A 144,179-nucleotide genomic window follows, 5' to 3' on the forward strand; every position below is an offset into this window, starting at 1 on the left:
ATATGTATATATATGTATGTATACATATAGTGAAAGGATTTATCTTGGCCTGTAAAACAGCACTTCATCACACATACCAAACAAATTGTAAACACCAAAAGTGCGCTACCATTGACTTATTGAAATAGACGAGTTCGGGATTTCTTTGAACCACTTGCATAACTTGGATAACAGAAAAATAAAACGTTCTGTAATAAAAGTAATTTTTCATATTTCAATATCGTAATGGATCCGAGTAGATAATGTTATAATACGTATACAGTTTAATGTAAATGATGTGAAAATAGCAACTAGTGATCTTTTTTTTCAGAGTAATACCTAATTGAAGCTAGTCCAAGTGGATATCAGGTTCCTCAACTATATAGTTTCTATGGTATCGGGTGCCGAGTGAATTTTTACATGTGTAGCGAATTAAGGATTTAAATTTAATCGGTGTTTCTTAAGTACCATTCTATCGACCTGTTTTAAAGGGGAAATTCACCCCGACAAATGGTTTACTGTAAATATAACAGAAAATATATTGGTGAAGGTTTGCGGAAAGCCCATCAAAGATTAAGAAGGATATTAGAAGTTTGAGTTTTTGATCTGTGACGTCATAGTAGTAACTGCCCCGTATTTTATTCACCAAAATGTCTACTTTTCAATTTGTGTAATCAGTGGTTCATGATTGCTAAAAAAAAACTTTCAGGAGCGGGTGTGAAATTATTTGTATATTAATGTACTTATGTGACAATTAAAACCATTTTCACTTTTTTTTTCAGAAAATGACATTTCATTGATATTTTATATAACACCATATATGGGGAAAACTGCACGCAGATGATATCCCCAACATGTAAAATTTTAGTAGCTTTTTAAATCTTTGATGGATTCCGTAAACTGCACGCAGATGATATCCCCAACATGTAAAATTTTAGTAGCTTTTTAAATCTTTGATGGATTCCGTAAAACCCTCACCAACTGAATATCATTTTGATAAACTTTATGTCATTGTGATTTCCCCTGTAATGAATTAAGTAAAATATTTGGGATCCAAAGTGTTCTTCAAATTTGAATATAAGAAGAGCGATCCCGAGAGCGATTTGACATGAGGTCGTGCATGTAAGTCCAGGAAGAAAAAGAGAAATACTAACATAACTGTTGTCGTTTTTACCTCTGTCGTTTTTCAACGAGCCACAGATTCAATCCCCATGACCATGATGATGAAAACCAATAATATTGTTCAATTCATATACACAACAAAAAGTAAGTCCCCCTTAAACAAACATGAATAATTTCCGAATCAATGCGAGTTTTTAATATATTTTTACATGAGCGTGTAGGTAATTTTATAAGCTACCCTCTGAGTAAATGTTATGGACGTATTTTACGTCTTGCTTCAGTGAGCACCGTCAGAAGGCAAAAATGTCACTTTTCAAAAGTCACAAGCCAAATATCATGACTTTGATTCCATTTTATTGGAACTAATTCCACATTCTCATCATGAACAATAGTCAGAAGGCTTGTAAAAGGTACTTTCTAAAAGACGATACAACTATTTAAACTAAATTTCACGGTTTAATAAACACAAGTCCAAATTTGCTATAATTGGATTTTTACACATTTCGAACAATAACAATGATAGAATATGATGACAGTTATTTTTGGGAAGAGTATCTCCAAACAATATTCATCGTTTCACGGTTCAATGAACATTTATTGAAAACTAAAAATACAATTTTCAAATATCATAGGCAAGTATTGTTTCATTTTTGTAACTGAAAATAGTTTCTCAACTTTTTCGTTATGTTCATGACGTTAACATGTTTCAATGATTCAACGGCATTTAAATAAACATTTACGCATGAATGAACATGTAAAATGTGATTAGCTCTTTTTTAGGTTATTGGAAAAAATGCAATTTGTAACTATGGATATCTGTCACAAACCCCCCTGCATAGTTCATTTGATTTGATTTTTATGAAAATCCCAATGTTTAATGCATCAGTGAGCACACAATATTCGAAAATTATGCAAATGAGAAGAAAGTTCAAGTCCTTGGCCCCATCATTCTGTGCCGTATCGAATGGTTATTTTGGTGTGGGCGCCTTTTTGATAGTGTTACTCTGAAGCCATGTGCGAAGTTTCATGAAATAACTGTTGGCAGAAGTAACAAAAACCGTCCATGAAACAAACCCTCATTTCATATTTGTTAAAATTTTGACTTCGTCTCTCATAGACTTGTGTACATTATGGATGCATATGTTTAATGATAAATAATCCCTTATTCAATTTGGTGGAACTTTTTTTTTCAAGGCTGTCTTTAGCATTGTCACTTGGCAGTAATGTTCATCAACCTATGGGCAGACTTCTGTGCAAAAATGAAATCGATATGTTTATTTATGGATGAGTGTGCACGCATCATAGTGGGAAAATTGGTATTTTCAATGTCACAGACTCATTTTAAAGGGTAATAAAGTGAATATTGGCGGCAAATTCGGTTTCAAATGTGACTGTAATTGCTGTTGTTTTTATCATCCATCATTTCTATCGCCACACACTTTCCGAACTTTAAACATTTTCATGGTTGAGCGCGCACATTCGAAAACTTAGGAATGAATACTTTTTATACTGCATAAATGTATAAATTTCCAATTTCTCATGATCAGTTTAAATTATATGGACAAATCAGTGGTGGATCCAGAATTTTAAAATGGGGGAGGGGCCTAAAGGAGCCACCAACATTTTCGAATTTTAACATGATCTAACAAGTTGTAGAGGATACTACCTAGGACCCCATTGGAAATAAGCCTTTCGGCTTTCATGGGCTATCCTGTCAAGGTATTCTTCAATTTCATTGTAATCTCCTGTGATATTCTTGACGAATAAAATCAATCAATCAATCAATTAAACCCCTACGATGATGTCACAATACAGGAGCCGCGGAACGGGGGGGGGGGGCTGACCATGCAAAAAAATCACAATCGTATGGTCATTTTTACATTTTTGTGCATACTTTTGGAGGCTGTAACCCCCACCCCCGCTTCCACGGCCCCTGCTATACATTGTGCTCACTCAACCATGAACATACAATATCAAAATTGTGTGTAAAAGTGGCTAAATGGTGGATAGTAAAACAGCATTAACACCATAAAATTCACCCATCAACAACTTTTGCCCAACTTTGTATTTGCAAATCTGAAAAACGACTCTGTGACTTTCAAAAATTGTCATTTTTAATTCAATCTTTAATTACTCATGCATGACTCAACCAATCAATCATTTTTCATTTTTCTCCAGGAGTTGCTTAATGAGTGTAGAAAACCACCTATGAATATAATTCCGTTCAAAAGTTACAGCAATTTGAATTAGGGGGGACTTACTTTTTTTGTTGTGTATATTTTACTTGAAATTATTCTATATTTTTCTTTTAATTATATTTTACTTTGAAATAATTTACTACGTTGGTTACATTTCGATTACTCCCCAGGGGAATGGGTACTTGCAAGAAAACCCCAAATCCCTGATGATTATGTACATGGCGTAAATTTTACTTACCTAGTTGCCAATTTGAAATCTAAATAATCGTAGGAATCTCAATCTTATTAGTCATAACTGTTTTATTGCTTGCCAGACTTCTTTCAAACTTTCGCCATTCTGATTGATTTATTATTCTCAATTCCAACACAACATTTTCTGACCAGGGCTGGATTCCCCTTTAACTCATGGACTGTGTGGTTATTCTGGTTGTTGACCTGGTGGATGCTTTGGAAGTGATTCGGTCTACATTTATGTTACGTGGAGTTATATTGGGTATTTCTTTAAATAGGAATATGAGTTGGCTACTTATTCTTTATTGGAGAGTATCCCATTTTAGAATACTCAGCACTTCGGTGACACTACTTGTACATTAGTAATTATTGGATACAAATCGTGCTACTTCGTCCAAAACCCAAACCCAATTGGTCAAAGTTCAATGACCCCAAAGTTCAATCACAATGACACCTTTGACATTGGTTATGTAACCGGAAACTTGGGCAGGATGTTAATACTTGATTACCCTTATGTCCACGTTTTATGAACTAATACACATAAAGTAATGACATTTTTAAAACGTAGCCTTGGGTTAAGATTTTGCTTTTGATCCCCAACATGAAAAGGTCACATGACCATCGACCTTGGTCATGTGACCTGAAACTCAAGCAAAAACGATTTGTGATACCAGACTAAAAAAATTATTTCCAAGTTTTATGAACTAATATATATATACATTTCAAAAACTCATCCTTTTAAGATTTCAATGTTGACGCCGCAGATCCAGAAGGAAAAACCAGTTCTACTGGACCAGTTAGACCAGTATAATTTTAACTGGTAACTCTGGAAATTGGAACATCAGTTTACTGGTCTAACTGGTCATACTGGTCCAGTTAAATTTTACTGGTCCAGTTAAAAATTAAACTGGTCTTGAAGTACTGGAATTTTATACTGGTCTTGTTTCTGATGGTTGTTACTGGTCTCACTGGACTTCATACTGGTCTACCTGGTCGAACTGGTCCTCGTACTGGTCTTACTGTATCAGTTTATTACATGCATTTGGTTTGTTTTATATCATGGACAGTGAAATGTGATGGAAAAGATGGTTAGTAAATTAATCTTTCTGCTGTTATTTTGAATGTGATGTATAAAAATAAACATTTTCATTGTGAATTAGTTCACACACTTATTTGGAAGGTTTTTAAAGATTAATGAGTGCTATTGCAAGGATATTCCATTATAATTCCTGATTTTTCTTTTAAAAAACAGGAAATATGCAAATGAGGTAAACCACGTGATCAGCATCAGAATTACTGGTATTACTGGTCTTGACCAGTTTAATTTCAAACATTGAATTACTTTAGACCAGTTAACTATATCAGAGGAATATATCTTGCTTTGATCTTAATCATCTAAAAAAGGAAATAATTATTTTAATGATAATGTTAATAATTGATGATTATGGTAATATTGATAAAAATAATTACAATATCAATAACAATGATAACAGTTATACGAATGATAACAACAATGATCATAATAATCATAATAATTAGGATAATCATAAAAAGAATGATAACAATGATAACGGTAATAATTGCAAGATTCATTTTACATAATTCATCATATGATCTGACTTGAAATAAAGTCATTGTTTATTGGACCAGTACAACACCAGTTTGATGAAAACAATTTAACTGGTATTACTACTTTGATTGAACTGGTCTCCAGTTGATTTTTACTGGTCTAGTTAGAAATCAACTGGTCCAGTAAATATATACTGGAAACCAGTAAACATAAACTGGAAACCAGTAAAAATCTTCTGGAAACCATTTATTGGACCAGTAGCATCAGTTTGATGAAAAAACAATTTAACTGGTATTACTAATTGCTTCAACTGGAATGTGGTTGTTGGAACTGGTCTCCAGTTGATTTTTACTGGACCAGTTAAAAATCAACTGGCCCAGTAAAAATATACTGGAAACCAGTAAAAACAATTACTGGTCTTACTGGTTTTTCCTTCTGGGGATGCGGTCGAAAAAGGGGTGCCTATAGTCTCGCTCTGCTATGCACAAGAGACAAAAAAAAATGATAGATGTAATACATTTGCAATTAATTACAGAAAACTAGTTCAGCTCAGTTATGCAAGACTTCTATTTCAACTATACTACTGCATGTATCATCCAAGTTTAGTGAATTTTCTATATTTTCCTTTAATAATAATGAGTATTTATAAAGCGCCAAATCCACATTGATTATGTGCTCAAGGCGCTGAAATATACTTGGTATATTATTACCCCGGCTGTAGCTGAGCGGCCATATAGGCGCTTAAGCGTTCAAGGTATAAATCCTGCCAGGTACCCATTTACCTCACCTGGGTCGAGTGCAGCACATTGTGGATCAGTTTCTTGCTGAAGGAAATTACGCCATGGCTGGGATTCGAACCCACGACCCTCTGCTTCAAAGTCCGTAAACTAATCCACTGGGCTCAACGCTCCACATTTATTGTCATATCATTTTCATCCCAAGGAACCCCTTGAATTTAAAAGTGTTCATGAATAATAATTATGTAGGGCCTTGTGGGGTTTTGATTCCTCCTCTTCTTTGGATAAAAAATCTGACAAGGAAAAAATAATTGTTGGGCCTTTTGTCCCAAAAAAATATATTTTCCCACCCCAATTTTTTTGTGTTATTGAACCCCCTGGCTACGGGACTTTATCAAAATGACTAATCAAGAAAATAAGTCGTCACTAGGCAAATTACAACGCACTCAATTGAATAATTCTCAATAATCACACAAAGCAGTCAAATTTCATATACAACAAAATACTAAAACCATTTAATACATAGATGTCATTTATGCATACTTTTTTTTCTTTGTTTTCTTCTCTACAATGTATATTCTGAATATAAGTACTGTACTTATGATACACAATTTAAAAAATATCTATCATGAGTTCATTAAGAGTGTCAAATCATCACAAAATATAATCTAAAATATCTTGACAATTCCTAAGTTCAGTCCATGAATTCTCCTTGAAAAAAAATCAGGACAACAAGCAAATGAGATTACCGAGATCATAATTTAATAATCATATGTGGATTTACAACTTAAGTCTGAAATAAGTAAGATTTATTAAGACTAGAAAATATGAGAACAGATTTGTCAAGTCCTTTGTATTTAATACTAGGAGATCATAACAAGCATGGATAATAATGGTTGATTTCTTAAAAGACAATTCCAGACCTCCTAAAATATTGAATTAAAAAATATGGATGAATAGTAAATAGGTAAATGTTAAGTTTAACAATATGAAAGAAATTGTATTTTACCTACAAGCGCAGAGTAAAACTTTTTCAGAAAATGGAAAAATTTTATCTCAACGAGAGCTCTGAATACCAGTAGGTTAATGTTCAAGTTTTTTTTTCCTCCGATTTAAAATTACTGACAGGTCTACGACTACTTCCATGATATGACCAGTTCTCACATGTATTTGAAAGTTAACTGAAATAGATTAAACAAGAGAAATTGCCTATGGCAATCTCATCTGCCTTATGCAATTCAAAATTAGCAGCAGTACTGACTTTGAAAAGAACTAAGATGAATAATTATTTCTCAAACAAGAGGAGCACCTCTAGCAGTTTCACCTGCCACACATGATTCAATAAAGCAGCAGTGCTGACTTTGAAAACTACTATAAAATAATTATTCACAAAAAACACCATTCATATAATGATACAATACTATGTTCATTGACAATAAATGACATTTGACCTTGATCACGCCACCTAAGACTTGTCAGTGATACTTGATTACCCCTACATGTACTGTATACAGTGCGTATCAAAAAAAAGTTTACACTTTGAAAAAGTCCTGTAAAATTATACATTTGTAATATCCTGAAAATTTTTCCACATTTTAACATTGTTACAGATCCATTAAAGCAAATGACGGTATAACTGTCGAAAAATATTTCCGCTTGAGTGAGCACCACTTACTTTTGAAAAGTTAGTGAAAAATGATTTGCGCAGAACTTTGAAATAGTTATGCGAATAAAAGTAGACCTTAATCATAAAGAACATACAGAATTTAAATAGTAAAATTGATTTGAGGATATCTTCTACCTTGTTTGACTTGTTTCTTTGCCAAAAACACTTCGAAGAGTGCATTTCGCCCCACCCCACTCCCCCACACACCGAGGCCATCGTGACGATATTTGCTTTACACTGAGCTGTGATTTACATGGAATGGCTTAAGCTTGATTTTCATTTTGTTAATCATTGCTAAGCTCGGGAAAAGTATGAAGAAAAAGTACTAAATGAAAAATGAAATGTAAACCAACTTTCAATGATAAAAACTTGGTGAAAAAATGCTGGAGATGTCTGATATAAACTTTTGTTCAGATTCAGTTATGTCCTCAGATCCAGCTGACACAAATAGGGTAAAGGTTGTGCTTACTAAGTGTTGAAATTTCAATTTAGATGGCAAAATTGTTACAAAATGCTTGAATGTATCCGTTTTATTTAGGGAAATGTATGAGAAATGTTTCGCAGGGTAACTTTGATTTCGCCCTTTCCCATTGACACAGCATGAAAACGAGCATTTCTGCGCAAACAGATTTCTGCGAGCTTTACAAAAATGGACAGTGCTCGCTCAAGTGTAACATTCTTACAAAACTTTTACTTTCATTGGATAGATGAGACCCAAACCCAAGATTATATGTGAAAAAATTACCCACATGTTGTATATTTTTTAATTCCCAGGGCTTTTTCAAAGTGTAAACTTTTTTTTGATACGCACTGTATACACAATTTATAAAAAAATCTATAAACTTTGAATCTAATAATTACACCTCCATAATGGTCAAAGTTCAATGACCTCAAATGACCTTTGACTTCAGTCACGTGACCTGAAACTTGCATAAGATGTTCAGTGACATGTGATTACTCTTTTGTCCAAGTTTTATAAACTAGACCCATACACTTTCTGAGTTATGATGGTTATTCAACAAATATCCCCAACATGGCCAAAGTTCATTGACCTTTGAAACTTTCATTGACCTAAATGACCTTTGAAATTGGTCATGTGACTTGAAACTCAGGCAGAATGTTTGATAATACTTGATTAACCTTATGTCCAAGTTTCATGAACTACGTCCACATATCTACTAAGTTATGATGACACTTCAAAAACTTAACCTTATGTTAAGATTTTGATGTTGATTTCCCCCAACTTGGTCTAAGTTCATTGACCCTAAATGACATTTTACTTGGTCTTGTGACCTGAAACTCAGGCAGGATGTTCAGTAATTCTAGATTAACCTTATGGCCAAGTTTAATGAACTAGGTCCATGATATTTCAAAAACTTAACCTTTGGATAAGATTTGGTATTGACATGCCGCCGCCACCATCAGAAAAGCGGCGCCTCACTCTGCTTCGTAGGTGAGACAAAAATGCCTTTCATACTAAATTCACCTTTGACCTTGATCACGTGACTAAACAACTTGTGCAAAAGTTCATTGATACTTTATTACCCTTACGTCCAAGTTTCATGCAATATATCCATTTACTTTCAAAGTTATACTTTGGTTAAAATTTCAATGTTGATACCACAACAGTGTTAAGTTCATTGACCCTTAAATGATCTTTGATCTTGATCATGTGACCTAAAATTTGTAGATTACGATCAGTAATACTTGAGTACCCTTATCTCCATGTTTTTTTCCTAGGTTCATATACTTTCGAAGCTATGACATTTAAGAAAAATTTCCATGGTCAAAGTTTGTTGACCCTAAATAACCTTTGACCTTTATCACGTGACCTGAAACATATTGACGATGATTAGTGATACTTGATTACCCTTACGTTCACGTTTCATGAACTAGGTCCATATACTTTTGAAGTTATGACATTTCAAAAACTTAACCTTGGTAAATACCAATAATAATAATTGGCATTTATAGAGCACTTTATCAATCTATGACTGTTCAAAGCGCTTCACAATTACTATTTCCCGGTCATAGCTTTTCAAGCAGCCTGTTAGGTGCACACTAGCTAAACCAACCACAATGACGGTTGTTTCTTACCGGTACCCAATTAGTAAATGGGTGAGAGTGGTTAAGATTTCAATGTTGATGCCGCCGCCATCAGAAAAGCGGCACCCTGCTTTGCAGGCGAGACAAAAAATCATACTAAATGTATGGATTTAAACCAAAAGTTTAGATGATGTAGTTCAAACTAACCTTATAACTACAATATATTTCAATGTTCTAAATAACTAAAATAATATATATTCCGATATAACAGCTATACAATGTTGATTAGTGTTCTAAGATCATAGCCTATCTGAATACATTGCTGCTTTTCCATGAATTTAACAAGAGGAGAAAATATGAAATGTAATGGCAGATTGAGGAAAATAACAATTACTGGTAAGTGTCTGAAATTATCACTTACATGCATAAACAAAAGAAATCAACCCATCAATTATCAAGATAGTATATACATGAGTAAAGGTTGTAAAAATTCAATCTATGACTATCAGGTAAATGTACCTTGACTCCTTTCAGCTAGAAATGGTTACTAGATAAGTCAATATATGGTTTGACCCATAATGTATAATGTATTATTTAACCCATTTTACAAACATCATATTCTTGGATATTGAGCAAACGACAATGTCATTTCTTTTTTTAAGTAGTAACAGCAATTTTAGACTCCATTTTTGGAAGCCATCTTAGATTTTTGAACATACTGGACCACTCACTGTCCTTGTCCCTTGTCCCAATGTATTTTGACCATTGAAACCATGGTCTAGACACCAAAATCATATCTCTCAGGTGGTTATGAAATGAACTATGTCCATTTTAAGTATTAAAATCCATTTTAAACTCCATTTTTTGACCCACCAGACCACTAACTGTCCTTGTAACTTGTTCCAATGTACTACTTCATTCTTAAAACAACTGAATAGAAACCAAATTAAAGCCACTTAAGTAATAGATGAATTGGGTGCCATGTTGGATTTTCGAGGTACCCTGGGGCGGTATTCTGAACATTGTCTTTTCTCCATATTTTATCTTATCTCAGAGATATGACAAAATCGGTATTCTGGTGGATGTCATAACTTTTGTCACAAAAATAACGTGAAATAAATATCACGGAAGCTCCGCGGAACGGAATAATCTTACAACAGTCTTAGATGAGGGAAATATGATTGAAATAAGAGAAGAATTGCACAATAGAGTATCCAAACGGAGAACAAAAATGCAATTTTGAGAGTGTACTTAGCTTGCGACTGAACTCGACCGCAGGCGAAAGTAAAAGAGGAAATGGACGCCAAATTGCGCGATGATCTTGGGATAGTGCGTTGGTAGGGAGATGCAGCACGCGCGCAGGAAAAGTTGTGTACTCTATATTCGGCACGCAGGTTCATTGTAATGAACTAGCAAATCAAATGGGTATATCCCAGTTATTGATGTAAATATTGTCATAAATTTTGTCTCTTCTCTTTCGCGCGCAGCAAAAATACGCGGCTTTCAATGCGCGTAATCCTTTTATACAAGCAAAAGATATGACAAAAGTTATGACAGGGGGGTAGCAGTCATAAATTTTGTCATATCTTTTAGTACCAAATATCCGATACCCTGCCGACTGAATGTCAAGCAAACAATTAAATTATTTTGATTAGATTGTGGTATCATCTTCCATGACAATTTTCTAAATTATTTTTTCATGCTACAATTAGTTAGGCCCTACATATTTATTCCTCCCTTTTTTCTCTGTTTTCCTTATTCTTATACTTCTCCTCTAAAATTCTTCACAGCTCCCTGTCTCTCTTTGTAATTAAGCGCATCAATATACGCGTAGTTGCGCGATGCCAGCAACTGTTTTGGGGATACGCCCTACTTGCCACGGGGCTTTCCTATTGGCTAGAAGGGCTCCAACTGGGAACTAACGATGAATTTGATTGGTTTGCTTCCGAAAAGATGAATGGGAACTTTGAGAGATATGACAGGGAAAAGACAATGTTCAGAATACCGATTTGTGACAATCATAGCGGTGTCACATCTCGGAGAGAAATGACAAAAGTTATGACAGAGTTACAGAATAGCACCCCTGGATTCACTCTAGCCTGTATCAACAAATTCTTTTACCTCTGGACCATGGAATATGAACCGAATAGGATTCTTGGGTATAAATAGAATAATGGGATAGGATAATGAATTGTATCCATTTTCAGTGAATGCCGACAATCTTGGATGCCTTCTTGAAAATAAGCGGATGCCGATTTTGGTAGATGTTTAGTATGAGGTAAAATAGTACCAAAACCTGTTGAAAAAATATTTTTGCAATTTGTTCCAGGTACCATACCTGGAACAAATTGCAACAATAATACCCCGGTCTATACCATCTCCTTTAAACAGAGAACAATATATGACTGGAACCAATTGCTATTTTTGATAACTTCTAGCCTTAAGGCCACCACCCATCCATGGCCCTGGGAAGCGGGGGAGCTGAACATCTCCCAAAAGTTTTTTGAGGGTGCTACGTGTATTATCATCCATAGGGAGCACCCCCAGGTATACTGGAAGATTTGTAAAAATGGAAAATGTAACCAAAACGACCTCCAGTTTGTAGTGATAACTTTTTAAATTTTTGCTTGAAAAATTTCTTGGGACCACATTGATTTCCATTTTTTGTTTCGTTTATTGGGCTTTTTGAATTAACATCAGCACCCCCAGTCAAAAAATTGTTCCCAGGACCCTGCACGCACCCCTTAGGTTTGGTCTGGGATCCAATTTTGAAATAAAACAGTAGAATTTGATTCTATCATTGATACATGGAATACATGTATCTTATTGTGTACTGTTCTAAATCATCATACGAATACATGTGTTCCAATCTGTGACTATGCTATCATCCTTATTAAAATTTAATATCTAGTCATAATGGCATGATACTAGTCATACAATTGGCTACAATTTGAAAATAATTTGACCTTTGATAAAAAATAAGACTAGTAATCATCCAAATTTGCTGTATCAGTATTCTGACAGGTAATTTGAACCTCAAATAAAAAGATACTTTTTATTCACATTTTCAGAAAAGTCGTAAGATGAGTGGGCTTCAGGCTTTTAAAAGATTAATTGCCATATGTCTACTTATCATTTGTCTCATCCCACCTAACCTTATCCTAGTTAGTCTACAACTAGTTCATCTACTATAGACAAACTAGAATTACCAGTCCAGTACCAGACAGGACCCAGATGAGTTCAGTCAATGTGGTGTTAAAGGTCAAGTCCACCTCAGAAAAATGTTGATTTGAATCAATAGAGAAAAATCAGACAAGCACAATGCTGAAATTTCATCAAAGTCGGATGTAAAATAAGAAAGTTATGACATTTCAAAGTTTTGCTTATTTTTAACAAAATAGTTATATGAACGAGCCAGTTACATCCAAATGAGAGAGTCGATGATGTCACTTACTCACCTCCTTGCCTTAAGCACAAAATGTTAAAATAATGGAATTCCAATAACGAGAAAATCAGTTCCTCATTTGCATACCCACCGAGATGTGCATAAACTGTTTTGTAAAATGAAGCGAAATTTTAAAATGCCATAACTTTCTTATTTTACATCCGATTTTGATGAAATTTTCAGTGTTATGTTTGTTAAATTTTTCTATTTTTATTCAAATCAAGTTTTTGTTGGGGTGGACTTGTCCTTTAAACTATCTGAGATAAGAGCAAGTGATTGTAGAAGTCAATATAAACCTTTAAAATATGAATCAAAAAGCTTTATGTGGGGTCAAGAAGGCAGTTCCCCCTCAAACTCCTGTGAAAGGGGAAGCTCACCTTGAAGAAAAGTTTATTGTAAAAATAGCAGAAAAAAATAATAAAAATATTGGTGAAGGTTTAAGGAAAATCCATGACAAATTAAGAAAGTTATCAGAATTTGTGATGGCATAAATTAACAAGCAGCTGTCCCATATGTTATGTAATATAAAATCGGTGTTTCTGCGTTGCGTTAAGGCGTTACGCACGGAAACATCCCTTTAACCCTAAAAGGACTAGGGGTACTTAAAGACATATAGAGGACTTGATGCATGAATGGGTCCATGGAAATTTTTCCTACATTTTTTTCTCACATCAAATTTTAGTAATTAGAATGTCCTGATTTTGGGCATTTTCCAGGAAAATCCTGATAAAATCAGGTCTGCTTTATATCCATGATTTTAACAGGGGCCTATACAGTGCATCCCAAAAAAAAACTGAAAAGCAGCTGCTCCATGCTTTAACCCTAAATAGACTGGGCTATTTTGACGCCTAAGAAGACGGGGCATTCAGCCCCCCCTTATGATCTCGGCCGTCGATCGCGCGATTGTGACAAAAATTGGCATGCGCGTTACCCATGGCATTATCTACAAAACTATAGTATCAAAATTCTGCGAAAAATCTCATTGCTCATTAATTATGCTAATTTATGCGTAAAATCATAAGTTTGCTCTAATTAATAAAATAATGCCCCTTAAATGCTAATTTTTGTTTCACATACTCTAGATAGGCATCTGATCAAATTCATTTAAAAAAAATTTCAACATCACATTTATTTTCTTATGTATTCTATTGTTTGCTAAATTTATTATGTATTTCTTTGTTTTTCGACTTTTTGTTTTTATTTTTTTTCAATGGAAATTGTCGGGGAGTTTATTTTGACCAAAAAAAGATCAAATCAATCGAATTTCAGCAGTAAAAGGAAAAATAATGATACATTTATGAATTTTGGCTAAAAACACTATTTGCATTGGATTTGTACAATAATTCATGTTTTGAGTAATTTTGGGTCTGCATGCACCTACAAAATGTTACGTTATTTCGGAACCGCGTACCCGGGGGTCACAATGTTGGTCTCAAAAGTTGCGCGAGACGTGAAAGTAAAAAGTCAGTGAGCGACGCGGTCAAAATATTTCAAGCGGCGGATTTATCGCGAAAAATGTCGAGGGGGGGCTGAATCAGCCCCCCAGTCTTTTTAGGGTTAAACAATAAACAGTAGTGTAGAGTAAAATTGCTTGTAACACGTGAATGATCAATAACTAAAATATTTTGCTGAGAAACCAATAATTTTTCCATCAGGCAATATGATAAAATAACCTCAAAAGAAAACAAAAGAATGCCATCATTGAGGTGTAAACCAGAATTAGAATGGAATTCCTTGATCAGTAATATTTTTTTTTGTATTTACACAAGATCTGTCTACAAATAACATTTTAAAAACCTCTTTCATTTCATATACATATATCATTGAATACAATCTACCTTCATATAAACATTATTGCAAATTACTAAATTTATACAATGAGTTCATATTTCATGTTATATAAAAAAAATGATTAAAATATTAAGGCACATAATAGACATTTAAAGGCAAGATCTGTTACCAGAACCAGATAGAGTGGCTTGACCTATTGGTCTTACTTCTTAAAGAAGCTGGTGAATGGAGATATTTGCATAGTAGACCAAGACCTTGATTCTCTTTTACATTGGTTGTTCTACTGGATGTCTTGCTTCACTACAAAGTAAAAGGAAATATCTTAAAAACTCCAAACAGACATAGCTCAGCAGTTCAAGTTTGTATGAAGGATCTGCACATGACGCATTCAATCCAAAAGCTAAGTCTCCATTATATGCCAGGAATAGGGAATTAATGACAATACTAATTATTATTTCCTATTCCTATCCGAGGTGTTTTTCTATGGCAATCATTTTCCATATTTTACATTCATTGATTATTTCTTCAGTGGGCAATATTTGCCAAATCCATTAAGAATCAGTTTTTAAAGCAACACAATGTACGTTGCATGTACTCCCAGCTAATCAAATCTTAGCACACAATATGTATGCATTACGTGTATGTGTGCACCTTACAAAGTAACAACTTATGTCATGAATAACCTGAAATAAGAAGTAGTGACAGGCAAACAGGCATGTAAATCTGTTTCCATCAATGGAAATTTCTCCAGAAGAAATGTGTCATCACAAAAAATTCATACAATTCACTTCCACTCAGTTAAAAAATCTATCCAACCTTTGCAGCAAATGCCATCTTGTTTCCACTCCATGAATTGATTGTACACCATTCCCATCATTCTCCAAAAGGAATATAAGTCATTATATCCTGTTTCAATATCAGATATCATCCCTAGAGATGGATAGTATCTCTTCATGAGTTGGATTCCTCTTTGAGTCCAAATCTCTTAAAAGCTTTCTGAAGTTCTCCCATATTGTTAGGAGGGCAGGAATTGGTTGATCTCAAAGGAGCTGTACAGGAAAACAAAATACAGATATAATTAAAATCATATATGGTTTTAAAATGGATAATACATTAATGTAAAAAAAATGTATGTAGACAGTGTCAACACAGTGGCATAACAATTTTAATGTATGTTTTTTTTCTATGTTGTTAGCATCATTGTCTTGGTTAAACAGTTTATATTATACAAATAATGAATGTTTATGGACAGAATACTACATGAGGTGAATGATGAAATGATCCATTCAATGAGGCGAAGCTGAATTGAATGGATCATTCATTTCATCTTTCACCAGATGAATTATTCTGTCCATTGAACGAATGAAAAGAACATTCATTATTTGGTTTATGCGACACCAACAATTAGATTCTTTTTCATATAAAATATGCAGTAGGAGCTTGGTCTATTGATCATCGCATACAACTTGCGCGCTGCAAACACAAGAGGTTTTACTTGTGGTGTCCGAAGCTGCAGTCTCAGTGCATGTGTGCCATGGAAAAAGTTGTACGGATCCAAATTGCACAGATGATGACGCCATCATAAATGGGCTGAATGATCAAAATCAAACAACCAATCAAATGACAGGGATCTATCTAGAGGTCATAAAATACAAAAATATATTTCAATAAACATTGTAAAATGAAGTTTCATGCGTTTTTATAGATTATACTTCAACACTGTGTGTTACATTTGTTTATCTATTTGGTAATAATGTATAGTGTATTATAAACCATATCAGATATCTGAACAGGGCAACTAATACATTATTGCTTGCTTATTACTGTGATCAAATGGCCGGTCAATAAGTTTCCAATTGTTTATCCATGGGCCCAATTTATTGCCAGCTCAAGAAAGTCTATGAGAAAATGTGTGGAAATGAAGCGGGCAATAAGGCTGAGCAAACATCCGGGTATTCTACGCGTTTTTGTACACGTCCATGAACAGCGCAGTGCTATAAGTCACAATGTTAATCAAGTTGAGACAATGCTGAATACTGCGTCCCTAGGCCAGGGACGCATCATTTCAATTACATCATAATGGGAAAGTTCTGAGACCCGGTCTGCTCAACATGACAAAATTCCTTAAACTCTAAAATATGCAAATTTTAACGATTTTTGCTCTAGATGTCTGATTTGGTTAATAATAGCAATATTGACTGGCTTGGGGGCAAAAGGACATATATCACCGTCACTAAATTGATATCACCCTCGTCTATGACTCAGGTTCTATGTTGTATCGCCCCGAGGCCAGTCAATATGCCTATTGCTTTATTATTTCCTGTATCAGACATCTGAGCTGGTCATTTACAAAGCTGAATTGTCCAAGGATCATATCAAGAAGGGATAGGTTTATTATTTGTATTTTACTCGGTCTTTCTTTGCGTATTGACTTTGCATGCAAAGACGACGCAAAATATTTTGCATTTTCCCTGGTCTCACATCCGGGCATCTTAGGACGCGTAGAAAGAGATACACACCATATTGATCCATGCAGCACAATATACATGTATGTCATAATGTCAATCAAAATGGATACTGTGATATTTCAAATACATCCCAATGGTTTAGCTTAGAGGCACAGTCTGCTAAACATGACAAAATAGAATCATGTTCTTAAAGGGTAAACTATCCATATTTTCACGATTTTGCTCTAGAAGTCTGATTTGGATAACAAAGATATTGACTTGCTCTTCTTTTGAGAGATATCAAATATATTGCCCTTAAAAGAATCATATTGCACTCGTCTAATGACTCCCACCAATATGATTCTCCTGCTGGCAATATACCCCTCAAGGCTAGTTTATGGTGTGCTACAATATGCCCAGTTTTGGCAATCTTCATAATATCATCATCTTCATAAAATGTTTTTGTGACACCATAAATGACTTTAGTTTTGTTTATGGCATACTTTCATCGAGGGAAGTGTTTAATGATAGATAGAGAAATAGAAAGAGGATGAAATAATCACTTTATTTTTACATATTGAAAGTTAGTTTTGATTTACTAGTACTTTTAATTATACACAGTATTAGATATCCATGTTTTTTTAATTACTCTATACCTTTCATAATAGTTACGACTTCCTTCTTTAAATTGTTTCCTGCTGAAGCTGAAAGCTGAACTAAAATCAGGGCAGCCACAACTTTAATAAAATATTTGCTTTGTGAAGTGCATGTATCACTAACATATTAGGTTATTTACATCATAGTTCATATACATGTACTTTGATAGGAGGAAGCATGCGAGTCTAAAATCCTATTCATAATCCTCAAATGATGGAATACATGTACTCGTTTACATGTTTACATCAAATGTACCATTTAACACAGCAAATATTCTACAAAGGTGCCTAAAAAATATTTTTGGGCAAACACAATTTATGCAAATGCAAAGTAAAAGTCAGCTTTAACTCAATTTATTTAGCTAGCAGAATAATAATTTTTGGTAAGAGTCAATTTTTACATTTATAACAAATATCTATGAAAAATTGCAAAAAAATATAACTTCTTACATGAATGGATTTTGGTATTTTTTTTACATTTGTATTTTTGTTTTTTCGAGCCTTTGTTTTTTTATTGTTTTCCAATTAACTTTGTCGGGGACACTTTTGCGATCCATAAATAGCATAAAATAAATCCACTTGAACTAACAAAAGTAAAAATAATCTTACATTTATGATTTTTGGTTGAAACACAATTTGCATTGACTTTGAACATGGAATCACGTTTTTGAGCAATTTTGGGTCCGACATGCAGGTACAAAATGTGTAATTTCGAAACCAGGCACCTGGACATCGCAAATTTGGTCTCAAATGATGTGCAAGACTTGAAAGTAATAATTCAGTGAGCAGTGAAGTCAAAAAATTTTGTGGGATGGCAAAGTGATTGATCCCCCCCCCCCCCCCCGTTTAATAAGTGTTAATATTGCATTAGGGGCCTACAATAGGCCTTAAATGCACACTCAGAGCTAACTGAAAAACAAAACAATCATGGCTTACAATACATGTTCAGAAGAGTGAGGGACTTCACCATGGCATATCAATAACCTTATTTTGTAGCTTATTACAAGTGTCTACTGTTATGTAAATGTAGTATGTATTTAACTTCCTGTTATCCTTTCAGTCATTCACCTTCACTTGTTTACAAACTCCACCAATGTCATCAAACTCCACCAATGTCATCTTAGAATCCCCAAAACCCCAATACCATTTAACTCCTAAACCCTGACCATGAAAGACCAACCCTCAGCTAACTTCAAGGAAAAAAGTTTTAAGTATGACTCACACTTCCAGCCCCAGTCACTTGCACAGAGCATCACCACACCCCTTATAACAGAGAAAGTTTACTAGACAGTTACCTGTAGACCACCAAAACTACCAATGATATAAAGACTTTATAATTAGACAGATATAATACTAAACCCCACTCATCCATATAGACTGACTGACTTCAAGACTTAGACGTCCATCCAATATTAGTTTAACTTCAGAATTTTAATCCCATACTTCAAAATAATTATGTTCATCGTCTCCTGTTTTATCTTAATCTTCATGGATATCTTCATGTAATTCAAATTGTAAACTGTAGATGATTATTAATTATTAAATACTCTGTGACTTTGAATTGTATAACTTTCTCCAAAGTTTCTTCATTACGCTTCCCTTCTAAATCATAATATTCAATCCCATCCCGACACTATTATACCCCTAAACTGGCCAACTTGATCTATAACCTTCTCTGATGATAATAAAACATTTCTGAGAGAGAACAAAATTACTCAGAAAGTGAAAAAACAAAAATTCCTTTCTAAATTCATCAGGCTTGTTGCACATGTGTTGTCTGTAATATGTTGGATAACTGTTGATAATGGCAATAAACTGAGGGCAGTTTGACCTTTAATATTTATATAAAGGCGTTAAAGAAAATTAAAATGTTTCAACTTACCCCGCGTTCCAACTAACCACAGTCTCCCCTACATGTAGTTCATCTTGACATTAAAATGAAAGTTATGATCTTTACAAACCTATGTACTTATTCATTTCCTTATTTATTAAATCAATTGTGTATCTAGTTATTAATCTAATTAATTAGTTTTATTTATTTATATATTCATTTTTATTATTTTTGTGTTAGATGGATTGATTCATTCATTAATCTATTTTTTTCAATTCCCTTGTTTTTGTTTTTTTCATTTATCAATTGTTTTGGTGGGGTAATGTCACATGCAATCAGCTGTCCCTTATGTCATGTAAGATAAAATCCATAAATTCAAACTTTATGTTTATGATAAAAACATATACATGTTTTTCTTATAGGAAGGTGACTTTATGGAATGATGTTCCTGACAATATATTGGAACCACAGGAAAAATCCTTTCCAAGTTTTTAGTGTGACTTAGCGTCATACTTTAATAAGGCGTGTATGTTATTTCACTTATCTGATTGATGGCTGCAGGGTTGTGTATATTTTGAGTGCATGGTCTGACCAATGCAGTCATACTTTATATCCAACTGGAATATCAGAGCAATTCCTCCTCCCCAAATGTAAGGAGGAATTCATTATTGGTGTCTTCCAATCAACAATAATAACTGTCAGTAAATACAGTGTAGCTTTTTGTATAGTAAACAGCATTGTATCAAATTGTAAACAAGGTTTTTGAAGTGTTTTTTATGCTTTTTCCCTATTTATTTCATCCCCTTTCCCTTCTTTTTCTCCCCACTTGAAAGTCATTAAGAAATTGATTCCTTTGTTTAGATTTAATCTATGTGAAATACAAATAATCTTGTTCAATTTTTTATTTTTTTATATGAATAATTACATGTCTTTATGAATTGTTTATTCATATTATATATATGAATATCTTTAATATTAAAAAAAAAATACTGTACTTGAAACAACTGGTGCACGAACGACCAATCTCACCTGATTTCCCAATCAATAAAATATGTGATATTATCTTTTAACACCATGACCTTTGTCCTTATTCATCCTCATGAACACACATGAACACCATTTGTACCAAGTGTAAATCCAATTGATAGATAAATAAACAAATGAGAGCAAGTTGAACAAAAACTTGAAAAAATTGGATATAACCTCATATCATTTGACCTTTTACCACGTAATCCTCAACAATACACATGTGGTATTACCCAAGGATCATTTGAACCAAGAGTAATCAAAATTGGTGCAAAAATAAAGAAATGAAGGCAAGTTGAACAAAAACTTTAAAACATTATGGACATGACCTCATATAATTTGACCTTTTGACCCCTAGATGACCTTTAACCCCATCAAACCCCATCATCCCCTCAGATAAATATAGTGTATTACCCAATGATCATGTGTACCAAGTAAGAACTTAATGCAGAAATTAAGAAAATAGAGCAAGTTGAACAAAACATTTTTTTAAAGAGACTAACATACCAACAGGAAAAGTGATTACTACATGTAGGTCAGCCGAACTTAGTTCAGAAGAGACAGGTCCTCTGGTGGTAGTCATCCCCTGTCCTCCCCCCCCCCCTGATGTGACACCACACTTGTACTCATGAGAATGTTGATTCTTGTACCATGACTTCCTTTGGGGAAAATTTGTGGGTTCCCCAATGTTGCTTTTAAAATGGTCTGAAATAATGATGAAAGGTCACACAGCTACATATCTCGTTTGCTTTCACAAGAGTGCATTCATTCAAACCAATTCATTACACACTTGAAATCAAGAGGAAATATGTCCCACATGAAAGCATTTAAGAGATTTCCTTCTTCATTGTTCTTTCCATTGTATAAAGTTTGGCTATTATTTTGAAGGTGCCCTTACATTACCTTATTTTCATTTGTCAGACATTAGCTCATTGCTTACACAATTACAAAATTCCATATCATATTCAGAAGCATTCAAAATAAGAGCATAAAATTAGTGTTGTATTGTTATCTAGATATCCTGCATTATAAGCAGTTATTTTCATATTTTGATTTCCATACATTTCATTACAATTTAGACCAAGAAAAAACAAGTGGAACGCCTCTGGCAGTCTTGCCTGCATCACGCAATGCAATATGGCAGCAGTGCTTCCTTAGAAAATAGCTAATGAATAATATTCACAGAAGAAAACACTAATATGATAATAAAATATTATGTCCATTGACCCAAAATGACCTTTGACTATGATCATGTGCCCTAAGACATGTGCAAAACAATCATTCATACTTGATTATCCTTATGTCGATGTTTCATGAGCTAGATCCATTAACTTCCTTAGTTATGATGCCGATTCAACACATACTCTCAACACGGCCAGAGTTCATTGACCTTTGATCTTGGTCATGTTCCTGAAATGCACACAGGGTATTCAGGGATACATTGCTGCTCTTATGTCCAAGTTTCATGAACTTGATCCATAGACTTTTAAAGCTATGATGACAATTCCTCAAATAACCCCAACAAGGCCAAAGTTTGTTGACCCAAAGTGACTTTTGACCTTGGTCATGTGACCTGAATCTCAAGCAGGGTGTTCAATGATATGTGATTTCTCTATTGTCTAAGGTTCATAAACTAGATCTTCAATTTTCAAAGTTATGATGGCAATTCAGCAAATACCTCCAACATGGCTAAAGTTCATTGACCCTAATGACATTAGACCTTCACCATGTGACCTGAATCTCACAAAGGATATTCAGTGAAACTTGATTACTCTATGTCCAAGTTTCATGAACCTGATCCATAAACATTCAAAGTTATGGAAATTAACAAATACCCCCAACATGGCAAAAGTTCATTGACCCTAAATGACCTTTGACCTTGGTCATGTAATCTGAAACTCAGGCATGGTGTTCAGTAGTACTTGATTACCTGTATGTCCAAGTTTCATGAACTAGGCCTATACACTTTTAAAGTTATGATGACATTTCAAAAGCTTAACCTCGGTTAAGATTTCAATTTTAAGTCTCATTCTGCTACGCAGGCCATACAAAATAATGAAGACATCTCCTGAGGGATCAATTTCATCACCTGAAACACCCTTCTGCCAATCAAATATAGTTCCAAAGTTGGTGATACATGTACTTCTTCCAACTTTTGAAAAGGAAGTTCACTAAATATCCAAAATAGAATCATGATTAGATGGGACAATCATATTCATACACTTTGTCAATCAGCTACATGTATATCAAAAATATAAAAATTGAGATTGGGTTGGTTCAAATATGTGTTACAATTTCATATAAAATTAACTCAATAATAGTTTATGTGCATTTTATATTGATATGTTAGTATAGTGCACAATTCCACACATGCATATGTTTACTATTATCTTTTTTAACAGTGGTTAACTTTGTCTGTTATGCTGTTATGTGTGATGCTCAATAATTTGAACTATATCTTGGGCTACTATTTCAATATTCATATCTTACAAAAAGTGAAGCGACCATTTATAGAGAAATGTCTTTTTTGAACAATTGAATTTAACCTTTTCACTCAGATTTATGATTTTCTCTCATTGATGCAATTTTTTATCATATAATGCCCTTCAAATGCTTTAGATTTTATCAATGTACATGTACATGAGGATTATATATCCAAAGATTGTATCCCTAATTGATTGTTTAATTTCAAGCCTGAGAAGTGGCTTTGTACAAAAAGGGAAAAAATAGTCACTCAGTCATAAGGAACACTTGTCTACACTTCTGTGGCAAGTTAAATTTCAGAGCACATCTGAGGTACACTTCTTTAATTACATAAGCTTTCACTTTATCTGACATTAAATTCAAATATCATTAATGAATAATCTTTAGATTTATTAAAAACTCAACACAGGCTTTGAAAGTAATGTCTAAACTAAACTGTTGAAAATTTATTGTTGGAAAGGAAACAAACAAAATATGACCTAAAAAGCTAAGAATTGAAATAAAAGATAAATCAATTTTAAAACTCAAAACAAGAGGATTCCAAATTAACTGATAAATAAAATTGTTTGAATTGGGAATATATTATCATTCATATTATATTATCATCATTATTATTATCATTATTATTTTATAATCACTTTATTATCATTATCATTATTGATAATCATTTTATTGTCATCATTATTATTTGATAATCATTTTATTATTATTATTATTTTGTATCATTATTATTACATAGCAGCTCGGACAGCATCTTCCAGTGAGTCTATTTTCTACATGAATAAAATCATTGGATAGGATTTGGGTAGCAATACTACTTGTTCTTGCAAGTTTCTACACCTAATCTAAAAGAAACCTCCTTGATCTGCCTATTACAAGTGCATGTGAAAGGTGCATTCAGACTAATATCAAATACGGTACACTTTCTTACCCCATTCAGACATCACTGTCTCTAGGTAAGGAGGAACCTGTGTAATAAATCAAAACTATATTTAGATTAAGGTCAAAGGTTACATTTAATAAATCAAAACTATATTTATTTCAAGATCACAGGTTACATCAAAAGTTGTGGCTTTGTAACCACTGCAGTTATCTATATTAATTTTTTTCAAAAGCAAAATACAATGCAATGCATGTATATACTGAGAAACATAACAAACCACAATGCAAGCCAGGAACTAGAGCAGTTTTTAAATCCTCTTGTGCACACACAGCATTTCAAATTATTCGCATTTTACCACATGTATAATGATAATGATTTTTTTAATGCTATATGTCTTGCATGAATGTACAGTACCATGAATCCTTTGTTATTTTTCTCTGCGATATGTAGTGGCTTTTAATTTCTGTGCATGGGCCATTTTAAGTTTGGTGAAATAGTGTTAATCTGCTTTATGTTGGAAAGTCACACGTGTACTATTGTTGATGGTTGCCAATACTTCAAAAATTGCTTTTAAAAATTATATAATGAAATCATGATATTGACGGTACACTCTGAATCTTTCATAATCCCATTCTCTTGTTCTTAATACACATAATAATCCTGATATTCCAATTACTACTAAGTTAATAAGTAAAAATAATAAATTTTTTTCAAAGAAAAATAATATTTTAAAAAATAATCACATACTATATTGAGATTAGTACTTTCCGTTAATTCTCAAAAATTTTTGTCTCAAAACTATTTTACATATTGTATATTCCAATCACCATGTTGAAACTGCACATTTTTTGAAAAATAATCATATTCTGTATGAAGATCAGTATTTCTGTTAAATCTCAAAAATTAGTCTAGACTATTGTACTTGTCTAAACCATTACACTCGATGCAGTAGCCCAGTGCTTTTTCAATATCATTCACTTTGATAGAAGAACTGAATAACAAGCGAGACATGATGGTTTTATAATCATAGCAAAATATTTCTAGGTAGGCTTATTTGTGAGCTTTAAAAGTAATAAACAGACAAGGCCTTTGAGTGAATTTGATAACCTCCTCCCTTCGACTTCCCCCTCCCCACAACTCCCATTAAATCAAATTATCTTGGTATCATTAGTGTTTAGAAGATGCTTTCAATGGATAATGCAAACAAGTAGAGCGCCTCTGGCAGTCTCACCTGCATCACACAATTCAATATAGCAGCAGTGCTGAATTTGAAAATTACTATAAAATAGTTATTCACAAAAACACCATTCATATAATGATACAGTACAATACGACGTTCATTGACAATAAATGACATTTGACCATGATCATATAATTGTCAGTGTTACTTGATTACCCTATATCCACATTTTATAAACTATATCTATAATCTTTGCAATTTATGATTGCAATCTACTAATTATCTCCAAAATGGCCAAAGTTCACTGACCTTGAATGACCTTTGACTGTGGTCATGTGACCTGAAACTCGCAAAGGATGTTCAGCGATACTTGATTATTCTTATGTCCAAGTTTTCAGAACTAGACCAATAAACTTTCAAAGTTATGAAGGTAATTCAACAAATACTCCCAACTTGGCCAAAGTTCATTGACCTTAAATGACCTTTTACCTTGATCATGTGACCTGAAACTCACACAGGATGTTAAGTTATACTTGATTACTCCTATTTCCAAGTTTCATGAATTAGATCCATAGACTTTCAAAGCTTTGATGGTAATTCAACAGATACCCCCAACATGGCCAAAGTTCATTGACCTGTGACCTTGGTCATATGACCTGAAATTCACACAGGATGTTCAGTGATACTTGATTACTCTTATGTCGAAGTTTTAGGAATCAGATCCATCAACTTTCAATGATATGATAGTAATTCAACATTTACCTCCAACTTGGCCAAAGTTCATTGACCCTAAATGGCTTTTGACCTCGCTCATGTGACTTGAAACTCACACAGGATGTTCAGTAATACTTGATTAACCTTATGTCTAGGTTTCATGAACTAGGTCCATATACTTTCTAAGTTATGCTGTCATTTCAAAAACTTAACCTTTGGTTAAGATTTGGTGTCGACGATGCTGCTGCTGCCGCCGTCGGAAAATTCTGCTATGTAGGTGAGACAAAAATGATATTTTCAGGATAAAGTACTATTCCATTTTTTCTCAAGGCAATCCATGAAAGGTCAATTCTAAGCAGTTTATGAAATATTAACTGATTTAGGAAAGTTCCAAACATCTAAGAAACTGAATAATAACATGCAGTGATATGGATGTATCTTAAAGAATATATCTGTTCAGTTCTATGACTTACTTCACTAATATAATGAAATGAACTATTGAAACCTATAAAAATACAGACATAAAAAACATACAATATTAAATGGATAATATGAATGAACAAATAAATGTAAATACACAACAAGAGTGTTGCTGGGGTGAGCAAAATAATACGCCCGTCTGTAACACAGAAAATGGAGGTATTGGTCAAGCAAGAAAAGTGGAAAATGGCAACTTCTCCTTTGACCCTTGACCTCAAAATCAATAGAATTGCTAGGATCTATGCTAGTATCATTTACACCAAATTATATGAGCCTAGATTAAGTTAAACTGAAATTATAGCACTTAACAAGAACTGCGGAAGGGTAAGATGAAAACATGTCACTGTGACCTTGACCTTTGACTTCAAAAGGCTTCCTCGGATCCATGCTAGTATGACACACAACAAATTTTATGGGCCTAGGTTACGTTACCTGAAGTTATCGTGTTTACAAGAAAAAGTTAATGGACGGACGGACAAATAGATATACAGACACCGAGCTTGATAGCACAATACGTCCTGTAGGACAGGCAATGGATTCATGCTCAATCAATATAAAGACAATCATACTGTACAAACTCCATTGAGCTTTCAATTCTAAGCATTTCTCAAGATGTTATTTATAAATACTTGATGTGTTAGCCATTAAAACACCAATACCAAGAATAATATCCACAAGTCCATCCCAACAAAAAGTTGATTGGAATAAAAAGGAGAAAAATCCAACAAGCACAACACTGAAAATTTCATCGAAATCAGATGTAAAATAGGAAAATTATGGCATTTTAAAGTTTCGCCTAATTTCACAAAACAGTCATATGCACATCCTGGTTGGTATGCAAACTAGGAGACTGATAAAGTCATCCACTCACTATTTCCATTGTATTTTATAATATGAAATGTGAAATATTCGAATTTTTTTCTTGTTGTCAAGTGAATCAATGATTAAATCCTCCCTGAACATGTGGAATTAACATTGTCCAATACTAGTCATGTTGGTCCTTATTGTCAAATCTGTAAAACCTAAAATATTGTATAATTCAAACAATAAAGTGTGATTTTTCTCTTTCTATTCAAATCAACATTTTTCTCAGGTGGGCTTGACCATCAACAATCACTAATAGTTAAGAGCAAAAAAAAAACAATTAGTAAAGAGCTCAATGATGTTATCATGTGTGTAATGCATTTTTAAAAAGTGCAAATCATATCTTATTGTTTAGTAAAGTTGGACTTTGTTTAGAATGAAACAATTAATACATGCATGGAATTTAATGTTAAAGTAAATGATGGATGTAAGCAATAAAAAAGCAACCAAAATATTAATGCTCAAAGCGTTATTTTTATTATTATTAATGATGCTCAAAGTGTTATGTAGAGGTGTTGTGACTTAGTGGATAAGTCTTTGGACTTTGAACCACAAGGTCCAGGGTTCAAATCCCACCGCAGCACTAACGTCCTTTGGCAAGGCGTTTATCTACATTTGCCACTCTCGACCCAGGTGTAGTAAATGGGTACCCGGTAGGAAGGAATTCCTTGAATGTTCGTTGCGCCCGATCAGGGTAGCCGCGCTAAAGCCGGGTTAATAGTATGCAGCGCTTAGAAACATTTGTATTATGCGCTATATAAATGTTGCATATTATTATTATTACTTTTCAGTGTTAAAATGAAAGGGCCACATCACTTCAAACAAAAACCACCAAAGGGTTGATTTTCTAATCTAATAGCAACATAATCTAATACCAACATAATGATAACAAAAAGACAAATGGATAAATCAACAGGAAAACACAATAAAATTAGCTGAATGTTGTTTTGTTTTTTTCATGCAAGAGGGATGAGACAAGTAGGGGGTGTTTTATGAAGCTGTTTGACAATGCAGCATGTCTTTACTCATCATCACAAAATATTCTTGTGCTAGATCACATTCTAAATCATTTTGAATGGCTTAACCTAAGAGATGAAATTTCTTATTCATAAGTATGAATGCATAGTTTTAAATATGTCAAAATTTAATAAGGGTTTAAAAGCAAAAATAAAGCGCCACTTTGTCAAAATATCAGAGAAGGGCTGTCATATTTGAATATTTGAGCCAGTGGATGCCAATGTACTGTACATGTGGTCACCCTTTCCTCCTTAAATCATATTTCTAAATATCAAACATTCCATTTTTCATATCAAGAATTACATTACGTAAAAACTGAATATAAAAAACTCAAATTCTTAATATTTAGTGGTGTCAACAAAAGGCAATTCCTGATTTATAGAAATGGGATTTAAAATATATCAAACCAACTGACCTACCAAGTTTTCTAATTTGATAAACGATTAATTGCTGGTTTGATCTAATTTGTATTCTTTCTTGTTTTAAGTCAATAACCATATTTTTATTTTCTCTTTGTATTATATTGAAATTTGATATATTTATTTTGATATCATTTATATGAGAGCCATGTGTATACAAACAGCTTCAATTATGACAATGTGGGATAGAACATGCAATGGAAGTGTTCTAACTCACACTTCAAATGCTGTACTACAGGTGATGTAAATCCACTCTCGGCAAGCTCTTCTGGTACAGACTTTAAGTGGGTACAGTAACCATGGTGACTACGGGACTTGCGGGGAAGAGGAGGCGGGGTCACACTCTTACCTTTAGGGACAATAGCAAATGAGACAGCATGAATGTGATGAAATAGACAGCAACAGGAGAGAGAGAGGAACAAAAAGATGAAAAGAGATAATAGAAGACAAGAAACAAGAAAGTCCAATACAAAGGTGTTATGAAAATATAAAGAAAATTAGATGAAAGAAAGAAAATGAAAAGGTGTGCATAAAAAAGAGGGATTAATGTTTTGACCTTGAAATCAAAACAAATGGATAGGAGGAAATATAAAATAAGATGGGTCAACTGGCTAATATGCTTGTTTGACCCCTACATGACCTTTGACCTTAACATCCTCAAGAAAAAAGTGTGGTATTACCCAATTATTTGTATAAAGTGTAAACATAATTGATGCAGAATAAATGAGAGCAGTTTGAACAAAAACTTGACCACTTGACCCTTACATGACCTTTGACCCCATCATCCTTAACAAAAGTCATGTGAACAAAGTGTGATCAAAATCTGGGCAGAAATAAAGAAATGAGAACAAGTTGCACAAAAACTACAAAAAGGCATAAGCAATTTTGTGTCTCGCCCACTTCTGAAAATAACCAGAAATATCGTGATTTGCGAGGGCATGCAACAGAATTGTTTCAAAACTTCATAGTGAAATGACTGAGATGGAATGACACTTTTCGTAAGTCTTGCATGTAAATTTTAATGTTTACCTCAAAATGAATTTTTGACCACACCATGTGACCAACCAAAACAATAACATGCAGGTCCCCAAGTTCATCTACCATCCAAGTTTGGTTGAAAAGTGATTCATGGTTGCAGAATTATGTGTCATAAGAGTCTTGCACGAAAACTTTAATGTTGACCTGAAAATGACATTTGACCTTATCATGTGACCTCCAACTACAGCATAACATGCAGGTCCCCCAAGTCCATCTCCAAGTTTGGTTGAAAAGTGACTTACGGTTGCGTAGTTATGTGTCATAAGGTTTGTGACGGACGGACAACATTTGGATCCCTAAGTCTCACCTTCACCTCTGGTGGACGAGACAAAAAGGGATTAACATGTCCTCAAAATATTATTATTATTAATTATTCTAAAAGAACAGATCGGCAGTTACATGGCAAAACGATGAATCTGAAAAATGCACATTTACAGCTTTTGTCTGTCTTTAAAAGAAAATTTCCCAGTGTTGAATTTAGTTAGATTTATGAGAATGTCATTGAATTCATCTCCCTTAATAGTTTTTATAACATTTAATTTTGTTTTTCATCAAAATAACCGTTTTTATGTAGATACAGCATATAGCCAAAATATTCAACTGTCCACATTATTCCTACGTTTATGGCAAAATGATGTATCTGCAGATACATCATACAATTCCTGCAGCGATATCATGGCAAAAAGGTGTATCTGCAGATACGTCGATTAGTTTCTATGGTTGAATCATGGCAAAATGATGTATCTGCAGATACATCATTTTGTGTTTATGGTCAAATTCAATTTAACCATAAAAGAAGCCTTTAAAACTTTAAAAGGTGTCATTTACACATATGCATGTACACTTTTACTATAAACTAGTCTCTGACTTTTGGTGGCACAATTTGTGGAAAAAAGATGTATGTTTCAAATACACTATTTTGCCATAAACTAATCTCTGAATTTCGTGGCACTTAAGTTGTATGCTGTAGATACATTTTTTGCCATCAACTAGTCTATGAAGTTCTTGGCTCACTGAATATGGTAAAAATATGTACATGTATGTTGCAGATACATCCTTTTACCATCAAACAAGTTAGCAAATTTGAAAAAGGTACTGCAGATAGCCCATGCTATCTTGAAAACTAAAATACCTGTAATTGTAAGGGTAAGATAAATGAAAAAGAGCTCCCTGAAGCATCCCACCAAATGTCAAAACCTGAAAAAGTCAAATTGTTCAGATACATCGTTTTGCCATGTGACGGCCGAGATGAGAGAGAGTGCATGAATAAAAGGAACAGAGACAGAAAGATGGAAGGAAGAAAGGAAAGGAATATTTCCCAAAGTCTGCGACGAGAACCAGTTGTGTACAAAAAACAACAGCCACAAGGCTTGGTTATTCCAGAACGTCGCTAACGTGGTGATCGCAAGGGTGAACACCCCCAGCGCCAGTTGCGTAAGAACTGAAAGCTCCAATGCCGGCAAGATTAAGCGTTCCAAAAGACGCGGGGGCGGCAAAACTGACGCCTGAATCAATGGGGGATGAGAATCTAAACTTCTATAAAGAAGAGCTCGGGTGAAGTTAATCACTTTCATGGATGGACTAATCTACAGTCCGCCTAAGAGATCAGAGGGCCACAGTGATCAGGGGTAGGCAGACATAAATAAATATATACACACATATATATATATGTGTATATCCATGATCGATCCTCCTTGGTTGCCCAGAGGCCACAATCATAGCATGGATGAAGGCAGCCTACATGCCGAGTGAAGAAGCTTCTAAAATAAGAAGAAAACTCGCCAAAAGGGAATGCATCGACTGTAACTCACTCCTACACAAAGAGGAGGCGGCGGAGACTCCTGCAAGCATGACACACATAGAAGGCAGTCTATCAGATAGACTGTTTGGATAAATTAGAGGGAATTACCGCTGAAAGAGCCATCGCCGTGATCGATGCCCAGACTTGAAAGATCGACATAGAGGGCGAATTCAGGAAATCGGAAGCACCTGCATATTAATGGAAGATACCCATGCAGGTGAGCAGGCCGGAGAGTCAGATGGATCACCGACAGCTCCCCAGAGTGCGAGCTGGCGTGAGAAATCTCAATCCGCTCAATGCCCGACACCAGCAATTAGACTGATAGAAAGCAACAAAAGCGGCTGCAATGTCCATCCAGCAATTCGAGGGCTTGCCAACTTGCTGGGGATGAGACCTACATGTCGGCAGCACCTGTACATTGCGAGAGATCACCCGTGCAGGTGAACGGGCCGGCAATTTTATTGAAAAAGACGGCGGCTGGTGTGAGACTGCTGATAAGCCCGGCCGTCAAGATCAAGAGAAAGAAAATTATATTTCTATTAAATAGATTACACGAGACAGTACGTTAATCACTTTTTAACAGAAAGCATCTAAGTCCAAGACGAAGTGTAGGATCAGCCAAGAAAAAAAAGGTGTTTTTTTTAAGAAGAGTCAAAAAAGAAGCAAGTATCAGGAGATTTGGCAGCTGATCTGAAAGAAAGAAGTAAACAAGTGGAATGCCTCTGGCCGTCTCACCTGCATCACGCGGTTCAATATAGCAGCAGTGCTGACTTTGAAAACTACTCTAACTCGCACAAGATGTTCAGTGATACATGGTTACTCTTATGTCCACTTTTTATGAACTAGACCAATAAACTTAGAGATATATGATGGTTATTCAACAAAAAACCCCAACATGGCCAAAGTTCCTTGACCTTACATGACCTTTGACCTTGATCATGTGACCTAAAACTCACACAGGATGTTCAGTGATACTTGATTACTCTAATGTCCAAGTTTCATGAATCAGATCTATAAACTTTCAAAGTTATGATGGTAATTCAACAGATACACCCAATTCGGCCAAAGTTCACTGACCTTTGACCTTGGTCATGTGACATAAAACTCATGCAGGATGTTCAGTGATACTTGATTAACCTTATGCCCAAGTTTCATGAACTAGGTCCATATATTTTCTAAGTTATGATGACATTTCAAAAACTTAACCTCAGGTTAAGATTTTGATGTTGATTCCTCCAACATGGTCTAAGTTCATTGACCCTAAATGACCTTTGACCTTGGTCATGCGACATGAAACTCTAATAGGATGTTCAGTAATACGTAATTAACCTTATGGCCAAGTTTCATGAACTAGGTCCATATACTTTCTAAGTTATGATGTCATTTCAAAAACTTAAGCTTAGGTTAAGATTTGATGTTGACGCCGTCGCCGCCACCGCCGCCGCCGTCGGAAAAGCGGCGCCTATAGAGTCTCACTCTGCTATGCAGGTGAGACAAAAGCTTACTTTCCTTAAAATGGAAAGCCGAAACAAAAATAAGCGAGAAACAATGAACACTAATCAAAGGAACAGGGAGGCTTCCCGAAAATTTTTTAGAGAGAAAACATATTTTAGTAGAACAATTAGTATGAAAAAAAAATTAAAGACAGAGAATTAATCAAATCAATCAATAATTAAGAATTTAATTAATTAAAAGGACAATGTGAACAAATGATTGATTGAAAAACAAAAGGAACAATCAACCAACTCGAAACAAGAACAACAACAAAGTTGAAAACAAGTTTGAGAAAGAAACAAGGACAACGCTCCTACCTGTCCAATGTAACCTAAGCTGTGGAGAGAAGGACTAAAACTAAATTCAAGACGAAACAAAAGGGAGCGAGTCAAGAATTATAAATAAAATATGCGTCGACCAACACCCACAAGTAGCGGAGGTGCAAGGAGGCAAAGCGGAGGCAAACCATCTGTGAGGAAAGGAATCTGACAGTTCAGAACTCACAGGAATAATTGAAAAGAAAACATGAAAAAAAATCACAAAAGGCTCCACGCAGAGGGAAATAAAAAGAAATCAATCTAAGACCGAAAGGAAAAAGATTGAAATAAGAAAGATATGCAAAGATAGAAATGCCAAAGAACACGTTATAAATGCAATTTTGGGAGTGTACTTAGTAACGTCTGATCACGGCGGCAGGCGAATTTAAAGAGGACATGGACGCCAATTTGCGCGATGATCTTGGGATACTTTTATTCAGCGTGCAAATTTATTGTAACTAAAATGAATACATCCCAGTTATTGACAGTAAGTATAAATCCTTTACAAAGTATTTTAGTCTTTTCATACCCTCGCAAATTGGATCATTAACACATAGTTTCCCGATGGAAATATATACTCTTTTTTTCATTATTTTAGTGTTTTTGACACCCTTATTACGTTACGTACGGAAGAGATTGTTTTTACGTGTTTTTGGTCACGCATGGTATCCCCTTGTCAATGGAATAGATATGTTAGAAAGATAATAGAAAGAAATGAATGAAAAATCTGGAGGAATGCAGAAAGGAAGAATAAAGAGAATTGAAAAAATAATAGTTGTATAAAATACAAATGTTAATGCATGTAAAAATGAAAGAATTATACAGAAGAATAAATATTTAGGGGAAAATGAGATATGAAAAGTAGAGTATGAGGGGTATATCAAGAGTTATTCAAGAAGCATAAGGAAACAGGCATATAAAACAGAAACACAAAAGATATTAATATCACATGAAACATCTCAAAAACAGCTTCTTAACACTTCTCACTTCAATCATTCCTGAAAAATTTGAAAATAAGAGCATGGATAAATAATAATTTATCTTATATCATTACTATGATTGGTTTAGTTTTGCTTTTTAATTAGTGCAGCCCTTTAAGTCTTGCGATTCATAGTACTCCCTTTTATTACAGAAGTCTATAATTTGCCCCTGGAATCCCCCGCTCACATGTGCAATTAAAAATCACTTCACCAAACAAGGTTATTTCAGAAAGAGCAGAGTATACACACCTCATTACATTACTTGACCATTATGTTAAGCATTGTTTTAAGAATAGAATGAAATAAAATGGGGACCTTATGTTAAAGCTTGTAAGGACAATAGAAATCTGTTTGTTGAGAGATACAAATATATGTAACACACGCTTTTCATACTCTGTTATGAAATAAAAATGTTTCAACTTTGGCGATTTTTCAAGTCATTGAAGTTAACTTAATTGTAATCAACAAGTTTGTAATTTGAATATGATTTCCCAACATCAGTAAGACAACTGTGAAGAATGCTTTCAAAAATTGCTTATTTTGACCCAAATCAAAATCAGAGGCTTATCTTGAATGGAAAATTTAAAAATTCATCACCACTATTCTTTGGTAAATGATTCGTGTTTTGTTAGTCTTTATTTATTTATTTTATTCTTTTAGTGCTTAAGAATTAAAATTCAAATTGACAGAGCATTTTGGAATATATTTTCTTTCTGTTACAACTGAATAACCTGTGTCATGTGGAGAGAATTTTGAGCATCATGTAAGAGAAAATTTTAGTAATTTTATTTTTCTGTATTAGATATGAATAAATGTCATATACCAAAATTTATCAACACCAATGTTACATGTTAAATGACATAGCTAGTTTTAAAGCAAAGCCTTGAATATTGTTAGTTAATGTGGCAGCCTATGCTCACTATCATGAATTGAAGCATCTATAATTGTGCTAAAACTAAAGAAAAGGATCTGATGGAGAAGAATATGATATCTCATTGCAATGTTAAGATTAAACACACCTGTCTATTCCCTACCACCAACACCAAAACTCAAATTAGAACTAAATTCTATTCAAATCCTAATGGACTAGCTATATCTTACTCATTGGAAAGGTATTGAACATGCACAGGAATGAAATAAAAATTCTTTATGTACAATCAACTGTCATGATATCACTACACAATATCTAAAATATCTAAGTCTATAATAGTTGTCAATACATCATCTAACAAAGTGATTCAATATGCAACAAGTACCTATGCAATGCTATATGTGTGCAAAAATAATCAACAGACATTCATGCTTCTTATGTGCAGATATGCATTTGGGATACATTGTTAAATGTATATATATATATATATATATATATATATATATATATATATATATATATATATATATATATATATATACACTGTATGTAAATATGCTTATTCTTTCTACAATTAGTAGATTACTGTTTTTAAATAGAATATATCCAATGGAAATAAGCAGTTTAATAATATTTTATTTGAATGAAAAAGTAGGGTTTTGTTTGTTCCTGAAAGAAAGGTCTCCATACCTCTTTTTCTTTAAACAATCTAAATATATAGTAAGAGTTGAGGTCTGATGCGCAAAAAAAAATGATCAAAGTGTAATTTTTCGACAGTAATAGTTAATTTATTTGAACTGATATAATATATTCAATATTTGTCATCCTCAATATGTGTATCGCATGTTGCATAAGGGAAGAAAACATTACATTTGATCATAGAATGTTCTAAGAAAAGAGGAAGAAGGGGTAGGGCTCAAAATGCAGAGTATTTGAGGGAAACTCTATCACGGGCACATGCACTTTGCAAATTTTCAAACATTCATTTTTTTCTGTGAAAGCTATACAGAGCTAGTGGAAGAAGAAAAAAGAGAAAGATGTTTTTTTCCTCACCAGAACCCCTCGCACTATCTCCATGACTACTATCAGGTCTACTTCCATCATCCAAACTAGATTGCTTCTTCATATTGATATACCCAACATCATCATGCCTTGTTCCTTGGAGAGTTGGGGAAGAATGGAAGCTTTTCATCTTCACGTAACCGGTTGTAAGATTACTGCTACCCCCAGGGAGTGAGGGGAGAGGTATCTCAGACCGGTGGGGTGATGGAGGTGGAGGGTGGAGGTGATGCTGACCAGCTGGAGGTTAGAAAGATGCAAGGTGGGAAAAAGAGGAGGGAGAGAAAGAGTAAGGAGGAAAGAAAGAGTAAGGGAGAGAGATATATATATAAAAAGAGGGGAGAGTAGAGAAGGGGACAGAAAGAGCAGAAGAGAGGGAAGGGGGAAAAGATGGTAGAAAGGGGAAGAAAGGAAGAGATAAAGAATAAATAGGAAAGGAAAGGGGAGAGGGAGACAGATACACAGAGAAAGAGAGAAAAACACAAGATGGAAAGGGGAACATAGAGAGGTAAAGGGAAAGCAAACGATGATACCATTCATACATGCAGATATGAAGCAAAGGAAACAAAAGAAAAACAAAAAGGGATATACATTCAGTCATGCAGTACCAAGCACCAATTAATGCACAATTCTACAACTTATCAAGAAAGAATCCAATGATTGAAATACAGAAGATGTAATGCAATTTAATTTTGATTCCCTTTATCAAATAAATTTACTATTCAACTGACACTATCATGATATCATTAATGATTCATGTACCAATAATATTAATTTAATCTGTTACCATGGGTACAATGAGCACAACAAAGAGATATATAGAAACTCTCAAACCAATATAAAAAAGCAGAATTTTGCTTTTTTCAAAATGAAAATCATGTGAACATACATGTACATGTGAAAACTAAGTCCATGTAACTTTTGTATATAAAACCCATAATCATATGCCAAAATATTTAAAATTTAAGAAATATGAAACCGTAAAATCAAGCCAAAATAGTTCCAAATGTAAAAAAAATTGTGATGAGAATACCCCATAAACAATTGCCAACCAGTAACGGGAGATATCATATTCAAACCCTTAAATCATATGTCACAATGTTTTTCTCTGTTTTTTTATTATAAAAACATGTATGCCCATTTCATAAATCTTTTGACCAAATTCTATATTTCATATGTATACAAGAGTGTCGCCAGGGTGAGCTCATAATACGCCCGCCTATAACGTGGAAAATGGAGTTATTGGTCAAACAAGAAAAGTGAAAGTTGGTGACTTGACCTTTGACCTTTTGACCTCAAAATCAATAGGCTCTTGGGATCCATGCTAATATCATAAAAACAAATAATATGAGCCTACGTTAAGTTAACGTGTTAACAAGGATTGCAGAAGGGTAAGATGAAATCATGTCAGTGTGACCTTGACCTCACACCTTTTGACCTCAAATTGCTAGGCTTCCTGGGATCCATGCAAGTATCATGCACACTAAAAAAATTTCAAACTAAGGAGAAGTTCTCTGGTTAGCTTTCATACTGGCCATTTCCCAAGGGAATTTTTCCTCTGTACCTTTAATACTGGGTACTTTCCCCTTCACTGGCGAACTTTGCCGGCGAAGTTCACCGGGGAAAAAACACAGTATGAAAGGGGTATTATATGAGCCTAGGTTAAGTTAAACTGAAGTTATTGCGTTTACAAGGACTGCGAAAGGGTAAGATGAAAACATGTCACTGTGACCTTGAAATTTGACCTCAAAATGAATAGGCTTCCTGGAATTCATGCTAGTATAATACACACCAAATATATGAGCCTAGGTAAAGTAAAACTGAAGTTGTTGTGTATACAAGGACTGCAGAAGGGTAAGATGAAAACATGTCATTGTGACCTTGACCTTTTGACCTCAAAATCACTAGATTTCATGGGATCCATGCTAGTATCATACACACCAAATTATATGAGATTAGGTTAAGTTAAACTGAAGTTATTGCATTTACAAGGAAAAGTAAGCGGACGGACACTGAGCGTGACACCATAATACTTGTAGAACGGGCGTATAAAACAATTGAATTTTAAATAATTATATATGCTGATAATGACTAATGTGGTTTTCTGTGAGGGCTTGCATGCCTATGGGCAAAAGTATAAAATGGAAAACCACGGAAAACCATTTTTAATCTCTTCTTTTCTTTCATTTTACTTATTTACATTTAATAATTCAAATTATATTTTTAAATTTGCATTGTATGTATTGTATGTTTTTATGGCCAAATAAATAAATAAATAATAATAATAACAATAAAAATTGTGTCATAAGAGAGTCTTGCATGTAAACTTTTAACGTTGACCTGAAAATGACCTTTGACCTTACCATGTGACCTCCAACTGCAGCATAACATGCAGGTCCCATAAGTGCATCTACCATCCAAGTTTGGTTAAAAAGTAACTAACGGATGGACGACAGATGGACGGACGACATTAGGATCCTTAAGTCTCGCCTTCACATCTTGTGGGCGAGACAATAATAAGCCAAGAGCCATGGGGTATTAATAACTCACCTGATGATGGTGGCCTAGGAGCATCTCTTTGTGGAAGATCATCATCAGCAGGTGAATATGTATCATCTGGTTCGTCAAAGGATTCAGTCAGACTTGTTAAAGAAGGCCTAGTTGTCGACATCGGCCGACCTGATTAATAAAACAATTTTGATATAGGTCTTTGCTTATGCTTCATAGACCTTATGTTTATATCACAATCTGCTAAGAGAAAATATGACAATTCCACAAATACCCCCTACATGGCCAAAGTTCATTGACCCCAAGTGACCTCTGACCTTGGTCATGTGGCTTGAAACTCATGCAGGATATTCAGTAATACTTTGTGTTGTTTTATAAAGCTGTTCGTAAGATATAAATGATTTAACGCACGACTGGTGATCCTCTTATTGCGCTAGATCTACATGTATGTGATATCCCAAGTTTGTAATTGATTTATAACCTAAGAGTAAGAACATTTTCCAGTCTTGCATAAAATTGTGCGTAACTTTACTAGCAGCTTTATGAAACACTCACCCGATTTGTTGTATGGCATTATATTTCACAAAGAATTACACCTTTCAAAATGAGCTAAGAATTTCAATTTAAGAAAATTGCACTATTTTCAACATTGTTCCCTGTTTATGGAAGCATGAACATACACAGGCCACACAGAAATGATACCAAGAGATTCAGAATAAAAATCTAAAGGATGTTTAATAATTCACAGCATAGGTCCTAATCAAAATGAATAGCCAATTTCTAAGTCTAATTTTTAGTTCCTTTTCGACTTAATTTATAGATTCAATGAAGATAAAAGATACATTTAATTAAATCAAAGTAATCCAATTCAATGGATGAACAAGGATAAAAAAAGATATACATGGGTCAAAAATAAGTTTTTTGTCATTTTGTTATGGAAACAATTTTTTTTATTCCTTGTAATGTATCTCAACATGAAAGGACAATATTTGTTGTCTCTGGTCCATAAAAAAACTGTCCCATGCCAAAATCCCCCAAAATCACAGTTTTGGCCACAACTTTTCTAAGTCTCATCATCAAACTTCTCATTTCTGCCATTTTGGTGCAAGCCTCTTTTTGAACCCCGACAAAAACATCCCGTGTTCGCTCAAGCATGAACAAAATTTTTTTTTTTTAATGGCATTTCAAAGATAAGATCTCAGATGATCTATTAACATCAAAATATAGATATAATTTGAAACAATTTTTTTTATAGACTTTTCAAAACTGTCCCGTTTTTTTTTATACGCACTGTATAGTCCACTCTGCTATGCAGGTGAGACAAAAACTGTTGCCACATTTAAAAAAATCACCCATTTATAGCTCCCTCCTAATAATAATTGTGAATAATAATCATACCTCAATGTGTCACATGCAATGAATGAACCTACCTCTTTGACTGATATTATCTGGGACCAAGTAATCACTTTCTGGTTCTTGATCTGGGGTAGTCACATGATGAGTCATGTGATCATCTAGACTGTGTGACTTGCGCATCAGTCCTTTAGTGCTCTGCCTTGATGTCTCTCCATTCGCTGGATCTTTGACTAGAAAAAATAATAAGTTCAAGACTATAAAAGAAAATGCACATAAGACATATTCATTTTACATATTTTTTCTATTACTTCATAACTAGAGAATTAAGAATTGAACATAGTTAAATTGACCATAACTGTTCCCTGTCTTTCACCTTTTTTCTTCTTCTATTTTCTTCTTCTATTTATGTCCTATCTTCCTTATTTTTTTTTCCTTTGAATTTTTTTTTTAGTTCTCATTGTATTCTTTCTCTTGTTCTTGTTTGTTTGTTTGTATTGATACAAATTAAGTCTAAATGTGTTTCAGAATAAATTACCTCTCAATGTAAATCACACTATCCTTTTGAACATACTTAGTTCACTAGGTGTAAAGGGTGAGGCTTATAAGTGGTTTGAGTCTTATCTCTCATTCCACTCTCAGATTGTTTGCATAAACGGTTATAAGTCTGATGCTTTGCCTCTCTCTTGCGGGGTACCACAGGGTTCTGTGGGCGGGCCAACTCTCTTCGATTTATTCATCTGGATTGCGACAAATTCTGTCGAAACACAACATAAAATACCATATTTATGCAGACGACATCCAACTCATGATTTCCTTTAATTCGGATCAACTAGCTGCAGAAAGTTCCATCCATCATCTTGAATGTTGCATGGTTGATGTTCACAATTGGCTGACTTCTCACTCTCTTAAGTTGAATCCAGCTAAATGTGAATTTCTTTTTTTTTGGCTCCAAAGTACACCTTAGTAAAATCCACATTGACTCCATCTCATTTCTGGCCTCACTGTAAATTTGTCAAGTTCTTGACGCAACCTCGGTATAGTTTTTGATTCTCACATGACAATGTCGAATCACATTTCTTTTATTTGTAGATCAGTTCGCTACCAATTGCGAAATATTGGTTTTATTAGGAAATACTTGTCTCTCCCGGCCACAGAAAAATATGTTCTCGCTTTAATTTCGTCCCGTCTCCATTTTGGAAACTCCCTTTTGTTTAATCTACCCCAGAACCAGTTAGTCAAAGTTCAGAAACTTCAAAGTGCTGCCGCTCGCATCGTTTCTCTATCCACCAGGCACACTTACATTACTCCTTTTTAAGATCCTTACATTGGCTCACTGTAAAACAGCGTATTATGTTCAAGATTTTGTTGTTAATTTTCCATTGTGTTCATGGCTCATCTCCCCAGTACCTTATTTCACTGATCAAAAGTTACACCCCTTCAAGATCCTTATTATTATTATTAATGTCCATAAAATGTTCTCAATCACCATATTCATCATAACAATAGCTGTTTTAAAGATATTTTAAAAATAATAATGTAATGAAATCTGTACCACACCATTTCCCTGTAATTTGGAACTTCCCCCTAAAGATATGATTGTATGTACCCGTAATTCTTCCAAAAAAAATTGAAGCAGTTTCTTTATTTGAAGTATGCATAGTAATTTCTTTCTTGTAAATTTGTCTCTGTTCATACACTTTATTTATATCATGTCCTTTCTTTACTATGTATTCAACATAATCAATGTTTTGGGAAAGGCACATGTACAACACCTCTTGGCTTTTTTTTTTTGCAGTTCCCAATTTTAATTTCATTTTTACTTTTGCTTGTTAATCACTGTGTATGTTTTCAACTGAGAATGAAATACGTGCAAATTGAATTGATCCAATCAGGTTTAGGTTGTACATTCATCATTAACTTTTAACGTTTTATTTACTTTTACATGTTATCTTTGTCATGGCAAACATTGCATTCATATTGCAGCAGTGTGAACATGCATAAACTAATAAATGAACAAACAAAAGAATCAATCCATCCATCAATGAATAAATAAGTTGAGACACAACTTGCCAGGATTTTGATATTTGTAGGATGTAGGGAGAAGCCTGTGTGGTGTTAAAGACCCAGACTGGACAAAAAGTAGAGCTGACAAATCATATACCAATCCAACAAAAACCCAATCACAGTGGACTTGTGTGCGAAGTTCCACAGATAAATTATTGTTCCAGATCCTCTTTCACAAAACAAAAGTCACACTCCGCAATCGTGCATTTGCAGTTGGTGCCCCTAAACTTTGAAATAGCCTACCAATTGACATAAGATATTCACCATCACTCGCTTCATCTTCAAATCGAAATTGAAAACATATCTCTTTAATTAAGACAAATCTATGTACATGTAGAATTAAGTAAAGAGAGCTCTGAACTAGAGCAGCTGAATATATTCATGTAAAAGCTGCACTATACAAATTTATGTTAATATTTTATTTTTGTCATTATCATTGTTGAGTGTAGGTACAATGTGCATCCTAACTGTACTTACATTGTGGAGTCGGTACACTGAAGTCATAAATTGTAGATGGTAGATTGGGATTCTTTTGTATGGGTAATAAATGTCCTCCACTCTCTTGGATAAAAAACCACATCAGCTCGTACATTGAACCTAGCACTGGAGGCTGCAGCAAGAAAGAGAGAAAGGGGAAGCTCAGTTGCAGAGTCAGCATCCCATTAGATTTTCATTATTCTTCTCCCTACCCTCCTCCATCTCATTCTTCCTCTTATTACTCATCGTCACCATCATTATCACTATCATCACCATTCCTATCATCACCATTACCATCATCAACATTATCATAATCATCACTCACATCATTACTGTCATCCCTCTCATCATTACCACCATCATCATTATCATCACTCACACGTCAGCACTGTCATCCCACTCATCATCATCATTGTCCCTCACATCACCATCATCATCATTACTATCATCACCATCATCATCACAACAACAATCCTCATTATCATCGCATCACCCCACTGCCATCATCATTACCACAGTCCTCATCATCATCACCATCATCATCATTACAATGATTCCATCATCATCACCATCATCATCATCATCACCATCACCATCATAATAATCATCACCATCATCATCATTACAATGATCCTCATCATCATCACCATCATCATCATCACCATCACCATCATAATAATCATCATCACCATCATCACCATTACCATGATCCTCATCATCATCACCGTCATCATCATTACCATCATCATTATCATGATCCTCATCATCATCATCATCATCATCATGATCCTCATCATCATCATCATTATCATCATCATCATCATCACCATCACCATTGCCATCATCATTACTAGCATCATCATCATAACCACCACTACCATCACCAACATTACTTGTCCTAAATCATCTCCCTCCACTCACCTTATCTTCAATCAGTAGGGTGAACCCAAAAGGGTTTTTCTTAAACATATAGTGTCTAATGAGGCTCTTATTATCAGTATCCTGTCTTACAGAGAGTGTATACTGCCCTGGGTGAGCCTCACTCTCTCTCAAGAGAAGATCACCATTAGATGTTGACTGGTGGAGGATCTCTTCTGCTTTGGATCTTGAGATCTTCCCTAGGAACCATACTGGTGGAAGCACCTGACTAAAGGCTATATCATCTGGTAAAAACTTGTACTGTGAAATTGAAAAAAGACAAATATATCAATACCTTTACAAAATATATCAAGGCTAAATTTTAAATGATTTATATAAAAACTAGTCATTTTGTTATGATGATATGCTTAGCATGCAAGCCACCATAATCCTAGAGTATTTTGCATTCGTTTAATACATCAGAACAATGTCTCTTCATTCAAGTTTTAATAGACCATGTCCTGAGGAAATCTGGACGAAGGGGGGGATGCAGAAGCGAGGTTTACATTCATCAATAAAACCACAGGTGAGAATCAGTGTGTATCGTAACAGACATTGCTGAAAATCATGTGCTATAAATCTGGTAGTCTTATTTCCAGCCATTATTTCCAGCCATCATTCTTCCAACCTGGGCCCTGCTTCATTAAAGAGATGGTCCAGACTGGAGATATTTCTATTTCAATAAATAGAGTAAAATTCACAGAGCAAAATGCTGAAAAAATGTTCAAAACCGGATAACAAATAACAAAGATATTGAATTTTTTAAAAATTTGCTTTATTCCGGTGAAACAGTTCTAGGCATGTCTTTCTGAATTTTTATTACGTGGGTTGATGATGTCATATCCCCACTTGTTCTTTTGTATTTTGTTATATGAAATAATGTTTATTCAAAAATATTCTACCAAGAACTAAAACAATTGGATTGACAACTGATTAAGTGCATTAGTTATTTATTGCCGCAACTTTATTCATCATTTACACATGTATGAAAAAATGAAACATTTATGATTCCATGTAATAACATATAAAAAGGAAAGTAGGGATGCGACATCATTAGCCCATCTAATGAATATTCATGACGATGTGCATGTAACTGTTTTCACAAAATATTGATTAACTTTGAAATTCAATAACTTTATTATTTGTTATCTGATTTGGATGAAATTTTCAGCATTTTGCTCGGTGAAATTTTACTCTATTTATTTAGATATATATTTTCAGCCCGGACCATCCCTTCTTATACATTAATAACAAAGAACGATGATGATCATGAAGAACCAAAGCATTTATATTGTGCCATATTTCTGATAAAACATTCAAAGGAGCACAATTTCTCAAACAAATCTAAATCACAAGGCTCCAGTAGCTTTATGAAACAAGGCCCTGATAACTTGTGTGTTTTATTGAACCAAGTGAGATATCTGAGTTAGATATTAACTTGGTGTAGCTGAATATCCTATAACCCTGACCAAATGTCTGCAAGTAATAAACTCTGAAGTCTGAGTTGTTAGAATCTCAATCTACAAAGATCATACTTTATCTTCAGCTGATGAGGAGCTGAATTGGTTTAGAATCTGAAGAAAGCTTTGTGAAACAGCCTCCATGTATTCATTACATAGAACAAGCAATATTAATACTCTCATCAAACCAAATTTTAATAGGAGTTATCATATAAAGAATCATTATCACAAATAAAATTTATCTCCATGCAATCAAGTTCATCATGGAAATCAATAATTGTTTAATTTCCACAGTTATAACAACAGAATAATATTGATGGTTGGAAATGCCCATTCAAACCATCTGTAATCATTATATACAAAGACCATATGTGACAACTAATGATTTACAGGACGATACAATGAACTTGAACAAAGTAAAACCCATGATGAATAATAATATTCAAATCTAAGTTATCTTCCAATTGATATCTTTCATTCATATCTCCCCCTTCCCTTAACCTTTAAGACACATCTCATTGGAATGAAATAATTATTGTTTGTTCTGAATGCTTGTATGTGGATGGTTAATAAGAATCCAATATGATAATAAAGTCCAGGCATGGCATATAGGCAAAATTTCTACAATGGTGTGAGAAAAAATTTTGACATCTTTAATATAAAATTTTTAATTTTGTGTCAGATTTTTTTATATGATATTCAGGAACTGATATCGAACCCCCCCCCTTCCTTTTTTTTTTCCCTTAACCTTGGGATAAATTTGGAAGCACATGTCCCCCCCCCCCCCGTCCCCTTCTGTAAGTTAGTAAATGGACTACATGTATATAATAAATAGCATTTAATAACTTTAAAGATAATGAGAAAGAGATTTGAAACTGAACTACTAGATTAGATTAAGATTTGAATTAATAGTTAGCAGTAACACAAATATATCAAATATCCTGGGGTAGTATTCTGGAAAATTGTCATAACTATTGTCATAAATCTTGTAATTTTTCTCTGAGATGAATGATTATCACATTTAGTATTCTAAAGATTGTCTTTTCTTTGTTATATCTCTTCCTTTCACAGACAAACCAATCAACAACACCAAAGTTCCGAGTGGGAGCGGTGGGGGCATATTATCAATACAGTTACTGACACTGCATGACTGTGCATATATAGAAGCAATTAGTTGTACAGAAGAGACAGAAAGCGGAGAAAGATTTTTAGCAGAGAGAGGGGGAAAACATAGATAAGGACAAATTAATGGTAAATTGCCAATTCGTCTACCGCCATCCCATCCACTCACCATATGGTCTACCTTCATTTTGTCTAACAACCATTTCATCCAGTCATCATTTCCTCAAATGGCCATTTCATCTAATTATCAGTTTGTCTATAACCATTTCATCTACAACCATTTAATCTACAACCCCTTTAGTCTAATTCTATTTAGGCTATTGCCAACTCGTCCATTAATCAGTATGATCTGATTACTGAATATGTCCCACAAAGGAATCTCCGCTCTTCTTGCTAGAATTTATTAACTGTACCAACATCTAGAACATGTTCATTTGGTGATCGTGCCTTTCAGTCAGCAGCACCTGTACTGTGGAATAAAGTGCCTAATAATCTGAGGGCCATCACATGTACTTCCACCTTTCTCAAATCTTTAAAAACGTACTTGTTCTCATGTTAGATTATTTGGTTTAGGAAAGGTATGTTACAATGTTTTGTTAATCTTTCATTTAGTATTTATGTATTTTATTCTAAGTATACCTGTATTAGGCTTAATAACCACTTTTGTAAAGCGCATAATGACTATAGAATATTATGTGCTATATAAGCATCTACTATTATTATTATTCAGAAAAGACATCGCATTGACCACAATTAAGCCAAAGCTGATTAATGAGCAATTAGATTGATCCAGTGTCTTAATAAGGATTTGAAATAATTCCTGATCTTGTCTTGGCAGTAATAACAGAATAATTCATTAATAATGACAGTACCTCTATTCCATTTCTTAATCATCTATCAATATCAAAACCAAGCTATTGACTGCAACATTTTCTTAAGACTTACAATGAATCACTTGATTACTTTGTCTTGTTGCTAAACTTGGCAAAATCTGGCCCCTTTTGGATCTAGAATGTGATATTGACTCAAATTAATGACCATGGTTTCATTCATAAGAGTAGAAATCTTTAAAAAAAAAACATAGTTAAGAAGAATGGATGAGCTGTGGTATCCATTAATCCTTCCTTTACAAATTCATTCATTTATTTACTCATCCATTCACTCATACTTTGATTAATTCATTCACTGTCATTTATTCATTGGTTAAGTATATCTATCTGTTAGTTCATTGGTTCCCCAAATATGAAAGCACTTGAGTACCACACAATAAATGGGGATCTCTGTTAACAAAAAAAATATATTAAAACTTAAAGGGTATTTTCACCCTGATGATAAGTTAAATCTATTAAAGCAGAAAAATTAAATAAAACATTTGTGAAAATTTTCATCAAAGATATATGAATTTTAAAAGTTTTTAATTACTTACATCACATGCGAGTAGCTTCCTCATACATTTCTGATACAAAGTCTATAAATTCTAATTTATGTGGAACATGATGAATATAAATATTTTTCTAATAGGAGAAATGAAATGATGTGTGTGATGATACATGTATATCCACTGCACAAATGAAAGTCACTTTCAAATTTTTGAGAAAATTGCATTTCGGAAACTGACTAGATTGGAGATGCTCACAAAATCAAAATTTTAACCATTCTTAACTCTATAATTCTTTGATTGATTTTGATCATACCTTAACCAACACATTTCTCTTAGTTTTCTGCATTTAATAAACATCCATTTTTATCAGGGTAACTTTCCCCCTTAAAGAGCCATTTTTATTTCATGAATACTGGCCTGTAATACCGGTTCTTTATATTTCCAGATTGCTTCATCTTCCTCAACAAGAATTCATGTTTCATGGTTTGATTTTCCTGTCTCTTACACTTCCTGGATTTGGATTCAGACATACTACTATACATAATGACAGAAGGTATTATCAATCACCTGTCATTTCCAGGGTAGAAATTCTTTTTATTTCCAGGGGCTTTTTGATGTTAAAGCAATCACAAAATATTTGGAGCTATTTGTTTCACTTTGAAGGCTGATTTTTTGTGCAAAAAGACATTAAGTTTAAAAACAGAAATATTTCTGTTTTGATATGAATAATATATTCATATTATTCTGCTGTATGTAGGGCCTTTTCAGACATAAATCTTGAATCATCATTGTAATGGTGATTGCAATTCATCTTTAGAATCATCAAACCTTTCACACGCTCACTCGAAAACTGTGATTTTAATTCAAATTCCCGAGCGAAGGCAGTATGTGTCTTTTGTGACTCGTCAATCAAAGCACTGCATCGCAAATAATGTACAAATTACGATGAGTACAAGATAAATGTTCTGTGATACTCATACCCCTTTCATAAACCCAATTACTATGAATTAGGCGGCTAATAGCAGCATAATTTGGTCGTAAAATTGGAGGAGGACAAGAGTTATCCGCATTACTCTGATGCTGCTATTATCCGCATAATAGCGGCATCGGGATAAGATTTTGAGTTTATGAACGCATTTCCAAATAATGCGGATAATTGCCATGGTGCGGTCACAAGGTCACCCTTTTCCAACACAACCGCATCGGAGGGGGCGTGTCCAGTTGTCATGGCGATTATCCGCCTTTTTCAGGACGGGCGCTCGTAAAAATAATGCGGCTTATTTTCGGAGTTTCTGAACGCAATTTTTATTGAATCATCCGCATTACTCTTAGGCGGCTAATTGGAGGATAGGTTTATGAAAAGGGTATCACATGTTTTAAGTTTAATGAACTAGATCCATAAACTTTCAGAATTACCATGGTAATGCTACAAATATCCCCAAAATAGCCAAAGTTCATTGGCCCTACATGACCTTTGACCTTGGTAATGTGATCTGAAAATTAGAGTACTAATGTAACCATTTTGAAAGATTGCAAACCTTTATTTCGGAGTAAAGGCCAAATTAGTTTCAAATCGTACGACTGCTATGATGTCATTACGACTAGATATTTGCTTTTATTCTAAGAAGGATGATAGCATAGTCACAGATTTGAAGGTATTCGTAGGATGATTTAGAACATTACACAGTAAGATATTCCAAGTCTCAATGTTAGCATCAAATTCTACTACATTTTTCTGAAATCAGGTCGCAGACCAATCATAAGGTGTGCGGTCGCATTAAGATTTCGATGTTGATTCCTCAACATGGTCTAATTTCATTGACCCTGGTCATGTGACCTGAAAATCAGGCAGGATGTCCAGTAAGAGGCCGTTCTCATTACACTTTCTAAAACTAGTTTACTGGAAACCAATTCAGGAAACCAGTTTGGAAGATCGCTTTGCTAGCATTCCCACTTGATTACACGAAAGTGGTTTTCAAAATCATTTCACGTAAAGCAATCTTGTTGCTATGGAAATGCTCCCAGTGGGGCAACATGATTCGCGCAAAATTTGAAACCGCAGCGTAGCAATTCTACACCAGTCATGTGGAGTAGCGTGCTCAAAATGTGCAAAGATTGCTTCCCGAAGAATGGTTGTGTCCTTACTTAAGCTAAAACCAGTTTAACAAGGAAAAGCGATCTTGAAAACTATATACATCACAAGGTGATTTTCTGAACAGGTTTAAAGATTGCTTCGACTCAAAGAAAAAGTCTAAGAAGAAGAAGTCAAAGAAAAATATTAAGAAGAAAAAGAAGAAGGAAGAAGAAGGAGTAGAAGAAGAAGAATTTCTATTTGGTGTTATATTTAAAGTACTCTGGGTGTAGTTTTATCATACACCTGAGGGTGTGGTCCTCTCAAAACCATAGCTGGTGTCATTTTAACACCTTTAGTTTTTTTTTGGTGTTGTTTACTTACATATGCATTATCTGTATACTGGTGTTGGCCATCAGTAAATGAATTTCCTCGTCTTCTTCCTGGTGTAGCCTGACCTGAGAAGTGCAATCCTGGAAGACTACCTCTCCTGGTTCCTACTGGTTTACCATGGTTCATTTTACGCACTGATTCTTTCTGAAGGATGTCAGCAAGCAATTCCTGTTGACCTGGTAATAACCTACCCTGATCAGGACTCTCTCCCTATCAACAAATTTAAATTGAAAAAAAAAGGGTCAAACTGAACCAAAACCAACAGTATAAAGCCAAAACTAGCTTTTGATATATAAAAACCAATATAATATTTGGACTAAAAATGAAGAAGAAATACTGCTGAATACTTTCAAAGACTGCACCTATTGAATATATATTCACTGACACAAGACATACTAGACTCAGTAACGCAAAGGTTTGCGTTGAATTGCAAATATGAGAGACCCGCAGTTATTAGTTCCTGGTCAATATTTCAAAACAAAAAGTGCATTCCATGATGATCTTGATTGCACCTATTGAATATATTGTAATGAAATTAAAGGTTAACTTAATGTTCAGCATGGTTTCGTAACAGTGAAGAGCGTAGAATAATTTTTAATCCATGTATCTAGGGGTGCGTTTATTCGTCACTTTTTTACCCTAGAATCATGATTAGAATCATGATTCAAATCACGATTCTGCAGAATCACGATTGCGTTTAGTCGAAATTGAACATAATCATGATTAGAATCACAAACATGAAACACGAAAAAAGGGGCGTTTGGAAAGACGTTTCTGTAGAATCACGAACGAAAAAGGTCGTATGAACGATATCGTGACTTGAATCATGATTCTATGACATCATTGTGTTGTGCTTCTTCCGGGTTCGACTCAAAGGCGCGCGCTGTGTTTCGTGCAGGTTAATTTTCGTGTAGCAGTATTGCCAGCATTTAGGAATTATCATTCTGTGTATTGTACCCCCGGGGTTGTACTGTAGCGTCATTTGTATATTTCATTGTTTTCATCCATCATTTCTTCAAGTTCCGAAGGCACAAATTGGACTGACGATGAACTCAGGGCTCTGCTTGTGCTTTGGGCTCAGCCTGAAGCACAAGCATCCCTTACGGGGATTCACAGAAATAAGACGATCCCTTTCCGCGGCGCTTGCGAGGGAGGGATTTCAACGGAGATGTGGCACCGCCTGTCGAGACAAAATTAACAGAATTCGTGCCCAGTACAGGACCATCATAGACAAGAAAAATCGATCGGGAGGTGGGAGGGAGGATGATGACCCCTTCTGGTTCCCGATCAAAAACAATACGAGTTACAATACACGGAATTCTGGAAGTAAAAGATTTATTTTTCGGAAGCCGAGCCCAAGCCGAGCCGAGTAAGCGTTGCACTTGCACAAACGATCGCGCGTTAGCTCCGGCGGCAGCAAAAATCTAGCAGCCGACGTGAAGTTAGAAACACGTGCGAAAATGTTGACCTATACTTCCTGGGTCAAACTGCGCACTGTGATGCGCACTGGATCGGCCCGAATTCAGGGAGAAACAGCGTTAGAAAGATGGTCGTATAAACGCTGATTCTGTCGGGTCGTGATTCATGCTGCTGTTTTGAATCATGATTCAAATGGTGATTCAAATCATGATTCTGGGTCGAGGTCGCATAAACGCAGCCTAGTTGCATAGGGAAATTCAGTAATCGTTTGTAATCGATTATGTAGAGATTTTCTTTTAAATGTATGAAAGCTACTAGTTCTGTTTGATTATGTTAGATGTTTATCTCTAATTGTTCTTCAATGTTCAGGTATAAATAGTAGTGCCAATTACGATTGCTGTAGTTGAAAAGATTTATTTCATAACCCTGTTTTTAAAAGATGATTAAATTTTACGGCCTGACAATCTCCCTCCTGAATCGTCGATTATGAGCCATGCAATATGCTTGGCAGAAAGAGGTTTCTGAACGAAACTCTGTTCAATTTTTAATGGAACCTGCCACAACAGGATGAGCATGATATCTCTACAGTAAAGTTATAAGAACTGAATGCCTTGCTTCCTGCTTGTCGTTATTTTGTTGTATGGAACTACAGTATGCATGGTCGGAAAAGCAGAAGTTCTGACTAGAGAAGGAGTGAGAATACTGACTTAGCTGAGATACAGAAAATACTGAATTTACTGAGAATACTGAAAATACTTATATTACTGAGAATACTGAAAATATCGATGAGTGAGGATACTGAAAGTACTGAAATTACTGAGATACCGAAATACTGAAATTAAGTAGATACTGAATACTGGAATAACTGAGAAAATGGAGATACGGGATGACAGAAATGTTGAAATCCATGAGATATAATCGAAGTTACTGAGAAGGAGCAAAGAGTCAGAAGTGAAAAAGACGGACTTTACACCAACTGGTTGTATATTGCAGCCGAAACGAACCAGCTCGTCAGGATAGAAAGTCGGTTCGGCTACAATATATTCATTGACACAGGACATACTGGACTCCGTAACGCAAAGGTTTGCGATGAATTGCAAATATGAGAGAACCGCAGTTATTGGTTCCCGGTATTATTTTAAACAGAGTGCGCATACCACAATGATCTTGATTGGTCATTGGTATTTAGCGATTGGTATTTAGCAAACCTTTGTATTATGGAGCACTGATATCAAGAAATTTGTAACCTAATGAACAACTCTTCATTGTGGCATGATAATCATTGCATCATGGATGCCAAGGTTGCAGCTTCAAATTCCAGAAAGGACATGAAATAATTACTCGGAATTGTTTTATTAGATTACATCTTACGCTATGGTTTCTATTGTACATCGCAGATGACATACGCATGAAAACTGTCCAGTTTGGCACTGCCCAAAGCACTTCTTGTTCTTCTATCAAATAACCGTATTAAACATAGTGATCCATTCGATGATACAGAACCATTTCACATATTTAAAATTTACTGGTTCCAAATTGATGAAATTACACTAACAAAGCTGTTTTTAATAACCATACAATGATAACAATATCAGAATAATTACAATTCCAGTCTTCATGGTATACTGTCAATTTCTCTGTTAAATTACTTCGTTAAAATGAAAGCAGCTATTTTATAATAGTAACTTTAATGCAGTGGGCCGCAGGCCCCAGGGAATGATAAAGGTTGCAAAAAATACAAATAAGCAAGAAATGTCATTGTCTATATGAAAAAATGAAAATTCTAAAATACCTGGGAAAAGTGAAATATTTACATGTTTTAAATTAATCTAAGGCCATGTAGCCATCGATGCCCTACATACTGATCTCAATTCCCCTTTCATTAGCCTTCTATGTCCTTTAAAATGTTTATCCTTTATGGCATAGAAACTGCCCAGTAGAAAAGTTATGTTGCCCTCATAATATCAAAATTTAAGCCATGAATTTGTATGTCACTAATCATACCATTTTCATTGTACTGTTACTTGAAATCTAGAATTAGGAGGTTGTTTATGTTTGCAAAAAGCTCCCCTCATTGCACTGTAAAACAAGAATTTGTTACAATTGTTAATCTAACTTGGGTAAGATACATAGCCCCCCCCCCAAAAAAAAAAATGTCTTAACATTTCAAATTCTGGGGAATTTAAATTCAATTAAACTCATTCACAAACTTCACTCTAAATTGAGACCTAAATTTAGAACAGCTCCTCTGGCCAGTCAGCTCTGAATTTAGATTTAAGTGCTATTTATTCTATTTAAATCACATATGTTTTTAATTCAAATTTTAAACATTTAAAAAATCTGAAAATTAACTTCTACTGGTCAAAAATCACAGCTTTATATAAATGATTTATTTCAATCCCCTGAATTCTAGAGTGTAATGATTCCTTTAATGTTTCTTTATGATTTGGTTTCACAACCACTCATCAATTGTATAATAGCTATAATTCTCCCCTTCCTGCCACTTAAACTTTCCTATATGCAATGTTTGATATTGATTACAAAATTAATCAGGTAATGATTCAGACAAAAGACCTACTTACATGTAGTTTCATTTTCAAGTCATGTATGTTGGCTATATATCCTTTTTTATTACAATATTTGGTTCTTGACTTGATAGCGCATATCACGCACCATTTGAAGTCTCTCTTCCGAAGGGACTTTAGATATTATTACCCCATTAGCCCTTTTAGCCTGACCAACAGTTTACAGTAGGTGGTTTCAGACCGCCTCGAAGTTCGCCAGTTCCAGGTATTCTCTGATCGGGAAATTTACCCCGATCAGAAAATACCAGGTATTTTGGTAATGTGAAAGCAAACTACGCGTAATCTCCCCGAAAGAAAATACCCGCTAAATAGTAGGTACTTGGCGAAATTACGAGAACTTTCGTGGGGATTTTTCCAAGGTCGCAGGTATTTTGGCGATGTGAAAGCAAATTACGGGAACTTTTATCCCAGCGTGTCGTTGGGCGCGGCGGCGTGGGTACTGCTGGGCTAGAGATTTTGAATCTCCCGCCTTGCCTGCTTATCAGACCACACTGCGCATGCTCGTAACTTCGGGAACTTATCCCGAAGGATGTGTTTCGGAGCGGTGTGAATGCAGGAATAATTAACGGGTATTTTTTAGCCTTAAAAAGTTCTCGTAATTTAACGGGGATTCTTGTGATCGAGGCGGTTTGAAACCGCCTAGTGTACAAGCATTTGAAGTAATGAATTACTGCCAGGTACCCATAGCTCAAGTGGATTGATTGAGGCACAATGTGCATCAACTTTTTGCTGAAGGAAATTACAGCATGGCTGAGATGCAAACCCATGGCCCTCTGTATTAAAGTCTCATATTTTTCTTTACTATGGGGAAGAGGGACAAATAAAAATTTTCAAAAAAAAATCACAAGTAAGAGAGTGAAGAGACCAAGCTTTTCATGTGAGCGCTTTGGCATTTTCTAAAGTGAATTTGAAGGGTTTTGTGAGCACTTTGGGGAATTGTTGAAAATTTTCAGTAATTTTTTCTGGGGGCAACTGACTATGCTGGCTGGCTATGGGCATAGTTACATGTAAACTATGCTGAGTTACATCCCCCATACAATATGCAAAAAGTTGTTTTGTTAGTTTTCTTTGCTTTTATTTCTGGATTCAAATAATACAATATCAATGTGACATAATTATATGCAACATACAAAATAATCCATAATGATGTGAGCATAAACTTAACTTATTCATAATACTGATAACTAGAAACTCGACTTCTACCAAGTGATTTGTAGCTGAATTTTCTGATGATATCAAGTGGTTACTATAATTGAACTGTACAATGTAGGTTTTTTAAAAACATAATCAAACAATATTTTATGTATTCATTTCTTTCACTAAGCCCCAATCAAAGATCCATTAATAAATTACATAAGTTCTTTCACAACAACTTACAACGTATCTTATTTCATCCGTAAAATTCTGAAATTTGTTGAGAATAATATTTTTAAGACTGACATTCATTTGCTGAATACACTTCACTCATTACTTGTACTATAAATTTCAAGGATTTGATAACCAGCCATTGATTTTATTTTAAATCATAAGGATGAACTTTCAAATCTGAAAAGACTTCAATTCAAATCTTTAAGCATTATATCTAAATCTATTGGTCACTTTTCACAGCCAATCTGGATTTGCTTTGTTTCTTAGGGTACTGAACAAGGAGTGATCATATGCCAACCATATGTAATAAACATTTACAATTACAGTCATACAATATGGAGTTTTGCCCATATTTTCTTTTATTGCCATACTGCATTCATATCAGTGCCAGACAATATGCATGCCTCTTCTTTTATTCGTTATCACACTTCACTGCTTTTATAAATATCAGCAGTGCAGACTATTGTTATGTGTGTCAATACAAGATGTGTTCTATACATGAATATGAATTTGGTGTTGCCTCCGCAATGCAGTGTAGGGTGACAGGCGATATCGCACACAGCCCAAATCACCCCTATATTCCCCATATGACTCCTGAAATTCTCTAGATAGATTGCTTCAAGGCAACCATTTATTTTTCATCATCCCAAGATCTGTGGCAAAAAATATTAAACAACATTTACAAAATCAATATTCTACATCAAGTAGAATGATACCACATAATTGCTTGTTGCACAGTCTAGCCCTTCAAACAAAGAAATAGCCCCCCAAAAAAACAATTCAACGATCACTACAATGCGAATAGCCCCTAAATAATCAAAGTAATTTCTTACCCAGTCTTTTGCAATGTATCGATCTAGCTTGACTTAATAAATGTAAAGCTATACAAAATAAAACCTTGGAACAATGGCATTTGAACCATATCCCATGTACTGTACAGAGACTTATCAGCCAGGTCCAAACTAACCAAATCTTATGCTTTCTTTTGTCTTTTTTCTTTTTATACATTTCATGCATGATATCTGTTTGAGGAATTTTCCCAAAATCAAAGAAATCTATTTCCTGAAATATAAAAGTTTGACATGGCTGGTTTGCTTTGCACGCTGAGATCCCACCTCACAAGCCATTCAGAGTCTGCATAGCATACAAGGGGAATCCAGTGATTCCCATATGGTACACATGTATACTAAGTCTGGCTGGTGTTGGATAATGCTCGTAGGTAAACATGTACCATGGTTCAAGGTTCTTTAGATGTATTACACAAATAATTGAATCCTTGACAGAGATGGACAGATCAATGATAAGTGTTGTTTCAAAGAGTTCCTTGGTTGCTTTCCCCTAAAACAAAGGGTTTTACCCCCTCCCCTGGGGCCTGTCTCAGGTAGGAAAGAAAACAGAATGTTATAAACACATGTGACCACAGGCCTCCTTTAAAACGAACCTACCTGAGACCACTTGAATATGCATATTCTCAGGCTGGACTCAGACGGGCGGCCGGCCGGGACCCCCGGACCACCTATCCATCTGTGTAAGCAAACCCAACCTCTTAAACAGGAGACCTTTCTTCCAATTCCTCTGTTAATCCTTTGTTATCGCTTCCTTCTGGCGAAGGAACGATATCTAACATCAATCAACGAGCCGCCAAGCGAAAGTAAGAGCCCACTTATATGTAACGCGATAAGCCCGGTCATAAAGTCTGAGGTCAGTGAATGTTTGAAGGTCCATGCGAGGCACCGCCGTAAACAACGTTCTTCCCTTCAAGCTCTGTTTTTTTCAAAATCGAAACTGGACTTGCTCTTCTTCCAACATCCATATCTCTTTGTACAGATTCCTGATGTACGTCTTTGATGTATGGTTAAAATTCTGAGATGATCACCTTTGCATACATACCAAATACATTACAATCTGATTCAACCCAGCCACAGTACGTACAGAGAAAAATTGGATGTTAGTCATTTATGTATGTCTGTCTTTCTTGCTTTAATAAAACCTTTTCCTGTACGCTCCTGTCTTAGAAATTACAATGACGGGAAAAAGCATACTTCAAACTTGATTTCAACGCTAAGATCATTTTTTCTGTTCTGTGCGCCTTGAAAATATAACGACGAATCTACGGGGCATTTCTACAGTGATTGTTGCATGTCGAGTATCCTCCGGTGCCCCACGTACTCCTATTTGTGTAAGTTGAAGGTTAGTACATGCCAGAGCTACGAGCTCGCAGGCTCAGCTCATTCACACAATACATGCCTCAGCTCCAGACCTTTTTAGAAAAATGTTAGAATTGACGCATATTTTATGAGATAGATCTAGATCAAACTTATATGATATTTCGTTGATTATGATCTGTAAAATTTATTCATGTTAATAGTATCCAGTGGGTCTGAATAAATTGCATTCGATCAACTTTCCCCATCTGATTTAGGGCTGATTTAAGGGCGGCCTGCGCCTGAAAGTGTGAAAGTACCGTGATGGACACCCTGCTGTGAGGAGATAAGCGGTGCCGCTCATGGGGCAAAGCGTTCAAGAGAGTCAGACCTCCTTCTGTAATAGCTCTATGCTCTAACCCATCTCGGTCCACTTGCAGTGGTTTGCAGCTACGCCTATTTGCAGCACATACGCCAGTCTCATACCCCTTCCATAGTGAGAGCCGAAGTGGAGTTAGTCTGGAGTCCAGGAGGAGTTACTCCACTTTGGAGGTCAATATGAAAATTCTGAGATTAGTTCGATCTGGATTCAAAGCGGAGTACTCAACCCACTTCGAGAAGAGTGTTACAAACGTAGTTACTCCGCACTGGATATGCGGTATGCGATTATCGCTGTGATCTCCGTAGTTGTAAGTCGAACGAATCGTCAATGTCCTGCATTTTTAACCATGTTCTTGTGGCCAGTTCAATCATCATCACAATCGTCAGAAGTAAGAACTGACTCAAAAGTAACATTGTGATATGGAAGCGAACAGATTACGATATCATATAGCCAACGATTATCTAGCCAGTATAGTAGAGTATCTAGTATCGGACGCTCGCGCTGCACACATCGCTATCTAGCGCAGCTGCATTTGCAAAACAAATTTCGGCGCGAATCTCTTGTTGGGAAATTTGGCCACACGTATGGCGCGAACTCGCTTGGAAACCATGGCAACGACTGCGGATACACCGCTGTCGTGCTTGCCAATATGAAAGGGGGTTTAAAGTCGGTCCGCAGTACAAGCGGATCAACTCAACCCTGAGTTACTCCGGAGTAACTCCACTTCGCCTTCACTATGAAAGGGGTATAAGAGTTAGAAGAAAAAAAGAACACACTTGTCTAAACGTTGAGTTTGGATGGTCCTTTTCAGGACCAACAATTACCTACGAAAGATACATGGTGATACATTAAAGATACATAGTTTGTCACTACGTTTTCTTAAAGGGTTACTCCAGGCTGAAAATATGAGTTGAAACAGATTCATAAAGGTAGGCCTAACACTGAAGATTTGATCAAAATTGGACAAGATATAACAAAGTTGGCATTTCAAATATTTTCATTATTTCAATGCCCGGAGGAGCCACTTCCATTGACGAGTGAATTGTGGCGACCAGGAAGATGGTGGCGATCCTTGCCGCTTCAGAAAAGATCAAGGTACGACAGAGAAGATTGAAAAGATGAAGCCACGATCAAGCTACGATATACCACGCTTTGTCGATTTTTGACGATCGCAGCGAAATCGCCATCTAGTGAGATGGGGGTATAAGGGGAAGCGTATGATGTCACAGATTTAAAACTTCAACAATTCAGAACTCTCTTATTCTTTGAAGAATTTTCATCATAACTTCACTACAATTTTTTTACTTTTTTCCTGCTCTTATTGAATTTCCCAGAAAAGTTTGATTTGCCAACCACTATTATAACTAAGTAGCATGATCTTATACTTCACTCTGCATTGTTCTGGCAGACAGTAAAACTTGTGAAGAATTGGAGAGAGGTGCTTCCTAATGCCCATAAGAAGGCAGGCTTCAGCATTTTAGACAGCCTGGAGCCGTTTGATGGCTGATGAAGGTAAAACAAGGAGACAATTAAAGAAGTCAAATCTAGCCGTTATTAGGGCAAGGATGATATTTTCGGCAGCACCACATGTAACACAATGTCTGATCTCAGCAATCCTGCGGAGCTGGTAATACGCAGACTGGTAGACATGCGATGTGTGTTTCCCCATGCTCATTGTTCTATTAAAGTGGAGCGTTGTGGCCCAGTGGATTATTTTTCGGACTTTGAAACAGAGGGTCGTGGGTTCGAATCCCAGCCATGGCGTAATTTCCTTCAGCAAGAAACTGATCCACAATGTGCTGCACTCAACCCAGGTGAGGTAAATGGGTACCGGTAGGAAGTAATTCCTTAAAAAGCTGTGTGCGCTATGAACGCCTAGCTTAGCCGGGTAATATAGGAGCGCCTTGAGCACCTAACAAGGTGGATATGTGTGCATTATAAATACCCTATATTATCAAAGACTATGCTAAGATGTCTAGCCTTGCATACTAGATATATAGCTTCCTTAGGACTGGAGATGTGTTGATATTAGCCATATATGAAGAAGATATTCTGTATTCTTATCATAAAGCTTCAGGAAGTTGACTTTCATCCAACATCAAATCTCCTCAATAGCAGCACCAACAACAGCAGCTGCACGATCTTCTGCATCTTCACTTTTTTTATCAAATGTGAGGTACAGCTGGGTGTCATCAGCATAGAGATGTACACTAAGATTATGTTGCTGTATTATAGAGCCATAGAGCCAAGAGGGGTGATGTACAGTGTAAGGAGCAAGGGACCAAGGACAGACCCCTGAGGAACCCTACAGCTAAGGTTGGTCACAGGTGACAGCTTACCATTGATGACTACAGATTGTCCTTTGTTTTCAAGGTAAAAGCGAAGCAATTGGAGAGCAAAAACATCACGACGACGCAAAGATGCCGTCATCATGATTTGATGACCTTGAAAAGCCTTTGTAGGACATGTCCATAATGACATTCATACATGACATGAAAATGAAAATCAAGGAATTGACCAACCTGATCTTGAGATAGTTTTATTCAAGAGTCCACTTCCATTAGTGAACTCATGAATAAAGTAGCATACTTAACCATGGCAACAGGCGTCAATTTGGCGCACTGTGACAAAGCGCCCATCATCATTGGACACTTTTTTTAACATACACAGTAAATAAGTGTAATTTATACAGGAAATCTGCATAAACCATGGGTTAAACTGGTGTTTTTCAACCCACCTTGGTGAACTCAGGCCACTTTAGCTCATCAGAGTTTTAAAAGAGCGGCTCTGTACCAATCTGCCTGGAAGAACTTTGCTGACGGCCTTTGTCCAAGGAGGGGTGATAGGCATAATAAACTAAGAAACTAAGAAAGTAAGATCATCAGAAAGAGCAGGGAACCCCAAATTTTTGTTTAATAGTTGGAAAGATTAAGATACAGTATGATTTCAGGACATATTTGACCCTCAATTACATTGTAACATCATCAAAGTGTTGTCGGAACTCAAAAATACTGTTTTGAGTTTCTGACATCATTACATTCATGAAATTTCATTTTAACAACTTAAATGTTGGTCTTTTCTACCACTTTTCGATATGTTGTCACTTAGAATGAACTCTTACAGGAACCAAGTCTATTTTTCAATATTAAAGAAGGCATCATTGTGAAAAATGGCAATGTATATAGGCATGTCATTTTTTGAAATTTTATGTGTAATCTCTATAGGAGATGACATTTTCTCACATAACGATGATTATAATGATAATGTTGATGATTATGATGGTGATAGTGATGACGATAATGACGATGGTGATGGTTAATATAATGATCAGGGTTGGCGATTTTTTTTTTAAACTGGATTAATTTTATTTAAATCAGATCTTTTTTTAATCAGATTCATTTTTAAAACAAAAATTTCTAAAACAAAGTGAAAACTCCAAAAATTAGGGACAGTGATTTTTCGCGATCGCGGAGAACGGACGGAATTCAAGGAATCGGCTGTTTGAAACGGAAAGTGGCTTTTTTAACGGAAAATCACGGAAAACACGTTTTTTCTCAAAATGCACAAAAAGGCAACAGAAATTAATCCCAAATCCTCAACAAAATACTAATATCAAATGAAAAAACACGATCTCACTTTGCAACAACAATCGTGACAATCAACACATCGTAACTACACTCGAGCCCCTCCATCACTCGATCGTATCCAAATTAGTTTACACTCACGTCCGCATAGAAGGCAGAATCCGGCAATGTGTTGCTGCCCTTTGCATTCGGTCATAATATAATGATCACGGTGATTCATCAAATGAAAAATTGCGGATATTCGGAAGTCGTCAACTGCTCAGAACGATGTCCGAAAAGTCCCCAAATCAGCGATAAAATCCCATTTAACAATAAAATAATGCTAATGATATGAAAGGTGAGAATATATTCATGTTGATTAAATGTTTCCCTAAATAGTTTTTGAGCTCGAATCTCTTTGATTAAAATGGATTTTAAAGCGATGTTAGTACATTGGTAGATGCAAATTTTGAGCAGCGCTAGCATTTTGACATCGCTACTCGTTGCATATTGGTTTTCTATGTAAACGGAATTGTCAATATTTCTTGTACACAAAGTCTATGGGGAAACAGAATTTCCGTTTTCAGACATGCTGAAACGGAATTTGAGATTTTCTGAAACGGAAAATCACTGTCCCTAAAAAATATAGCCCTAACACTGAAATCATCTTTAAAATCATACATTTCACAAAGTTTTTTACATTAACTTCTATTCTATTTCATAATTAAATTCAGTCAATATAGAATTTATATAGAATATGCGAGTCATGATGAAGATGCTGTTTTCTACATGTACATCCTATCATGTGGGGTATTTAGCTCTTACTAACTGGTTTGGTCTAATTGAAGATCAATCATGTTACTACTAGCCTACTTTCAAACATGAAATGTGGATCAGTTTCTTTGGAAGAATTCCATTGACTCAGAGACTCACATTCTCCAAAGAGAAACATTCTTCATTTTCAAGCCAAGGACTGAAAATCATGTAATAAAGAAATGTTTTGATGGTATTAAAAGTTGATAAAATCTTTCTATTTTGAGCAAAAAATAAAACTGCCACAATTAAAAAAAATGTCAATCATTTGTACACATTTCAATGGAAGTGATTCAAATCAATGATTTTTTGTTTTAATCATAGTGATTTAAATCGCGATATAAATCATAATTTACATGTAAATCAACATGATTTAAATCTGCCAATAATGATAATATCGTTGCCTTCCCGCAAAAAGGCCATTAACATGCATGTGCACGAAACATACATTTTCGAGAAAACGCAAATTATGTTTTGACCTTATTTTTGTGCTTTTAGCAGCTAGTGCTTTATTTTCTGTCCTAATTCTCATACTTTCTGACAAAGCAAGATGTTTTCTTTACTGATATTTTTTTAATTTTAAACACTCTCAATGCTTTCTAATATTAAGAAGGAATACTTTACACCCTTTTTCCGGGAAGAAAAATACGCAATTCGCTGATCCAGAGACTGCAGAAAGACCGCTAGCGCAAATCGGTCTATGGGCATACCCACTTTGAATGAAGAAGCATATTGTTCCAACAGAAAGGACGCATCTATGTGCAACAGCACAAGGGAATGTTTTTGCTCATTATGTCATAATGACGTCACATTTAGGTTGAGAATGGTACCAAAAGAATGTTCATGACATGCTTTTTTCTATTTCAGCAATAAAACAAAATTAGATTTTTTTTTGGTGCCAAAATATGTGAACGGCCTTACTACACTCTGAAAACTAATGACAGACCACCTTATTCCTCCTGATGAACTATAATCTAGTTTTAATTAGAATTTTCTCTTCATTTTTTTATTAGCATCCAAAGATCTTTAATCCATGCTCTTTGTCCTACACTGCGTCCTTTTCTATTACAAACAAATCATATACTTACCCTTGCAATTGTAAGAATTCGTATCCTCCAGTTCTCCCTCTCTTCATTAGATGTAGCCTGCAAACAAACATAGAAAATAAAGTTATTTTATTGTATCAGATGGCTCAGAATGGGATACAAGAAATAATCTACGAGTTAGGACATATATTGGGCAAATCAAAGATGAGTGCAATTATAGCCCTAATGAGTTGTTTATGTATCATTAAAACACACTTGATAGATAACAATCAATTCTCACTTTAATGACAAAAAAATAAATCTCCAAAAAAAGAAAGCATTAAAATCCCATATATTTAGAGGTCTTATCCAAAAGACTGTTGAAACTTCAGAGTGTACATCAATTCCCAAGTATCGATCTTAACCTGATTTTCATCCACATCAAGCATCGGAAACAGCTTATTTCAGCTTTGATCTTGATCTCATTGTTCAAATTCTCAGATTTAGGGTCTTAGTATATTCTTGTTGATATGTACTGAAATAAGCAATTACATACAAACACGGAGTCAACAAACAGTTTTGCTGCGCTCTACATTCGTTTGGCAAAATCTAAGAATTTGAACAAAGACGTTGAAATCGAAGCAAACACAAGGCTGTTCCCGATGCTCGATGGGGCTGAAATTCATGTTAGGATCAATTAAATTAGATTATTTGGAAATAAATATGTGCTCACTTTATGCATGGAGGTAAATGGTTACACAATCTTGCTGTTTCTTTGGTATTTTTTCCAAGACATAACAGCTTCTGATCTTTGCCGTTTTAGCTCTCAACCAGGACCAGCTTGGCCCCCGGGGGATCCCCCAACTCCCTGGGTTCCGAGTCCCGGCCCGACTCCCAACATTACATAAAAATTGCTGAAATACTATAAGCTCAGCTTGCAATAAGGTATTGGGGTAACATTTTCATCTGTAGCTCATCTAAAATGTACATGTATTCCAATTTCTAATTCGATTTTTTTTCTTGATGCTAGGTTTACTTTAATGATTTATACTAAAAACATCACACAAGTTGTGCTCTGGTGTTCCAAAGTCATCATACTGTGCCTATTTCAATTGCTATCATTAGAAAGAATGTCATGGAAGATATTTATTAGAATTTTATATTGCTAATTATATATTTAGTTCGTTGAATTCTACAGCACATCTTAAAAGTATAGTTTTCACTAGCTGAGAGCATGAGAAAAGTAATTATCGTCATGATATAGTCATTTTCCCTATCCATCATATTCCCTGTCACGCCAGCACAGCGCGGTGCAGCCGGTATAGCATAACGGTATGTGGTAGTGAGTGAATGCATGCAGCTGGCGCAACCGGGCCACGCCCAGTGCAGCATATTAGCGCTGCATGCGCTGCACAATTTGAAAGTCGGACTTATTTTCTAGCGCGGCAGTACCGAGAACTAAAAAGCCAATGTGAAATTAAATCTCATTTATGAATTATCATGCAGGAGATACAATTCTAGTCAAATAGCGGCCATCTGTTTGGATTGTCGAGTTTTGATCGCTTTATCATAATACTTAGCACATTCAAACAGGACACTTGTTAAAGGTCAAGTCCACCTCAGAAAAATGTTGATTTGAATCAATAGAGAAAAATCAGACAAGCACAATGCTCAAAATTTCATCAAAATCGGATGTAAAATAAGAAAGTTATGACATTTCAAAGTTTCGCTTATTTGTAACAAAATAGTTATATGAACGAGCCAGTTACATCCAAATGAGAGAGTCGATGATGTCACTCACTCACTATTTCTTTTGTTTTTTATTGTTTGAATTATACAATATTTCAATTTTTACGAATTTGATGATTAGGACCTCCTTGCCTGAAGCACAAAATGTTAAAATAATGGAATTCCACGTGTTCAGGGAGGTATGAAACTTCATTTCACATGACAATGACGAGAAAATCAAAATATTTCATATTTCAAACAATAAACAACAAAAGAAATCATGAGTGAATGACATCATCGACTCCCTCATTTGGATGTAGCTGGCTTGTTCATATAACTGTTTTTGTGAAATGAAGCGAAACTTTGAAATGTCATAACTTTCTTATTTTACATCTGTTTTTGATGAAATTTTCAGTGTTATGCTTGTTGAATTTTTCTCTTTTTATTCAAATAAAGTTTTTGTTGGGGTGGACTTGTCCTTTAAGAAGAAAAACAAGGTGAGTTAAGATCCAGTGCACTACATCCCAAGAACTGGCACTGGTTAGCATTAAACTTAGGAACTAGGACCTAGGTATAGCTATTGGCCATCTAATGTTAGCTAGACCTAATTTGAATTGGTTCAGATTATATCTAAATTTGTAGATGAACTTGATCTAGCTAGATCTACAGTTCAAACATATAGAAGGGATATAAAACAAATGCACTATGCCTTTCTTGGGTCCAGCAAATGGGAAATGAAGAGAGATAATATAGTAACTTTTTTCCCATAGGACCACTTTCTATCAAATACACTATACCTGAATTAATATAAGTTGCCCCGGGGAAAAAGTTACTACTTTATATCTCTGCATTACCCGTAGTTTTTGCTAGATCCTTGAAAGACATAATATATTTGTATACTATATTGAGTCATTAATATCACAATGTTCATTTCAATTGGCAATGTCATACCCACATATTAGATACATTCCCTAATCAATCTCTTATTACTTTTAGATATATCATTTTATTAAGTTGATCAATGACGGAAGAACACTAACAGTCCCAAATTGACGATCAAAAGGTGATAAAATAAGGCTACAATTTAAAGTTATGAATGAGTAAACATTACCTGTGCTCTGATGGTCCAAAGTTCACATTTAATATGCATCTTGAAATCATTATCCACAGTAATTGAAATGCTTGGATGAAGAGGGTAATGTTGAATGGGCTGAAAATAAACAGACAAAACAATTCAGCTCTTATCAAACAATAAAAACATGATAAAGCCAATATATCTCTAGTCTTTGGTAAATCCCCCAAAAGCACACGTCACTATCTTACTTCATTACTAGATTATATCAATGCATGTTTCATAAAACGGATATGATGTTCAGAATATAAAGAGTTTCATTGGATTGATTTACCCATTTTACATCGAGCCTACTCAAAATAAAAATATCTGGCTGTTTTTGTCTTGTTTGTTTGTTTTAAAACCCATTCTAAAACATGGAATGGCTGAAAATTCAAGGATATAATCATGTAGGTTTCTAATTTCCAATTACCTGTACTACATTTTTTAAGAAAGTGATCAAAGGACTATATTTGTTTAAAAATAAAAAAATTTCGATCGAGAAAGGATACTAGATGCCAAATTAAATTATGCAATTCAATATAGCAGCAGTGCTGACTTTGAAAGTGATGATAGATTAATAATGAATAATTATTCATAAAAAATACCAATCATATGATAATGAAATACCATGTTTATTAACCCTAAATGACATTTGACCTTGATCATGTGACTTAAGACTTGTGCAAGATGAAAAGTGATGTACTTGATTACCCTTATGTCCACATTTCATGAACTCTCTCCATAAAATCAGAACAATCAACAATATACCACCAATTTGGTAAAATTTCAATGATCTTAAATGATCTTTGAACTTGGTCATGTGACCTGAAGCTCATGCAGGATTTTCACTGATACCTGATTACTCTAGTGTTCATGTTTCATGAACTAGATCTATAAACTCTCAAAGTTATGATTGCAAATAAACAAATACCCCAATGTGACTGAAGTTCATTGACCCTAAATGACCTTTAACCTTGGTCATATGACCTTTTTCATATGACCTGAAACTCAGATAGAATGCTCAGTAATACACCTATATGTCCAAGTTTCATGAACTAGGTCCAAGTTATGACAGTCAAAAACAGGGGATGCACACCTCACCTGAGAATAGTTTAAAGGACAAGTCCACCCCTACAAAAAGTTTATTTGAATAAAAAAGAAAAATAAAACAAGCATAACACTGAAAATTTCATCAAAATCGGATGTAAAATAAGAAAGTTATGACTTTTTAAAGTTCGCTTATTTTTCACATCACAGTTTTAGGCACATCCTAGTCAGTATGCAAATGAGGGACTGATGACATCACCCACTCACTATTTCTTTTGTATTTTATTATATGAAATACGATATATTTTCATTTTCTTCTCATTGTCATGATAAACAAAGTTTTATTCCTCCATGAGCATGTGCAATTACCATTGTTTTAACATTTTATGGTTCAACCAAGAGGTCCTTACTGTCAAATCTGTGAGAATTGGAATATTGTATAATTTAAACAATAAAAAACGACATCACGAACTCTCTCATTTGCACATCACTGAGTTGTGCAGATAACTGTTTTGTGAAAATAAGCGAAACTTAAAAATAGCATAACTTTCTTATTTTACATCCAATTTTGATGAAATTTTCAGCGTTATTCTTGTCTGATTTTTCTCTATTGTTTCAAATCTACTTTTTTCTGGGTGGACTTGCCCTTTAAACATTATGAATGCAGTTCTTCTTATTATTATCTTATTATTTTTCCAATGCCAATTATTTGATAGTGAATTTATTAAAGGGATAAATGTTGCTCTCAACTTCCAGTTGGGTCAAGTAAATAGGTCAGATCATGATTAAGGAGCATGAGCTGCTGTAAAGGTCATGTCCACCTGAGAAAAAAAATTATATGAATCAACAAAGAAAACCTAAACAGGCATGACATTAAAAGTTTCATAAAAATTGGACCTTAAATAATAAATTTAAGGCATTTTAAACTCTGTTTATATTTCACAAAACAGTTAAATGAACAACTAAGTGACGTGCAAATGGGAGAATCATTCATGTCACTCACTAAATATTTCCTATGTTTTTTAAGGTATGAGTTATAAAATTTTATACGTATTTGAATATAATAATAAAATAATAATATAGGGTAGTTATATTGCACCCAAATCCACCTTGTTAGGTGCTCAAGGCGCTCCTATATTACCTGGCTAAGCTAGGCGTTCTTAGCGCACACAGCTTTTTAAGGAATTACTTTCTACCGGTACCCATTTACCTCACCTGGGTTGAGTGCAGCACATTGTGGATGAGTTTCTTGCTGAAGGAAATTACGCCATGGCTGGGATTCAAACCCACCACCCTCTGTTTCAAAGTCCGAAGACTAATCCACTGGGCTACAACACTCCACAAATAAGGACCCTCTTGATTGAACCACAAAATGTTAAGACAATGGCAATTTCTCATGTTAAGGAAGGAATCAAGCTTTGTTTCACAATATGATAAATTTTAAATATCTCACTTTTCTAGTAAAATACAAAAACAAATAGTGGGCGATGTCATCGGTCACCTAATTTGCAAACCAACAAGAATGTGCATATAACTATTTGGTGAAATTAAGCGAAACTTTAAATGTCACAAAGACATCCGATTTTGATGGAATTTTTAGTATTTAACTCAGATCCACTTATTGTTTGGCAGACATTTAAATGTTTAATACTATGAGCCTGTTGGTGTAATGGATGACCTGTGAAATGCCAGACATGATTCTCTGGTCCAAACATTTTTTCCTTGCACAATTGCCTTCCTTCAACACATTTCTATAACATTGGGAAATATTGTATCTACCATAGTGATTAAAAGATTAGAGCTTAAAACATTACCTTTGAAGAACCTTGTTCTCTCTGAGGAATTTTTGTTGTATAAATATGAATCTCATTTCCTAACAACACCATCCATCTCTTCTCATAGCCCTGCAGATAAAGTATAAAAAAAGGTAAAATGTGATGATAATATAGGCCAACAATCCTCTGGCTTATATTTAACTTTTCCCACAAAATAATTCTTTATGTACAAGCACTTTTCTCTTCTGGGGAGTATTTCATGAAAGCACTTGTCCCATTTTAACAGACAGTTACCATGGTAACAGTTACTATAGTAACAGTGCTTCTCAGTCAATCAAACTCAGATCTGACAACGTAATGAACATGTTGATGAAATACTGCCCTGGACCACTTTTACTAAATGATCAATATATCAATAAATAAACAAATCACTTGGTTAATAATTATGCAAAGTAAAGAATCAATCAAAAAAATAAGTACATGTATATGACATGATCAGTTGCGATAAGATTCCAGCAGAAATTGCAATACAGCTGATAATGTATAGTTGATATTAATAACAATAGAGAATAGTCCTACATGTATGGGTGTACCTAAATATCAAATTTCAGTTATTTGACCGACAGGGTATAGGTTTTCAAACGGTAAACTTTATGGAGCCTGACCTGAAGTTGTGAAACAATCAATGACAAAGTATAAAACATGGAATCTCTTGTACGTCTGAAAGGAAAAGTATGAATTCCACAGAGCTCTGTTATTTGCTTCACAGTCATCAGCAAAGAGAACATATTATGACAGAGTAAACTTTATTTTTCACTGCTTAATGCATGATTGTAAAGTGAGGCAGTGCACTTTAACGAATACCACAAAAAAGCTCTAATAATGAAATGAAACAAGTATAAATCAAATCATGCACCAACCCATTACATTAATGTAAATGATTCCAATCAATCCAAATCAATTGTTATACAAATACAATCAACCCCTCTAATTATCTTTAACAAATTCCTTTCAATTTGATAAACAAATTAATAACCCAGTACAGCATAGAAACTAGATGAAGGCTAAGGGCAATTTCAGCATCATGGTAGCTGAAATCAGGGACGTGAGAGTCCCTGCTGAAATCAACAAAAAAAATTTGTGAAATGTATAGCTTTAAGGGGGACCACAAAAAATATTCCAGAACATCCCTATATACAGTACAGTCATGAAATGAAGAGAAATTAATGTAATGAAAGAAATAGCCCCCCCCCCTCCCAATTCAGCAATCGTCCAAATGTTTAATCATATTCTGAGTATAGTGAGACCGCCACATATCAACCTCCTCTTTTTAAAGCGACACAAGACTAAGCGCAGTGTCCCTAGGAACGGTAAAAATCGATTTCACAAGAGAAAGAGGTAAAAATATAGTAGAATTTATCAAATTGTTTTGACTAGACCTGAACCCCGCCAAAAAACAGTTATTCATGTACCAAGAAATACGACAGGAAAGAGCTTTAGAACAAATATCCGTCATCAATCGTCGAATCATGTACCGGAGCTCGCAGTGAAGTAGTGAGGCAGTCATATCATGTTGATAGTTCCAACCATACTAGTCAGGTTTACTATGCTCATGTTTAGGCTTTCGCCAGATTTTTTGGGAGAAATTAAAATCAATACATTTTTGGAAAGGTTATTATATGAGGATTTAGAATAACAATGTTTCCATTTGCACCGTGACCTATATGGCTGCCATATTGGATTTTTCAAAATGGCCACCAAAACCAGTGTTTTAAACAATATCTCAGCTTCCAAGTAACATAGAATCATGATTTTGACACCTAAAACACTATTTCTCAGGTCAAGGAATCTATTGAACATTATGAAAATAATCAACTTTATTCAAGAAATAAAATCATTTTCATGATATTTTTTGTCTTTTTCTACGTATTTCCAGACTCAAACTCATATTAAAGTCCAAATTAAGTATTCCAAATTAAGCAACCTGAACATATCTTTCAATAAGGGTCATGTTAAAGAGAAATGCCAGTAGTTGCAGTAAACACTGATTTCATGAGAAAGTCTGTAAAACCAGGCTTAATTGTCAGTATATCATCGAGGATCTAGATCTGGTACAGTCACATAAACTGAACTTTGTGAAATCTTGAAATCTACGCTGAAAAATATTCACACTGAAGATCACCAACACAGATAAGCGCATGTGGGACAGTGTATTATTATTGCTTTGAATGTCGTGCCCAACGCTTGACCAGAATCCTGTGCTTATTTGCTAATTTCTCAGCAATTACACAATTTCTTCCAGAATCCTTTGGCACATATTCTTTATTTATACAAACAGACACTTTGGTGGTCATTTCATTGGATTCTGTACGAACTCATTTTGATATCGTTACCAAAACTGGCATTTACCTTTAAACCAGTGTGTCATGCATGGGTCATTCCATCTGGATTCACCCAGTGGTTGCACCCAACCGTCTCAGAATTCGTTGTAAATTGGTACACATAAAATTCACCATGGCCACGCACAAAACAAAAAAATTATTCAAATCGGTCGGTCGGTTCTTGCGCTACGGCCCACCCTTTTCTCCTTGTTTTGACAAAAATGGGCGTGACCTTCAACTTTCTTGGCCATTGCGTCGTAACGTGTTGACCAATTTTCACGAAACTGGTACCATTTAATAGGAAATTCAGAGAGGAATCCAAAACATGCATCAAATAATGTCTTGGAGCGATTTATAAGGTAATGACCCTTGACCTTTACTTTGACCTTGAATTTGACCCCCGGACAAATAATTTTTTTACTTGATTTTCGTGTATGTTAATTATTTGTAGGATATTGACAAAATCTGTTAAAACCAATGATGATATTTTATTTCACCTTTAAAAACTCTTCCAAAGATACCATGAAATTTCACTCTAGTCCCACATACTGATATTCATGTTAGTAAAGTGTTCAAAAGTTACATGATTTCTTCTAATCTTAAGTCACAGTATGCAAACACATGAAAAGAAATTAAGCTCATCAGTTCACAAATGAAACATTAAACATTTATGCTCATGAATAGGTATCTGTTTAGGCATTTTGATGTTCAGCAATATATATCATATCATATATTCTTGTTAGTACATTGTAAAGTGTTTACTTTTATCATCAAATTGTTGAGTATATGCTTATTTAAGGCTCCCATAATATATAAAAAAAAAGCTGGGCCTAATTTTTGGAAGTCCCTATTCTATAAAACTTCCATATAATGTTCACCAAGTATCAGCAAATGGATAAATCATTTTCCGTTCTCCATGTGAATGTCAGTGGCCAATACATGTAGGGGGCCACAATTGAAGAAATTAAAAAGAGATTAGATTGTAGATTTTCAACAAGTTTGAAAGTATCAATCACTATTGAGTTAAAGATGTAGATAATGATTACCAGGTATCTGTAATTCAATTACTATGAGATCAGGTTACTGGGTCAAGGGTCATTTCAGATCTACTAATTTGGATAAGAATGCTTTTTTGCTCATAATTTTTAAATCTTTCATCACAGTCAATGAAACTTTTATAAGTTCTTTTTTGGATCACAAATTTCATCAAATGAATGGAAATTTTTCAGTCAAGGTAAAAGGTCACTTGAGATCAATGAACTTTGGATGTAAGATGAAGTTCTTTTTCTCTCTTTGAAAATCATTCATCTTTACATGAATGGTATTTGTTTTTAAAGTAAAAAATTCTTTATTGAATTATTTAGTGCAGGTGATGCTGCCAGAAGAATTCCACTTTGTTAGTTGAAAAAAATATTCCACCAAATAAAAAAAAACTCCTACTGTCCTGAAATTTCATTCATCGATTTACTTGATAACTTATTTTCATGAAATATATCTTTTCACTTTCAAAATTAAGTTGAGACTTTAAAACCTCACATTGGTGAGGACTTTAATGTTGATACCACGAACATGGTCAAAGTTCATTATCCCTAAATGATCTTTGGTCTTGATCATGTGACAGCCTGAAACTCATGGAAGTAGATCAGTGATACTTCATTACCCCATATCATGTTGTGGTATCAGCACTTCAATCTTAACCAAGGATTAGTTTTTGAAATGTTATCAAAACTCTGTAAGTACAAGGACATATTTCCCGAATATTACAATAGTTATCAAGTAGGCATGTCACCAAATTGACTGGCTTTTCTGGCCACTTAGGCTACAGAAGATCAATGGTCATTTGGTGACAATAAATTGTCAACTTAATCTAAGTAAAATTCTGACAGATCGCTTGCACTTCACAATCGAATAAACATGTATCAGCAGCAATGACTTTGAAAAGAACTATTGACTTAAAATTACTGTTGATCTTAAATTTAAAACATTCTTTCCAATTCATATCACTTGTGATATCCAATAGATTGGTCGATGCGAACAGGTTTCATTTATTGTTATTAAGTATTTTTCAGGCAATTAACAAAATTTTAATACTTATCCAAGTTAAAGATCCAGACCGGACCCAAAAATGAAACTGACAAATTATATACCAATCGAAAGCTTATAAGCTACTAAATACAGGAAGGTATGCTTTATGCATTTTCACCGCTTCCCAGCTGAGTATTTTGCTTAAGAATATTCCAATTATCGGGCTTCGAACCCCGTTTCGAAATAGGCTTTATTGTGCTTTTCACCTGCCTCGAGACCGTGACGTCACGTTGTGTAAGAAGCGTCGTGATTCCATAGGTTTGTACACAGAAAAACTGGGTGATTTTTTTGTTTTCCAGATAACGCATTTCATTCTCTTCACTTCTATCACAGAGGGATATCACATATATTTTTTCCCACAAGCTTGAATTTATGAAATCTACAGTTTTGAACTAGTTTTTGCCATATTTTATTTCCTGCTTATTTGGCGCAGATTTCAATTCTATCTGCATTTAGATTATGTATAACAACTTTTCCTGACATAGCAATTTAGGCCCAATAAGAGCCAAACAAAGAAATCACAAAAAAAGGTAGTGAATAGTTGTAGGTTTACAACAATTTGAACAGTGAATAATTTTGAGTGCCATTTTCATCTGAAAACGAAAAAAAAATGGATTCATAACATGGAAATGGAAGAAAATACCCAATGCTTTTGTACACAAACCTATGGAATCACAACCCTCCAGACACAACGTGACGTCATCATTTCCAGGCGACGTGGGGGTGCTCAATCAAAGCGTAATTTGGAGGAGCAGTTTCTTTGATTTTTATTTAATATTTTTAACTATTGGAAGGAGATATATGTAATATTTTTGGTATATTTGTATTGTATGAATCATTACCTTTATTTTGATATATGATTGTTTTTACACCGGTCAGGGTCTTTAATTGATCTGACATGACCTTTGACCTTGTATCAGTAACATGAAATTTTTCTCATCTATTCTCGTCTCAATTCTGATATCTTATAACTGTTATATGTATTTATCCTGACTGATAATTTTAACAAGTGGAATGCCTCTCGCCGTCTCACCTGCATCACGCAGTTCAATATAGCAGCAGTGCTGACTTTGAATACTACTCTAACTCGCACAAGATGTTCAGTGATACATGGTTACTCTTATGTCCACTTTTTATAAACTAGACCAATAAACTTACAGAGATATGATGGTTATGGTTATTCAACAAAAAAAAAACAACATGGCCAAAATTCATTGACCTTACATGACCAGTGATACTTGATTAACCTTATGTCCAAGTTTCATGAACTAGGTCCATATATTTTCTAAGTTATGATGACATTTCAAAAACTTAACCTCAGGTTAAGATTTTGATGTTGATTCCTCCAACAAGGTCTAAGTTCATTGACCCTAAATGACCTTTGACCTTGGTCATGTGACATGAAACTCTAATAGGATGTTCAGTAATACTTGATTAACCTTATGGCCAAGTTTCATGAACTAGGTCCATATACTTTCTAAGTTATGATGTCATTTCAAAAACTTAACCTCAGTTTAAGATTTGATGTTGACGCCGCCGCCGCCGCCGTCGGAAAAGCGGCGCCTATAGTCTCACTCTGCTATGCAGGTGAGACAAAAACTGGTCTAAAAAAGAAATAAAATCCTAACCCTTTTTTAATTATTTAAATTGAGTTGACGCCCATTGACCTTTCACCTTTACCTAGTAACCCAAAATTCATTAATCAATTTACTGATGGCCTTCTTGATTACCATTAGTGAAACAACAACATGGTGAAATCACGTTAACGCTAAGTGACCTAAGACCTTGATCATGTGACCTCGAACAGTCGAACTGATGCGACACAATCATTGATACTGTCTTTATTACCCTTAATCCTCTCTTAGTTATGGTGACCTTTCATTGGTTAAGATTTCAAGTTGATATCCAAACATGGTCAAAGTTCTTTGACCCTAGAGACCTTTAACCTTTCTCATGTGGCCTGAAACACATAATAAATGATTACAAAAAGCATGTTTGACCAATTGGTTTAACAATTCCCTTACTGAAAAGTGTGTTCGGGTCGCTTAATTTGCAACACTTAATTTGGACTTTAATGTGTGTTTGAGTCTGGAAAAACATAGGAAAAGACAAAAATATCAAAATGATTTTTTTTATAAAAGTTGATTATTTTGATGCCAACAGATTCCTTGACCGCATAAAAGGTGGTTTAGGTGCCAGAGTCATAATAGAAGCCGATAAATTGTCGAAAACCCTGTTTTGGGCGGCCATTTTGTAAAAAAATTCAAGATGGCAGCCATATAGGTATCGGTGCAAATAAAAATATTTTTATTCTGATTCCTTATACAATAACCTTTCAAAAGAAATGTATAATTTCCAATTTCTCAAAAAAAATCTGGCGAAATTACATGGTGAAACTGACAATACTGTACAAGCGTAACAAAATAACTCATGTGACTCTATTCTTTTGAAATCTATATTCTAATGGTATAGGCCTAACAACAAGAAACGTGTTGTGACTATGACAAAGCAAAGATACATCACTTTTCATTTCCTCTTATACATGTGATTAAAAATTATTCAAATCATTGTCCAGTTATAACATTAATCACTGGAGTTTGTACTGTTGTAAGATTCAAGCATACAAAAATAATTATTATTGGAGGATGCAATATACAAAGCTAGAGCAAAATTTATCAAATAGTATTATAAACATGTAATTTCTTCTTTAACCCTTCCCCCCCCAAAAAAAAAAAAATAGCACCACCCAAATTTGGAACACTACACCAAAATAATAACTGTTTGGCTTGGCTGTATACATTGTACTGAGAAACACAAGATGTTTTACATGTTATTAATTGCATCCTCTCAAAGAAGTTAGGAGAATTTTGAAACAGGAAGTAGAGAGGATTAGTGATATTCAGCGTAGATGCTTGCATCCTGAACATGCTGGGGTCTTAAAAGGGAGTATTTAAACCACCTCCAAGTTCAAGAATACCATATATTTTCTATTCAGCAATTTGCCCTGATTTACCTCAATCAGAAAAGTCCAGGTATTTTTGGCAGTGTGAAAGCAAATTGATTGCAATATTCCTGAAACAGAGTACCCAACAGGTACTGGTCATAATTACCAGAACTTTTGAAGGGATTATTCCATGGTCGCAAGTATCCTTGCAGCATGAAAGCAAATTACAAGAATTTTCTTAGTAGATGGGCAAGAGCGCATTGGGCTTCTGAGTTAGCAATTATGAATCACAATCCTCTCCCGATAATCAGACCATCCAAAGAATATGTCTTACTTTGACAGGCGTAGTGAAGAGGTGCAATTATCAGCTGATTTTGTTTTAAAGGACAAGTCCACCCCAACAAAAACTTGATTTGAATAAAAAGAGAAAAATTCAACAAGCATAACACTGAAAATTTCATCAAAATTGGATGTAAAATAGGAAAGTTATGACATTTTAAAGTTTCGCTTCATTTCACAAAACAGTTATATGCACATCTCGGTCGGTATGCAAATGAGAGAACTGATGACATCACCCACTCACTATTTCTTTTGTATTTTAAATATGAAATATTTTGATTTTCTCGTCATTGCCATGTGAAATGAAGTTTCGTTCTTCCCCGAACATGTGGAATTCCATTATTTTAACATTTTGTGCTTCAGGCAAGGAGGTCCTAATCATCAAATTTGTATAAATTAAAATATTGTATAATTCAAACAATAAAAAACAAAAGAAATAGTGAGTGAGTGACATCATCGACTCTCTCATTTGGATGTAACTGGCTCGTTCATGTAACTATTTTGTTTAAAATAAGCCAAACTTTGAAATGTCATAACTTTCTTATTTTACATCCGATTTTGATGAAATTTTGAGCATTGCGCTTGTCTGATTTTTCTCTATTGATTCAAATCAACATTTTTCTGAGGTGGACTTGACCTTTAAGTTGACCTTGGTTTCCTGAAACCGCTGAGAAAGTGTCCCAGTAAACTTGTAAATGACCATGAATCTGAGTGATGTTTATATTTTTGGAAAGAATGATTACTTTGACTGTTTATTTCGTTAGTTTTGTCGTTTGTGGAGTAACAATACGAAAAATATGTTAAAAATACTCCAATATGCAGTCAAAAAATTCACTTAAATTTCACATTTTTAGGCCTTCGGCATGAACAAAACTGAGATATGTCATAAAGTAACTTTGTGTGAAAAATGAGTTCTTGTAAACAAGGGGTACAGATATGACTGGAAATAATCCAACTCCTTGCGATTTTCAACCCGAGAAATTTGTTTTCACGCCGAGTCAGGCCACTGAACACTATGACGTCATCACTAAACTTCAGTCCAGTATACTCACATTTTTGTTTGTTCTGAAGACTGTCAAGCAGTCACTGGCAGTACAGTGCAGTGAAGCTACATGTACCATGCCGTAGAGTGCAAAAGCAAAATTCCTATTCATGTATCAGACAAACAAGAATTTGGTTTTGCATCACAAGCAAGTTGACCAGTGAAATGTAGCTTCATTGATCATAATCATCAAATGTCGAAAAAGTGAAAGACAGACAGAATAGAGAAAATGGGAAATTTCTATTCCTACGTTGTATTTTCATTCAGCTCAGTAAGTACGGTTTAAATGCATGTAAACACTTGGACCCGCACATACTGTAACAGAAAGGCTAGTGATTGATTGCAGAGCTGAGTCCCAGAGCTAATTCACCAGTTATTATGTATGATTAGCGATACAATCAATTCCAATGTAATAGGGCCCACCTCATGGTGCACGCTGTACCTGGGTTCGCTGGTATCAAAAACTCCTTATGTCACAACCCCATTTTCATACAGTGATTTCTCAAAAAATGAGTCTTTGGCACAGCGAAAACTTGGCATGCAAATACGTACATATAAATGAATACACACATCGACTCTCATGAATATTCAATGTGGGGTATAGATATGTCTTGGAAAAGCTCGAGAGAAAGTTTTGGAGACAACGAAAATGAAAGAAAGCAAGAAATTTAAACTATTTGATTGTTGATATCATGTTTCAGGATAGAATGATATTATCATTATCATTTTGGATAAGTCCTGAAAAATTTAGGAAATTTCATTTACATGCAGCATAAATATAAGCAAGAGAATTTTTCATGGAAAATGAACTCTGTCTCCACGTGCTTTGACGACGGTTAAAAATTCAAAACATATCGGGCATTTTGGCCGAGTTAATTGCATCCATCCAATGGGCCTGTTGAGAATGAAAAGATCCACTCCTAGCTGGTGTGAATGCAACAAATAATTATTAAGCATTTTCAAGCCTGAAAATGTTCTTAAAATTTGACAGGTATTCTGACGATCAAGTCGGTCTGAATATGCCTAATAAAATGGGGAATCTACTAGCATCATTCTACCCAGGCCTTGAGCATGTTGCTGCTATATGATATCCTCCTACAGTACATGAACTATGTAACATCATACTCTAATCCATCATATGATGCATAATAATGTGATAAAAACATGATATCAGATATTATCACTAAACTTCTGACAAGAATACTTGCAACCTTTCCTGAAGGTGAAGTTTCAATCGTGAAAAAGAATTAAAGACTTTGTACTCAAAGCTTCCCTTTTTATTCCTATCAACATTCACATAGGGATTTTCAATTCAAATGTGGGTCTCCATATAAGTAGCCCTGTTAGCAATATAGATGCTGATATCTCACAGAGGACAAACCTTTCCTCACCCCCCCCCCCCCCACGTATAAGTATGATATCATAAATTTATAGAAAATGTAATGAATTAATGTATTGCTTGGTTTTATTGATCAGCATCAATTAATTTATCAATTGATAAACAAAATATCCATTAATCAACAGACCTATAGAGTGTAGACCTACTTGTGATGAGGGGACAGAGGTAAAAAAATTCAAGGATAGAAGAAAATGTCATAACATTAATTATTAAATTATGAACTACCTCAAGTTCAAGGAGAAAGTGATACTAAAAGGGATAAACTATGGAAGAGTGTGTTTATCAACTCATTAAATTTAATGGTCTCGTTGCATCAACCTTGGTTAAATATAAGGGCTATTCCACGGTTACTCACGTTACATTTGGAGACACCTTGACTCATACTTGGAGCTGTAACTCCATTATTATTGATAGGTACTAAAAATCTCCTTATCACAACAAAGTACACAGTCTGACTATCCTTCGTATAAAAACAAAACTTGGGAAATTCTCTTATGCTCCTGGCAAATCTTTGGATTGTGCAGGTTGCAATATTCATTTTTGAAGGAGTACTAAAAATTTACTTGAAAAGCGGTTGTGTATTTTAAGTAATTTGACTATTCTAAACTTCAGAAATATATAAAGTGGTATGTTGTTGCAATAACAAAATGGTAATAAGGCATACTTCATTTTTCACTATTTTTCTTGTATTTTGGTACACAATGTAAGACACAACTTTTGACCATTTTTTTCCAAAGTATACATATGAAAAAAAAAATTTATTTCTTGTTCCTGAAACTATCATGTATGAAGACTAAGGCGTGTTTATGCTTCCACTTTTCAGGCCAGAATTAGCGTTTTCATTCATTTACAAATATAAATATACTATATTTAGTATTATGTTCGCCAATAGTGTGATCGTAATGAACAAGCATCGGTAAAATGATTTTACATACTGTCTCACTCATTTTATCACCCCCCCCCCTTTCTCTCACTCTCGCTTCTTTTCGACATCTTGCAATACTTATATATGATTGAGCAACCTTTAATTCAAAAAGTACAAACAACCGCAGTCTAATGTACATTGTAAGGTACATGTGCAATGTACTTACATATTTATTTCTGACCCAATACATGTAATCATAACATTTCTATATCACAAAAATTGCCTCTTGACTGCTTACTGAATGCACTGTGTTCTAATACATTTTTCCATTTTATAGTTAGATTTGGATTTCACTCTGTAATGATTATTGAAGTTTTCCCTCCAGTTCAACCCAAGATGCTTAACTTAATTGAACCTCCTATCTACATTGAAAGAGAAGTCTGCTATGAATCAGTTGTCTAAATATATTTCATCAATAAACTGCTTGACTTTCAGTGTGAATAGGCAGTCTAGCTGTACATACAAGATTGTCACCCCCTCCCCCCCCCCACACACACTTTGATAAAGAAAAATTACTCCTACCCCCTGTGCTGCCACGGGTAATTGCTGCTAGTATAAATAATTTTTTCAAAGTTACGACAGCAATCTAATAATTACCTCTAACACGGCCAAAGTTCAATGACCTTAGATGACCTTGGTCATGTGACCTGAAACTCACATGAGATGTTATTATTATTATTATTATTGATGTTCAGTGATACTTGATTACTCTTTATATGTCCAAATTTTATGAAATAGAGCCATACACTTTCGGAGTTATGATGGTTATTCAACAATTCCCCCACACATGGCCAAAGTTCATTGACCTTTGACCTTGGTCATGTGACCTGAAACTCACACAGGATGTTCAGTGATACTCACCTCTCACGTCCCTGCTCTTATGTCCAAGTTTTATGAACTAGACCAATATACTTACAGAGTTATTATGGTAATTCAACAAATACTCCAACATGGCCAAAGTTCATTGACCTTAAGTGACCTTTGACCTTGGTTGTGTGACCTGAAACTTGCACAAGAATTTCAATGATACTTGGTTACTCTTCTGTCCAAATTTCATGAATCAGATCCATGAACTTTCAAAGTTATGATGGTAATTCAAGAAATACCCCTACTTGGTCAACATTCGTTGACCCTATTGACCTTTGACCTTGGTCATGTGACCTGAAACTCCGGCAGGATGTTTAGTAGTATGTGATTACCTTTATGTCCACGTTTCAAGAAAAAACCTAACTTGGTTGATGACACCGCCATTGTCGGAAAAGCGGCGCCTATAGTCTCGCTCTGCTATGCAGGGGAGACAGAAATCCATGGTCGCTGTGCAATAGAAAATAAAATTTGCATGCAGTACAAAATGGATCAAATATTAAATGGCTTTCAACCAATCAATTTAAAAGAATCTGCATATGAGTTGTATCAATCTACATTTATTAACTCATGCATGTTCATAAAATGTGTGTTAATCAAAGCAATGAATTTTTCCAGCTGAATTCATTATCAATCGGTCTACATTTTAATTCTTTTAAGTTGTTATTATTTAAAGGGCAAGTCCACCCCAATAAAAAGTTCATTCAAATAAAAAGAAAAATATCAACAAGCATAACACTGTAAATTCATCAAAATCGGATATTACAGAAAGTTCAGATGGATCACAATGCTATGACAAACAAGTGATTCAATTGACAGTTTGGCAAATCCATCAATTAATTCAGATTATTAAGCTTGTCATAGATTGAAACCACACTTTACATTATCTTTAGTTTCACATCTCATAATGGTACTACAGTATAAATATAGGCCAACATTCTATATCACAGAATAGTCACACTCATGCATAGTGAAATGTAGTCTATTCAAGACCACTACTTAACAGTTTGTACATGTGTATATTAGCTGCAGACATGTATGACAACCTTGTCTTTAATACTATTTCTCTACCATTTTTAAGCCTTCTATTGGAAAAAGGCTAATTATTCCACAGGTCAGTGGAGATCAAGTATTTTCCTCTTCAATTGGCATTGGATTTCTGGGTTCGCAAGAACTGTGAAGTAAAGTTTTATCAAAAGGCATAATCCAAACTATTGGAATGGGATAAATCTGGTTAAACATACAAGCTATGATTTCCACACATACATCGACAAACTTCTCGTTAAATTGACTGAGTCATTTGCTTGATACATAGGATAATTGAAGGACAGTATTTCAAAGTAAACCAATTCTGGAAGAAAATTAGTATTTGCAGAATAATCATTAAGTAACACAAGCATGGCATTCTGTCATATCAATCAGGTTGACCAATATTTTTGTTCAAGTGATAGCAGTACACGTGCTTGTGTAAGCTTATCTGTGTCAGCAATTTTGACATGTATGTTGTTTGGTTTTAGTCTAGATTCCATAATACTAGATCATGATTTGTTCATGTTAACTTGTTTACTTGATCCTGTTATATATACTAAATCCTGCATAGTGATTGGTTCAAAGAGCAGCATGTGACCAAAGACATTCCAACTATGACATGAAAAACAAACAGCCCATGAAGCAATGCAGTACAATGAAATAGTACACTGATCACGCAATAGACATTTTTCTCTCGACTACCAAAACATACTTCTACGATGCTACATGTGGTTGATTTTGGAAGAGACCTTGTTTTAGCCCTGTCGTAAAAAATGTCCTGCAAGGCAATTTGTATGACAGGTAAAAAATTAGACTTTTGCAACCGCAACAGGGGACATTAAATCTGCAGTTCATGTGCAAAATTCTAGTTGCTACTATGGTAACAATGCCATCTCCGATTTGAGACAATTTTTTTAGAGTAACATGATAGTCGTAATTGTAGAGCTCAAGAGTGCCTCTGTAATGTTGAAGCAACAGTTGATTAGCCCCTCTAGATAAATTTTTATATTATTGCACAGGGAAGCTATGCCCAAAAATAAATTGATTTTTGCCATTAAAACAATAATATCATCAAAACAAAAATCTGAAATGGCTTCAGATTTTGAAAATAAATAGAATCTGATAATCATCACCACCTTACGGTGGCCCTGAAGGGACATCGCAAATAGACCAAATCGCGAATATTCACGACGAAATTGGCGACAAAATTCACGACGTCGTCAATTTCGTCAATTTGAATATTTACGGCGAAATTGGCGACGTCCGCCAATTTAAATATTGACAACGAAATTCATGACATCGTGAATTTCGTCACAAATTATTCACGACGGCGGGAATTTCGTTGCCAATTTTGTTGTGAATTTGTTTTGCTTGCCTGGGCGGTATGCGGGTTGAACCCAATTCGTCTGCTGCTAATTCCTCCACTCACAACAGGGTCTACATTCACCTAGTCTAATGCAATTCTGTCCCTTAACTTTTCGCCTATAACAACCATATGGTCCAATAACCATTTGGTCCAGTCATCAGTTCGTCTAATCACCAGTTCGTCTATGACCATTTCGTCTCATAACTAGTTGGTCTAATATCAATTTTATTTTCCTTAATTTCACCCAATTAACAACTAGCTCAATTAGACCAAATGGCATATGGAATCAATAGCAATTGGACCAACTTGGTTATTAGACAAAATGGCAGTTAGACCATGTGGATAGTGGACGAACTGATGGTAGACCAAAATGATAGCAGACGAGTTGGCATTAGACCAATTGAAAATAAACCATTGAAACAACAGAACGATGTCCACTGCTATCCATATGCATAGGCGGATCCAGGGGGAGGGGGCCGAGGGGCCCACCCCCCCCATTGGCGGAGCGAAAAAAAGGGAAGAAAGAAATTAAAACAGGAGGGAAAGGAGAGGAGAAAAAAGAAGAGGAGGAAGACGAATGAAAAAAATAAGACGAAGGGAAGACATGGAAATAAAAAGAATCTCGCACCATTGTACGAATAAGAATATTCACTATTTGTGTTGTACATCGCCTCGGAATTTAGCGAAAATATGAAGAAAAAAAGTTTTTCCCTGCAGTAAGCTATGAAAAGGGAGCAAAAAAATCGAAAACGAAAAGCAAAATCCCACAAGCGCACATGACCTTGGGCAGCATTGCGCATTTAGCCAGCAGGCTTTTACGCGTATTGCACATTGTCATTAGGGCCGTCTGCACCATCCCGAGTTTTCAAATGAGCGCGCTATTTCTGATCCGGCAAATTATCCCGATCTGAAAAATCTTGAGATTGTTTGTAATGCAGACGCAATTATTGCGCTAGTTCGTAGGATTAATCTCGAGATTGCAATCCCAAGTCAACACGGGTTTATTTGCAAAATAGCGCGCTATTTACGAATTATCGCGCTAATTCGTAGGTGCAGACGCACTCGGGATTGGACTTGGGCTAATTTATTCATGACTCTCAGTCCATAATGCAATTCACGTTCCATTTCCGCCTTGGTCAAAACATAAACACATCGCGATTGTACAGAACGCATGCGAAAGTCAACTTTATAGCGTTCATCAATTCCCCAATCAGCAACGATGGTGCCCCCCCCCCCCCCCGTGAATGGATTTTGGGAGAGACCAGACTGATGGGGGAGGCGCTCATTATCGACGATGGTCATAGTCAATAACAATACTGACAGCAGTGTCGTCTTATTCCTTTGCAAAATGTGAGCAAATAGCATTTCTTTCCTCCTCTCTCTCTCTCTCCCCCTCTATCGTTGCCTCCTCCGCCATCATATTAAACGAAGTTCACTCGCTTACAATTATAGCGCGGCTGAGCTGAGAGGATTGTTGCATAACAACGGTCGAATTCGGCGAAAGTGCTAGTGAAGAGTACTTGTACTTGCGGGAAGTTATTCAAAAGCGAGGGCCGTTGAAACTCCAAAATCGAAAGTGGGCATGCTCGGAATATCGGGCTTGTTGCCTCGCTCGAGCAAGAATCGCTCTTCTTGCGATGGTGGAGACAGGGTTTCTTGAATCTCAAGATTAATCGCGAAGAGGGCTGATCGGGCTAAAATCTCGAGATTGAGCAAACTCTGGATGGTGCAGCACCGCCTATTGTCAACTTTATTTTACTGAGTGCAATGAATTAAATGGTATTGTGATGTCACCTAGCCATGCAACGGTACATTTTGGATGGTACGTCTTAGACCCCTGTTACATCTGAAAGTTTCCTACCCGAGACCCGACCGAGTCCACTTGCAACCTTGACTGGATTATTGGTGGATTAGCTTCGCGAACGGACCGAGTCCGAAATGTGGTCTGTTTACATCACAGTGTTCATTCCCTCCCCTATCACCCTATCTGTACTGTTTCGAGCGGCATCCGATTGCTGACACCTTTAAAAGGCGCTCTCGATCTAGGCTCCGAATAATTCGCGCGCGCTAATTGAAGTTACCCGAGATTCTGAAAGAATGCTGATGACCCCAGCAGTCGTGGAAGATATGATCGACTTGAAAGGGATACGTTTAAAATGCTTCTTTTCACTCAAATCAAAGACTTTATCAATCACAATTCACATGTCGCATGCCGCAAAAACATTCGAAGAACGACGGGGCTGGGGAGGGGTAGCACGCACTATATGACGTAATTTGACAGCTGGCGAACGGACCGAGATAGGTTCGAAAGCTTGTGTGCGTTTACATCTACCAATCGGTGGACCGGGGCCGGCCCGATACCTACCCGAGACTACCTCTGGATGTGGTCTCGGGTAGGTTCGCTAAAAGGTGGCCCGAGGTAGGTTTGGGATGTTTACATCTGATTTCTTTCCGACCCGAGGTAGGCCCCGGGCCGGCCCGAGGTAGGGAATCTCTCAGATGTAACAGGGGTCTAATTCTTGTGTGCAACAGTACGAATGTGTGACATTCAGACTTCCATTTGCTTGCGTACAACAAGCTAAGTAGGCGTTGTACAATATTCCACGTTAGATGCAATATCGATTCGATGGATTGAAATGATATATATTTTTTATTAATTTCAAATCTTATGAGGTTTCCTTTTTTTACTGCTTATACACCTTTCCCCAATACAATGTACTTCATTTTAAAGTTTATATTTACCTGGCCAATTCAAATGTATATCTAAATACCAATTTACTACAACTTCTTTAAGTTGTCCTGTAATTACGTTTCAATCACACTATATTGGATTGTTCTTATACATATCAATTTCAATGTGCTTTTTCTATATGAATTATTGCTTGTATTAATATAATAATCTATATACTTGTTTTTATTCTTGGGATGTTTACATACAAGTCCAGGTCGGGAAGGATAGCCTGCGGGCTACAGTTATTTATTTAACTTTTTCCTTTTCCAGGCAACCTGGACTTGTTCTGCAAACATCCCTTTTCACTTTGTAATTGTATATTTTCCTGTAAATTGATTGTAAACTTTTTTTGTTGAAATGCCGAATAAAATAATAATAATAATATGAATACCTACATTTTAAGTATTAATTCAGTAAGTTTTTTTCTCCCTTAATATATACATGTACTTGATTTGTTTCAAGAACCACTTTCTTATACATGCCATGATACACCATGTAGGCCTAACTAGCACTTCTCATGACATATCTAACCCAGTAGAGTCCCAAGATCAGGTTGGCATACCGTGGAGTGAGCAGTCGTACATGAAAGCACAGGAATTTCTTATGTCATGCGGTGATCTATACATGTCGCTGTTACCATACATGTCGATCACGATTTAATGTTGTGTTGTTGCTGAACTACATGCATGTATTATGTCAAACCCTTGTTGCAGAATTCGAAGCACCAGCTACTGGTTTTGCTACGGTCCTATAACAAAATCCTCGTTGGAGGAACCAAGATATTTCATTCGCTATCAACCCTGAATCGCCTGATAATACCTCTTATGTAACGCTTCTCCTCCGCAGGAGCAAGCCCAGGGTTAAACCATAAACAACAGCTGTGATATTACATAGGAGCAGCTCTGCCTGTAGAAGGCCTTTCGGAATCAAATTATTGTGCTTGATATTTAATCAAGTGATCAAAGGCATATTGTATTTTGATATTCAATGTTAATGTTTTCAATTTCGACTGAAGAAAATTAGCCACGAAAAAGAGAAACTGTTAAAGAGAATAAAAATGATTACGGTATAGGTGGGCTGCAGAGTTTGATTGAATCATCACACTGCGTATGCAATAAAAAAAAGAAAAGGAAAAACTTAAAAGAGAAAGAATTAAAGATAGCAGCCGAAGGAAGTTAGAAATAATGAAAGAAAGAAGTCGAGGAAGGAAAAAAGAAAGAAAAAATAACATTTAAAGAAACAAATATAAAAGTAAAGAAGGAAAAGGAAAAGGATACAAAGAAACGTAAAAGGAGATAGGGAGAGAGACAGAAAGAAAGAGAGAGGAACCGTGATCATTTCCAAGCGCTATCAACCCTGTATCACTGATAATCCCTCTTTTCAGGCAAGCTGAGGTAGACGACAGCTGATATTACGTAAGAGCAGCTCTGCCTGTAGTAGGCCTTTCGGAATTAAATTATTCTATTTGATAATTAATCAAGTTTTCAAAGGCATATTCTATTTTGAAATCCAACGTTATTCTGTTTTCAGTTTTGAACGAAGAAAATCGGCCCTGAAATAACGTAACTATTTAAGAGAAATAAAAATGACTGCAAGCGATGGCGAGTGAGTTTGCTTGAATCGGCGCGCTGCATATGTAATTGCAGTATAGTTTTTTTCCGATCAATCGAGGTCAAGAAACACATGTTTAGATACTTAAATAATTGGCCTGGGGTGATTGAGATTTTTTCCATAGTTCATAATCAGGGTTTGCCTTCTCCAATGACGGTTCTGCCTCATGAGAATCTCTCACGATGCCCTAGAAAGCAGGTTGTCTCTTCAAGTCAACCAGGCAAGTCCTATGATGCAATGGTACAGACAATAATCAAAATCACTGAGCGTGGAGGCTTAAAAAAAAGTAGGTCAGTCAGCGCAGTAGTTTATACTCTGCAGGCCTTACCATAGTCTCCTCTTTCTTCATTCGCCGCCAGCACGCTATCCCCATTGATTGTGATATCCTCTCTTTCACGCTCCTGACCATCGTCAGCTCTGCCAGGAGAAGCGTTCAAAAGTTAACAATAATTATTCTGACATCATGCCAAGACAAGCCCCTGTGCCCGCAACGATCATAAATATTCATGAGTAGAGAGTGATGAGGGTAGGAATTTGTGGGACAGTTTTCATTTCGGGCGGACAAGTCGAAGATGTATTATTTAGTCAACTGATTTAACAGAGAACCATTACAATGATGATTCAAGATTCATGAGTGAAAAGGCCCTTCGTAAAATTGATTTGTCAGAAAAATAAATCTAAAAGGGTAGCACTTGTCTTAGTAATTCTTATAATGATGATTGCAATTCGTCTTAAGAATCATCGGACCTTTCACATGCTCACTCGAAAACTGTGATTGACTGTGAGGCACTTGCCTCTGACTGCTACTATGGCAACTGTCAGAGAAAGCCAACTTGTGAGTGCTGACAACGTTGAAGAAACGCTCCAATGATGATTCAGTCCTTGATGATATTGAGGTATGCAACCGTGAATCTAATCACTTTATTTTCTTCCTTTGTCTTTCCATACCAAAGCCACAGGCATCATGTCAAACTCTCACTTTCAGAAAGTACAAGGATACTAATCATGAGAGTTTTTCGGAGGATCTTGAGACATTTTTTAATGAGGGTGTAGGCTATCTCTTGATGACTGTACTGATGTTGACAAGATTGTTACTTCCTTTATTTATTTCAGCAGTGAAAATGCACTTGATCAACATGCCCTAGTTCGAGTGAAGTCATTTTGACGTAGACGTCATCCTCAGTGGTACAATGAGAATGTGTCCTCTGCCCGGCTTGAGCATCGTAAAGCAGATTCTTATTTTCAATCAAAGGATACAGTTAAGAGAACCCTCCTTAATGCTAAATCTGAATACAGAAGGACAAACTCTCGAACTACACTCCCAAGAATGCATTTGGAACAATCAATTCTCTTCTCAATCGCAAGAACACTGTTCTTTTTAAGCTCATGATTAACCTGTTGATTCGAGTAACCAATTTGCATCTTTCTTTGCTGATAAGGTCAGTGACATTAGTTTTGACCTTACTGAGCAGTGAAGCAACATGAACGTGAACTTAAATCCCATGTATGTAGATCAGCAAACTCAACATGAATTTGAATTTCTTAGATAACTACGACAGACCTTATTCAGAAAATCATGAAGAGCCCATGAAAGACTTGCAGTCTTTATCATTTGCCTACATGGTTGCTGGAGAAACATCTTTCTGTTCTTGCTCCTTCACTCACTGCTGCTTTGTTTCTATACAAATCAACAAAGACTTTCCCAAACTCACTAAAGCAGCTACTGTGATTCCACTGATAAAGAAATCAATGTGTGACAAAGACATTCTCAAGAATTACAGACTGGTATCCAATATAGAGCTCAGAACCCAGATAATTTAGCATGTTGTTACATCTCAGCTTGTTTAGTATATGGATGATCATCATCTCTCTGTCCTTTCAGTCTGCTTGTAAGAGTGACCACAGCTGTGAGACTGCTCTCCTCAAAGTTTAGGATGATGACTAGGGACAGTGATTTTCCATTTAAAAAAATTGCCTCTTCCGTTTCAGAAAGTCTTAAATTCTGTTTCAGCATATCAGAAACGGAAATTCTGTTTCCCCATAGACTTCGTGTACATGAAAAAGTAACAATTCCGTTAACCCATTCAGTAGCAATATCACAACACTCGCGCTGGTCAAAATTTGTATCTACCACTGTACCAACAACGCAGTAGGATCTGCTCTAATCGGATCTATGTGGCTACACAAAATTTTTTGACAAATACATTTAACATGAATACATTCTTACCTTTAACCTTATTGGCATTATTTTACGGTTGCATGAAATCTCATCGATAATTTGGGGGGGTTTTGACATCGTTTGAGCAGACAATGATTTTGGCCTATCCGCCATTTTGGATTTCAAGACTGCAAATATCATGCTGTTACATCTTCAAACGTAGAGGGCAGCAACACACGACCGTGTTGTTAAAATCAAACAATGTGTGCATTTGAATGTTTCGATACAGCCGACCCAGCTGCAAGCCAAGGGCTGGGGCGAGGGGTACGATCGAGTGTGATGGAGTCAAGAGCAGTCACGATGTGTGGATTGCCATGATAGTAGTGAAGTGCGATTGTGTTTTGGGAGGTTTTGTGGCCATTTAATATTCAAATTTTGTTGAGATTTTGGAGCAATTTCTGTTGCTGTTCTGTGTATTCTGAGAAAAAATATGTTTTATGTGATTTTCCATTTGAAATGACACTTTCCATTTCAAAAGGCTATTTTCATGAATTCCGTCCGTTTTCCGCAATCAAATCACTATCCCTAGATGACTTTCACAGCATTAACGAACAGAAAGGGGTGATGCTCATAATGCTTGACCTGTCTGCTGCATTTGAAACAATTGATCATCAGATTTTACTCAATCTCATGCACAATACCATTGGAATTAAGGTTCAGCCGTTCAGTGGCTGATTTATTACCTTACAAACTGCAGTATCATGCAAGTGTGTCAGGTCACCTGTTTAGAATGTTTACTTCACATTTTGGCATTCCACAGGGATCAGCGATCGGGCCTTTGTTGTTCACTATGTACAATAGTCCTCTAGGCACCTTCTGCAAGCTGAGAATGTCAAGTATCATATGTATGCTGATTATGTGCAAATCTACCTTGGGTTTGACCCAGTGACCCTTCTAGTGTGGAACACACTCCCAGAGCAATGTCCAGATGTGTGGGAAAGGTGCAGGAATGGATGAATGTTAACAAGTTGAAACTCAATGAGGACAAACAGAGGTTCTTTTTCTTGCCTCTCAACGTCATCTTCCGCTTGTACGTAACTTCAAACTTGCGATTGGCTCTCTCCTTCTAATCAAATGCGCAATCTGGGATTTGCCTTTCTGCTGATGCAGCAATGAACACTCATGTTTCACATATCTGCAAGTCATCTCACTGCTTCATCAGAAATCTGTGGAGGATCAGGAAGGTAATTGATACTCCTACTTGCCACCCAGCAGTCCATGCTTTAGAGCTATCTAGACTATTGCAATGCTCTTCTTGGTGGAATCAGCAAGGTTGATCTGGAATGCTGCATCAAGACTTGTGTTCCATATTCACTTATGTTGTCATGTCACTTCTCTCATATGCCAATTTTATGGCTGCCAGTCAAAGAAAAGAAATCCTTCAAGCTTCTTCTACTGTTCCTCAAAGTACATTAGTTAATGACAGAGCTCCAGAGTATGTAAAGGAATGCCTGTGCGTGCGTGCATCATACTCATTCCAGATGCACTCGTCTTTCATCGCCAGTGACATTTACTCTACCACTACAAACTTAGCTGGTGATGCAACTTTCTCCTCTACTGCTCCAAGGCTGTGGAATAAACTCCCTCCTCTCCTTAAATCGTCACCAACATTGCATCAATTTAAACAAAACTTGGAAGACCTACCTTTTCTTATGTCCTGATCATGAATGCACTGGACTTTAATAGAACAATACTGTCACTGCCTGGTTATTTGTAAATATGTTATATACTTCGTTGACCTCGGATGGCAACTAAAAGCGCTTTCTTTCTCGCAGAAAAGGTGCTATTATACATATGAACTATAATCTAAATCAGAATTTTTTCATACGAGTGTCCCCCTTACGATAAAAGTAAGTAGCAGCAATAAATATTTAATGCATTACACCAGTTGCCAATCCAACTTTTTAGTTCTTATGAGAAAAAGTTGAATAAACATTTCATATAATAAAATGCAATTAAAGAAAAAAAGGGATATGACATCAGTTTGCTCATTGAGTATTCAGAAGACATGCATAGAACTGTTTCAATGAAATAATGCAAATCTTTAAAATGTGATAACTTTTTGTATACATTGTCCGATTTTGATCAAATTTTAATTGTTTTGTTTTTGTTCTGTTCTTTTCTAATATCTTCAAATCATACTGTTTTCAGTCTGGAGTACCCCTTTATATCAAGAGAATCCTGTCAGATCACAGTGTACTGTGAAAATGAACCACACAAAAAGTCTACTGTCAGCAGTGCTGCAAAGGTCAACAAATGACACTATCAATGTGATAAGTTGAATTCAGATTGACTTCTCCCATGAGTCAGATTCACCCACCTGCTATTGGTTCCTCTACAGACAAAAACTTCCTATCTGGAGGATGAATTCATAGAACTATATCTAGGGTTCAGAGGGATCAAGCTCAACATCACAATTCCAGGAAGAAACAAAAATATATCCTACAATCATATGAAACATTCTACAAACAAATCAAAAGGAGTACTGCACCAACTAAAAGGTTATGTTTCCACCCTTTTCAACCTTTTTATCTTATGTCATTGTACAATACGTATAATATATGCAGTACTTACCCATACATGAAAATGTCCAGCCTACCTGGCAGCTATTTAAAGTGCCATATATTATAACCCATAATGGGTATCATATCATACACACCAAATTATATGAGCGTACGTTATCGCGTTTACAAGGACTACAGAAGGGTAAGATGAAAACATGTCACTATGACCATGACCTTTGATCTTTTGACCTCAAAATCAATAGGATTCCTGGGATCCATGATAGTATCATACAAACCAAATTATATGAGCCTAGGTTAAGTCAAACTGAAGATTGCGATTACAAGGACTGCAGAAGGGTAAGATTTAAAACATGTCACTGTGACCTTGACCTTTTGACCTCAAAGTCAGTAGCCTTCCTGGGATCCATGCTTGTATCATACAAACCAAATTATATGAGCCTAGGTTAAGTCAAACTGAAGTTATCGCATTTACAAGGAAAAGTTAACGGACGGACACTGAGCGTGATACCATAATACCTACCGTCTAGGACAGGCGTATAAATATGAAATGAATACATGAGCAGGAAACGGCATCTAAAAACCACTAAAATAAAACTCCAAAATAAGCCTTGAATCTGTCTCTGAGAAGACCAAATTTTGATGACGTGTTTTCTTGTATGAGACTTGAAAGGCACTCCCACATCAAGCTCGCCTTTGTGCAGAATGTTCCCAAGAACCATCCGTATTTGGAATACTCTTCCAAATTCTGCTGTTACTACAACTTCTATAGCAGGCTTCCGGAGACCAACATTGTCTGTCTCAGCAAATGTTGCTGCCTCCTCCCCTTACGATGCTGTAAGAGGGACACACATGCACCACCCACACACTGCACCTAGCACACTGTATATAGTGCACTAAGAATACCACCACAGGATCACTACATCACCTGAAGCACTGGCAGCACCTGACACAGCACAACCCTCTGGAGAGTACTTTTTCAAGGTTCAAGGTCTCATGTCAGCTGGTCTAAAATCCATCTTATTTTCATTCATTTTGCCCAATTAACACTTAGTGCAATTGGACTAAATGGTATATGGCCATTGGACCAACTGGTTATTATACGAAATGGTGAGTGGATGAAATGGCAATTAGACCATGATGATAGTGGACAAACTGATGGTAAACTAAACAAGGCAAAAAACAATTTTGTGTCTCGCCAACTTATGAAAATAACCAGAAATATCGTGATTTGCGAGGACACGCAACAGAATTGTATCGAAACTTCATTGTGAAATGACTGAGATGGAATAACACTTGTCATAAAAGCCTTGCACGTAAACTTTAATGTTGACCTGAAGACGACCTTTGACCTTACCATGTGACCACCGACTGCAGCATATCATGCAGGTTGCCTAAGTACATCTGCCATCCAAGTTTTGTTGAAAAGTAACTTCCGGTTGCGGAGTCAGGTGTCATACGAGAGTCTTGCATGTAAACTTTAACGTTGACCTGAAAATGACCTTTGACCTTACCATGTGACCTCCGACTGCAGCATAAGATGCAAGTCCATCTACCATCCAAGTTTGGTTGAAAAGCGACTTGCGGTTGCGGAGTTAGGTGTCATAAGAGAGTCTTGCATGTAACGTTGACCTGAAAATGACCATTGACCTTACCATGTGACCTCCGACTGCAGCATAAGATGCACCTCCCCCAAGTCCATCTACCATCCAAGTTTGGTTGAAAAGTGACTTACAGTTGCGAAGTTAGGTGTCATAAGAGTCTTGCATGTAACGTTGACCTGAAAATGACCTTTGACCTTACCATGTGACCTCCGACTGCAACATAAGATGCAGGTCTCCTAAGTCCATTTACTATCCAAGTTTGGTTGAAAGTGACTTACGGTTGCGAGTTAGGTGTCATAAGAGTCTTGCATGTACACTTTAACGTTGACCTGAAAATGACCTTTGACCTTACCATGTGATCTCTGACTGCAGCATAACATGCAGGTCCCCCAAGTCCATCTACCATCCCAGTTTGGTTGAAAAGCGACTTACGGTTGTGGAGTTATGTGTCATTAGATTTGTGTCGGACGGACGACGGATGACATTTGGATCCCTAAGTCTCGCCTTCACCTCTGGTGGGCGAGACAATAAAAGTAGACGAGTTGGTAATTGGACGAATTGGCATTAGACCAATGAAAAATAAACCTTGTTCCACACAGGATTGTTTGCTTTATAATTATCACATCAATATCTATCATAAACTGGGAGAGTAGAAAATCTCCCACTAAAATCAAAATGTACAATGCCCGCTAAAAAAGTACTAAATAGTACAAGCAAGGAATTATCAAAATATCACGTTAAATCATATGAAATAATACAACTACTTATAACTGGACTACATAATAATTCCTTTGAGACATTAACCCTGCATGACCTTTATAATCTAGGCCTGAAGGGGGTCAATATATCTTCATGGTTGGTCAAAGCATTGTGGTTACCAATAGGATAAGAAATGAAAATAGTAAACAACATGTACAGGCTACAGTCAATAATTAAAAGATTGGTTTAATAATAAAGAGGCTGTAGCCCCTCAAATCAATTGGTTCCAGAATCCAAAGACACAAAGTCTTAGTTTCAGTCTCAACCAAGCGGTTATTCTTTGTTTGACTGCTATTGACATGATTGAGTCCATAAATGCTTTTTTGACTGAGTGGAATTTGTGTAGTGCACTTGCAAAATTTGAGAAGCTTCTTTTTTTTTTTTTTTCACTGTGCTTATCTTTATTGTTGATGAAATATTTTTTTTTTTTTTTTTTTTTCTTTTCTTTTGGAACCCAGTTTAGTTTTTACTTGCCTAAATTACAAGAACTTTCACGAGGAATTTTCCAAAGTCGCAAAAATTTTGGCAGCACTTTAAGCAAATTACGAGAATTTTCTCAACCCAGCCTAATTTGCATATTAATGAGTGATAAATATTTTTCTCAGGTGGCCTAATTTGCCCAAACAAAATGGGGCAAATGAGGCCACCTGATTAGAACCTATTTCATGTTGCTGAATTCATTGTAAAAAATAGTTTGAGTTACATGTAATCACTAAACATTTACTAGTAACAATCATATTATCAACATTTAGTTAGTTTACCAAAAACACCCCATTTTAGGATTAAAGATAAATGAAAGCAACTGCAGCAAACAATTATTTCATGAGAAAGCTTTTAAAGTCAAGGTTAATTACTATAATATTATCCTGTGTATTATCCCATGAGATATGAGAGGGGTTATTAATGATTTCCCCTCCCTCCCTTCCACAGAATTCCCCATCCCCCTTCCCCCACCCCCAACCCAACCTCCATTCAAAAATGATTTATAAACAAGGATAAAAATGTGTAAATGGTTGCAAAATATTAGATTCACATACACAAGTTACGTTGTGACTAACGGTAAGACTTCAATATGAATTAAAATTCTGAACAAAACGAGTTAAAAGTAGGACTGCTACTCTTCTTTTACTTTAAGCAGAGAAAATCAGGAATTGAAACAGTAAAGGAAGTTCAAAAGGGCAGATGAATAAATGAAGTAGATTACAACAAGGATAACAAAAAGGGAAATAATAAAGGATACGATACAACAACAATGAAACTTAAGTACAAACTATACAATTGTCTACAAATGGCACTAAAATTGCAGGTAAAGGTGTAATTGTTTGGCTTGCTTTGCTTTGGTTCAATGGCAACATACTGGGGCAAGCTGAACTAGTCCGGGAGCCAGCGGCCTCAGCCTAGCTGAAAAGGTTACCAATTTTCATCTTCATAGCAATATGTAGTACGTACATGTATGCCTATTAAAAAATGCACATCTGACTGATCATTGTTGGTGGGTGAGGCCAAGAGAACCATGGAAAGGACCCCCAAAACTAGGCTACCCTAGCTGAAAATGTAAACCTCATGAAATCTGTCAGATATTGCCATGCTTAGCATCAGGGTCACTGAAAAAAAAATGCAATTTTTGGTGGTGAGGAGTCTGTGCAGGTTAATTTCCGAATAGTGAAAATCTTTCAGCCTTTTCTATCTTTTTTTTTGGGGGGGTTGCTTTTGTCATTTTTAAGGATCACCCCCTCCCCCCCCCCCCCCCCGATAGACATAACTATCCACACATTTTCTCCCAGTTCTGCCTAATAACAAGGTCATTTAGTGTTTGTATAAAATGGTCCAGGCTGAAAATATTTATTAAATGGAGTAAAATTCACAGAGCAAAATGCTGAAAGTTTCATCAAAATCGGATAATGAATAACAAAGTTATTGAATCTTAAAAGCTTATCAATATTTTGTGAAAACAGTTATATGCACATCATCATGAATATTCATTAGGTGGGCTGATGATGTCATATCCCCACTTTCCTTTTTCTTATGTTACTACACGAAATCATAATTACTTCATTTTTTTCCAAACATGTGTAAATAATGTGTCTCCATTATGATGAAATAAGTTGTGGCAATAAATAACTAATGCACTTAATCAGTTGTCAATCCAATTGTTTTAGTTCTTAGTAGATAAATTTTGAATAAACCAAATTTCATATAATGAAATACAAAAGAACAAGTGGGATATGACATCATCAGCCCACCTATTGAATATTCATGAAGACATGCCTAGAACTGTTTCTCTGGATTAATGCAACTCTTTAAAATTAAATAACTTTGTTATTTGATATCCGATTTTGATCAAATTTTCAGCTTTTTGCTCTGTGAATTTTACTCTATTTATTGACATATGTCTCCAGCCTGGACCATCCCTTTAAATAAAAATTCTGCACTGCATCATGAATGAAACAAGTGGGATGGCTCTGGTAGACTCAACTCCTTTACGCAATTCAATATATAACAGCAGTGCTGAATTTGAAAACGACTATAATAATAATAATAGGCATTTATATAGCGCCATCTATCTAGAAATATTCTATTCTGAGGCGCACAAGAAAAGAAAGAATGAGAAAGTTTGGATGAGTGTCAAAGTGCCAATAACTAATACTGTTAGAAAAGATAAGATTTCAGTTTGGATTTAGAGGTCTCCAGTGATTGTATAATTCTTAAATTTAACGGCAAATTATTCCAGAGAGGTGCTGAGGCAGAGAAAGCTCGTGCACCATATGCTACACGTGTCTTGGGAGTCTTAAAAAGTTGCTGGTGTGATGATCTCAGGCTTCGAGCTGGTGCATAAGGCGTGACAAGGTCTTGTAGATATTTTGGTGCCAAACCATTTAACACTTTCCAAGTGAGAAGAAGTATTTTAAATTCTATACGCTTCCGGATTGGCAACCAATGTAACTTTTGGAGAATTGGTGAGATGTGTTGATATTTTGACACACCAGTTAAAACCCTGGCAGCTGTCTTCTGAGCATACTGAAGTTTATTAACATTGCTAACATTGCATTTGATCAAAATCGGATGACTATCACTATAGAATAATTATTCACAAAAAACATCACTCATATGATAATCAAATACTACGTTAATTGACCCAAAGTGACATTTGACCTTGATTGTGTGACTGAAAACTTGCGCAAGACGATCATTGATACTTGGTTACCATCAAGCAATTCATAAAGTTATGATGGCAATTCAACAAATACCCCCAACACAGCCAAAGTTAATTGACCTCGGTCATGTGACCTGAAACTCATGCAGGATGTTTACTAATACTTGATTACTCTTATTTCCAAGTTTCATGAATTACATGTAGATCCATATGTGTACTTTCAAAGTTTGACATTTCTCAACCAAAAAAGTGATAGGTATGTGCTGCCGCAGGCGAGACAAAAAACGGAGGCTCTGGAGCGGGCTTATTGTAAAAAGGAGGGTCCTCGGAACGAACTTCAGTGCTAAAAATGTTTGTGGAAACGGGGGTCCATGGAACGGGTTGCCTGCGTGTGAGTGCGTATGCATCCCTATGGAACAGGCATATACGTACATGCAGCTAGCCCGGCGGAACGGGCGGGGGTGCTCTCGCGCAGAGGAAATGGTCAAACAGCGCTCTGCGTCTGCTTTTCACAAAAATTGCAGCTCATTGTAGCGGATCAACAATGCAACGAAAAAATATATACGAAGCTTTGGAGCGTATTTCTTTTTTCTCAAGAAGAAAATGCTATGCTTTGGAGCGGCTTTCTTTGTTCTTTTTCTCAATAAGATAAAAATGCATGCCTTGGAACAGAAATTTCAGTGTAAAAATGGGGGCCCCTCCGCAGCACATACCCACCATGCATTTATATACTGAGTGCCCCCCCCCCACCCCCGGGTTATATCCAGCAGGGTGTAAGGCAAGGGGTGGAGTGCTTTCACCTTCTCTCTACACTCTTTTCATTGATGAACTTATTAAGAGTTTTAAGACCCTTCGAGACGAGAATCTTGGCTTTCACATCAATGGCCGGTATGCCGGAGTCCTTGTTCTTGCCCATGATGTGGCACTTTTGAGCAACTCTGCAACAGAGCTTCAGGCGATGTTAGACACCACCTTAGCCTATTCACAGTGCTGGGGGTACAAGATCAACCCAACTAAAAGCGCTGTGGTGGTCATGCACCCGAAGAAGAATGACACACAGACTGTCTGGAAGATGGGCGACTCCCAAATTTCTTGCAGGATTGCCAGGTTTTTTTTGCCAAGACCATCTGGGCATCCCCAAGTCTGGATCTCGCCTAGACCCCACATACCAGATCATCTTGAGAGGCCTTAAGACATTTTATGCCCTCCATGGCATGGGTGCTCACACTCTGGGATTGATTCCAATGCTGTCTTCTTATGTTTGGAACGTGTACTGCATCCCAAGAATGCTGTACGTTACAGCAATCCTTTACTTCACCAAAGCCCTAAAGTATAAGCTAGACAAGGCGCAGAATCATCTTTTCTGGAGTCCTTGGGGTTCCCAATACTGCGGCTAACGAATGTGTCTTCCTGTTAACCGGTCTTCTTCCCATCAGTGCTAGAATAGACTACGAAAAGCTTCTTGACCTATATCAGATCAGGTTTGAGCACGGGGGGGGCACTCAGTATATAATGCATAGTGGGTATATGCCGCCGATGGGACCCCATTTTTACACTCAAATTTCCGTTCCAAGGCATAGCATTTTTATCTTATTGAGAAAAAGAATAAAGAAAGCCGCTCCAGAGCATAGCATTTTCTTCTTATCGAGAAAAAAGAAGAAAGAAATCCACTCCAAAGCTACGCATATTTTTCGTTACGCTGTTCCGGTCGCATTGATCTGCTACAATGAGCTGCGATTTTGGTGCAAAGCTGCCGCAGAGCGCTGTCCGACCATCGCCTCTGCGCGAGCGCACCTGGCGGAGGCCGCGCTACTTGCATCATGCATGCATGCCCATTCCATAGGGATGCATACGCTCTACACGCTGGCGATCCGTTCCAAGGACCCCCGTTTTCACAAACATATTGATCACACTAGGCCTAATATGAATACAATATTGTTTGTAGTCATCTTCTATTTTGTTCTTTATAATATTTCCTAACATTTTGTACTAAAAATTGCTAAAACTTCGCTTGAAAATTTTTCCAAATGACTTTCTTAAATCGATCGTCCGGACACACAACAAATGGGTATAGTAGATCTAATCCACTCATTCAATGAATAACCTTGTTCTCACTTATATCTCCATGTGTGGCAAAATAAGGGTGGCAATGTTTGGCTTATTTTCTCTTTTTCTTTGGGGCAAATGCTTGATTTTTTACACTGACAGTTTCCATTACACCTATTATTCATACAACTTTAATCTAATTTAAATTTGATTCTTTAAATTATTTTTTTCTTAATTAAAAACAGAGATCAAAAAATGAAAATTTTCTTTCCATATTACTTTCCACCAATAGAGGGCGTACACAAAAATATGCCCAAAATTCAAGTTTTTGAGCTCTCAGATGAATACAAAAATTATTGCAAAGTAACTAATGAAAAATAAATTGCAACTGTATGGAAATTAGTAATTTTGGTCACAAAAGTGATATTCTAATGATTTTTTAAAGTGTGTGCTCTGTACAACATTAGATTCACCACAGGCAGGATAGTAGTAGCAGTGAACAAGTGATCTAATCTAGTCCCGGTAGATATACATACCACTTTTTGAACTTTGATTAATAAATGTCCCTCGTAGTATTTGAAGTTCTGCCAGTAAGCCAGTCTGTGATCTATAGCATTTGCAGTAGACATTTTCAATTGACAGGTGACATTGGATCTAGTACTAGAAACAATGTCTGAAAGTTTCAACTGTAAATAAATTGAAACTTGTCTTTAGAAAGTTTCAACTGTAAACCACTTAATGAATGAGTCTTCAGATGTTCATTTGCAGTCGATAAACACAGCACAATTGTCAACTAAAAACAGCTTTAGCCTAATAGAATAGAAACGGTCTACATGTATGTTAGCTTCATGCTGATAATTTAGAGAAACAGAACGACAACAGGGTAGTTCCCCTTTTGCTCCCGGGCGATTCTTCAACAATGGCTCGAGCTAGCTCGTGATCCGATTTTGGCGTCGCACTCACAGTAATGAAACGTCAACAAGTGGCACACACCTCACTCAGTCTACTGTCTACGTCCATTGATATTGTCAAAAATTACTCCATACTGCTCCTGAACATGCTTAATTGTGATCAAAATCCAAATCGACATACAGCGAAGCGTAATCCAGAATAAATTATCCACCTCACTAGCCAATGTCTGATGCAAAATTTGAGGCAAAACTATTGCGGAAGTTCAGAGGCATATTTACACGGCAATCTAGCTGTATTTGCTTGATCAACTAGACTGGTAGTGCTACATCGCCAAATCAGAAACTTTCCCGCATATGCATGCACTAGTAGAGTAAAGTCGAGCAAACTTTATGTGCTAGATCAATCAGTGCTAATTGATAACCCGGGGCATTCAAAATGTATTGCTGTACACGGGCCCGGGTACACAGGGGCCGGGCACAGGGGCTGTACACACAGTGGCGTAGCTACGGGGGGGGGGGCTGGGGGGCACGTGCCCCCTGAGAATTGGTGTGCCGCCGCCCCCCCCCCCCCCCCTTGAAAAAATTGGCGGAGAAAAAAAAAGGAGAAAGAAGAAAAGAAAAAGAAGGAGAAAGAAAGAAGGAAAAAGAGGAAAATAAGAGGAGGAAGACGAGTGAATAAAATAATGTAAGGGAAAGACTTGCCCCCAAAAAAATCTTTCATGTTACTATACAAAAATTTCGCTTGCGCTTCGCGCTCGAATTGCCTGTTCGATGAGATTCACATCTTGCTCGATAGGCGGATACGGAGCTTAAAATACACAGTTTTGAAGTCAATAGGCTATACAAATTATATTTCAGCCCCCGGGGGCCACTTCCATTCACGAGTGGATACCATGCGCGACCATGGGGTCTCGAAAAGCACCCTAAACACGTAATTTCCATATTCTGAAAATGCACCCCTTAACAAGTATTGGCGTGTGAAACCCTACCCTTAACAAGTATTGGAAACAAAACGATACTCTTGGCAAATATTCCCTGAAATGAACCCCTAAACAAGTACAGGAATGTTTTATTGTTACGGGTCCTTTGGTTGTCGGCTTTACCTTTTTGGTTTAGTACGACCCCACCTTCTACACCTCGCGCAAATACGACTCTAAACACGTAGTGTTGGGGCAAAAAGGACATCCTTTATAAAGCATTTTAATTTTGTTTTATCATCCCCGCAAATTCGACCCTAAACACGTAATTTTCCTAGCGAAATAGATACCCTTTTTTCATTATTTTTGTGTTTTTGACACCCTTTTCACGTTACGTACGTAACGTGCCCTATCGTGAAAAGGACATCCTTTTTACGTGTTTTTGGTCGCGCATGGTATCCACTCGTCAATGTAAGTGCCCCCCCCCCCCCCCGGGATTTCAGCTCAGACATCGAGCTCTCATTATTTGTATTTTTTTCATTTACAAATTCAAGTGCTCTGTAAAATATCCGTTTTATGGTCTACATAAATTATAAACATTTTAAACTGACACTGCGTGGTCGCATTATTTGATTTGCCAAGTTCCTTTTGTCTTCGTGTATTCCATAAAGTTCTCAAAATATCCATTCAGATGTGATTGTCAAACGTAGGCCTATAAGTTAGCGTTGCGCGCTCGCATTGAGTATCAATGCTATAACCAAACAAGCTCCCCTTTTCATTAATTTTTTTTAATCAGCTCGCGATTTGCGCTCGCATTAGTTGTTAGAGATGTATCAACCATTGTAATGCGTATTCATAATTACAAAATGCTTAAAATTTCAAGTTTTCAGGCTTTAAAAATAATAATAAAAATAAAATAATTTTCATGAATTCCTAATAACCAAATTGGGTCTTTTCATGGAATATCGACAAGCTTAGGAATAATAAGAAGATAGTCATCATTTCCATATGATGAAAAAATGTCCCCAGAATGTACCGGTCCTTTGTTAAAATAATAACAAAAAAATATTCATTAATTCTGATCCACATCCACTTCACAAATTTTCTACAAAGTTCTTGAAATAGTGTTTAAATTGACCTTTTTAAGATCGGAATATCAAATGGTTTCATTATTGATCTTCATGATTAAACAAGTGTATTCAGAATGCCCAGATTCTAGGTCTAAATCTAAAACATGCGCGACAGCCTGTATGTTCTTTATTTAAAATGTGCTTAAATTATCCAGTTTCAGATCAGAATATCAATAATTGTCTGATCGCGCTTCACGGTCGCATTATTAACAATACCAAATTAACCGTATCCTATTCATGATTTGCAAAATATGAATAGAGTGTCCTGCTTTTAGGTCTAAAATCTCAGTTTTCGTCCGCTCGCGCTTCGCGCTCGCATCATATACCTCCTATTTATGATTACAAAAAGTGCTTAGAATTACCATTTTTTAGGGCGGAATGTCAAAAAATTTTAGCTCGCGCTCCGCGCTCCCATTATTGAAATATGTACCGTCTTCGTGGATAACTGTAAACAGACCTTTATAGCCCTTTTCGATCATGATATAGAACATTTATTAAAAGTTTCTGCTCGCGCTTGGCGTTCACAGTAATTATCAAGTTACATACGCATCTTGTTCTGGACCATAAACAAATGCTAAATTTTCAGGACAAGATACATGAAAGTTTAAATAAAAATCGCTGATTTTTTTTGGTATAGTCCTAACCAAAAAGGGTAATTTTAAGCACTGTCCAACATGAACAAGAAGGAAAATTGTGGAGAGAATATTGACCTCACTAAATATGTGATGCGAACGCGAAGTGCGAGCTGAAATTTTTGTTGAGATTTAGACTTTAAACCGGGACATTCTTATCACTGTCGGTACAGAAGCGCGAGCTGAGAACTTTTTATGTTTTACTCGAAAACTTGATATTTGTACACGTTTTTTTTTTTTTATCAAGAACAGACTCAGATATGCATATGCAATTTAAAAAATCTATGTAACTCAATGCGAGCGTGAATCCCGAGCGGAAATTTTCGATATTCTGAAGGAAATTTAGGCAACACCTTCACAAAGTACCTAGAGTACTAGCTGATTTTTTTTTAAGATTTAGACTTTAAACAGGGACATTTTTATCACTGTCGGTACAGAAGCGCGAGCTGAGAACTTTTTACTTAAAAATTAACATTTTCACAAGTTTATTTTATATCAAGAACAAACTTAGATATGCATATTCAGTTTAACAATTTGTGTATATTATTGCGAGTGCGAAGCGCGAGCGGAAATTTTTGATATTCTGAAAGAAATCTAGCAACATTTTTAGCAAAATTTTTACTAAATATATGATGCAAGCTTAACTTTTTTTAGATTTAGACCCATTGGGACTTTCTAACCATTGTCGGTAGCCTGCAGAGAGCTCCCCACGATCGCATTGGAAAAAAAATGATAATAGTACGCCACTTGACATTATTTTACAGACAAAGATACTGGAAATCAAAGACCAAGTAAGAACAAGGTATACGGAGCAGTTGGAACCCGTCATTTTCATTTTCATTGTCATTTTCCCGACAAGCATCAGTCTAACAGCCCTGCGCTTGCGTAACAGAAAATTTCTTATTTCCAACATCTCAGACTCTACATCGTTAATCACACAGACAAATTTACACAGACAATCACACAGATACACAGATAATTTACCTAATCAAAACCTTGTCTACCTCATTTCTTCTCTCCTTGATTCTCCTCTTTCCTTTTGTTTTCCTTTTCCTCTTTGTTCCTTTCTTTCGACACGGTACACGTACATCAGCCAAATGTTGTTCTTCAGAACGTCCGTGTATAATAACAAAAACACATTATATGTATAAACAATTAAAAATACAAAATAATACATTTCAATGTACAAGTAAAACATCGATATTTAAAAAAGTATTGAAAAAAATCAAAGAGGGGGTGGGCTCACACCACTCTTGTGTCCAATTTGAATCTGTTAAAACTAGTTATTTTTACATCATTCCAGTTTCTAGCTCCCCTATATTGCAGACTTCTTTTTTATAACTGGTTTTCATTGGCGGTAATTGGAGTTTTAAGGATGAAGATCTTAACATGTAGTTACTATCACTTAAACTGAATAGCCTACAAATGCTCTCTGGCAACACACGGTTATGGGGGAAAAAGTGGGGCGCTAAAGCCCCCCCCCCTCCCCGTTTCTGCGGGCCCTTTATGTAGATGGGGTTCTTTTCAATTTAGATAGTAGTATCGAATCTTTTAGGACAAATCGATGTATATCCTGGCGCCCGTTTCTCAACACATGACCAAGTTAGTCATATCTTTATCCACCAACCACGGAGTTAGTTCCAATCTTACTAAACCTGTTTCTCGAAAGGCTTCCTAACTAGAATACCTTGATATCGATACTATCGGTAAAAAGAGCAGACGAGACATAGCCTTAGTCACAAAATAGCATAATTTTAAAAAAGAAAAATATCATGACAAAATTGCAAATATTGTGATAAATTGGGAAATAAATCTTTTGAATTATGTGAATTATGTATCATGCATACTTAGACCATGAAGACTGGAGCATTCAATTGCCGAGAAAATTAAATTATGAATAATTCATTTCATGACTAAAAACCACTTGTGGACGTTGAGATGGGTACCCCCGGATATCCAATTCTAATAGTTTACGAAAGTAAACCATAACGGTTTTCTTAACAAAATGATGATTATAATGATAATAGTTATACGGATTTTTACGATTCCAAACGTTACAGAAATATAGTACAACGAAACATTTTAATCATTGATACCAAAACATACGATATTTGACAAATTATATGCATAAATTAGAGATAGAATTTATCAAACTGTTAATAGGGGTCTGAAAAACAAACAAATACAAGTTCATTTATGGATGGCCTGACGTGGGAGAATCTTTATCGATTAAATCATTTTACTATTTCAAAACGAATGGTTCTGTGGCGTTTTACCAACAGTTTTTATAGTTTCTTTGTATTACAATTATCATTGAATGCATTAACCCACTTGTTTTGTAATGTAGTTTCAACCTCTATGATTGATTAGGCCCTACGCAAGATTATAATTTTAAAATTTCTAGGCACTTTTGCATGTCATAATCTACCCATGTGATGGCACTCCGTCATTAAGAAAGAAGTTATGACAGGTTCGGAGGTGTCATAAATATTTAGGGCACACATGAGTATTACAGACCCCCATTCACTCACGTGTTATATCATAGCTCATCAAAAAATCATTAAAAATCAATCCCTCGATAGATTTTGCTTTAATTCACTGACAGTAGTCACAATTAACAGTACATTAAGACTTGATATGTTAATCAGGTACTTGCCCAGCTCGATCAAAAGTTAAATGGCCTGAAATAAGACTAACCATAATTTCGGCCAGTTCATTGCCAGAAAAACCAAAACTGCATTGTGGGTAATAATAATTAAAATGAAATGCAAAAATGCAGTCTAGCCTCCCCAAATGCCTTAATTATGAAAGAGTATGAAAGAGTATGAACATAGCATTATCTCTATCGTTTTCCTTTTGATATACAAACATCTGATCTATTTTTAATGAATTATTTTAATCAATAAAGTCATGTGATCTTTACTTACGCCTGTCCGGCATGCTTTGCGCGCAGATGAATTACTCTCGTGTGCCCTATAAAATGAGAAAAAGTCAAAAATTTTGGTTTCAAAAGAAAGAGTGGGTTCTCCTGAAGAGATTGATACCTTGCATTCAATACCTAATTTGACTAAACGTGTTAAAAGAAAAGAAACCCTCTCATTAGACACCCCTCATTTTAATGTAAAAATGCAGTGTTCCATTCATATATTCTGTGCGCTTCCTATGGTATTGCAGCTACAAGTTCTACTTGTTTGATGTCCATCAATGGGCCAAATATGTATTGTGTGGATTTACAACTTCTTGTTTACATGTTTAATTTTGTTCGAGGTGATTTATTACCTTTCTATTCGCATAAAAATAAACAAAGTAAATAAAAGAAAATTGATAACAAACAAAGAGTGTAAGCATTTATTTTGCTCCTATCGCCCTCTTCCTCGATATAACCATATAACCGTTAGTGGAGAAGGATGGCGGGGGAGGTGCTATATGCATCAACCCCGCCCTGCTAACAAGCCAGGAGGATGGGGTAGGCCGACACAGCTCCATCCCCCCTTCCTCCCGTAGCTTTCAACGAAGTGAATCGTATTCAAGTGCGCAATCTATGATGTATAACATCTGACTGAGACAAGTTAATGTATTTTAATGTTTTGTTCATCTTTCTTTTTCTGCGTGCTGTAAATATTGAAATTAGGAATCCTGATGATAATTAGAAGGTATTTATCATTTTGAAATCCCTACTTATTACATTTCACACTCTCAAACCAACCAGATCTGATCTCCTATTGGCAGTAGAAACTCGCATTTCTGCATAATAAATGCTAATAAGCATTGAATATACATTTGAAAGCGTCATTTCAGCATCGTAAACGATAAGTGCACTAAATGTCGAGTTATATACCTATCAACTGTTGTTAAACATAACCTATCACCTGCATAAAACTGTTTGAAGCATTCTCACCACCGATTTCTAGCAGACGACGCCCAGCCATAGCAACGACAGTATAGAAGTGTAGTCGCGCTATAGGGCACACATGAGTATTACAGACCCCCATTCACTCACGTGTTATATCATAGCTCATCAAAAAATCATTAAAAATCAATCCCTCGATAGATTTTGCTTTAATTCACTGACAGTAGTCACAATTAACAGTACATTAAGACTTGATATGTTAATCAGGTACTTGCCCAGCTCGATCAAAAGTTAAATGGCCTGAAATAAGACTAACCATAATTTCGGCCAGTTCATTGCCAGAAAAACCAAAACTGCATTGTGGGTAATAATAATTAAAATGAAATGCAAAAATGCAGTCTAGCCTCCCCAAACGCCTTAATTATGAAAGAGTATGAACATAGCATTATCTCTATCGTTTTCCTTTTGATATTGATCTATTTTAATTATTTTAATCAATAAAGATCACATGACTTTGTTGATTAAAATAATTCATTAAAAATAGATCAAATGTTTGTATATCAAAAGAAAAACGATAGACATAATGCTATGTTCATACTCTTTCATAATCAAGGCGTTTGGGAAGGCTAGACTGCATTTTTGTATTTCATTTTAATCATTATTACCCACAATGCAGTTCTGGTTTTTCTGGCGATGAACTGGCCGAAATTATGGTTAGTCTTATTTCAGGCCATTTAACTTTTGATTGAGCTGGTCAAGTACCTGATTAACATATCAAGTCTTAATGCACTGTTAATTGTGACTAATGTCAGTGAATTAAAGCAAAATCTATCGAGGGATTGATTTTTAATGATTTTTTGATGAGCTATGATATAACACGTGAGTGAATGGGGGTCTGTATTACTCATGTGTGCCCTTTAGTGAGGTTGTTGTACCCGAACTTGGTAAAGAGGGCTTCGTGAAACGGTTAGCGGACAAGTAGCTCACTATCTCCGATTTAGTCAAGAAGTTAGACTTATGACGGTGTTGAGAAACGGGCCCCTGAATCCTTGATTCTCGACCAAGGTGGAAACTGGAGTTACCCCCTCTATCGGTGAGAAATGTAATTGCTTGGGGGTAACATTTATTGAAGAGTCGACAGCTATTGCGAGAATCCGCCTGAAAAAAAAAAACACACAATAAACGAGCAAACGAGGATTCAAGATCAGGTTGCTAGGACACCAGATTCTGTGTACATCGTTAAAAAAACATTTGAACTTACTATAAAAAGATTGAGGCCAAAAAATTGCCTTACTTTTTCAAATATTTGTAAGTTTGGCAGTTTTGAGTGAAATTTACTTATTTTCTTTGCATCCATTTTACTCAACTGAATCAAGTTGCAACAACTTAATTCAATTAAGTAAAACAATCACTGCAATATTTTTTTAAAATCAAAACAAATGGGGGGAGTGGACTTTCTTGATTTATAAGTCCGCTCCCCCATCGTGCAACATGTGCACATAAGAAATAAATTAAATGCACAGTTCGACTGTTTCACCCTGAAAAGCAAAAATATTTGTGTATCATCAAAAGTAATGGCACAACAAGACAAAAATTACGGACTTATAAGCAGTCTCATACCATCTCAATGAGATCCAATATACTTGCAAAAAATGGAAATGGATGAACAGCCATTTACCTACAACCTGTGACTGTTCAAGTACATGCAGTTAACACATGGAACTGAGGAATTTCTAGGCATGAAGCATGATACACATAAATATACAATGTCTGAAAACATGCATATAGATCATTATTCATAACAAAAGTACACCAATATCAGAACAAAACAGAAATCATCTTCTCAAATTTTACTGTAGGCACATATGAAAGGATCAGCAAAATGTCAAATAATAAAATCATTAAAACATACATCCATAAAATCAACACGCATAACTGGCAAAATCACTCACCCAAAGCACATCCACAAATGGCACACATCCTGCAACTCTTTATTGTAATCAATAAAAATCACATTCCAAACTGTTCACAAAAATCATTAAATATGTAGTGGATTGAAAAAGGTGTTCCTAGGGTACTCTAAAAAGTGTTCCTAGGGTGCTAGCAATAATATAAAAGAATTTAAAAAAAGGAAAGTTTATGGCAAGGTGAACCAGGTTCTGTCACCTGACCAAAAGAAGGCAGACAAGAAAGAGCAAAAAGAATTGAATTACTATAAAGAAATTAATTACTGGGTTGAATATACTCCATCTTTAGACACCTGATGCTCTGTTTACCGAAACAAACCCCATTCCAATCAAAATATACATAATATAAGTTAATGTTAGACTTTAAAATAGTAAAGTGATGTGAGCTACTATTGTTTTAAAATAATTAGTAAATATTTCGATGTGAACGATAGGTTAAGTTGAGAGGGTCATCTTAGCCCAGGGTAGTTAGTGCGGTGCAGAAAAGGGTGTGGTACAGGCGAAATCCTGTGCTTCCATTGGACTGTACTCATGTAAATTAGGAGAAAAGGGCTGGCCAATTTGCACTCGGACAGTTTTCCAGCTGTTTAAAACCTGTTGCATCTTCGGGAAGAGGTAGAAACAGGAGGAAACAGGAGGAGAAACAACAGGCAGAAGTAACAGGCCAGAGAAATTAGTGACCAAAATTCTACCTCATTCCCCTCCAGCAAGAGCCGAGCATTTATCATCAGAAGTCATTTTCAACCATAATTGTCAGAATTAATCGTCTTCAGAACCTATTTGTCTTCAGAACCTATTTGTCTTCAGTATTTATCGTCTTCAGAACTAATTGTCTTCAGAATAAATCTTTCTTCAGAATCTGGATCCCATCGTACCTCACCTGCTGAATACATATCATCTCCTTTTCTACTTCGTTTTCGACGACAGACAACAACTTCTAGAAATAGGATGAGGTTGCGGATAATATTTGAGAACTCGGAGAGCGTTGTGTGCTAACAATTAGGAGGAAAGACAGCGAGTGCGGCAGAGAGCTAGGACACGACTGCAGAAAACAGCTGCATGGGAGGACTGAACATTTTTATAGACTGAACTGCTACAAGGCCTTGCCCATCTTCCGAAACTACAGGTTTCTTCCTTCTAAAACTATTTAACACCCTTTCACTTTTAATGTTAATTAATTGATTATTGTTAAAGAGAAGCAATTGGAATTATTTGTATTCCCCTGGCAACTTCAAATTAATATTAAAAATTAAAGAACCAAGAATAATCTATCTATATAAACTTCATTGTCTTTGTATTTATTAAATGTTGTGGTCTTTGTTCACACTGGCCGACCCCCTCCTCGACGACGGTAGACTGGAGAGCTAGCAGACCATATCAGAAAAAAATAACCTTGCCTCAGTGTGAGACCGTCGGCGGAAGAGGGGTCTGGCCAGACGTATAATTTACAAAGGAATATAAAAAAAACTTCCTGACATGAAATTACACGTTACAAATTATAAAACAACACACTGGCGAAGTTTCCAAGTCGAAAAGTTCTCAGCTCCCGCTTCTGCACCGACAGTGACAAGAATGTCCCGGTTTAAAGTCTAAATCTAAAAAAAATCAGCTCGCGCTTCGCGCTAGCATTGTATATACAGTGCGTCCCACAAATAACGAAACCGAGATTTATCAATGATTTATCATAACTTAATCACAAATACAACAGGCAAATGACCTACCAATGTAATGTTTAGAATCTCCTCTTTTATCTGAAATTACTTAGATTATTCCTCATTCACGCATGAGTGAGTAAAAAAAATGAAGAAAGAATACCAAAAACTCATTTGGGGGAGGGGGTATCTTCAATTCAATTCAATTTTATTCACATCTCTTTAAAAACATCAAAAGATCAAGTTTACAAATCAATGCAAAATACAACATACATTATACATAACATTATAAAAGAAATGGTAAAGATGAAGTGAGGAGGATGTGGGGGATAAACAAAAGGCCATTGGCCTGTCTAGGTAAATCCCCGAATTTACCCCACTTCAAAAAATAATGCGAAATAATACATTACAAACACAAAGCTAACAACATTAAAACAACATAAAAGGCAATGAATTAAAAATTAAATTATTCATATTCAAACTTAAGTAAATACAATTTATATTTCCTCCTAAAAGAACGAGTAGTTTGACTTTCTTTGAGGTCATCTGGCAAGAGATTCCAAGACTGTGGGCCTTTAAAACTGACAGTTGTTCTTGAAAAATTATAATGGTAAAAAGGTACATATTATTGGCATTTCTTGTGCAATATTTATGTTGATGTTATATTCAAAGTATTCATTAAAATAATTGTTTAGAGTAAGAAAACATGAAAGATGCTAGTTGTAATTTATTTATATCATAAATATTCAGTATTTTCAATTTCTTAAATAAAGGTTGAGTATGTGTTAAACAATTGGCATTAGTAATAACTCGTATTGCACGTTTCTGTAATAAAAATAATTTCTGTAATGAATGAGATGAACAGCTGCCCCATACAATATTGGAAAACATGCGATGTGATAAAATCAAGCAATTATATAATTTAATTAAAATTCTCAATGGTAAAATGTGTTTCAAACTATTAAAAACTCCTATGGATCTTGATATCTTTAAAGCAATGTGATTTACATGTTCCTTCCAATTCAGGTTTTCGTTTATGATTACGCCAAGAAATTTAGTACTAGTTTCTCTCTTTATTAATACATCATATATTTATTTCACAATCTTGTATTCTGCAATTCCTACTTTTAAAGATCATGTAACATGTTTTATTTTGATTAATATAAAGTTTATTGACTTTTCCAATTCTAAATTAAATAAATTGTTCAATGCCACCGGATCATTACCTAATAGAAATAGACTGGTATCATCAGCAAACAAAATTATTGATAAAATATTACTAACATATTGCAGATCATTGATACAAGGTAGAAAAAAAAGTGGCCCGAGATTTGAGCCTTGCGGTACGCCTACCGTAACATTTTCATCTTCAGAATTACAATTATCAATAGTCACATACTGTTTCCTGTTAGACAGATAGCTTTCAAACCATTTTAATGCACTTCCCCTTATTCCATGATATTTCAGTTTGTTGGGTAAAATCGAATGGTTAATACAGTCAATTTGACAATCCTAAAAGAGCCCTATAACAATATGTTTTCTTTCAAAGGCTTTGGCAAGTTTATCTGTTAAATCAATTAATGCGTAAGTAGTACTGTATCCTTTCCTAAATCCAAACTGTTTTGTACTTAATATTTCATGTTTGTCGATAAAAGTTAATAATTTCTCATAAACAATTTTTTCAAATAATTTACTAAATATTGATAATAAAGATATAGGCCTGTAGTTACTCATTGTATTTTTACAACCATTTTTATATATTAGTATAACTTTTGCTATCTTTAATTCATTTATAAATATGCCCTTTTTAAGGGAAGAGTAAATATATTGCACAAAGGAGATACAATTGCATGAATAGAGGATTTGACAATTTTAGCACATATTCCATCGTGACCAGGAGACTTATTTACATCAAAATGCGAAACAGTATCAATAATAGTAGATTCTGTAATAGGGTTGAAAAATAATGATTCACACACAGATCCCTTTAAATAAGAATCAAATGATGTTGAACCTGTGTTACCAATCATATCATGTATTTTTTGTCCAACTGTACAAAAGTAATCATTAAATAAGTTTGCAATATGTGATTTATCCTTCTTGGATTTACCTTCATATTCAATCTCATCAATAGAATGCTTGCTTTTGCTTTTATTTAAAACTTCATTTATAACTTTCCAAGTTTTTTTTTTGCATTGTTCATAACATCATAAAAATTACGTTTTGTATCGCGTATTATATTATTCAATCTATTTCTAAAATTAACGTAAGTAGTTTTGCGATAGATTGTGGGATTTTTAAGGTATTTTCTATACAATATATGTTTATGTCTACTCGTTTTTTAAATATCTATTGTAATCCATGGTTTGATATTTGTGTGTTTGTTTATTTTCATTCTTTTCTCTGTGAAAGATTCATTATATAATTCAAGGTATATTTCAATAAAACTTTCATACTTTTGATTTACATCATCAATATGATCTAAGAAATTCCAATTAACAGACATCAATTTAAAACAAAAATTATCTATGTTGACATCACTGAAATCTCGTTTTGAATGATACATTTGAGGATAATTTGTATCTGGTTGAGATGAGATTATAATAAAAGGAGTGAGATGATCACTCACATCTGTTGTGATATACCACTCATTTCTATCTTTTCTGGATTATTACAAAAAAAATTGTCTAAGGTAGTTGCAGAATGTGAAGTAATACGTGTGGGATTAAATATTTGTGGTACATAACAAAATGATATAAAGTTATCAATGAAATCATTAACATAAGATATAACATCCAGTTTCAACAGATCAACATTGAAGTCACCTATAATGATAGCTTCCTTCCTCTCACCCATAATAATATTTAGAGGTGCTTGTATATCATTAATAAAAGATTACACACTATGGTGTGAAATCACATGCCTAATAAGTTCAATATCTGCCTTTCCATCTGATTCCTTAATCACAGAAAATAGTCAAGAAATAAAAAAGTTCTGTCCCCTCGAAACAATGCTTGTATTTTCCATAGTTTCATTAAATAAACGTGTTTTCACCGGTTTCCCACAGAAGCTATCGCGCGGTTAACAAAAGACTTAATGCATGGCTGATCGTCAACAGATCGAATTGTCGAGTGAGTCTGTCTGGACGCTAGCCTGTTTAACCTCTTCATTTTATGAAATTGTTGAAATTCAAGCCTTATTTGAAATATCCAGAACTTAAAAATTCAGCTCGCGCTTCGCGCTCGCATCAATTTTTGGTTGATATATCCACCATCTTCATGGTAACAATAGGGTTTTCAGGTCGAAATATAAAATTACTTAGCTAGCGCTTCGCGCTAGCACTTTTGGATTGAATGTATTATTTCATGGATCCTACGAACAGTCTTTAACAGGTCTTTTTGCTGGCCAGTATGTCAAAATTTTCAGCTCGCGCTTTGCGCTCGCATTGATTGTTTTGTGAAATATCTCCCATGATGATTACAAAAGCTGCTCACAATGTTCAATTTTCGGGGTTAAATATATAAGATATTTAAAAAAAATGAGCTCGCGCTTCGCGCTTGCGTGGTAATTTGTATTTAGGGCCACGTGAAATACTGTATGTTGCTTTTAAAAATTTAGTCAGGACTATCCCCTTAAAAAAGAAAAAAAAATCAGATTTCCGCGGCCGCGACGAAAAAATGTTGATGAAAATACCCCCCCCCCCCCCCCATTGATAACAGCTGAAACTGATCCTGGGTATGACGAAAGAAATGTGACGGAGAAGAATGAAGATACTATCAAGATTCATGGTTACCGGACGTCGGTAATCGCTACCGAAATTTGTCGGTAAACAGTGCCTCCACACCCCTACTGGAAAAGGCCCAGCGACGCCTCTGCTCAGAGCTATCATCCCTTTTTGAAACAAATTTGTCTTTTTCTCTTTTGTTCCCTCAACAGTAAAACAGCGTTGTGTAAAATCTTTAAGGACAAGTCCACCCCCCCCAAAAAAAAAAAGTTGGTTTGAATAAATAGAGAACAATCAAACAAGCATAACACTGAAAATTTCATCAAAATCGGATCTAAAATAAGAAAGTTATGACATTTTATTAAAAGTTTCGCTTAAATTCACAAAACAGTTAATATGCACATCCTGGTCGGTATGCAAATGAGAAGACTGATGACATCATCCACTCACTATTTCTTTTGTATTTTATTGTATGAAATATGAAATGTTCTCTTTTTTCCACATTGTCCTTTGAAACAAAGTTTTATTCCGCCTAAAGATGTGGAATTACCATTGTTTCAACATGCCATGGTTCAGCCAAGTTTTGTCCGTATTGTCAAATCTATATATATACATGTATATAAAAAATGAAATATTGTATAATTCAAACAATAAAAAAAAACTAAAGGAATAGTGAGGGAGGGAAATCATTGACTGTCTCATTTGTTTGTTACTGAGTTGTGCATATCACTGTTTTGTGAAAAATGAGCAAATAATATAAAATGTCACAACTTTCTTACTTTTCATCCGATTTTATTGAAATTTTCAGCTTATGCAATTTTATTTTTCTCTATTTATTCCAATCAACATTTATCTAGAGGTGAACTTGACCTTTAAAAAGCGTTTTTACTGTGCATAACAATAATCATTATCATCATCCATCCCTAGCACTCTCTTCTTTCGCTTTTCTCCGTGTCCGGACCTTTACCCCCAAGCCCACGAACCTAGGAACGATTTTTGAAGAGGGTCTTTTTTTTTTAAAAATGACAAGCCCCCCCAAAAAGTTAAGGTTTTGGTCCAAAATGAAATTGATTTCCAGGGCCCTGGGAACGATTTTTTTTCGCTTGGGGTGCTGCAAAAAAATTGACAAGACCCCCACCCCCCCCCCCCCCAGGAAAAAAGGTTTTCACAACTAAATTAAGGTCGTTTGGGTCCCGAAAAATTTGACAATTAAAAAAAAGGGGTTTCACCAAAAATGAAGGTCGTTTAGGTCCCAAGAAATAATTTGACAGCCCCCCCCCCTTTTGATAAAAGGGTTTCAACAGAAAATGTTGGTCATATACAATACATTTCTCCAACTTGACACAGAATTCCAGGGGCCCCGTTTCATTAAGGACTTGCAACTCTTGTAACTTTGATTGTGATTGCATGGCTGCTGAGCCCTGTTACCATGGTAGTTGCCATTATGACAAAGATACAACAGATGCAAATCCTTTATGAAACGGGACCCAGGTGGTGCTGCCTATGGAAAATAATGCACACAGCACCCCCTGGGATAATCTTGAGGTGCATCAGCACCCCTGCTTCTCAGGACCAGGTGTGATTCTGGTCAAGTTTCTAAATTTGAGCATACCAACATGATTTCCAAGTGGTGACGCTGACGGTGTATAACATACACAGCACCCCACACCCCTAGACAAATCTTTGGGGGTACTCCAGGGGTACTTCAGCACCCCGCTTCCCAGGATCATGCCAAAGTCCCATGCTAATCCTCCTTCTCTCTCTCAATATTTTACTCGATTCCTAAGAGAGAACGACACTACATCATAAACTCGACAAACAATATCAATCAAAGGCTTCTAAAATCGATATCAATTGTAATAAATAATTTATTATCAAAACAAATGTGCAAATATTCAAATTGATTTTAAAAATGTGCAAATCGCGAGGACACTCTCGATTATAAAAATAACAATGATGTATATATTAAGTATAACATTAAATATCTATTCGAATTCTCTTCCAAAAATAATGCAAAGTATCAATTACGATCATCACGGTATATACATCTGGCTGAATGGAAAGTTTCGAGTCTATATCTGAACGAAAAACACGGTATTATGGTATTTAGGTGTCATATTTGGGATTCACTTAATCTGTCACACCCTTCGGAATATAGGTCAATCCATGGAATTATCTTCATAAACTCCTTAAAGGGATTGGTGCATTTTGTATAAAGTCTAAGAGTTTTTGTGAGTAAAAATAAAGCTCTGAACTTGGCACAAGATACGCCTGTTTACATGACGTAAAGCCCTTCATAAACACTTCTTGAGATTACATCTGATTGTTAACCTAGATTGTAGAATTAATTTGGAACAAGTTTAAACAAAATTGGTTTGCCTTAATACTCGAATTTCACTGAAAAAGAATGCCTTAGGGCGAATTGTTTTGTTTCAGTGAAAACCTTGGAATATCGAGTTGATTGTAGCGTATCAATGCACTCATAGATTAGAGTGACATCTTGATGGATTTACCAGCTGGAGAAAAAAAAACCGTCAGACATACAGACGGATCTACACAGTAATGAGTAACATATTTCACCATAACTCTTCTATAACGGACACATGTAGATACCCAAAATGTGTAGAATACGTCTATAACGGCCGACTCAAAAACATAGAATGATCCTTGAATTCTTATTTGCGACATTCATTACTGTAAAAATGGACCTACTACATGTAAAAATACTACCCCCCCAAAAAAAAAATATATATATATATGTATATCACGTCATGTTTTCATTGATATCAAAACATTTTTTTTCAAGTATTATATATATATATATATATATTTTAAACAAATCATGACAATATGACCCTAGCCTAGCGGTCTTGTCAAGCTATCCACCAACATCCCTTCACACGGTTTGCATTGATTTATAGAATTCAATCTAAATTCAAATATTAGTCTACCTCACAAAAACAAATGAATACAACAACTCATTCATATATAGAGGATTTTTCAAAATCAAAATTAACGAATTCCTTATAATGATATACAAAAATCAACATAATATTATGCATTAATATTCAATCAGATTACATGTGGTTTCTTTAAAACATGCATTTAAATGACAATTTACTAATCGTTATTTTCTGCGAGTAGAGTAAAATAAATAAATTCAAGAAAGGTTTTCCATTTCATTTTGAAATAATTTTCGATGCAAATTCATTAATTTTTTCAATGTAAATTCAAATAAATAAATTCGATAATTTTATAATCGCCTCACAAACATGTAGAAAGAAGAGGTTTACAGTATATATACAATACATAAACTTTCTCTCAAGCTTCTTGCTGTTGCACTTTTAAATATTTTCCTTCAATTTAGTAAATGTCATTAAATGTAGGCTTCATAACAATATCAATTGAATATATTGACTACAAATATACGTTTGACATAAATAGGAAAAATCAAATTCAAAGGATATATGACACCCAGAAAAAAATACATTAATTGCACTATTTAAATACTTGTGTTTACTCATTCAGATTTACTCTCGACACGTCAATGCACTCTACCATTTCAAAATATTGCACATATAAAATTGAAGCAGAAAATGTTGCCTGTCTTGGTAAAAAATGGAAGCTCAGAATAGATCTTTTTATCATTTCGAAATATATATCTGTTTTCATAAGTACTGCTAAGGTGATCAATAGAATACATGGTTTAGGTATACTGTGTAAAGGCATATATCATTTCGAATATCCGTGTTAATACACTGTTAATGAGAACTAAATGTGGTATAATCCGACGTATTTACTCGTCATAGATCATGTGGCTGATAGAAATCCCCAATTGACTCTTTTTTTAGATTGATTTATAAAAGTCCTACTTTTTTGTAAGAGAATATCAAACCGACTTGTGCGCGAGCAGCAAGCCGATTCGGTTGGCATGGTTACTTCCAACATGTACAATGGTTCGGTTAATTGTAATGGCTAGTTCTCGGTTTTCATTACGTCCTATTCTTATTTAGTTGCTCATCGAAATAGTCCGGTTCCAAGTCGGTTGAGGTTATCCGGCTCGGATAAACTGTGTTTCATGTTACCTAGGGAAACCTGAATAAATAACAAAGGAAGGAAATGAAATGTAGTTTTTGTTGCAATATCACCTCTGATGAATATGACACTTTAAAATCAGTAATAATTGGGGCAGGAAAATTAGGTTAAGTTCAAATTTCAGTGTTAATCTGTGGCAATAGTTCGTGAATAAGACCATTTTCCCACAGGTATATACAGGAATACGCTGATATACATTCAGTATAGTTCCTTGACGCCCTTTCATTAAAGGTCGCCTAAATTAAGGGTTTAAATCAAGAGAAATTATCGACTGTACTGCTTGTTATTGAGGTAATACACTAACTGAAAATTCTTATTTCTTTGTTGTCTCAATATTTCTGGATAAAAAAATCAGAAACCGTGATAATGAAAATTCTGCTATTTCTGCTTACGTTTTTCTTTAGTTCCTTGACAATGTGCTGGAATGACGGCCTCTCACATGGGTCATGTGACCAACATTCCTGAATAAGATTCTGTAAATAACGGAGAAACAAAAAATAATTCATTATTAGAATTGTAATGATTGTTGCATTAGTACTTGAAAATAATTTTGAAGTACTGTGATGTTGCAGGAGTAAATATTTTAAATAAAAAGAAGATAGATGTAAAATGCTACGAAAGCAAATAGAAGAACTGATTGCTATTATTAGAGGGAAAAGTAGGTCATCAATCAATACAATAAAATGAAAATAATACTGGACATACAAATCGACAAGGACAATTAAACAACGATTCAAAAGTAATCGAGTCAAATATAAAGGTGCAATTAAAAAACCCGTTATTAACCGAACTATTGATACAAAGAGACTAAAACAAGAACATAATTACTTTCATCATTACATGTCAAACATTCATAGTGGGCTCAACTTTAGAACATCCAAAACTATAATTTGCAAATATTTTCAAAGTATCGAGATATCAATTTTGTAGATTCAACTCTAATTTGAGAATAATTTTAAAGATGATTTACGAAATTGTCGTTATTTTTACCTTGATGCTTGATGAACACGAGACCTTTCTGAAGTCGTCTCGTTTCCCTGAACATATCTGGTAGATGACGCTTTCTGAGCATGCGTATTGCAGAGGCCATCGACCAGCTATTATCTCGAATAGGATTGTTCTGAAAATGAAATGTAAAACTCAATTGAATATCACCATTTACTACCCCAACAACATAACATATATATAGTAATGCAATATTGGCATTGATCTAATATCTCGTGGAAAACTATTTAAGTACCCATACATGAATGTCTGTCTAATTGATTTCTGATTAGGACATTTATATCTTTCCTCATCTATAATAAAGAAATATAATATCTATGGCAATTACCCGAAAGCATAGACGTCAGTGCTATGTGTCTGTTCTGTGCGAGTGATAAGTTCGGGTGGAATTACACGAGCAGTACCCAGGAGTTCAGGGGCAAGATAATTCAGCTTTCCCCTCGGTAGACATGCGTGATTGGATCTGTCAAAGAAAAAAAATGAAAAATAAAAACAGTGTTTTTAACTTTTTTCATCTGGCTTAAAAATATGCCAACATGTACGACACTGACAGTTTCTTTTTCTCAGTAGGCCGATATAGTGAAAAATGAAACAATGAATAACTGCTTTTAAAACACATTTCAAACTTCGAACATTTTCAAGTTCTTATGGCAACAATATAAACATTTTGTAACTGTATTATCATTTAGAATCGGACATGATTTGACAAGGCCATTATAGATCTCTAAAGCTAAAGATTTACGTTCAAGGGTATTGGAATTGGATATCTATTACAATACAAGTAGTTTCGAATGCCGTGTGAGCCACGCATTAATATAAATGACTGGCGATGTCATGTGGTTTAATAGGGGAATTCCCGCGTTCCCTGAAATAGCATTAGTGAACGATGGTTTAAGCTAATTCCAGGCGTCATGAACTCTGATAGGGTTGGAAATACTATGTATTCCAACGGATAAAAGTTCCAGGATTTGATGCAACATTCTGTAATATTCTACAAGTATACATGATAAGTGTTTCCATTGCGCCATACTTGAAATTTGTGTCTCTATAATACTGTAACTTTCCCCACTTACTAACTGCCAATATTTAAAAGGATATTCCCTAGTTTTAAGTGCCATCCCAAATCTCTTTAAAATATTAATAAATGTCGGGAGAAGATTAGAAGAGAGAGAAAAAAAAAAATAGGACTTTTAAAATCGCACAAGAGGAAAAGCAATTAACCTATACAAACCCAAACCTTATAAGATCTAAAGTTGTTCTTTATTTACCTTTGACATGTGACGTCACTGGTATCGACCCTTGTGATCGAAAGTTTGACCTTTGACTCGAGATAGACGCATCTGGATGATAGATGTCCAACGATGATTCCCTTAGCATGAAGGTAACCCATAGCCTGGCCGATCTGACGGGCGATCTTTGGTATGTTAAATGAGATCTTTCTTCGTTGAACATGAAGATGATGATAGAGAGATGGGCCCTTGTGTATGCTAAAAGATTTCAAAATAAAAAATAAAATGATTAAAGCGATAATCTTGTTTTTATATCTTTGTTCAAATAACAGTAAGTAAATGCCAAATCTCTAACTTTTTGTTGGCTGAGATTTTATTACGAGAAACGTTTTGGTCAAATTATGTGAATATTTAGTACCGATGATTTCCATTTATATCAATGTAACATTTGTTTTGAACTTTGATAATGACTATGATAGGGTTTTAAAAGACAATTCGTGATTTGAATAATTTGTGAAATGAGCTTACCTGTTGACGACTGCCAGATGACCAGGTTCTACGCAGGCGCCCATAAAGAGAGCAATGTTTTCATGTCGTATCTTACTTAATACGTCGACTTCGTCCAAGAAATCATTGATGTCGGTCGAATTAGAATTCCTCGTCTGTATCAGGACCTCACCATGCCAATGGCCCCTAGAAACAAACACATCGATGCATCATTTTATAAAGAAATTCCTCCATTAACTGTCAAATACTGCACAAAGAGGAACAATTTTTGTTAAAATCTAATTTGAACGTCATATTACGACACGGTGCCTCACACGCCCGATTATTGTATGCATGTAATCTATAATCCGATTTCTAGCCGATTATTGTTATTTGATGCATTATAACGTTAAGGAAAACTTTGAAAAGAGTGCATCAGATAGTTCGAATGCAACAATAGGCCATATTACTGACAATTCCCGTGATGATTTAGTAAGTTATCATTCAGATTGGTGAAAGTGTGTAATTTTGCTTTCCTTTTACTTACTTGAATGTGCTTCCTAATTTGCCTCTTTCTATGCATCTGCCGTACTTTAGGTTGTCATGTGGTATGGTCCATTCACTAAGGCCTTCTTTGCGAGCTTCGTAATGAAGGGAACAACTTTCATCTGATACTATCTCATCATTAGAGTTGCAATTATTTTCTGCGACAATAACGAAACAAAGGTGATTATCAATCTTGCGAGAACAAAATATGTCAAGAAATATAATAGAGCGAAATTTAGATGTATGACATACTGATAGTTTCAATGCAAACACTAATTGGGGCTGGATCTGGATGACGACGATTCGTTAATTATTTCACCACGAATTTCTAAGAATCTTGTATATTTATAGAAATTTGTGTTACATGTCACATTATCATATCATAATACAGAAAGAAGGTTTCTTTTAACCGAACTAAATCAAAGTGTCGTTGATAGTTAAACATTCGTAACTTGTTGAACTTCATTTTAATCAGAGGTTTTTGAATTGTCTATATTCGGATGTATATTATTACATGATGGAGTATTAAGCACACACTGCAAATGAAAAACTAAACTGATCAATATCGCTTTTATAATGAGGCGTGAACGAAGATCAGACGCGATAAAAGAGTGTGAAACCATTATGACGTCATAAAATGTCAGGGTACACCGCGTGTCCCCTTCATCACGTTGCACGGTCGGTTATATTTCCAGTATCTGACCATAGCATGAAATTTTATATGAACATATTTCATACTTTGTTAGAGATTTCATGAAAAGACTACGACGTGCCTCGAATCGATCGAGACGGGGGTTGGCAATGACACGTGTTTTGAGAGGTTCTAAATCTAGCCAGTAAGTTCAATGTAGGCCTATTCTGAGTGAGGGGAGGTTATCTAGGTTGTGTGTCAGGGTTATCAAGGTTTGGATATGGAAAATTACAAGTAACATTGTTTTTTACAGTACCTGGAATGTGGGAACAAAGGATGCATTTCCGGTCCAGGGGCCAAGTCGCAACGAGTGAACCTCCACCCTGTGACACGATTGTGTTAGTCTCGAATCCAGACTCGCAGTTACCATGGGCTGGACAATCCATTGATGTTGATCCAGGTGAGGGCTTGGTGGATACCCATGCTTCGTGTCTGCGAGCGCGAGAGATCAAGGAAGGGTTTGGTAACGTGACCTCATCCGGGCCCAAACTATCAAAAACACTGATCTCTTTTGGTGTGTCGCATTCGGAGAGAAGGCCTACATCGGATTCAAGCGAGTAGTATCCGGATACCGAAGACCTGTTTGAAGAATGGGATGATAGCGTTGACCTTGAGACATGTCCAAGGGAGTATTCCTTGTGGACACTGTCAGTGGTACTGAGGCGTTGACGGGCGGTAGAACGTCTTACGCTGAATGTGGACTGGTGGGACTCGATTTCTCGGAAGGAATCAGTTGAACTCTTCCTGCGATTAGACTGTAGAGGGGTCGAGTTAACTGATTGATGTCTTCGAGTTGCTTCCAGTGCTGCGTGGCAAGTTGGTACACTGTTCCTACTCTCTGGACCTACAATATCAAGAATACAAAAAAAAAATCATACTCCAACGCCATGTAGGCTACATGAACACCGACCTTAACGTAATTTTGATAAGTCCGACTGAAATAATAATTGTACGAACATGATAGAAGGAACTAAAATATCAGTTACGTTAGTATCTTCGTGAGCAAACATGAAAATCCTTCATCAAATCTTTTAAAGGAAATATCAAATATGAGAAAATTTTTGAGCATCTGTGCACCCACGCTTTCCTCCACTTTCAATTTCTTTTATTTAATTCCAACGATAATTGGAAATATAAAACTTATCATTTCACTCTGGTACTTCAAAAATAGTCATTTTACAATATACTTCACTCTTTTTAACTGACAGAATACAAACAGGCGGGCGATGGTTTGTATATAAAGAGCATTGGACCTATAAAATACATGTTAAATACAGATGCGTGCATGAGCCACATAAAAAAAACAATTAAATATTTTACCAAATTGAGTGGTGATATAAAAAATATGGATAATTTAAGCACGCTATGGTCTCGATGCCAATTTGGCAAACTTTCATCGGATAATATTTCTATGCATTGTGTGAAAGTACTTTTGGATATCTCAGTACTCTGGCACTAGCTCTCATCTTTGTGTATAATTCCCCTATTCATGAACTTTCATGAAATGAATAAGTGTTATTATCTCGTAAGAGATGCGGGATAAGATTACGGACCTGGGGAAGTGCAAGTAATCGATGCTTTTAGAAATCCGTGTCCTGTACCTTGTGTTCAAACAATCATTTAAAGGAATGGAAATAGTAATACGGACATTAAGATTCGAAATTAATTAGTGTCTGCACGAAGAAATTGACATACTTGGTTGTAAAATGTGATAGATTTAAAAGACGACCAGGGAAATTATCTTATGTTTAGTTATCCAAGAGTAAATAGGCAGCAGATATATACATACAAATAAAAATACGCATATGTTGAGGTATAGTGTGAACATGGACCTAGTAGGTCCATGGTATGAACAAACCCGCTGAGGATTCGATTATACGTACCTGTCGCTATAAACGTGTGTTTAGCGGCGAGTTCGCAGAGCTTGGCTGCTTGTTGTGCACAGCGACGATGACATCTTACTCTGAAAAATCGAAAAAACAAAAAGAAAGAAAATTAATCTCAAAATGGAATCAATGAAGTGTTTGTATAGAGTCGTTTTAAAAGCACACGTTGGATTCAGTATAGCTTTTCCTCGGCTGCACATTAATTATTAGAAGTTGGGCCATATGTCGACCAAAGTCATCGCTATGAGTACCATTGTTTTATAACCTTATCACCCTCAATACACAAAGAACGAGATGACAAGAAAATAAGATATACAAATGACATGTCTATGTCATTTTGTTTGAGATTGGCAATGGGTTATTTTGAAAATACGATGTACTTTGTTAGGGAAAAACGAGGACTTGGCATGGAATTAGTGTTTTGCAAATTTAATTCCGCTCCATATTGCTGGTTACGTGAGATCCAGAAATATGCCAGTTTCGCCAGGGTGACAAAATTATAGGCCTATGCCAATTCAGATTTCACATAACACCATAGAGGTGGATAGAACACTCAAAACAGAGTAGTATATTATAAAAGGCTGTTAACACGTTCAATACATAGACAAGGCGAAAATCAGACTTCTATGAAAGGGTGGGGTTTGAAATGAACAGTAAATCCGGGTTATTTCCAAAGTGGTATTTTTGTTGTGCTTTGTTTCTTTCCCGGTTTATGCAATAATCGTGATTATGAGCAATGCAGTTACCATGATTAGTAATATCAAGATGGGTAAATTATAAATTGTTCAAGGCACGAGGATGATGAAGAGAATCAAATTAAAATGTAGGCTAATATCGTTATTGTTCACGTTTTTTTATACTTATCATTCGAACCAAGATTTACTGACTAACCTGCAATCCTTACAGCGTAGAGTCATTACAAACATTGATTTCTTGCAAAAATCACATCGCTTCGCTGGAGACACGAGCTGTCGTGTATAGCTGTGTAAAAAGAAAATAATAATTTTGAATATTCTTCAATTAACGACTAAGTAACGAAATGCATGCTTCAATCACAATATTGTAAGTTATGTAATGCCTTACTCGTTATTTGACAGAAATGTGAATGATAATAGAGTACTACTCAACACTGAATCATCAATCATCGTCTAGCATAAGTGAATTTACTATACATGCTATATAGGCATTTATTAAAACAAAGGAGGAAATTATGTGATGCACCATACAATAAATTAAGAATAGATTTATTGTTAATTACAAGGAACATAATTTGCTGCGGTATTCCTTTTCGGTCAAACAATTAGAGTAATATAGGCTACCTGATGATATCCCACTATTACATGAACAATCATGTTATATTTTGTTATATACGCGCAGTCACGAGATCACGTAATGAATCAGGTGATGAGACAGTCAATAAAATCACTTCACAACGACTTCCTATCTGAAAGCAATGTACATACCTTCAATGTGTTTATATATATATATATATATATATATATATATATATATATATATATGTGTGTGTGTGTGTGTGTGTGTGTATACATATATATGTATATTTATATATTACATACCTCCATTCCCGATAGACAATTTACAATCGGCCCAATGTTTCTTTTCATGCTTTCTCATCGTAAATATCACAGAATCTAATTTCTATAAATAGAGATCAATCTAAATAATATTCCATATTAAGATAAGGATCTAAGCAGTCGTTCTTAATTGGACATGTAATAAACATGAGCCTAGCTCAGAATATCCAGAAAGTTCAATATTTCCCTCGTATTCTGTCCATTAATTTTTGTATATTTTTTTAGATGAAGGGTCACTCTGATTCGTTTCAAAAAGACTGTTTATTGCTGCCAGTTTTATAGATTAAAACACGTGCGACCCTTTAAGCGTGCATCTACAAATACCATGAAAGATAAACCGGATTTAAGATATACACAAATACCAAGACCACACCCTCCCCGAATACTAAGTGCACTTTCCAAATTAATTTAGTAACATATTTGTATAGAAGTTAGATTTCTCTCTCCAACTCAAGATTTCGTGCTTACAAGTACGAGGGAAAGTTAGGGTAAAGATTTCGTCCACTTATATGACTATAGTAGGGGAGCTGTCCCGACCATCGTCCCTCTGTAAATCCGAGTTATTATAAATGACCTACAATCAACGATCCTCGACGGGTTAAGGGCAAGGCAACGAGCCGATATGGGATACATCCATATCTATCATTCCATCTGTTTTATAGATTGTATGTTGAAAAGATCATATTTCGGTTTACAGTTCTTGGTGAAAGTGTACGAACTATATTACACTAAACAAGCTTGCCCCCCCCCGAGCACAATTCCCACAAATCATGATTTGCTTTTCTTCACACGAAATGTTAATGCATATCGGAATTGCACATGGTGTTTAATTCAATTTAGTTTACCCCCATAGTGATAGTGGACAACAAACATCGTGAAACTGTTTTAATTCGGGATAAAACCAAAACAGATAGAAAATGTTATAGGTGAATTATATCCTCCTATACGTGTACCCCCATTGATCGCTGACGCCATTTAACCGTTGCACCCCTAAAATACCATACCCTAAATTCCCCCAAAGGTTTTACCCCTTCCTAGATTCCCTGTGGTGAGAGTAACCCTAGCGGTAAGCAATTGGTCAGATGCCAAACAAGGCATGCAGGCAAAGAGACCGACATACATATATGCCAAGTTGTCTTTCAATAATAAACACACGGCTTTCGTGGTTGAAGGGTGGAAGTAAATTCGATTTCTTCCCCAAAACATGGCAAATGAGCATGGTGGAATTTAAATGACGGTCTAGCTCTGAAAATCTGATCATTGTGTTTTATGTCATGTTCTTAAATTCTTATTTTGTAAATTGGAAAATTAATACTTTTAAAAATCTACCCACATGTATAGACATTGTAAAGTCTAAATCTCAAAAAAATGTAAACAACCATTGAAAAACGACAATTTTATTGGGCATCAATATTATAGACCCTTAAAATGTAATCATTGGAAATAAATGAGCATTGAAATTTTCGTTGTCGATTTCTTATTGACGATAAAGTTTTGAGAATGTAATGACGAGGTTTTTAAATGAATCAAAGCCAAAATGCATTCATTCAATTCGGGAGGGAGGGGCATGAGTGTTGATGAGATATATGAAATGCCAAGTTTACATAGAAAGCAGACCTTAACCAACGCTATTGGCATTTGTGCCAGACATTGTCTGTTTTATTGGCAATATAGACGTATAAAATTATATGTGAAAATTAATGTTGAAAAAAAAAGCTTTGTCAATTAGAGAGATTAAACATACTTCACAGTGTCTACAATTGATGTATACAAGAGAAATGTAAGACCATATAGCTGCCTTCTTTCGAAAGGAATGGAATAAGAATCATATAATTTTCTGTATTAAAAGAAGATACATGTACGTTGACCTAGTAAAGGCCTCAAGAATTGAGTACGGTTAGCCAGGGCAGTGTTATGTTCTATTATTAAGTTGACTTGTTGCTCTGGGCAAATTATGATTTAAGAACTTCCACTCTTTCCCTATATTGTTGCTCTCCCTTTCCCTCTATCAATTCTCTCTAATCATTCATAACTTTTTCAATCTTCCTTGAGATTAATATTACAATTTCGTGATGACTTTGTTTGATATATAAATGATCCAATTTTGATTGAAAATCATTTGGCATACAATTTTGTTTTAACAAACACTAGGTTGGTTTACTAAGAGTGCAAGTCTGGATTGATTATTATGAGATTACTTTAATTTTTAGTTTTGAGAAAAGCGGTAGTCGCAGCCACTTTAAAGAGTGTGAAGAATGAAACATTACTGGTGGAAATGATCTTTAAATCCGCAATAGTCATGATAGGGGTACTCAAATGCGAGTTTATAAGACTGTCATTAAAATGCAAAATGATAACAAAAACCTAGGATGCGGGCGGGCAGATATACTGGGGGCGTCTACTTCGTATCAGTGTCAATTTATACTAACATGACTAAAATTTTTTTTAAACATTTATATTGTAACTTAAGGAAATAATTGGATGTTGTTATTTCAGTCTAAGAGACACCCCTCATTAAATGAATAAATAAGGTGCCTAGGCTTATAGATGTAACTACGATACATGTATTTTGAATCCAATCCAACAATCTTATTCTTCTCTATTCGTCTACCCTCCCCCACCCCACCCCCAGTTCACTGAATTTAACTCACCTCTCTCTATCAAATTCAAACTAAAAGTCAGAGCGGAGTTCTGAGCAGACTAGACCATACAAGGTTATCTGTCGTCACCCACTTCACCAAATGATCATAGTACCGCACGTCATATTCAGTGCCCCTTATTCCTCGTTACATAGGTCTTTCACACATACACACACCCACGCCTCCCCCCTCCCACACACACACACACAAAAAAAAAAGTAGACGGCTTCAAATAACCAGTAATCATCCAGATCGGACTCTGAAAATAAATTGATTTTAACTCTAATAATATTTGAACACTATTCGTATACCGCACACCTTTGACCTTTATGCAGGCATGTCCATGTTCAGCCCCCCTCCTCCAAACTTGCCTCAAAACAAATTATTCTGAAAATACGTTATTTTCCTGCATTCAAGTTTACATGTATGTCTACTTTATCTTGAAGCAACCTAACAAATATATTGAAATAAAAGCTAACTCACAAAGCGAACAAATTATCCGACCCAGTGGCAGCGATTCCAGTGGATCCGGTCCGTGTGCCGCCCCCCCCCTTGAAAGGCAACTTTTTGTGCGGAGTACGTCAAGCATACGCAAGTGAGGACTTTTTTATGACCCGACCCCCCCCCCCCCCCCCCCCCCAGTTTGGAAAATCGTGGATCCGCCCCTGATCCGACCCAGTCTGCTGTGCAAACCCTTCACTCGAGTAAAGGGTCTGAATTGCAGCCTACTCATGCCTTGTGTACTGAAGGCCCTCTCGCTCAGGAAACGGCAAGTTTTGTACATGTACTACATGTAGTCTTTGCGTGGAGACACACTTGTTGATCAAAGTTTCAATGAAGGTCTGTGCCTGCAGACTAGATCCGACCCGTGAATGCCCTTATTAACCTTGAGTGATTATGCTGGCAAAGTTTTTAGCCAACAGACAATGACCCATGAACAATAGTTCACCATGACCAAACTCTCGATTGCACTCACACCCAAACTTATAGTGTAACTAACAGCTGATGATCCAAGGGGCCAAATGCTGTTGAACAGTCCTTCAAACCAAATGACCCAGCAAATGGCATACGGTAGCCCGATGGTAGCTCAATATACTTGGTATAGTAGGCCCCTACTTTTTTCCAAACAAATATAGATCTAGAATGCGAGCACTGTGCATTACTTTTGACATATATAGGCTTCAAAATTTCACATAGATCATTAGGTCTAAAATAAAAGGGGCATTCATTGCCACACTTAATGTGTTAATAGTTTCAAGCATCGAGTTAAAGGCAATTCTTTCAAACGAACAATTTAGCAGCATAAAGGTGTTTAACTCTAATAAAGCAAAGAACATGGTATAGAAAAGGAATTATGTAATAAAAATTCAACAAAAATACAAGTTATATCGAACTAGATTCTAAATGATCTTACCAGTGCTTTGCTCTTAGTAAAAGTGTCTTGTGCAGTTGTTCCATGATCAGTGCTATATGTTCCTTTGGTTGCATGGTGGTAGTGATTAATCCAAGAAAATAAAGAGGAATCAAGCTTTGGAAATACTTGTAGATATAATTTACAACTAATGTTAAAAAATGAAAAGAGAGCTGACAGCAGGCCGTCCGTACTTGATGCCTGGTCGCTCGAGAATGCACGATGTAAAGGCCGTTAATTGTGCATACAAAGTACAAAAAAAAAGCTGCAGACACGCGTCTGTATTTAGCACGGCACGCGACTAATGATATACGCTGTACACATAACACTCGTAGAGTTCGAATTCACCCACACAGTACAGAGACACGCAGACGATCAATGCAAGGCACGCGAGTAGGCGGAGCGTCACACAAAGAAGAAAAGAACGAGTCACCCAATCGCAAAGTGTTACCAGGGTCGCTTTTCCCTTAGATGTTACCGTCTTTTGTTCTTTTGTATCTGGAAGAAGTTTTGTTCAGGTTGGTTCTAAAAATGCTTTGTGATGGCACGTCATCAAACTCCCGACAAGGCTTTCCCGATAGGGACAAACACCATGAAAACGGAGGAGTTGTCAAATATTATAGATTGAGTGAGTTTAGATAAACGAGGAAACCGAAATTACTCGAGAACACACACAAAAGAAAAGGCTTAAACGAATTGGTATATCCTCTCTTCCTATTTGTATCCCTCTAACTACCATACGTAGAATTTATTTTTATTTTATTGAAAATATAGCCCCCGTTCACAGAAAATTGTTTTAGCTATTTCAATAATTATCAAATTGTCACGTAACATATTAAACTTTGTATTTGACACTAACAGCAAGTGTCATGTTTTATCAGGTTAAATCTAGTTAAAATAGTAGTTTTAAAAATACTACGGTCTGTATATGTGTTTATGTGATTGTAATAATCTGAGCCTTTGCAACATAAATCCCCATAGCAAAGATATTACCTAATTTGGTTTTCGTTTTGTCTCCTTTTATAGAATTGTTACAATATGAATTTGTATTTATAATCAATTACAAATCGTTGCAAAACGTACATCTAAACAATACACCGAAACTACAACTTCATCATCGACAATAAACTGAAACTGGACAAGGCTGAAAAGCCCAAACTTTACAGTATATGGAATTTGTCATTATATTCCACTAATTGTTCAAAAGTATGTTTTAAACACAAACAACATATCATTCCTGTAAGCCCCTAAAAAATAATTTCAAAACCAATCTGATAAACCCAACCTATTATGATTGTAACTACATGTATCAATATAGGTAGAGATAACTTTCGATTTAATGATGTTCCTATTATTAGTTAATGAATCTAAAATGAGCGTGTGGGCCTTAATCATGAAACAATTTGAAGCCCATTCTGGAGATACTAGCTTGGGCGTGATTGATTCTATTCATTTTCCTCCGTTCAATGCATTCGCATGTTTATACCATACAATCAAAATCATCATCAAAGCATATTCCATACCGAACGACATGTTGGAAATAAGGTAGGTTAGGTTTGTCTGTAGTCTTCTTCACCAGTATGACCGTGTTGGGAACTCCTTTCTTGACCAAGCCTTTGAGGGGGTGTTGGTCTCTCGTTGAAATATAAGATATATATAGTGTATCATTCAAGAGGACGTCTGCTTACATTACAATTCAGCTAGTACCTAGTATGTTCGATCTTAAATGCCTGAAAATACTAAAACCAGATCTTATTAGGGTAGTGCATAATACACTCTTCAAAAGGGCTAGCCACTATAGTTGTGTGCCCGACACCCACCCACCCCCCCCCCAAAAAAAAATGATAATAATAATAATGATAATAATAATAATAATAATTAAGAATCTGGAGATCATTGATCTTGCTTTTTTCTCTCATTTTCTATTTCTTTCTTTCTTTTTTCTTTTAAACTATTCATTCAGATACGGATTTAAGTTCAAATTTCTACCATGTTGTATTTGTGTTTTGTTTACATTCAATTCATACGAATATGTTATAGGAGGCTGCATCCTACAAGCTTCGCTTTTTAGCAACTTCCTCCGTTTCCGACCTGTTATCTTGATTATTATACATAATATTTTTTTTTGTTTTATTGATTATAATTATATCAAGATGTATGTAACAAAACTTATTGTAAATGTAAATGATTGTTGGAAATGGAAAATAAATGAAATGAAATGAATAAGATAAAATAAACAAATAAATAAATAAATAAAATTTAAATCAAAATTTAAAAAAATGAATAAATGACAGAATCAACTATTTTGCATTTGCAGCCAATTTTCATAACAATTCGAAAATCATATCGGTATGAGGCGGACACATCGTTTTGACCAATAACTGTTTAGTGTAAAGACTATAATGATAGGCTTATGTTCTATTAGGGACTATAATTCCCTCTCTGTTTCGGTTCTCCACACTCTTAAAAAGAATCAGTCAAATTTACTAGACAAGCAGTCAGCATACAGGGTGCAACTGATATGTCTAGTCACATAACTAATATTCTAGTCAGAAATAACTAGTAAAATACGACTAGAAAATATTCAAATATGAGTAGAATAACAGTTGCACCAAACTGACCTTATTAACTAGTAATTTTCATACGGATTTATTTTTAGAGTGCATATTAAATTTCGCATTGATTCCACCATTTATAAAAGAGCCACTTTTTTGATGGGTCAAAATCTTCTTCAGCCCAGTGTTTTGGTGTATTTATCACGTAATTAGCGGAATCATTTAAAATATTTTAACAAACCTGTCAACTATACTGCAGCATGCCAGATGCATCGTGATTTTTTAAAACAACTTTTTGATTTGTAACCATGCAAATTTCTGCGAGTGTACCATTGAATGATTTCTCATTGGTAATAAGGAATTTAGCAAATTGAACTTGTGCTCATTTTTTACTCTCTATCCCCCTCTCTCTTTACTGGACCCTTTCATTTTATTTTTTTTCTACTTCGTGTACTTCTCAGTTGCTGCATCCTTTTTTGTTTCATTTTCTATGATGGCAAACGTTCCTTCTTTGCTCTGAGCCCACAATTTCATTATTTTATGTTGAATAACTTTGAGGGGCCCACAAAATACAAGTCATTGCTTTTCAGTGTACCCCTCCATTTTCACAAAATATAAATCTATATTTTAGTGTCATACTTCATTTGTCATTGATTGTAATTAATTTCTGTTTCTGATTATGGTTAACCCCGTAGGAGATCGACATTATAGGTTTTTTGTGCTGGTAAACGCAAAACATGTATACAACCAATTACCTAGGAAACATTTACGTCTAGGTTAATCAGTCAGACCTTATGGACGACAGATGGTACTCTCGCCGGGGTCCTTTTATCAAAGTGGAGACAATGGTAGAATGGGGATTCGAACTCACAACTTTGCGATTGTGAATCCAATGCTCTAATCACTGGACCACATATAGGTATTCTAAATGTAAACAATTATTTTGTTTATTGTATTGACTTTATTTTTTTAACCAAACTGCATTTTCCTGATTTGTATTTTGTTTGAAATGAAATAAATGAAATGAAATTGAAGTGTTTACTCTAAACTAGAAAGTCAATCTTACCAGCATAAAAACATACATAAATAAGATAGCTAATATTCAAACGAGTGTTGTAGCTCAACCTAACCTCACTGCATACAAACTCTATTAGAGAAAGATAAAATGAAAATCTCTATCATAAAGAAAAGTCCAGTATTACTCATGATAAGTCATACTCAGAAAGTCATCCCAATTTGACATCAACAACGCAGGTCGAGGGAATATCAGTCTGAACAAGAATATTCTGAGAAAGCATAGAGGGTGTGATCGTCGAATTTGGATCAGTCATGTTTCCATGGTAACCCGTTCGGTGTAGTATTGACAATAATACTTTGGGAGTTTCCCCCTCTATCCATGACTGAGGTATGTAGTCTAAGCAATCATACTTTATGATGAGTAGTGTTGCGATGAGACCCCCCCCCAAAAAAAAAAAGAGAGAGAGAAAGAAATTGAGAGGCACAATGCATGGGGCAAAATATTTATTTAAAACAAGACGTCAGCGAGCGAATTTTGACCTTGTTATAGAACGAAAGTCTCGTTTTGTGATAGATTTTGACATATTTATACAAAATTATACCATAATTAACACCTTTTCTTTCTTTCTTTCATTCATTCATTATTTTGTTTCTTCTTTTTGCCTTGGAACTCAAGGGGGTAACCCCAGCTCCCTACCCATAAACCCGATTGAAGCGATCTATGCTGATAAATAAATTAGGATGGTTGATTTGAAATGAGAACAAAACCTAATTGAGTTGATCAATCTCCGATGTCATGTACACTTAATATACTGAATTAAGGATCTTAAAAATATGAATAAAACATTAAGTATTACCTGGAATATGATATCCAAATTGACGCACCACTAGCATCTATGTTCTCCGAATTATCAACAAGTTATGGTTTCATAGTATAATAGTATCAAACTGTTCAAAACTTACCAAAATCACACAAATCATGGATATTTTTTGTTTACTTTGTATACGTCGAAATATAGATTTCAAAAGTGCGTATAAAATAAAAGGGGGGTGAAAATTCCAAGAGTATCACAAAATAAGTGTTTATAGTCCTAGGAATATGTTGCTATTCATTATTACCCACATTAAAACATGTTTTACAAACACTGTGGAGCATCACTCAAGTATCATTTCTAGGTTAGCTCAACTCCTATAGGTGTTATCAAAACATCTTTTAATGTTACTTTAAGATTCTTTGGCGTTATGTTCACTTTCTACATTTTAACACTAAATTTATAGGGTGTGATTCTTTAGGGACACCAACTGACATGGGTTAAACACTTTAGGTTTTAAAGGGCAAGTCCATCCAATAAAATGTTAATTTGAATAAACAGAGAAAACTCAAACTAGCATAACGCTGCATATTTCATCAATATCGGATGTAAAATAAGAAAGTTATGACATTTTAGAGTTTCCTTTATTTTTCAAAAAACAGTGACATGCAAATGAGACAGTCGATGATGTCCCTCACTCACTATTTCTTTTGCTTTTTATTGTTCTAATTCTACAATATCTATTTTTGTTTTACAGATTTGACAATAAGGACCAACTTGACTGAACCATATATTATTGGATAATGCTAATCCCACATGTTCAGGGAGAAATCTATTGTTATTTCACTTGACAATGAGGAGAAAATTAGAATATTTTATATTTCATATAATACAATACAAAAGAAATAGTGAGTGGATGAGGTACTTAGTCTCCTCATTTACATATCGACCAGCATGTGCATATAACTGTTTCGTGATATTAAGTGAAACTTTAAAATGTCATAATTTTGTCATTTTACATCCGATTTTGATGAAATTTTCAGTGCTATGCTTGTTTGATTTTTTTTTATTCATATCAACTTTTTTTGGGGTGGACTTGTTCTATAAAAAAAATGCAGCATATGCGTGATAACTGGAATGAACAAAATATCGAAACTATAACAGGTCTGATAACATCCATTACATTTTATTGGAAGTTTCGTGCGGCGTATACCCTCGAACAACAATAGAATAATAAACAAAAACATAAGCAACCGATTGAAACAACAAGGTAAATAATACAAAATTAAGTTCAAAACATAGATATTATATTCTTCATGCGTTAAAACGATAATCACAAACAATTAAGTCATTCGCGATTTTTGTCTGCGTAGTCAACTTTATCTCAGAAAATGGCGTCAACCAAGTTCGAACCATTGATTCGTTTTCACGGTAATTTGCACTTTGATTTTCAATCTTATGGTGCACCATTCCGAGTAGAAATCATTTTGAAATTCGAGTCACTTTGACTGGGAATAGAATGGATTTCCATCTCACACCATTCCAAGTCAAGTTTGACTACAAAAAAAACAAAAAAAACAAACACGATAGTATTATGTTTGTGTATGTGTGTGTGTGTTGTGTTTTATCATTCTTTTATCGGAAGATGTATTTTTCATCAAGTGTCATAAATGTTTAGATACATGTAAATGATATAGCGTTAACCCTCCTCCTCCCTAAGTTCTTAGAAAAAAGACGGATTCATTCAGAGATCGCATGACTTAACTCTTTTTCTCCAGTCAGAACGAAATCTTGAAAGCCACAAGTTTGTAACCAGATGGTAAAGAGGCAATGACATTACCATGGCAACCAACAGATTTCTATAAAACGAATATTATTCGTCTACAATGTGTCACCTGTGAGTCTGGCGCCGAGGGTGTTTGAAACCAAACCTGATAAGTCTTGTCCAGATTCAAAGGAGGCTTGGGGATAAATCAGGCAATTCCTTGTCATATTGAGCGAAATATGCTTATCATAATTCATTACCAATTAAGGTATGCATTGCCATGCTTCGTATTATTACATCAGTCAATCGATAAGTCAAACGGGTGTTGATGCATGCACTATAAGTAATACGTAAAATATTAATGAAACCAATTATGTTTTGTTCAATTTAGCTGTTTTGGGGCTTAACCCTTTAAAATATGAACAATACACCCTTTATTGGACTCCCATTTAGATGATATTATAATTCTTTTAAGATAAGAAAAAAATGATATACCAACTTGGTGTTGTGCAGAAGAGCACTATACAAGTTCCCAAACGGGAGTTACCGTAAAAGAAAATGAAACCATATTTCGTATTAGAAGAGTCAAAACGTTTCCAGATGAAGACACCGTGTAGTGTATACTTTACTGCAAGAAGATACTTTGGTATAAACCATTGTAAAAATCATAATTATAAGAAAATAAAAAAGCAGGATCGTCAATTCTGTCCCAAGCAATAAATAAAATAAGTCAATTTATTTTATGGGAAACCTTATTCCAAAGTTACTTTATCTTAATTAAATCAACCAAACATCAGAGTATTCATTAACTCAAGCCTAATGAAGAAAAATTGTCATCCGTTTCCATTCCTGTCATATATTCATAATGACGATTAAAATCCGTAAGAAGAAACATTCCCTTCTGATAAAAATGACACTGTGACGGAATGTATGAAATATGTTTGGGCATTCTTAAGCATTTTCTTTTATTCGAATTTATAGATTGTATAGTTCAGATCATTGCACAATATTAAAATGTCTTAATGATGCGATATATATGCAATATGTCCAGGTTTATTCCTTCCCAGTCCAGTAATAAGTATGCGAGGACCACCGCGCTGCATGATCACAATCATGGATCAGTTAAGGCTCATAGAAAGAAGACGGAAAATTATTTTCTTTTCAGGACGATTTCTCACAAGATTATAATGTTCTCGTGTACGTGTGAGAAAACGACAGTCTTCATCTTCGCACGTTTAAGAAAAGAAAAGAACAAAACAAATGATGGGTTTTAAGAACTCCCATGCCCGTCCACCTCAACAATACATATAACAATACCCGACTTCAAAGCCGGGTCGGGTCCGCTTTCTATTAAAGACCGGTTCGATACTTTGTCTTTGCAACTATTGACGATACTATGCTTTCGGTAGATACTTTGTCGCGATTGTTTGAGCTGATCAAGAAATGACCAACACAATACTACGGATGTTGAGAGGCGATGTCGGGTGAGATCTTCTTCGTTGTCTCTCGGTTCGGGTGGTCTATCTCTGATGCCTCACAAGTAACCCGCTACTTTTCAATAAACCTTTCAAGACGGTCACAAAGTGGCAAAAGTAGCTATTCTTGTCCCGAAGAGGGCATCATTAAGCCTCTCCCTTTAGATCTTTTGCTAGCAGTCGTTGAAGAACATATTTGAGCCTTCCACTGTCTGGTTAATCTGAATTGAAGCAGTTCATACAACCCTCATAAATATGTGACAGGTTTGTTCACTTCACACTGTTTTTTAAAGAAAATGCATTTCTGACTTCTTAGCATGAGCAGACCCAATAGCTCCTTTTGATTTTTTTCGTGAGAATTTTTTAGAATGTTGTTCACACGGTCTTTACAAAACTGTGCCCTTATGATTTCGAGTTTTGTTGTATGTTGTAGGAATAAGAATTATTTCTATAAAATGACTAAAGCAATGAACTTAATTTGGGACTGCTAACAATTACTATACTCCGAATGATTTCAAATGTTTTTTATTTTTCATCTCACAAGGTCCCATCGTGCCCTCCCCCCCCCCCCCCCACTATAAGTGGAATATTAAGAGACACCAAACTGCTCGGTGGATTGTTATCAGGAATGTCTCTAATTTGTAATGAAATGAAAATTCTTCTTTTTTTTCTTAGTGATCAGAAAGGTATATTGAACGCTGTATTTTTTGCACATTATTCCAGGCTAGAAGAGGCATAACCTTGTTTTTTTCATATGCATATTTTGTTGATGGATTCTTGTCAATTCGAGGGTGCTGATTCCGAATCTGAATGATGCCACTCGTGGAAACTTGAGCATTTTCCGCACATTGACAAATCCAATACGGCCGCCAAAATATAATGATAATAATAAAAATAATAATAATAGTTATTATTACTATTATTATTATTACATCTTATTCTGAATAGCAAAAAATGTCAAAAATAATGTTTGGGGAGTATATTTCACTCCTGCAACACAACTACATTCGTTTTATAGACAATGTGTGGGCAATTTTGTGATTTTCATGGGTAATTTGCATATATTGGCGGCCATATTGGTTTTTGCCAATTTGCGGAAAATGTTTAAGGTTACACGAGTGGCATCATTCAGATCGAATCAGCTCCCTCGAACTGACAAGACACCATCGAAATATATATGGGAAAAATGGTTTAGCTTTATTTATGGGGCCTATCCTGGACTACATAGAAAGTCTTAAGCCATCAAAGGCGATCTCTGTTTCCCGGGAACAACAAAAAATAGGAAGGGGAAGAAGATGAAATGTTTCCAAAGATGGGGTCGACCCTAATAGAAAGTACGGGGGAGCGTTCCATGAAAGAACATGTCGGACGTTTTATCCGACAAGTTCCAATTATATGCGGGCCATTAATAACACATGCATCCAACGGAAATAATTGTCTTATTCACATAATTTGAAAAATATAAGTATTCAAAAAACTGTCTATAGTTTAATCCTGATATAGATGAGAATAGAAAACAGACATTTTTATTTCATACACAATTTAGGAGTCTGACAGAGCCTTTAGATGGAAAGTAGAGTGAAATCATAGCGCAGTCAGATTATTACCATTTTACAACAAATGTCCACAAATCTCTTTGTGAAAAAGATGAAAAAGATGAGTTTACCCAATCGCATGCATGAACTCATTGAGATACTTCAGAAAAATAGATCACGAGATATTTCATCTCTGAAGGGAGAGTATGGAGGTGTGGAGGAAATTTAGCTTTAGATAAATAATCTGATTTCCTATTATACTGTTTCAATACGCTGTACCAACTCATCGAATAAACTCCACATGGCAAGTAAGAGAATTTCCTAGAAAGCATGCATATGATATTAAAGGTTCTAAGACGAAAAAACCTCGTTTGACTGATATTTGCTGGTATGAAGATGATACGGCACAAATTATGTTTCCACGAAAAGGATAGGCAGATGTCAGTTAATCTTAATGGAGCTCATGAAGATTTATTTCTGTATACGATCTCAGATACTTTTGTAACTAAGCTATGATTCAAATATGAACCTACCAACCGTTGATTAAAATTACATGCACAATGAATTTGATTGTTTTAACCAACAGTTGGTTCATATTTTATCAAATTTTTAGATCGGGGTATATAGAGTACCGAAGTGTGAATTCATAAATTTTCAGTTTCAGTGTTTTTTTATACTATATATTGGTAGAGCATGATGAAACATCCCTATAACCCAAATTTGGTGAGAATCGGTTCATGGGGCCCCAACATGATCCCATGAATACATAATTTGCCCCATTGAAGTCGATGTATTATTGGCCTGGCTCCTAATTTAGAACCAGGCCATATATAAACTGACTTCAATGTGCTAATTACGTATTCATGAGGTCATATCTATGGCCCCAATAGACCAATTTCTACCAAATTTGGGTGGTTGGGTGCATGCTCTACCAAAAGAATGGTATCAAAAACCGCTGAAATGCCAAAAGAGCTTTTTGTGATGCAATTGAAAGCATAGAGTGTGTAACATATTTTGGCAGACACTCCACCTGCGATCAATCCTTAAAAATGGAGAGGGGAAAGAAAGAAAATGCTCACTCATGCTTACCTGTTTGAAAATTTAACAAATAAAAGGAGCAACAGGTGCATGGGTGTCGATCACGGGGGGATGGGGGGGATATATCCCCCCCAATATTTCAAGTGGGGGGATGGCCTGTATTATCATCCCCCCAATAATTTAGGGTAAAAAATTAAAATGATGATGAAAAAAATGAAAAGTTTGATCATGATGATTATAGTGATGATTATAGTATGCCATCAATCAGTTTGTTTCTCTCGCAATTTGTGTATATTGTTATCAAATAAAAACATTCCTTTTCAGGACTATTAAACAGATGGGTGGAGGTTCAAGATGAAAAAGAATGAAATGTTTATGTATATGATATTTTTAACACATGACATAATAGGACCCCAACGAAAAACAACGTTTGTTGATAGGGTGTTCCATCCTACCAGTGGTGAATAAATTAATTCAAAAGGGTGGAAAAATAAACGGGAGTAAAATGGTGGCAAGATAAATCGTCTAAGGAATGACGGTAAACCCGATGGCGCACAAGAAGCCACACAGTTTGTAATTTGTGCTAGTCTTAATTGGTCCGAATCTGCATTTTATCATCATGCATTAAGAAGAAAAAAAATTTGCCAGTCGGGTTAGATTTAAGAGAAGTTGTATACACAGAGGCGTCGATCCTGGGGGGCAGGAGGGCGATCGCCCCACCAATGAAAATATTGGGGGGCAAAATATCGTTTTGCCCCCTCCCAATAATTCTGCATGTGCAACTAAAAATAAAATAAGATTGTAATGCTACACTAAAATCAGCAAGCGAGATTGAGATATCAACTCGATTTTGATTTAAAATCGTGCTCAAAATGTCTGCTTTTCAGATTGGAATATACAAATTTTCAGCTCGCGCTTCGCGCTCGCATCATTTCTTTACCAAAACCCCATACATTTCATGATTAAATCGGTGTATAGAATGTCCCGTTTTCAGTTCTAAACCTCAAAAGAACTCCCGCTTCGATTTGCAATAATCTTTTGTTGGATATATATATCTTGTTCTTTATTAAAAGCGTCCATTAAACTGTCTTTTTTCCAGATCGAAATATCAAAATGCTCGCGCTTTGCGCTCGCATATTGTTCTTCTAGATACCCATCTTAATCATTGGTACCAAAAATGCTTAGAATATCAAGCTTTCAGGTCAGAATATAAAGACATTTCAGCTCGCTCTCTAGTGAGATACATGTATCTATCCTCCTCATGAGTTACTACAAACAAACCTAAACAGGTACATTTTTCCTGTTTTCATGTCATACAAAAAATTTCAGCTCGCGCTTCGCGCTCGCATTGTTGGTGAGGGTGAGATATTAGTCTCTTTCTCATGGTCGAGTCATATATATGTATATATATAAATGAAGGTCTATGTGTGTGGGGGTGGGTGGGTGAGTTTGTTTGTTTTGTGTGATCGAGCGCCTTTGGAACGTTGATTCATGATTTTGCCCCCTCCCATCTGAAAAATGGATCGACGCCCCTGTGTATACATCATGTTCAATAAACAGATCAATATGTAGTGGTCCACACAATTTTTGTCATTTTTTTTCTTTTGTATAAGTTTAGAATAGGCTTACTTACACAAATTGAATTTTCAAAAAAATTATATAAGTACAGTACACTACAACAATTAAGGAATTTCCAAGAACACCACGCATATCAACCACTCCCAAATGTCCTAACTTGTGATTTTAGGGGGGGGGGTAATGTTGAAAGATCCCTTTCACAAAAAAATTTGTGTCAATCATCCCCCCCAATCAAGAATACCGATCGACACCCATGAACAGGTGTCCCAAATTTGAGGTAGATATTTTATCACCGTGTTGTATCCGCGATTTTATTTTATAAATAATCATTTTCAATATGAACATCATGTTACAATATCATTACCCGCTGTCAGCTGTCATGGCTGAATAAGGTTGTAATGTCAATAGCATATTTTTGCTTCTAATCTGACTTCTGCTAAAAGGTGTTTATACATATGTAATCATTGACTTACAGGTGGGGGCGCCCCCCCAAAAAAAAAAAAAATAATTAAATAAAATAAAAATAAGTGTGACCACCAAGAAAAAAAATGTAACTGTATATATAATTAATATATATGAAAGTCAATTTATCAGAAATCATATTGAAACCACTCCGATACATCAGATACACTAATCAAAAATTGAATTTTGTTGATTAATAAAGAAGGAATGAAACTGAATTGCTCGATTATGATAAGAGCTTTTGAAGTTAACGTTTTTGATTGAGAGCTGGGGTCTACTTTGTGATTTGCGATGAATCGCTGTATCATCGATTGACATATTATATCCTGTGTAAATAGATGAGTTCATTATGATACATAATTTGAAAAAAAAATGGCAGTATCGACCCGCGGGACGTCGTGATCTAGTGGTTTAAGAATCGTCTTTCAATCTGAAGACCCTGTAACATCGTTCCGCCTTGCTGGTAACTATTTTTGCTACCCGCAGGTCGCCCGCATCTCGCACGCATCTCATATGCAGAAGCCGCACGCATGTCTGATTTGCACACAGAAAAGTATTAAACATGCTCAGAACATTTTCATGATTTTTGCGGGTGAGTTGCGGGCAATCACCTGAAACTAACCCGCAAGGCTTGCACAGAACGATGTGACAGAGCCTTAAGGGACGTGGGTTTGATTCCAAGCCATGGTGTGATTTCCTTCTTCAAGAAATTTACCCGCATTTTGCTGCACTCGACCCAAGAATGAGTACACGATTGGAAGAAATTCCTTGAATGCTTCATTGCCTATAATGTCAGCTTATATAGCCGGGGTAATAATAGGAGCACTTTGTATCATCAGGCAAAAAGAACTTTATAAATCCAGCAATTGGTATTATTGAAGCCAAACCTACTAATACATTTGAATGACGAAAACAAAACGCCACAACAAATCAACGATTTAAGTAAACGGGAGCAAATGGTTATCGGGGGTATATTCATATTCATCATATTCATGACAAAGAACAGACTTAAAATAAAAGCTTGAAGATATAGATTTAAATAAGTTGAAATTTGAAAAATGAATCTTCTTTAAGATTAAAAAAGACTGGTCTCTAACCACAAGCGGTCCCTGTAATGTAAATATAAATTTAAATTACATAAGATTAAGATTGCACTAGATTTTAAATCCATGCAGCATCATAATAGGCATCCTATGGTATAGGGTTTTCCAAAGGGCTCTCAAAAGGAGGGTGCACTATGCACGGGTTAGCTGTGCCCCCCCCCCCTGCATCTACCAGTGACAGATAATCGGCAAATTATGTGCGACAGTCAGTATACTGGTGACAGCATGCTACCTTTCCTTTTTAAGTCACCAAAAGTCCCTCCATCAATAACAAAACTTAACTAGTGAAATTTGTACTTCACAAAATTATTATTCAAAACAAATTAGTTTATTGACTCTCGTATTTTCATTTGATCTCTTATTGAACAGAAATGTGGAGTAATGAGCCAAACATT

General features: G+C 35.5%; 2 protein-coding genes across 8 annotated transcripts; both read right to left on the reverse strand.

The window, feature by feature from the left end:
- Window positions 1-14,557: 14,557 nt before the first annotated feature.
- Window positions 14,558-69,216, reverse strand: LOC121415021. 7 transcript variants are annotated; one of them, XM_041608066.1, is made up of 12 exons: window positions 69,099-69,215; window positions 66,235-66,333; window positions 63,459-63,515; window positions 50,088-50,306; window positions 43,673-43,930; window positions 42,752-42,884; window positions 40,285-40,440; window positions 38,897-39,025; window positions 36,341-36,586; window positions 29,004-29,135; window positions 24,161-24,197; window positions 15,747-15,834 (listed from the first exon to the last, which is right to left on the reverse strand). In XM_041608066.1, the coding sequence occupies exons 1-11, from the start codon at window positions 69,168-69,170 to the stop codon at window positions 24,166-24,168; spliced, it is 1,533 nt and encodes a 510-aa protein (XP_041464000.1). In that variant the 5' UTR covers window positions 69,171-69,215; the 3' UTR covers window positions 15,747-15,834; window positions 24,161-24,165. The 7 variants fall into 7 exon arrangements, with proteins under 7 accessions (XP_041463999.1, XP_041464005.1, XP_041464001.1 ...); XM_041608069.1 differs by lacking the exon at window positions 29,004-29,135 and adding an exon at window positions 34,666-34,677 and having other exon boundaries at window positions 15,792-15,834; window positions 69,099-69,214; XM_041608065.1 differs by lacking the exon at window positions 24,161-24,197 and having other exon boundaries at window positions 14,558-15,834.
- Window positions 69,217-118,748: 49,532 nt separating this feature from the next.
- On the reverse strand, window positions 118,749-130,823 carry LOC121415023 (spindle assembly checkpoint kinase-like). The gene is made up of 11 exons (XM_041608072.1): window positions 130,448-130,823; window positions 125,691-125,780; window positions 124,797-124,876; window positions 123,170-123,757; window positions 122,224-122,380; window positions 121,719-121,883; window positions 121,230-121,448; window positions 120,290-120,424; window positions 119,947-120,076; window positions 119,349-119,429; window positions 118,749-118,956 (listed from the first exon to the last, which is right to left on the reverse strand). Exons 1-11 carry the CDS (start codon window positions 130,519-130,521, stop codon window positions 118,879-118,881), a joined length of 1,797 nt encoding a protein of 598 aa, XP_041464006.1. The 5' UTR covers window positions 130,522-130,823; the 3' UTR covers window positions 118,749-118,878.
- Window positions 130,824-144,179: the final 13,356 nt, after the last annotated feature.

The sequence above is a fragment of the Lytechinus variegatus genome, chromosome 5, assembly GCF_018143015.1.
Source record: "Lytechinus variegatus isolate NC3 chromosome 5, Lvar_3.0, whole genome shotgun sequence".
Taxonomy (NCBI): Eukaryota; Metazoa; Echinodermata; class Echinoidea; order Temnopleuroida; family Toxopneustidae; genus Lytechinus; species Lytechinus variegatus.

What these genes read in the sequence shown, in the direction of transcription:
- LOC121415021 (XM_041608065.1), bottom strand. Translation starts at nt 69,170, where the DNA reads ATGGTGTTGTTAGGAAATGAGATTCATATTTATACAACAAAAATTCCT. An exon ending in GAGAACAAGGTTCTTCAAAG is followed by an intron (nt 66,334 to 69,098) that starts GTAATGTTTTAA and finishes GTTTATTTTCAG; the next exon opens with CCCATTCAACATTACCCTCT. An exon ending in TTTGGACCATCAGAGCACAG is followed by an intron (nt 63,516 to 66,234) that starts GTAATGTTTACT and finishes GTTTGTTTGCAG; the next exon opens with GCTACATCTAATGAAGAGAG.
- LOC121415023 (XM_041608072.1), bottom strand. Translation starts at nt 130,521, where the DNA reads ATGCAACCAAAGGAACATATAGCACTGATCATGGAACAACTGCACAAG. An exon ending in TTACTAAGAGCAAAGCACTG is followed by an intron (nt 125,781 to 130,447) that starts GTAAGATCATTT and finishes CTTTTTACACAG; the next exon opens with CTATACACGACAGCTCGTGT. An exon ending in CTACGCTGTAAGGATTGCAG is followed by an intron (nt 124,877 to 125,690) that starts GTTAGTCAGTAA and finishes TCGATTTTTCAG; the next exon opens with AGTAAGATGTCATCGTCGCT.